Source organism: Schistocerca piceifrons, chromosome 4 (genome assembly GCF_021461385.2).
Source record: "Schistocerca piceifrons isolate TAMUIC-IGC-003096 chromosome 4, iqSchPice1.1, whole genome shotgun sequence".
NCBI lineage: Eukaryota > Metazoa > Arthropoda > Insecta > Orthoptera > Acrididae > Schistocerca > Schistocerca piceifrons.
Genome location: NC_060141.1, coordinates 239,330,457 through 239,474,635, shown reverse-complemented (window position 1 = coordinate 239,474,635; position 144,179 = coordinate 239,330,457). Strand labels below are relative to the sequence as shown.

At 39.6% G+C, this 144,179-nt stretch overlaps 2 protein-coding genes across 2 annotated transcripts; both read right to left on the bottom strand.

Moving 5' to 3' along the window:
* Nucleotides 1-33,325: 33,325 nt before the first annotated feature.
* LOC124794822 (solute carrier family 35 member C2) lies at nucleotides 33,326-120,953 on the bottom strand. The gene is made up of 7 exons (XM_047258482.1): nucleotides 120,153-120,953; nucleotides 113,957-114,171; nucleotides 93,028-93,100; nucleotides 69,350-69,468; nucleotides 63,801-63,934; nucleotides 52,151-52,326; nucleotides 33,326-33,974 (listed from the first exon to the last, which is right to left on the bottom strand). The coding sequence occupies exons 1-7, from the start codon at nucleotides 120,300-120,302 to the stop codon at nucleotides 33,660-33,662; spliced, it is 1,182 nt and encodes a 393-aa protein (XP_047114438.1). The 5' UTR covers nucleotides 120,303-120,953; the 3' UTR covers nucleotides 33,326-33,659.
* Nucleotides 120,954-121,108: 155 nt separating this feature from the next.
* On the bottom strand, nucleotides 121,109-122,391 carry LOC124794823 (SOSS complex subunit B homolog). Its single transcript, XM_047258483.1, has 2 exons — nucleotides 122,285-122,391; nucleotides 121,109-122,090 (listed from the first exon to the last, which is right to left on the bottom strand). Exon 2 carries the CDS (start codon nucleotides 121,920-121,922, stop codon nucleotides 121,305-121,307), a length of 618 nt encoding a protein of 205 aa, XP_047114439.1. The 5' UTR covers nucleotides 121,923-122,090; nucleotides 122,285-122,391; the 3' UTR covers nucleotides 121,109-121,304.
* Nucleotides 122,392-144,179: the final 21,788 nt, after the last annotated feature.

The window sequence follows — 144,179 nt, the reverse complement described above, 5'->3', positions numbered from 1 at the left end:
CAGGGTAAGTGATAAAAAATTTTGGTTGCAGGATTGTGCACTCCTTTTTGTGTTAAAGACAACCTTAATGTGGAGTAATGAATATCAAGTTTTCTTCTGGTATTGTAATTATGTACATCATTGTTCCATTTGAACTGTAGTCATAACCAATAGATTGTGGTCAGAGTCCACATCTGCCCCTGGAAATGTCTTACAATTTAAAACCTGGTTCCTAAATCTCTGTCTTACCATTATATAACCTATCTGAAACCTGTTAGAATCTCCAGGCTTCTTCCATGTATACAGCCTTCTTTTATGATTCTTGAACCAAGTGTTAGCTATGATTAAGTTGTGCTCTGTGCAAAATTCTACCAGGTGGCTTCCTCTTTCATTTCTTAGCCCCAATTAATATTCACCTACTACGTTTCCTTCTCTCCCTTTTCCTACTACCGAATTCCAGTCACCCATGACTATTAAATTTTCGTCACCCTTCACTATCTGCATAATTTCTTTTATTTCATCATACATTTCTTCAATTTCTTCATCATCTGCAGAGCTAGTTGGTATATAAACTTGTACTACTGTAGTAGGCGTGGGCTTCGTATCTATCTTGGCCACAATAATGCGTTCACTATGCTGTTTGTAGTAGCTTACCCACATTCCTATTTTCCTTTTCATTATTAAACCTACTGCTGCATTACCCCTATTTGATTTTGTGTTTACAACCCTGTAGTCACCTGACCAGAAGTCTTGTTCCTCCTGCCACCGAACTTCACTAATTCCCACTATATCTAACTTTAACCTATCCATTTCCCTTTTTAAATTTTCTAACCTACTTACCCGATTACGGGATCTGACATTCCATGCTCCAATCTGTAGAACGCCAGTTTTCTTTCTCCCGATAACGACATCCTCTTGAGTAGTCCCCGCCCGGAGATCCGAATGGGGGACTATTTTACCTCCGGAATATTTTACCCAAGAGGACGCCATTATCATTTAACCATACAGTAAAGCTGCATGCCCTCGGGAAAAATTATGGCCGTAGTTTCCCCTTGCTTTCAGCCGTTCGCAGCACCAGCACAGCAAGGCCGTTTTGGTTAGTGTTACAAGGCCAGATCAGTCAATCATCCAGACTGTTGCCCTTGCAACTACTGAAATGGCAGTAAACTCCTATGTAATCCTAATAAACACAGGAACTAATTCTGGGTTTAGCTACAGCTGTGGAAGTAAATCAGTAAAACTATTGGGCTTTCACAATGATTAGAATTTAAACTGGGAGGAACATATTAGTCATGTCTACAAGAGAATAGCAAGAGTACGCTATCTTATGTGGAAATTATAGATACAGTCACTACTGAGCTAGTGAGTATCTGAAGGATGCATTTCCCATGGTATAGTGCTATGGGGACGTTCCTGCTGTGTAAGGGAAATTAAAAAAATAAATGTAATCAGAATAATGGCAAAATTACCTAAGGAACAATGCCTTACCCTCTTTACCAAGCTCCAGGTATTGTTAAGATATCACACAGCATTGCTTTACGTCAAAAGCAACTTAAATGAGTTCAACACCAGAGAGACTATACACCATTGCAGCACCAGAGGTAAACAGAACCTCAATAAAACAAAATACAGACGCATAAAGGCAGCAAACTCACAAAAGTAATAGGCTTAAAACATTGCAATAAACTTCCAGTATCTGCTCGGACATTATCTTAGAATATTTTCAAAGTTAAGATATATGATTAGTTACTCAAACACCCACTTTACAAGATGGCTGAACTATTTGAAATAAGTATGATTGACATTAGCAGTAACAATATTTCCAAAAGCTATATAACTAAATTGTAACAACTTCACTGTCAAAATTATTCGTAATTGTATAACTAATGTTCAACCCTATTCTGCTGTAAGTGGCCAGTGGTGAATAAACTGAATATCAGAGAGCAACACAATAAATATCTTGCAATTTCTAAGGAACTCAATGGATTTATTAGTAACAAATGTTTAGATCAAGATGGGCTACATTTTTATAAGATCAAACTTTGTAAGAGGACAAGAATTTAGAGATGGGGTTGTAAAAATTAATAACATAGGTAAAGCAAAAAAGAAATGGAAGAAACAGTCTTTCACTGTAGATGCCTGCAAGAACATTCAAAAAAGTAAAAATACTCTCCTGGAACATAAATGAGTTAAGTTCAGATTATTGGCTTATAGAGGGCAGGATCAAAGTCTTAAATAACCTTGCCAAATTTAAACGTTGCCAGTCACTTTTGTGGGAGTAATGTGACATGTGGAGGTACTACATACTTACGAAAATGCTGACAAACACTAAGCAAGATATGATTTCGGCCCACTTAAAGAAGAACATATATTTGAAAGCAGCTATTGTGGAGTTAAGACAAAATATTTTAACTTTATCTAGGTATAGCATTCCAGGTGCAGAACTCACGGAACTACTTTTGACAAATTCCTAGTGTTTATTGCAGAAACTAAAAAAAAAAAAGAGAAACCAACAGAACAGTCATAGTTTTAGCTAGTGATACCACAAGCTTGACAAAATTCATTGACGTAATCTGAAAATCAGGTTTCAATGGTAATTGCACTTATTTTACTCGAGTAAATAAGCAGCCTGCAACATGTACAAACTGTTGTGACAGTGCCACGAGATTTAAAAGTGCCGTTACGTCAGTACGGGAACACGGCGATAGAGGCGCTCCGCAGCTCGGCCGATCGCGGGAGCGCCACCTGGCTATGAACGGCGCCAGCCGCATGTCACGGCACGGCAGTTGAATGACAGATACGGAGTTAACAGCATGTAACCCGCTATTGTTTCTACTTTTGTGTATCCACGCAATTTATTAGTGATTAAAGGTTATAACACTTTTTGGCGACGAGGTCGGATATTTTTTTTCCTGCGTTGTGGAATTGTGTGTTCGTGTCGGGGCCGACATGGAACAGCTTATGCAAGCGCTCATTGAACAACAAACACAGCTGACGGCTGCTATTCAGGCGCTGACGACGTCGATTACTCATCGTCTGTCTTCCACTTCTCCGCCTCCGTTCCCTCCATACGACGAGGCCGCTGAAGACTGGGAGAATTATGAGAAGCGTTTGCGGCAACACTTCTTGGCTTTCGGCGTTGTCGATGCTCCTATGTGTCAGTCGTTATTTCTATCTTGCATTTCCCCACAGATCTATCAGCTGCTATCTCAGTTAGCCCCTCTGCAGGAACCTGCCTCTCTGTCCTTCCAAGAAATGTGTGACTTATTGTCTAACTATTACCGAAAAAACACCCACGTCGTTGCCGCCAGCGTGGCGTTCTACCGGTGTCGTAAACAGCCCCATCAATCTTACCGGGCTTGGGCGGCGGAACTACACGGTCTGAGTAGGAAATGTCAGTTTGTCACGGACACTCATCATGAGTCTTATGCTGATCCAATGGTTCGGGACGCTATTCTACGGCTTGCTCCTGATAAAGAAGTTCGGCAACGTGCCTTACAACTGCCAAACCCGTCACTGTCGGAAGTTCTCAGCATCGCTCAATCTTTTGAAGTGTCTCACGCTGTTGGTGCGCAAATAGACGCGTGGTGTGACGTGGGCGCTGTACAGACCACTTTCGACGCGGACAATTTGCCTGTTTCACAGGGGAACGACGATGTGGCGGCGGTTCACTCGCGCCAACAACGTCGCGTCGGGCCACCACGCTCGCAGCGAAAACAGCAACCACAGAAGCAGGTTCGTTCCGCACTTCCTTCTTGTCCACGTTGTTTCGTACAGCATGACAAGGCCACGTGTCCAAAACGTTGGGCCACGTGTAATTCATGTAGGAAAAAAGGCCACATTGCTTCTGTGTGTCAGTCCCCTAAAGTTCCTGTCAACGAGGACGAGGCATCGGACATGGATGTTAACTGTGTGCTTTCTCAAACAAATAAGTTGTTTGTTACTGATCGTTTTCTGGATAAAGACATTCGCATGCAAGTGGACACTGGCTCTGCAGTAACTCTCATTAATTCTCGCACGTATTTGGAGTTGGGCTCCCCTCCCTTGTCTCCCGTTACGCGAAATCTGCGAACTTATAATAAGCAGAAAATTCCTATCGTTGGCCAGTTTGATGCTTCCACTGCCTACAAGTCTGTTGTTAGGCCCCTAACGTTTTATGTGGTGGATCATGCGGGCACGGAAAACCTGTTCGGTTATGATGCTTTCCAGTTGTTCGGGTTCTCCATTGATGATGATGTGCACCTCATATCTGAGGATATTCCGTATCAACAGCTGGATGGATTGTGTTCTGAATTCTCGTCCGTGTTCTCTGCTGGTCTGGGTCGGGCCAAGGATTTTGAAGCCCACATTACTCTTAAACCTACAGCTCACCCTAAGTTTTTCCAGGCACGCCCTATTCCGATGGTGTTGCGTGCGCCTGTCAAGGCTGAGATAGACAGGTTAACAGCTTCAGGGATTCTCCTTCCTGTTACCTCCATCGAATGGGCATCGCCAATCGTGGTGGTTTCTAAACCAAACGGGAGTCTGCGATTGTGCGGTGATTTTAAAGCCACTGTCAATGCTCAGAGCCTCATTGACACTTATGCTCTTCCCCATCCTGAGGAGTTATTTACCAAGCTCGCTGGGGGCCAGTTCTTTTCCAAACTTGACTTATCGGAGGCGTACCATCAGTTGCCGTTGGATGCATCTTCCAAGGAATTTCTCGTCATCAACACTCCTTGTGGGTTGTATCAGTACCAGCAGTTACCATTTGGTGTCGCTAGCGCGCCGGCCATTTTTCAGCGGTTTTTGGAACAGCTCACGGCCTCCGTTCCCGGCTGCATCAACTACCTGGATGACACGGGGGCCTCCGCTGAGGAGCACCTTCGCAATTTGCGTTCACTGTTTCGGGTTCTGCATTCGGCTGGGTTGAAGTGCAATCTGGACAAGTCACAGTTCTTCCAACCCTCCATTGTTTATCTTGGTTTCCACTTGTCCCGTGAGGGTATATGTCCGCTACGACAGCACGTTGTGGCCATTACCACTCTACCCCAGCCGTCTACGGTCAAAGAACTTCAGGCGTTTCTAGGCAAGACTGCTTATTATCACAAATTCATTCCCTCCACAGCGGCGGTGGCTCATCCTCTGCATCAGCTGTTACGCAAAAACGTTCCTTTCTGCTGGTCCGACGAGTGTGAGCAGGCTTTCGTCCGCCTGAAGGCTCATTTGCAGTTGGCGCCTTGTCTTGCCACATTCCGTCCAGGTCAGCACTTGGTTCTGGCGACTGACGCATCACAGTATGGCCTAGGGGCTGTTCTCGCCCATCGGTATGAGGATGGGTCAGAACGACCCATCGCCTACGCTTCCAAGACCCTCAACGATGCCCGACGGCATTACTCTCAAATCGAAAAGGAGGCGCTCGCTATCATTTATGCTCTAAAAAAGTTCAGCGTTTTTTTGTATGGTTCTAAGTTTCACCTCATCACCGACCACAAACCGCTGGTCTCTCTGTTCAGCCCCTCGGCGTCGCTTCCAGATAAGGCAGCTCACCACCTTCAACATTGGGCCTTATACTTGTCTCATTTTCACTATGAGATTCACTATCGCCTCACGGCCCAGCACGCCAACGCTGACGCGTTGTCGCGTTTGCCGATGGGCCCCGACCCGGTTTTCGATCGAGATGAACTACTCTGTTTCCACACTGATGAGGAAGAACGTCGTGCGGTCGAGGGTTTTCCACTTACAGGTTCGCAGGTTGCGTCGGCTACTGCGCGGGACCCGGTCCTGCGTCAGGTGATCGGTTTTATTCAATGGGGTTGGCCGGACAGGACCAAGGCCCGGGCATCGGATCCGCTTCGCAACTAGCATGCCTTGCGCCTTCGTCTGTCTGTTCATGAGGGTGTTGTTCTTCTGGCCACGGATGGCGCATCTCCACGGGTCCCGGTGCCAGCCTCTCTTCGCAAAAATGTTCTCAAACTATTGCATGAAGGCCATTGGGGGATTTCTCGGACTAAGTCCCTGGCCCGCAGGCACGTTTATTGGCCCGGTATTGATTCGGACATCGCCCACATGGTCGCTGCGTGTGGTCAGTGTGCTCAACAACTGGCTGCACCTCGTACTATGCCCTCTCCATGGCCTGATCTGGCGCAGCCGTGGGAACGGGTGCATGCTGACTTTGCCGGCCCCATCCTCGGCACTTATTGGCTACTGTTGATTGACGCCTTCTCGAAGTTTCCGTTTGTTGTTTGATGTCCGTCGCCCACCACTGCGGCGACGACGCTGGCTTTGTCCAAAATCTTTGTGCTAGAAGGTCTTCCATCCACGATTGTCACGGACAATGGCCCTCAGTTCTCTTCACAGGCCTTCCATGATTTTTGTACTGGACAAGGGATTCATCATGTTACAGCACCGCCCTTCCATCTGCAATCGAATGGGGAGGTCGAGCGCCTTGTCTGCACTTTCAAAAGCCAGATGAAAAAATTCCTTAGTGATTTTTCCACTGATGACGCTCTGTTGCAATTTCTGAGTTCTTATCGCATCACGCCTCTGGGTGATTGCAGCCCTGCTGAACACTTGCATGGGCGCCAACTGCGCACTCTACTGCACCTGCTTCACCCTGTCAGGCCTTGTGCTGTGTACCCTAGTGCGGGAAAATACTCGGTGGGCGCCGACGTGTGGGCACAAGGGTATGGATCTCGCCCTAAATGGATTCCAGGGGTGGTCCAGGCTCTTCGCGGCCGCCGGCTTTGTGAAATACGTACGGACGACGGCATGGTTGCCATTACGACCAGATGCGCCCACGAGTGGTGGCCACGCTGGTGCCACCGCCCCTTCTTTCGTCTCCACCAGCCCGAGAAGCCAGTCCTGTCGCTGCTGCCGATCTTCCGGGCGTGTTGCTGCAGCCGACGTCGCTACCGCTTCCAAGTACGCCGGAACCGGACCCAGTCGCGACGCCGCCTTCTCCGGGACCCATCTCACTGGGGCACACCTCCAGGTCCACGACACCTACGGATGCTGCTCCAGAGTTTTCCCCCATCATCTCGTCCAGGAGGCGCGTTCCACGTGCAAGCTTCCGTCCTGGACATTTTCGACCATACTCTCGTGTTTCTCCGCGGGATCTTCTCAGGGCCTCCCAAGAGGCCATGGATGTCTCCGCACTGTCCGTGTCTCCAAGGAAGTGAGTATTTTTTTTTTTTCAAGGGGGGAAAAGTGTTGTGACAGTGCCACGAGATTTAAAAGTGCAGCTATGTCAGTACGCGAACACGGCGATAGAGGCGCTCCACAGCTCGGCCGAGCGCCACCTGGCAACAAACGGCGCCGGCCGCATGTCACGGCACGGCACTCGAATGACAGATATGGAGTTAATAGCATGTAACCCGCTATTGTTTCTACTTTTGTGTATCCACGCAATTTATTAGTGATTAAAGGTTATAACACAAACCAAATATACTTATGACGAGGTTTTAAGTTTTGTTTAGATTTAGGATTTTCCAACCAATGAGCTCTGTTTATGGAGGTTTATGAAGGTACTTTGCTGTTAAAAAAAGGTAAAATAAAACAAAAATAAAACAAAGAAAATATGGTCACAGAAGTAGCTGAGTGGCACCGTGGTGTTGTGGCTATGATACTAAACTGTTGCATGGGGGGTTGTGAGTTCAAAACTCACCTGGACTGTACAATTTTAATTTCTATATTTGGTTAGAATACATTCTAAAAGTATCCACAAATGTCAAGAATAATTGTACTGGTATGTTCTGTAGCTGTATATACACTGTACGTGTTCTGGCCAGAGGCAGTTCACTCTGCACTCTTGTATGTGCAAGTGCTGAATAAACCTCCGTTAAGTGAAGTTAGTGTTTCTCATTCATCTAATTACACCTTCTTCTATGTGACATTATTCTGGTGGAGGTGCTGGGTATTGGAATTTGTGATAGCGCATCTTATCAACAACACGGTGGCTCCCATCAGGCCACGACAGAGCCGCTGTTTACGTGGCGAGAAACCTGAGTTCGAGCCATATTCAATAGATAGCAATCTATCAGAGACAGAAGAAGAAGAGGGCGTTACGATGACAGTAACTGTGTGCCACCACATGAGACATCCTTCCAGGTCCTCTGGTGATGATGGCCAAGATCCAAACAAGTGACTGAAGGTATATGGGCATATAGCCAAATTTAACAAATGGAATGACACCGTGTGTTTGGCTAACGTATTTTTCTACTTGGAGGGCACTGCCAAGCAAAGGTATGAGAACAAAGAGGAGAAGTTCGCAAGCTGGGAAGTATTCCAGGCAGAACTGTGCAAGTATTTCAGTGACACACAATGACAGAAGTGCAAGGCTGAAGATAAATTAAAGTACAGGGCACAGCGTCCAGGAGAAACTACAGCATCCTACGTTCAAGACGTCTTGGAGCTGTGTAAAATAGTGGATTCGAGAATGAAGGAGGAAGATAAGGTTGCACATCTCATGAAGGGTGTTGCTGAGGACATGTATCAAGCCCTACTCCTGAAGGAGGTTTCGACAGCAGACGACTTCACAAAATGGTGGCAGTATATCGAGACAATGCATCAAAAAAGAATTACATGCAAGAAGTTTGAACAGTTTCCAAATGTCATATTGATGTCTGTGATGGAGGAAGTAACAGATTTCACAAGTGTTCTTCACCAGATAGTGAGAGAGGAAGTTCAGAAGGCACTTGGATTGCATGGCGAGAAAAAAACCAAGACGCTTCAAGAGGTAATACGGGAGGAAATGGAACAGACATTGAACCCAATCTCTTGTCCTCCATTTCCCTTTAAAATGGTGAAAAAGTTGAGACCCAGGTGGAGTTACGTTCCTAAAATGCCACATGAGGAACCTGTTTCGGCACCAAGGAAGACTGACATCTAGAGGACCCAGGATAACCAACCAGTATGCTTCCACTGTGGACAACCGGGACATGTGGTGCGCTATTGTTGAGAAACGCAGCAGATATTTGATGATGCACGCGCCAGAGGGCAGCAGACCGATCTTAGCTGACGCCAACTCTGGGACGACAAAGATGAAAAAGAAAATGTGGGTGCAGGATGATGTAGGTCACCATTGCCGCAAGCTAGCCACTGGAGAGGACACTCCCCAACACACCGATCCAGGTCTCCATCATCGTTTAGAAGCTCCAGCTGATCACCTAGCCTCCGCAACCTGGAAAACTAAAGGGAGCAACCTTTCTTGGAGGCGAGGCCACCGAAGAGAAAATTCCTCCACTGTCGATCACTACAAAAATGATAGGAAACTATGTTGATATCCTCATAGATGGCCAACCAGCCCAAGCTCTTGTGGACTCTGGAGCATCATATTCAGTCATTTTGGAGAAGTACCGTCGCCAGTTGCAGAAAACCATATTCGTCAACAACAAAACATCTCTGCTGAAGCTGGCTAATGGGGTATATGTAAAACCTACAGGAAGATCTACCATTCGTGTGGGTATAAGTGGCCATACAAAGCTCTTAGAATTCATCATCTTACAAGAGTGTAGTCATGATGTCATTCTCGGATAGGACTTTTTGAAAGCTTTTCAGGCAATTATAGATTGTGGTCACTCGAAGATTATGCTAGACGAGATGAGATCTGTGGACAGGAAGATGTGCATCCAAGTGTGTGGAGACTGTGTTTGCTAGATGAAGTGATCATTCCTGCAGTCAGTGCAAGAAAGATACCTGTCACCTGTCATACCACCGCATCAATCCATGGATATTGTAGTGGAATGTAAGAGAATCATACCACTGAAGAATAACTTGGTCATCCCAGCCTCTGACGTCTCATTTACGAGGTGCATTCAAGTTCTAAGGCCTCCGATTTTTTGTCTCCGGACTGGAAAGAGATAGAAACATGCGCATTGTTTTAAAATGAGGCCGTGTTCATTGTCAATACGTCCCAGAGATGGCAGCACCGTACGGCAGATGGAATTTTACCACCAGCGGCGAGAATGAGAACTGTTTTAAATACTTAAAATGGCGACGTTTTCCTTACTTGAACAGCGTGCAATCATTCGTTTTCCGAATTTGCGTGGTGTGAAACCAATTGAAATTCATCGACAGTTGAAGGAGACATGTGGTGATGGAGTTATGGATGTGTCGCAAGTGCGTTCATGGGCGCGACAGTTTAATGAAGGCAGAACATCGTGTGACAACAAACCGAAACAACCTCGGGCTCACACAAGCCGGTCTGACGACATGGTCAAGAAAGTGGAGAGAATTGTTTTGGGCGATCGCCGAATGACTGTTGAACAGATCGCCTCCAGAGTTGGCATTTCTGTGGGTTCTGTGCACACAATCCTGCATGACGACCTGAAAATGCGAAAAGTGTCATCCAAGTGGGTGTCACGAATGCTGACGGACGACCACATGGTTGCCCGTGTGGCATGTTGCCAAGTAATGGTGACGTGCAACGACAGCATAAATGGGACTTTCTTTTCGTCGGTTGTGACAATGGATGAGACGTAGATGCCATTTTTCCATCCAGAAACAAAACGCCAGTCAGCTCAATGGAAGCACACAGGTTACCGCCACCAAAAAAATTTCAGGTAACCGCCAGTGCTGAAAAAATAATGGTGTCCATGTTCTGGGACAGCGAGGGCGTAATCCTTACCCATTGCATTCCAAAGGGCACTACGGTAACAGGTGCATCCTACGAAAATGTTTTGAAGAACAAATTCCTTCCTGCACTGCAACAAAAATGTCTGGGAAGGGCTGCGCGTGTGCTGTTTCACCAAGACAACGCACCCGCACATCGAGCTCACGTTACACAACAGTTTCTTTGTGATAACAACTTTGAAGTGATTCCTCATGCTCCCTACTCACCTGACCTGACTCCTAGTGACTTTTGGCTTTTTCCTACAATGAAAGACACTCTCCGTGGCCGCACATTCACCAGCCGTGCTGCTATTGCCTCAGCGATTTTCCAGTGGTCAAAACAGACTCCTACAGAAGCCTTCGCCGCTGCCATGGAATCATGGCGTCAGCATTGTGAAAAATGTGTACGTCTGCAGGGCGATTACGTCGAGAAGTAACGCCAGTTTCATCGATTTCGGGTGAGTAGTTAATTAGAAAAAAAATCGGAGGCCTTAGAACTTGAATGCACCTCGTAAGAACGGATTCGGTGAATTGTCGACAGTTAACTGTTGCCGAGAACCGCAGATCCTTCCAAGATGCATGAGCATAGCAAATGCTGAGTCATTAATTGAAGAACAGCTGAGCATCATAGAAACCTCCCATGCCGAGTCTGTGGGCGAAATTAGTGCTACCACTACAAAACAAGATCTTCTAGCTCGACTATTACCAGATCTCACTAAGGAACAACAGAAGAAGCTACTTGCCATTCTTCAAGAGTTCTCTGAATGCTTCAATTCACAGGTGAAGAGTAAATTAGACAAATTGACAGTGAAGCACCAGATTAGCACTGGAGACCATCCACCAATAAGCCAGAGAGCATACCGTGAGTCAGCAATGGAATGTTGAATAATTCGCCACGAGGCAGAGAAAATGATGAAGAATGACATCATTCAGCCTTCACAGAGCCCATGGTTGTCACCAGTGGTCCTCTACAGGAAGAAAGATGGCAGTTGGCACTTTTGTGTTGATTACAGGAAAATTAATAAGATAACTAAAAAGGACGTTTACCCTCTTCCACGAATTGACAATACACTAGATTGTCTGAAGGGGGCTAAATTTTTCTCAGCCATGGACATGTACTTGGGATACTGGCAAATTGAAGTAGATGAGGCTGATCGTGAGAAAACTGCATTCATCACCCCTGAGGGCCTGTATGAGTTTAAGGTAATGCTGTTTGGTTTGTGTAATGTACCAGCAACTTTTGAATGGATGATGGATAATCTACTAAAGTACCTTAAGTGGACAATGTGTCTTTGTTATTTAGATGACATTATAGTGTTCTCAGAGACATTTGATGAACATATAAAAAGACTGACGGCCGTTCTTAAGTGTCTCCAACAAGGTGGACTGAAACTTAATCCAAGAAAGTGTTTCTTTGGAGCAAAAGAAATCAAAATACATGGACACCTTGTGTCAAACGAAGGTGTGTGGCCAGACCCAGAAAAAGTGAGATCCATAACGGAATTTCCTATTCCTCAAAAACATTAGAGATGTGAGAAGCTTCTTCAGATCAAGTTATTATTGCCACCATTTTATCAAAGACTTTTGTATCAAAGCTTCTAGTATGATAAAAAAAATTATTATTTTATTTGGTTAAATATATTTCAATTCTTTCAATTTAAATCGGTATTTCATACTAGAATGCCGTGTTCCCAGTTTGGCACAGCTTTGCCACAGGACACACGAAAGCGGTCGAAGACGTCCGTCTTCTGGTCGGCTCCTGATCGTTGTCAGAAGGTGGCTAGTTTTTGATTACGCAAAAACTTCTATTATTTGGAAAAGAACAACCCGGATTTCTTTACGTAATCAGTATGAATTTTATAATTACCTAAGGGACCTTTAACAATGAATAGTAAAAAAAAATTGCATTTGCAAATGAAATCATTAATAAATGGGGCAGCTATGAGTTGTATAGAAGACAAGGAGCGGCCTTCTGTCTACGACCAGGATGCCGCAGTATTCTCTGCTGTAGTAAAGGCTGTTTGACATTTCTAAAAATAATATGGCATGGAGGTTAAAAAAGTATAAAGGAAAAGAACAGAATAAGAAGTCTGGTAAACACTAAATATATTCAAACAATTCTCACTAGCAAATTAGGGCTTATTTATAAACAATACAACTTACATAATTACTTTTCTAACACTATGGTGCGATCAGATTTCAGCCTGTCCTGTGCTGTCTCCTGGGTTCCTGTTTTGGTCACAAATTATAGTCACTACTTTTCTCCTTTCGTTGAAGATAATTCTTGCACTGTTCAACACCTCTGATAACAATAACTTGCTGATTTACAGTTTCGAACATGAATTACTTTAATTTTATTAATTAATAATGTTGTCCGCACGCTGGCAAGACCGCTCACTTTTTTTAGCTTAAAGTCGACCTCCTTTACGTTTTTCACATAACAAGCAGAAGCACATTAAAATCTGAAGATCTACAAAAGTTTTCTACCGTCATCTTTTATTTAGCTCGAAGCGGAACGACAGTTCAGCTTCTGTTAAAATGTTTCTTTGACTGCGCAATCGATGTATTAGCGTCCGCGCTAGATGCGCATCTTTACAGTTATGTAAATTATACAAAACAAATGTCTTTCAAAGGGTACTCAAAGCTTTCGTAGGACGGAAATACCAATAATATTACAAGCTACACCACTCCAAGAGTTGTTAAAAGCTGATGTTAAATTTATCTGGGGTGGTGCTCAACAAGATTATTTCAATGTGCTGCAAAAAGCTCTAATGACTGACTCTGTACTTGGTCCGTATGATGAGAGAGCACCTACAGAACTACACACAGATGCCTGCGAGCATGGGATCGGTGCTGTTCTGGTGCAAATTTAGGATGGAAAAGAGAAGGTTATAGCCTATGCTTCTAGGACACTTACAAAAGCTGAGAGAAACTACTCAACTACAGAAAGAGAATGTCTTGCTGTAATCTGAGCCATGTGCAAATTTCGACAGTATCTATATGGAAGGCCATTCACAGTTGTTATGGACCATCATTCACTTTGTTCGTTGACAAGTCTTAAGGACCCAACAGGACGACTCGCCAGGTGGGCACTACGTCTTCAAGAGTATGACATTACCATAATGTACAAAAGTGGAAGAAAGCACCAAGATGTCGACTGTCTCTCAAGAAACCCTGTGCAAGACCATCAAGTCTTTGATGAAGATAGTAACTGTCTTGCTGCACTCCAGGATCTCTCTACTGAGCAGAAGAAGAATGACAAGATATCTCAAATTATGCTCACCTTAAATCGGTCAGAGGATGTGAAAGGACAATTTAAGGTAGTTAATGGATTACTTTGCAAGAAAAACTTTGATCCGCTTGGAAAGAGGTGGCTACCAGTGATTCCTGAACACGTGCGCTTAGATGTTCTACAGAAATTCCATGACACACCTGAGGCCAGACATTTATGATTTATTAAGACATATGATAGGATCCACAAGAAATTTTTCTGGCCAGGTTTATTTAGGAGTGTCCATCACTATGTGTCACACTGTCGAAAGTGCCAGAGGAGAAAGGCAGTTCCTCAGAAACCATGTGGCCAACTCATACCAATTCCACCAGCCGAAAAGCCCTTCCAGCATGTTGGGATTGACCTCCTCAGATGATTTCCAATGTCTGCTAGTGGCAATAGATGGATTATTTTTTGTACTGGTTATCTGACGCTCTATGCCATTACAAAAGCCGTGAAAACAGCCAAAGCATCCGAGGTAGCCAAATTCATCATGGAAGACATTTTATTAAAACACAGTGCCCCAAGGTCATTAATTACGGATCAAGGGAAAGTTTTTCAATCGAATCTTGTGACAAGAGATACACCGTCAGTGCAACATTACCCATCACACGACGACTGCTTACCATCTGCAAACTAATGGGTTTACTGAATGCCTTAGAATGACCTTGGCCAACATGTTATCAATGTTCATAAATGTTGAGCAGAGCAACTGGGATGAGGTGCTATCTTTCGTGACGTTTGCCTACAACACCGCCAAACAAGACACCACAGGATTTACGCCATTTTTCCTGGTGCATGGGCGTAAGGAGACTACGACGATGGGCACTGTGTTTCCCTTACATCCTGATGACGTGGACGATGACTACATCGGCCAGAAGTTAACCAGAGCTGAGGAAGCTCAGCAGTTAGCTCAGCTCCGCACGCGGCAGGCTCAAGAAAACGATCGCCGAAGGTATGACGCGAACCACTGCCCTGTTTTCTACCACCCTGGTGATCTTGTCCAGATATTCACTCCTGTTCGGGAGGTTGGTCTCTCTGAGAAGCTCCTCAGGTGATACTTTGGACCTTATAAGGTTGTAAGGTAGTTGTGGGATGTTACTTATGAAGTTGAAGATTTTGACCTCGACACAAGACAATGAAAGATAAGAGATACGGTCTATGTCCTTCGAATGAAGCCCTATAAGGATCCTGCAACCCAGAGTAAATTTAAAGCTCCAGTGACAGGCAATAAGTGGAAAGGTGACAAAGAGTGTAGCGGCAAAAGAAGATCGAAGAAGATCACCGCCAGGGCGAGAATCAGTCATCAGGAGTCGGAGTATGCATGACCGATGACTCGTTCCCGGACTAGGAGGACATAACATCGAGACGCTGTTCTCTTAAGGAGAGAGCAATGTTGCAGAAGAAGCTGAGTAGCACCATGGTGTAGTGGTTATGATACTAATGTGTTGCCTGGAGGGTTGTGAGTTCAAAACTCACCTGGACTATCCAATTTTAATTTCTATATTCGGTTCGAGTACATTCTAGAAGTATCCACAAATGTCAAGAATCATTGTACTGGAATGTTCTGTAGCTGTATATATACTGAATGTGTTCTGGCCAGAGGCAGTTTGCTCTGTGCTCTTGTATGTGCAAGTGCTGAATAAACCTTTGTTACGTGAAGTTAGTGTTTGTCATTCATCTAATTACACCTTCTTCTACATGACAATATGAATGTTTTCTACAATAGAGTAATAGATTAAATAAGGTGCAGTACACTACTGAATGTAGTATTAGAAGTTCTGAATTTTTTTAAATTCTTGGAAAAATTCTTGCATTATTGAACAGTGGAAAATCCAGGATGAAATGTAAACAATGTTATGAAAAGGGTACTTGCTACTCACCACATAGTGGAGATGCTGATCACAGATAGGCACAACAAAAAGACTGTCACAAAATGAGCTTTCAGTCAAAAAAGCCTTTGTCGAAAGTAGACAACAGACACACACACACACACACACACACACACACACACACACACACACACACACACACACAAACAAACAAACAAACGCAATTCACACACACTTGACCACAGTCTCTGGTAGCTAAAGCCAGACTCATGCATTATTTGAGATTTTTGTTTTATGGGCATTAGAGAATGGTCCAAGGCATATTTCTTTTCCTAATGTTCTCTCCTTCAGTGCAGTAGACATCATCAGAGGCTATAATGATACAGAAAGCAAGTTATGTCAAACAAGCTCAGCAAGCCAAACTGTTTATACATATCCAGACATTGGTCAGTTCATGACTTCATCTGATGGCTGCCTAATGAACTTGGAGTCACACTAACATGTACTATGGAGCTTGTAGCAGGGAAGAGCTAGTGCTGTTTGTTTTATTTAGCATAAAGGCCAGCAATTTGTCTAATTTCAGTCTTTCAGTTACAGTTGTGTTTGTTCTTTTGAATTTATTTACTATTCCAAAAGGAATCACCATAGCTGTTAACACAGTTATCCCATTGTGAAACAAGAGGGTCAGTCCGTTCTGGGAAAAATGTTTATGGTTGACTATGAAACACTGATTGTGCTGAAGAGTGCACCTTTTTGCTAGAACAAAACAGATGGCCGTAAATATCTCTCTTCAGTATATCAAAGATATGGAAATCATATGGAGACAGATCAAGCCTGTGTGGACGATATGTAAGGGCTTCCCAGCAAAACTTCTGCAGTGTAATCAAAACAACATTGCCAGCATGTGGGTCCTGTCTTGTTTTCATTTGACTGCCACCTTACATAATTGAGTAAATGTGTCATTTATTAATGTTTTGTTAAAAGATATGTTTTAAATACAGCTCAGGTCTGGATTTTGGCATATGATGATGATGATGATGATGTTGTTGTTGTTGTTGTTGTTGTGGTCTTCAGTACTGTGACTGGTTTGATGCAGCTCTCCATGCTACTCTATCCTGTGCAAGCTTCTTCATCTCCCAGTACTTACTGCAAACCACATTCTCCTGAATCTGTTTAGTGTATTCATCTCTTGGTCTCCCTCTACGATTTTTACCCTCCACACTGCCCTGTAATGCTAAATTTGTGATCCCCTGATGCCTCAGAACATGTCCTACCAATCGGTCTCTTCTTCTTGTCAAGTTGTGCCACAAACTCCTCTTCTCCCCAATTCTATTCAATACCTCCTCATTAGTTATGTGATATACCCATCTAATCTTCAGCATTCTTCTGTAGCACCACATTTCAAAAGCTTCTATTCTCTTCTTGTCCAAACTATTTATCGTCCATGTTTCACTTCCATACATGGCCACACTCTGTACAAATACTTTCAGAAATGACTTCCTGACACTTAATTTATACTCGATGTTAGCAAATTTCTCTTCTTCAGAAACGCTTTCCTTGGCATTGCCAGACTACATTTTATACCCTCTCTACTTCGACCATCATCAGTCATTTTGCTCCCCAAATAGCAAAAATCCTTCACTACTTCAAGTGTCTCATTTCCTAATCTAATTCCCTCAGCATCACCCGACTTAATTCGACTACATTCCATTATCCTCATTTTGCTTTTGTTGATGTTCATCTTATATCCTCCTTTCAAGACACTGTCCATTCCATTCAACTGCTCTACCAAGTCCTTTGCTGTCTCTGACAGAATTACAATGTCATCAGCGAACCTCAAAGTTTTTATTTCTTCTCCATGGATTTTAATTCCTACTCCGAATTTTTCTTTTGTTTCCTTTACTGCTTGCTCAATATACAGATTGAATAACATCGGGGAGAGGCTACAACCCTGTCTCACTCCCTTCCCAACCACTGCTTCCCTTTCGTGCCCCTCAACTCTTATAACTGCCATCTGGTTTCTGTACAAATTGTAAATAGCCTTTTGCTCCCTGTATTTTACCCCTGCCACCTTTAGAATGTGAAAGAGAGTATTCCAGGCAACATTGTCAAAAGTTTTCTCTAAGTCTACAAATGTTAGAAACGTAGGTTTGCCTTTCCTTAATCTTTCTTCTAAGATAAGTCATAAGGTCAGTATTGCCTCACGTGTTCCAACATTTCTATGGAATCCAAACTGATCTTCCCCAAGGTCGGCTTCTACCAGTTTTTCCATTCGTGTGTAAAGAATTCGTGTTAGTATTTTGCAGCTGTGAGTTATTAAACTGATAGTTTGGTAATTTTCACATCTGTCAACACCTGCTTTCTTTGGGATTGGAATTATTATATTCTTCTTGAAATCTGAGGGTATTTCGTCTGTCTCATACATCTTGCTCACCAGATGGTAGAGTTTTGTCAGGATTGGCTCTCCCAAGGCTGTCAGTACATCTAATGGAATGTTGTCTACTCCTGGGGCCTTGTTTCGACTCACGTCTTTCAATGCTCTGTCAAACACTTCACGCAGTATCATATCTCCCATTTCATCTTCATCTACATCCTCTTCCATTTCCATAATATTGTCCTCAAGTACATCACCCTTGTATAGACCCTCTATATACACCTTCCACCTTTCTGCTTTCCCTTCTTTGCTTAGAGCTGGGTTTACATCAAAGCTCTTGATATTCATGCACGTGGTTCTCCTTTCTCCAAAGGTCTCTTTAATTTTCCTGTAGGCAGTCTCTATCTTACCCCTAGTGAGATAAGCCTCTACATCCTTACATTTGTCCTCTAGCCATCCCTGCTTAGCCATTTTGCACTTCCTGTCGATCTCATTTTTGAGACGTTTGTATTCCTTTTTGCCTGCTTCATTTACTGCATTTTTATATTTTCTCCTTTCATCAATTAAATTCAATATTTCTTCTGTTACCCAAGGATTTCTACTAGCCCTCGATGAGATGTGTTAGTAAAAACATTTGTACTGAATTATCGTTTTGTTTGAGGTACTTATTGAGCGGCACACAGCAGTTGGCGTTCGTTAGCAGATGCCTTTAGTGACTTAGTTTCATGTTCCACAAATCATTTGTACGGTGTATCATAATGATGTAGAATGAGTCTTTTATATTCACATTGCAAATTATTTTGTAAATATGAATACTTGCTGAGCATTTACAAGTGTTTTATTTATCTTCCTCTTCTTTTCTCTCTCTCTCTTTTTTACATGATTTAGTAATTCCTACCCACTACCTTTTACACATTATAATAACAGAAATTCTTCTATGGATTAGAAGGAATTCTCAAGGTGAAACATTTTCAGTTTATTTTCGAATTTTATTCTGCTATCTCTCAGACACTTTACATCACAGGGTAAGTGATAAAAAATTTTGGTTGCAGGATTGTGCACTCCTTTTTGTGTTAAAGACAACCTTAATGTGGAGTAATGAATATCAAGTTTTCTTCTGGTATTGTAATTATGTACATCATTGTTCCATTTGAACTGTAGTCGATTATTTGCAACAAACTTCATGAGGGGATAAATATTCTGTGAAGCAGTATTCGAAATGCCTAACTCCTTAAACAGATATCTAAAAGATGACAATGGGTGAGCATCACATATTATTCTTACAGTGTGTTTTCGAGCAATGAAGACTTTCTTGCTTAAAAATGAGTTACCCCAGAACATTATTCCATATGACATTATTGAATGAAAATATGTAAAACATGTCAACTTATGATTTGTCTTTCCCCTAGGTTTGCAACAATTGTAAGTGCCAATGTCACTTAACCAAGTTGTTTTATGAGTTCCAAAATGTAATTTTCCTGTTTAAACTCTCATCAATATAAATACCTAAGAATTTTGAGATTTCCGCCATATTTATTATTTCCTCATGATGTACCACATTTATCTCATGTTATTGTACTTCTCTATGTGCAGAACCGAATATGTCATGTCTTTTTAAAATTGAGGATGAGATCATTCACAGCAAACCAGGCAATGATACATTTAAGAACACTGTTTCCCATTTCTTCAGTTGCTGCAAGTAGACTTGGACTGATTACAATACTAGAGTCATTCACAAAAAGAACTAATTTAGCTTGTTGTATATTAGGCGGAAGATCATTCACATATATGAGGAATAACAGCAGACCAAAGATGGAACTTTTGGGGAACCCCACATGTCATTTCCCCCCAAAGTCAGAACAACAAGTATGTCAAGAAGCTTCCGACACCACACAAACTGCTGAAGGGACCTCCTGGAACAGGCGACATCGAGAATCATGATGAAAGATTGTATATTCATGAACGGATGGATCAAATCACATAGCTGTAGCTGTTATTTCATTTCAGTTGAATTCTGATATTATCCACACTGATAACATATTGCATATGTTCACATAATAAATGTACATGGACCTACAGTCCAATGATGCTTATTTATAATAGTATGGAAGAGTACGTAGTACCTTAATATCAACAATATTTCTTTACGAATTTGCCACCCAGAACCCATTCAGTACTCTGTTGATGCAATCTGTAACAGTTTTTATGAACGGGAGGCAAACTTTACCATTAGTTGGTTCTTTTTTTGTTATACACTCCAGATCTTTTAGGGTGCAGTGCCCTATCTATCTCTCTGTCAGAGTAGCCGTTTTCCCTGAAGACAAAATGTTAGGCAGCAAAATATGTCTTGGACTGGGGCATTATGACCATAAAATAAAAATCACCAATAATGCAAATATGAACTGCGAAAGCCTGTATTATATAACTGAATTTCCTGCATGTTTTCAACGAAACTTTCCCTCTTATTTACTGCCATAGATCGTGCTTAAATATCACAACTGTGAAATAAAGCCTTAATAACTGTAAATAAATCAAACACTGATGTGGAAAATTACCAGCTAAGGTAAATTTTTTAGCACTAAGCAATTTGAAGGTAATCCTTTCAACAAATTCAACAAAACTACAGCAAAAGATATAGAAAATGCAACACTGTCACTGAATTATTATATAAAACCAGCACCATGGGATGGAATACCAACAAAAATATTAAAAGCAGTCTAAATAATTGTGCAGCAACTATTCACAATAGTTAATCAGACCTTTGAAGAAGTTTGTTTTCTGGATACCCTTAAATATGCAGTAGTTTAAACCATTACTCAAAAAAGGCAAAAAACTTCTTATGGGAAACTGTTTCCAATCTTACATCACTCTCAAAAACATCTTGCGAGGTTTTCGCAATACAAATTCAAAATTTCATTCCCTGCAACCTGCAAGAATTTTTTGTGGCCTATTATGGGCATTTGATGATAGTGTGAACTACTGCTTACTGCTTTCTAAGCTGAAAAAAATGTGGAATTAGGGGCACTATATTAGAATGGTTTGTGTCCTATGAAACCACCTGAAAGCAAAGAGTGATTATAACATCATATACAAGGAATTATCTACATCTATACTCTGAAAACCACTGTGAGGTGCATGGCAGAGGGTATGTCCTATTGTATCAGGGTTTCATCCTGTTCCATTCACATATGGAGCATGGGAAGAATGGCTGTTTGAATGCCTCTGTGCGTGCAGTTATTATTCCATCTTATTGTCATGATCCTCGTATGAGTGATATATAGGGGGCTGTAGTGCATCTCTACAGTAATCATTTAAAGCTGGTTCTTGAAACTTTGTTAACAGACTTTCTCAGGATAGTTTCTGTCTCCAAGAGTCTGCCATTTAAGTCCCTTCAGTATCTCTGTGACACTCTCCCATGGATTAAACAAATCTGTGATCATTTGTGCTGCCCTTCTCTGTACATGTTCAATATCGCCCGCTAGTCCTGTCTGGTACAGATCCCACACACTTGAGCAATATTCTACGATGGACGCATGAGTGATTTGTAAGCAATCTCTTTTGTAGACTGATTGCACTTCCCCAGTATTCTACCAATAAACCAAAGTCTACCATCTGCTTTTCCCACAACTGTGATCATTCCATTTCATATCCCTACAAAGCATTACAGCCGGATATTTGTGTGAGCTGGCCGATTCCAACAATGACTCACTGATGTTATACTCATAGGATACTATGTTTTTTCATTTTGTGGAGTGAAAATTTTTACATTTCTGAACATTTAGAGCAAGTTGCCAGTCTCTGCACCATGTTGAAATCTTATCAACATCTGACTAAATATTTATGCAGCTTCTCTCAGATAATACTTCATTACAGATAACTGCATCATCTGCAAAAAGTCTGATTTTACTATTAATATTGTCTGTGAGGTCATTAATATACAACATGAGCAGCAAGAGTTCCAAAACATTTCCCTGGGGCACACTCAAAGTTACTTCTACCTTTGATTATGACTCTCCATCCAAGGTAACATGTTGTGTCCTCCCTACCAAAGAGTTCTCAGTCTAGTCTAAATTTCATTTGGTACCCCACATGCTCATACTTTTGACAATAGGTGCAGGTGCAGTGCTGAATCAAATGGTTCTCAAAAATCAAGAATTATGCTTCAGAAAGGATAACCATTTCACAATGAGTCCACTAAGGTTCAAGTCTTAGACCCCAACATAAACGATCTATCACTAAATATTGAGTGTCACTCAGTTTTATTTGCATATGACACAACTGTCATCACTGAAACCAACAGCACTGACTACATTCCTCAATCTATCATAAATACCCTAGAAAATCGGATAACTGATTCACTCCAAATAGGCTGAAATTACACATGGAAATAGCTCCATTACTGCAGTTTAAAACAAAGCAAGCAAAGTTAAATGATGTTCAAATCTGTCGCAAAAATCAAGATTTGCAAGGAGTTATCTGCTTGAAATTCCAAGGCATGTATTTGGATAAAAATTCACCATCGGCCTCACATACACCATGCCTTACAAATAAACTAAATAGTCTGCCATTTGCAACATTGATATTATACAATGCAACCAACGTGGACACAAGGAGAGTACTATACCACAGACACTTAAAATGAATAGTAAGATATGGAATTATATTTTGGGGCAACTCAAATAACATATCATGAATATTAATACTCCAAAGTACCATCATTACAAACATGCTCAATGCAAATGGAGCACAATGTCATCCACCTCTAATACACAAGTATACCAAGCGTTCCTTCATTGTACATCTATGAACTGGTTACCTTTGCCCACAGCCATCCTGATTTATTTACAACAAAGTCATTTCAACATGATTACAATGACAAGAATCAAAATAATCTTACGCCTCCTATCCACTGATTGAAACCTCATGCCCAAACTCTGCAATGTATAAGTATGAACATTTATAACAAAATAAAAGGAAAAGATTTGCTGAATATTAATCCAGAAACATTGAAAACAAACTGAAATGACAAACTGGCGCAGAAAAGTTATTATTCAGTTTCATGTAATAAACAGAATATTAACTTTAACACCACACATTTGTTTCCATAATTTGTTACCAATTAACAAAGGTAAGATGTTGACAGGGGATACTTCTAAAAAGCAACTCAAGGATGGCTTATCCAAAAATGCTCACATAACTTGGATTTAACAAGAATAATACTGTAAGAAACATTCCTATTCTAGAAATAAGTATATTAATTGTGGCATATCGTAAAATATTTGTAATTGTAAAACATTTATATGTTCTTAACAATGCCATGTACGTAAGATTATGGGTTACGAGCAGGTGTTAAAGAAATAATTGATTACATTTATTTTCAGAAAAGGTGTAAAATAATTTTTGTTTTTTTTCTCTCCTGAACATTAATTCAGTTATTCAAAATTGCATGTTGTGAAACAATAAATTTCTAATCGACTGTAGAGCTAAGGACCATAATGGAGAAGTCAGATATGGCCTTTACTTTATACAGCAGTGGATGTCGAATGGCTGCAGCTGATGCTTCTTTATTTGGTTGGTCCAGTGCATAATTTTTAAATCACTGTTCGTACGTATGAGATAGGACGAATCACAGGCACCATAGTTAATTTATAATTACAGTAGTTAATAGCTGAAACCACGAGCTCAACACAAATAAAGTAAATACTAATATAAAATTCCGTAACAATTAATGATACATTTAATATTGGTATATCAGATTAACTTCTTGTGATCATTCACAAATTCAAACACGCAGTAGAAGTAGTGGTGAAGCAAGTACACAAACAAGGTAGTGGCAGTACGTTCAGACTTTTAAAAAGTGGTCTACAGGAATTCCTGCATTTAGCTTGATTTATCATTCCGATGATCTTTTGCCTTTATTTTAATTTTTGGTTTTAATTATGAATTCCCCTCAAAATATTTCCTTACATCAGTAATGACTGTATATTGCCATGATACATTGTCAACACTGATGAACAGCTTGTATTTTGAGTGATAATTACAACAGCATAATAAATGTATTCAACTTTTCATTTAGATTTTTCAGGTGTGTTTTCCACTTCAAATCCTCCTGGATACATGTACCTAAAATTTTTTAAATTTCATTTGAGACTTTTTTCCCGCAATGTTGAAAACAAGGTTTGTGGGATGAACATTCTGTATGATGTAGAAGTTAACTTATATAGTTTTCTCCGCAATTTATGATGAACCTGCCAGTTTTGAACCATTGAGCTAAACTTTGGATTACTGATGTTGCAGTTTCCTACATATTTTCTTTACTGTGGTTCCATTATTCAACTTTTTGAGCAAAGTCATTTACATACAGCAGAAATACGATGGGTCCAAGATCCCAGACTTCACACTTTATATTTTGGTCATTCCTGTAAAAAACCAGAAATTGTGTGTGTTTCATGGTCTTTCTATTTTATTTCTGCACTCCGGTTGTGATAATGAACAAGAAGAAGAAGAAGAAGAGAAACTGATTAACATTTCTGGATCTGCAAACAAGAGCTCTATGCTGTGAATACACTGGCTACCAGTAGAATTTTCTTGGGGTAACGTCTCTTCATATTATTACAAAATGTGAAATATTTGGACTGTTTTTCTCCAAACCTTTGGCAAAGATCACTGCAGATTTGTTTGTTACAAGGGCGTAATACTGCTTATTTTCTCAGACACTTCATATTGGTATTCTCATTCAAAAAGCATACAAAATAATATACAATTAGGATGTCTTTAATAAAATAGGCACTTGTAATTTTGTTTATAAAAATTGACATGTCTTCCCAATAAGCTTTCCAAACAGATTCATGTAACTCCCTTTTTCTTTTCCTTTGTGAAAAAGTTTCCTGTGTCTTAAATTTGTTGTCTGTGCACAAACTATCCATACACAGTACAGGAAAATGAACAGAAGTTCCATAGTTGAATTCTCTCTTTCAGTGGCAATGACTCCTTATATTTTTGTCAGATCTTTGTTGTGTCTTCTGATTTTAAAGTTGACAAAGTCAAAGCATATTACCCAAGCAAAGATTTCCTCATCTCTTTATTTACTTTCCGAATTTATTTTCACTAACTTTATTTTTATTATATAATGCTGACTCAGAACACTTCAGGGACCTGGCATACATATACAGTATCTTCAATATAAAAGTGACCTTGTAACAGTAAAATGCACATTCGGCCATTGAAAATAATCATTTTATTTAAAATCAGGAAATAATTTTAAAAATTACAGCATACACTCAGGACAGAAGAAAACGACATACCACAAACAAAATGTCTGAATGGGAAAGAAATCAGTATATGTGATGTACACGTACAAACAAAGAAACCATTACAATTTCAGAAAAATTAGATGATTTATTCAAGAGAAATACCTTCACAAACTGAGAAAGTCAATAACACATTGGCCACCTCTGGCCCTTATGCAAGCAGTTATTCAGCTTCGAACTGATTGACAGAGCTGTTTGATATCCTTCAAAGGGATATCGAGCCAAATTCTGTCCAATTGGAGTGTTAGAACTGCAAAATCCCAAGCTGGTTGAAGGCCTCTACTCATAGTGCTCCAAAGTTCTCAGTTGTGAAGAGATCTGGCCGCCTTGCTGGCCAAGATACGGTTTGGCAAGCATGACGACAAGCAGTACAAACTCTTTTTGTGTGCTGGTGGACATTATCTTGCTGAAATATAAGCCCATGATGGCTTGCCTTGAAGGGCAATAACACAGAGTGTAGAATATCATTGACATAGCACTGTGCTGTAAGGTTCCTGCGGTTGACAACCAAAGGGGTCCGGCTATGAAATGAAATGGCATCCCAGACCATCATTCCTGGTTGTGGGACCGTATGGCGGATGACTATCAGGTTGGTATCTCGCCACTGTCCAGGTTATCTCCATACACGTCTCCATTGGTCATCGGGGCTCATTTAAAGCAGGTCTCATGACTGCAGACAATTCTAATCCAGTCAGTAAGATTTCAGGGGAAAGACATGTCTGGAGATGCCTGCCACCACTGTGGCATACCAACCTGACAGTCGCCTCCCATGTGGCCTGACAACCAGTAGTGATGGTGTGCAGTACCATTTTATTTCCCTCTGAAAGCCATCTGTGGCACCCACACAGCACAGTGTTACATCAACGATATTTTATGCTCCATTTTGTTGCCCTTCATGGCAAGCCAACCTGGGCTTACGCTTCAGCAACACAATGCCCACCTGCACATGACAGGGGTTTCTATTGCTTGTCTTCAGGCTTATCAAACTCTGCCTTAGCCAGTAAGGTCACTGTATGTCTACCCAGTTGAGAACATTTGGAGCATTATGGCCAGGGATCTCCAACCGTCTCTTGATTTTGACAACCTATCGTGCCAACTGGAGAGAATTCGGTACGATATCCCTCAGAACATCCAACAACTCAATCAAAGTCAACCCGAATAACTGGTTGCATAAGGGCCAGAGATGGACCAACACATTAATGACTTTCTTAATTTGTGAAGTTCTTTTTCTTGACTAAGTCATCCTGCCTTAGAGTTTATATTCAAAATGGTCATCCTGTACTTCTATAAATTTTTGTGCTCGAGAAATCACATTCAAACATATTTTATGCACACCTGTACCACTTTCTACACATCTCCATGGATAAATTTAACATGTAGGCAGGTCCAGCGAATGAAGCAAACAAATCTTTTCTTATTGTATGTTCTTTTATAAAGGCTTCATGAATGTGAGACAGCATTTGATGTGCGGCATGTTGCTCCACCTTGCTGGAAAAGCAGTACTGCCTTTCACATTCCTTTAAATGGGGGTAGAGGTCATCAAAAATTTGAAGACAAATGTATTGACAGTGGTTTCAAAGAACATTTTGCTAATAAAAAAGTACCAGAACCTTTGTACCAGACGACAATATTTTATTCATGAAGTGGAGTTTGATGCACAGTGTAAAGGCTTCTGGTGGATCAGTAGTGATTAATTTCAAAGTTTTATCACTCACAGGTCAACTTGATCATCCACAATCTTTCTAAGCAACCACCTGCAATACTTCGTCCTATTTTCTTTGTAAGCTGGAGGTAATGCCTTAACATATGAAACATGGTAACATTTCAGGTGTAAGGACTTATGAGCAGAATGACAACAGATGTATTTCAACTTGCCTGATGTGAAAGCCACCTAACAGACTTTTTGGGCTAATGTAAATTTTCTGGAAAATGTTTGCAATTGTCTCTGCAGTTTGATCTTAAGGCTTACGGTTACACTTAGACACATTGCCACTGGACTGCCATTTTGTTTTCACATTCTGAACGACAGTTTTTGCACAAATACTGGAGTTCAGGAACTGTTCATGAAAAATTTCATAAGACTTCTAAACGAACCAGAATGGAAGTAAACTTTAACTACACATCCACTTTCATCCACAGAATACAATATATTTTACTTGAATAAGTGAGAGGAAGACACCAAGTGAGGTCGTCCAGGTTAGCATATTGGTCTTGCATTCGGGAGAATGTTGTTTCGAATCTACATCCAACCATCCTGATTTAGGTTTGATGCGATTTCCCTAAATCACTCCAGGCAAATGCCAGGATGGTTTCTTTGAAAGGGAGTGACCGATTTCCTTCCCCACCCTTGAAACAATCTGAGCTTCTGCCCTGTCTCTAATGACATAGATGATGACAGAACATTAAACCCTAATCTTCCTTTTTCACAGAATGACAAACAGATGCCAAGACCACTTTCAAGCAACAAGTAACAACTATAGTTGTGAATTTAATGAGATACGTCATGTGATCAGAAGATTTAGTGCTGTGTTTTTTACAGAATGGGACTGCTTTTATCTATTACATACTGCACTTAAGTGATGAATCATTTACTCCCTAAGGGTATTTGTGGTTAATAACAGATTATATATCCAAGTCTATGGATCAAATAGGAGTTTTATATAGAAGTGCAAAGATTTTTAAAAGAATCATGAATACTTTACTCCCTGACAAATTCTTCATATCAGCATCATCATTATCAAACAGTTCTAGTTCCCCAGGAGTTGTGAAAAGGCCTCTTCTGTATCTTCCTAAAATGCAGAAACTGATTTACTGGTATTTATCAACAGATGTAGCCCTCATAATGTCATCCCTTATGGATGAAATATTCACTCAAGATAAATCTACATCTACATCTACATGGATACTCTGAAAATCACATTTAAGTGCCTCCTGGCAGAGGGTTCATCAAACCACCTTCACAACAACTCTCTATTATTCCAATCTCATATAGCGTGTGGAAAAAACAAACAGCTGTATCTTTCTGTGCAAGCTCTGATTCCCTTATTTTATTACAATGATCGTTTCTCTCTATGTAGGTCAGTATCAACGAAATATTTTTACATTCGGAGGAGAAAGGTGATGACACAAATTTCGTGAGAATATTCCGCCACAATGAAAAATGCCTTTTTTTTTTAACAATGTCCACCCCAAATCATGTATCATTTCAGTGACACACTCTCCCCTATTTCGCGATAATACAAAATGTGCTGCCCTTCTTTGAGCTTTTTCAATGTACTCCATCGGTCCTATCTGGTAAAGATCCCACATTGAGCAGCAGTATTCTAAAAGAGGGCGGACAAGCATAGTGTAGGCAGTCTCTTTGGTAGATCTTTTACATTTACTAAGTGTTCTGCCAACAGAACGCAGCCTTTGGTTAGTGTCCCCCCACAACATTTTCTGATGTTCCTTCCAATTTAAGTTGTTCGTAATTGTAATTCCGAGGTATTTAGTTGAATTTACTGCCTTTAGATTTGACAGATTTTTCATGTAATTGAGGTTTACCAATTTCTTTTGGCACTCATGTGGATGACCTCACACTTTTCAATTTTTAGGGTCAATTGCCTTTTTTTGCACCATACAGATATCTTTTCTAAATCATTTTGCAATTTATTTTGATCTTCTGATGACTTTACTAGTTGATATGTGACAGCATCATCTGCAAACAACTTAAGCTCAGATTGTCTCCTAAATCGTTTATGAAGATGAGGAACAGCAAAGGGCCAATAACACTACCTTGGGGAAGCCAGAAATCACTTCTGTTTTACTCTATGACTTTCTGTCAATTATTACGAAATGTGACCTCTCTGACAGGAAATCACGAATCTAGCCACATAACTGAGATGATATTCCATAAGCATGCAATTTCACTACAAGCCGCTTGTGTGATACAGTGTCAAAAGCCTTCTGGAAATCTAGAAATATCGAATCAATTTGAAATCCCTTGTCAATAGCACAAAACATTTCGTGTGAGTAAAGAGCTAGTTGTGTTTCATAAGAACGATGTTTTCTAAATCCATGCTGACTGTGTGTCAATAGACCATTCTCTTCAAGGTAATGCATAATGTTCGAATACATGTTAAAAAATCCTGCTGCATATTGATGTTAATGATATGGGTCTGTAATTTAGTGGAAAACTACTAACTTCCTTGAATATTGGTGTGACCTGTGAAACTTTCCAGTCGTTGGGTACAGATCTTTAGTCGAGCGAATGGTTGCATATGATTGTCAAGTATGGAGCTATTGTATCAGCATACTCTGGTGTAGAGTCTGGACCAAAAGACTTGCTTTTGTTAAGTTAGTTAAGTTGCTTCACAACTCTGGGGATACCTATTTCTATGTTACTCATGTTCGCAGCTGTTCTCGATTCAAATTCTGGAATATTTACTTCATCTTCTTTTGTGAAGGCATTTCGGAAGGCTGTGTTTAGTAACTCTGCTTTGGCAGCACTGTCTTCGATAGTATCTCCATTGCTATCATACAGAGAAGGTATTGATTGTTTCTTGTCACTAACATACTTCACATACAACCAGAATCACTTTGGATTTTCAACCAGGTTTTGAGACAAAGTTTTGTTGTGGAAACTATTTCAAGCATCTCGCTTTGAAGTCCTTGCTAAATTTTGAGCTTCTGTAAAAGAGTGCCAATCTTGTAAATTTTGCGTCTGTTTAAATTTGGCATGTTTTTTCATTGTTTCTGCAAGAGTGTTCTGGCCTGTTTTGTGTACCAAGGAGGATCAGCTCCGTTGTTTATTAATTTATTTGGTATAAATCTCTCAATTGCTCCCAATACTTTTTGTTTGAATTCAAGCCACATCTGGTATAAACTTACAATGTTAATTTGGAAGGAGTGTAGATTCTCTCTAAGGAAGGCATTAAGTGAACTTCTGTCCGCTTTTTGAATAGGTATATTTTTTATTTACTTTTGGAGGATTGGAGGTTTCAGTATTCAATCTCGCTACTAAAACCCTGTGTTCACTAATCCCTGTATTCATTTTGATGCTTATTATTGGCTCAGAGTTAGTTTTTGTTACGAGGTCAAGTGCGTTTTCACTACCATTTGTGTGGGCTCATGAACAAACTGCTTGAAATAATTTTCAGAGAATGCATTTATCACAATTTCGGATGAAGTTTTATGCATACCTTCAGATTTAGACACGTATTTTCGCTAACATATCGAGGGTAAATTAAAGTCACTACCGACTACAATTGTATGAGTTGGGTGCTGGTTTGAGATTAAACTCAAGTTTTCTTTGAACCTTTCAGCAACTGTATCATCTGAATTGGGAGGTCATTAAAAGGACCCAATTATTATTTTATTCCAGTTGCCACGAATGACCTCTACCCATAACTCACAGGAACTATCTACTTCAATTCTGCGACAAGATAAATTATTTCTAACAGCAACAAACACGCCACCGCCAACTGTGTTTAGCCTATCCCTTCGGAACACTGTTAGGTTTCTCGCAAAAATTACAGCTAAACTTATCTCCGACTTTAGCCAGCTTTCAGTGCCTATAAAAATTTGAGCATCAGTGGTTACCATTAGCACTTGGAGCTTTGGTACTTTCCCAACACACCTACAACAATTTACAATTGTTATACCAATGGTTCCTGTATCTACATTCTTCCTGCGATCGGCCTGCAACCTCGGAGACTAAAGCCCTTTTTGTATTTTTCCACGACCCTCTAACCCAAAAAAATGCCCAGTCCACACCATAGAACCCCTGCTACCTGTGCAGCAGCTTCCTGTGTGTAGTGGACTCCTGACCTATTCAGCGGAGCCCAAAACCCAACCACGCTATGGTGCAAGTCGAGGAGTCTGCAGCCTACACTGTCACGGAGCTGTCTGAGCCCCTGATTTAGACCCTCCACTCGGCTCTGTACCAGAGGTCCACAATCGGTCCTGTCGACTATGCTGTAAATGGTGAGCTCTGCTTTCATCTTGCAAGCAAGACTGGCAGCCTTTACCACTTCTGTTAGCTGCTCAAGACCAGAGAGAATCTCTTCCGATCCAAAGTGTTACACATCAATGGTAGCGTGAGCCACCACCTGCAGCTGGCTGCAGCCTGTGCTCTTAATGGCATCTGGAAGGACCCGTTCCATGTCCGGAATGACTACACCTGGTATGCAGGCAGTGCACACATTGGCTTTCTTCCCCTTTTTGGAAGCCCTTTCCCTAAGGGCATAACGTGCCTAACATTGGAGCTCCCAACTACCAATAATCCCATCCTCTGTCAATGCCTGGATCTTGCAGGCTGAGCGACAGCATCAGCCACATACAGCACCTGGAACCTGTTTGTCAAACTAAGAGGAGAGGCCTTATGTGCAGTCCCCTGGGAAGTCTTTCGCCACCTGTCATGCCCCAAGGTGACCTCCAACTTGACCATGAGTGAGGGGTCAACCTTAGTGCAAGCAGTAACTGGGCTGGCCACCAATGCGGACTATTCGGAAGACTCGGATGTCCTGGACGTCCATTGGATCCCCACGGTTTGCCCACAACAGTGATGTCCATCCACTGCAGCTTTGAGCTGTGTAGTCGAAGCCATTACAGCATAGAGCTGAGAGTGAAGTGTCATCAACACGGTTCACATCTGCAACAACAGTCACAGTCACTATCCATACTAAAGACAAGACAAACGGACTACTGACATGTGCTACGGAACTCTACTGTAGACCTTGACGAAAATGCAAGAACTGTATGTAATAAATTAGATTAATATGCAGAGATTCAAAAACCGAACTACCAAAGCATTCAGATGAAATTAAATAATTCATCCGATTAGAAACTTGTAACATGTCACAAAATCAGTTTACTTTCTGATGCAAACGAAAATGTGAGAACTGTGTCTATCAGATATTAAATTACCACACAGAAACTCAAGAAACTAAACTATCAAAGCACACAGACAAAATTATACAATTCACTCCTGGTTAGGAACTCATAAAAGTCACAAAAATCTACTGTTCATGACATCGTCCAGCATTCTTTTTCTAAATGCAGTGTCCATTTCATGCTGTCCACCCAGCATGTACTTGGACTTCTTACATGCCGAGTTCCTTCAACTTCTATCACCAATTTTACTCCAGCTTTCCGTGTTCGTTCCACCCTGGACATGTACCCCAGCCATTCAAGTTTAGATATTCTGACTTGCTCTAGTAGTGTTGTCTTAATCCCAACCATATCTCTGACCTCCCCACTTCTTTATTTGTCCACTTTGGTTAAGACCAGCTGGTGCTCTTAAGCGCCATAATACAGGGTGGTTATAATTAAATTTTCACTATTTGAGTGAATGAAGAAGAAAAACTATTTACCACATTTTGTAGGAATGGGACTGTGTGCTGCAGGATTCACATTGTTAGTTGTGTTAGTGTCATGACTTGCTTTTAGGTGCCAGTACTGGTCCAGTGACATAGAGTTGAAACACGAGTATAAGTGTGTGTTACAGTTGCAGGTAGTCAACATGGGTGCGGACAAGAGGAGGAGGGCTTTATTCATAAAGCTGTTTTATCAAAACTACACTAATAGTGCTGCTGATCTTTGCAAGTATCGATGTATTAAAGGTATACAGAGAGGTCCTCTTCCTGCACCAGGATTGAAGAACATTATTCGGAAGTTCGAGTTGAGAATTGTTCCTGTAAGAGGCTGAGGGCCAATCACATCACAAACTGTTGAAGAAATTACTGTTGCCATGGCTGAGAATGCTAGATGCAACATGCGATCTTCATACATTTCACAAGCTGAGTCATGACAACTAAACATTCCATGGTCCACTGTCTGAAAAATACTTTGAACAATTTTGAAGTGGTATTTCTAGTGAGGTTACAGGTAGTTGTGGATGGTCATCATATTGGGCAACATTTGTAACCTGGAATGTAAACAAGGTACACAATTAACAATTGCCACCCTCTCATTTGAAAAGTAAAATGTGTTTGTTTCAATGGTTTATTTATTATTTCTCTTTCATATGTCCTTACAAATGTTTCCACAAAGTTTCATTGTCCTATGATTGTTGATTTTTCATGAGCACCCTCTCAAGTAGCAAAATTTGTTACATGCCCTGTATATAACAGATGTAAGCCCAAGTTCAGTAAAGTAGAAATTTGTTTATTTACTTTGTATATAAACTCTTTATTCCAACTAAAAAGAATGTACACTTGGTATAAAAGAGAGATCATGTCTTTTTAAATGCAAACAATACTCATATAAAATCACATGTCTGTAAAATACAGACAGACGTACTGCTGCAGCAGCGGCAGAAATGGTTATCTCACAGGGTTGTCCCTCCTCTGCTTTATACTGAAGAGCACTTGGTTTGAGTCATCACCACTCTCATCTTCACTGCTACTGGTTTCATGGACCAGGAATTTTACATGGGTCTCACCCTCTGCAGACAGCAGGGGCAGCTTGTCAGTAAGTTGGTATTCATCCTGCCTGTTACCACTGGAGTGTAGAGCCGCCGAGGTGCGGCCCAAAGTGTGGACCATTATACCTGCCATGCACAACAGCAGGCCGACAAAGTTCACAGGACTCATGCGGTCACCAACCAACAATATGGCCAGCAACAGCGTCATCGCTTCCTGAAAAGTGTGAAATGAGTTGTAGACAAATAAAAAATATGAAAAACCAACCACTTTGCATGAAAGCATGACACCATCTTAAATCCCATATCATAACAAGTGCTACTTTTTCACAGTAAAGTCTGTATACTTAAAACGTGCAAAGCAATTACAAAATCAGCTTTTCTGGGAGCAGAGGTTTCATGGGAACATGTATCTTTTGTAATAAAATGTCACTTTTAGGTCTGGAGTTATTTCAGAAAACTCTTATTATTTTTGACTAATACAGAATATTAAGTCTTGGAAAGTCACTTCTAAAAAAAAGAAATGTGTGTGAAATCTTACAGGACTTAACTGCTAAGGTCATCAGTCCCTAAGCTTACACACTACTTAACCTAAATTATCCTAAGGACAAACACACACACCCATGCCCGAGGGAGGACTCGAACCTCACTACCGAAAGTGTTTGGAGTGTTGCCTTGCCTGCAAGTGACATGTGGAGAGTGTCGTTCAATAAATAATGCGCCACAATTTTTTTCTCCGAATATATTTACTCTTAGGAGTTAGAATTTGGTGACAATATCAGTCAACATTCCTTTTACATGTACTGTTTGTCAACATATTCACCATCACGTTTTATAGCATTCTGCCAGCATTGTGTAAGAGCATGTATTCCCTGGCAGTAAAAGCTTGTCCTGGTCCTTACCCATTGTTTCACTTCATGAATAATGGCCTCACCACCTTGAAAGAGAAAGCATAAGTAGCCCAAACAGATGGAAGCCTGAGGGTCTGGGCTACCATGTAGATGAGATAATGTCTGACCCAATCTGGCGATATGTGCCTGGCCGGCCGGGGTGGCTGAGCGGTTCCAGGCGCTACAGTCTGGAACCGCGCGACCGCTACGGTCGCAGGTTCGAATCCTGCTTCGGGCATGGCTGTGTGTGATGTCCTTAGGTTACTTAGGTTTAAGTAGTTCTAAGTTCTAGGGGACTGATGACCTCAGATGTTAAGTCCCATAGTGCTCAGAGCCATTTGATATGTGCCTGGATTGTGAGAGTTGCATGTGGACATGCATTGTCATGTTGAAACACAATTTCTTTTTGATTCTTGTCAGATCAAACATGGAAACATGTTCCAATGCTCACAAACAGCTGTAGAGCCAACTGTCAAGTTGTGATTTGCCAGTCTACACAAATAATGGCATTCTTGTAATTCACCAAGTCGTGAGAGCTGGATGTGAGGTTGTGACAAGCCGTCCTTAACATGGCTGATCACGCAGCTCAGTTTCTGCATTTCATGATACATGAGATCTCTGTACCCATCATTCATCAGTACTCCTACAACTACATCATTATCATACACCACATTCAAATATTTCATACACTACATGCAAATGTTTACAGATGTTCCCCAGGCTTCTTTTTTTGCAACTAACTGTTCAATTACATCATATTTGCTTGTAAAGAGTGTCTCGAGTAGATGACATTTTGACAGTACAGCTCTGACACTGATTGTAACTGAAAAAGGTGCAGAAATTTGCAGCATCTCAAAAGATGTTTCCCTATGTATGCTAATGGGTGTAATTCCCCCCCCCCCCCCCCCCCCCCAAATCACTATTTATTGGACGACCCTTGTAGGACAACCAAGAAGAGTACAAATGCTTTTGAAATGTGGTGTTGCAGAGGAATGGTGAAGAATAGATGATTAGAACTGATAACCAATGAAAAAGGTAAGAAACTGAGTTGAGTAGGGTAGGTCTTTATGGCACATCCTGACTAAATGAGGAGATACATGGTGTGTTCAAAAAGAAACTGAACTTTTGCTGTATATGATTTATTGTTTATTGTACAACATTTTAAGAACAAAATAGTGCCCTCTATTTTGGCAATATTCCATTCCCATCATTTCTTACAGTTTTGGAACACCTCTTGGAACACATTTTGTGGGATGGCGCACAAGTTTCCCATCTCATTGTCCTGTATCTCCTCTATGGTTTGGAAACAATGTCCTTTCAATGTGTTTTTCAGTTTGGGAAACAGGAAAAAGCCTGCTAGGGCTAGATCTGGAGAATACGGAAGATGGGGCACTACGGAATGTTGTACTTTTCTACATAGCTGCAGACAAGGAGTGACGCGTGAGTGGGCACATTGTCATGATGCAACATCCAACTCTGGTCTTCCCACAAGTCACGCCTCTTCCTGGGCACAGGATTCCCTGGTAGACTTCCTTGTTTAGCATCTGACCATGTGGCTCAAATTCATGATGGATAATGCCTTTGTAGTCAAAAAACACAGCCAACATCACTTTGCTCTCTGACCGACTCGTGTGCTTTTTTTGGACGAGGTGACCCCTTGTCCACCCACTGTGACGACTACATCTTTGTTTCAGCATCATAGCCATACATCCACGTCTGATCGCCTTTTATGATGTTCTTAAGAAAGTTTTCATTTACACTAACAGTGGCAAGCAGTTCCTCACACATTTCAACATGGGTCTGGTTCTGATCTTCAGTCAACATTGCATTCAAGTTTTTCACTCAAACTTTGATGGCATGACCCTACACTGATGCCCACCTCCTCAGCAACTTCCCAGACACTTAAACGACAATTTCTGCGAGTCACAGCACAAATGAAATATACATGGCCATCATTTATTGATGTGCTAGGACATTCAGACTTAGAATCGTCACAGACCGACATTCTGCCTGGTTCAAAATGTTTAAACCACTCATAGCACTGTGTGCGAATCGTACAGTCCTTCCAATATGTCTTGGCTAAGCATTTGAAATGTCTCTGCGAAAGTTTTGCCAAGTTTGTAGCAGAATTTCACACATACATGTTGTTCTTCAAGCTCCTTCACTGAAATAATCCAATAAGCAGACTGTACAATTGCTTACTTCAGCGGCTGTGGTTCGCTTGCTAACTGCCCGAGAGACATGAGGCAAATGACAGGCTGTTGTCTAAGCCTGTTGCTTGCTGCACTCAGTACCCACACCGCACTCTCTCTGCTGGTTGGTGCGCTATTTCAAAATGTCAATTTCTTTTTGAACACACCCCTTATGTTGATGGGACACATACATTGGCATAAAGGAATAGTGTGAAGCGAGACCATGGCTCAACAACAGTATGCAGGTTGAAATGGATGTAGGTTGGAGTAGTTACACAGAGGTGAAGAGGCTTGCACAGGACAGATTGGCATTATGACCTCTATCACACTGAAGACCATCACCCACAACAACAACATAAAATATCTATGCATGTTGGTTCAACTAAGAGTTGTGAAGCTTGTCCCAGATCTTCAGATGCAGCAGTTAACTATAGTAAAGCTTGATGCTAACCTGCAATGTTAACCTCCTAAACAATAACACAGTTCTAATTTGGGAAATTTAATCTGAAGATCAGGTATACCACGCCAACATTATTCGCCAAACAACACTAATGGATAGCTAAGCTAATGGTGAACACTTTCACATGCTTATTTACAGTCAAAACAAGAATGGGGCCTGTTCATTATTGTGAGTTTACCTTCACTCAAAATGTTTCTATGGGCAAACAGACAACAACATTAGTTTGTCCAAGTCTGCAAAATTCTGTAAGTATTTATAAATACAAAGACTATTTGGAAGCATAATGATATTGTTCATTACAAGTTACAATTTCACCAAATGAATGACTCATTAAGGACAATAAATTTCAGACTTAAGTCCATCTTCAAGCAGGAGCCTACATTTCCTTTCAAACTGCATTTTGTTTCAGGTGAGGAAGTATGTTATTTTCCTAAAATAAAACATAATCAGTCTGTATTTAGTTTGAACATGAAATGTAAATTACTGACTGAAGATGGAGTCAAGCTTAAAAATAGTTGTGGTTATTTAGTTGGTTAGTCACTTATTTGCATGTTCCATGGAGCCAATTGCGATTATTGTTGTTTTATCGAATGTGTTAGTTACTTTCCAATTACAGTGTGAGCAGGAAGGATACAGTTTTAATTATCACCTCCAAAATAGTTATGTAAGTAATTTCTTTGTTTGTTTCTTTGCAGGTACACTTTACATGTCTGTAGTCATGGTACACATTGAAATCCCTGCGCTACAGAAACAGTACACTTCCAGATAAGTTAAAACATGGAGCAGACTACTGATACAGTGGAGTATTGTGCGGCAATTAGTGTCCAGTATTTTAAGGTGGGCAACATAGCAACAGGTCATGCTGAGTTGGTGGAAGTGTATGGCAGCAATGCATCATCACATGACACAGTGGTTAACAGGTGCAGGCATTTCCAGTGTAGAAACTAAGCCTGAATGAAGAAAAACAAAGTGGCAGACCATTTCACTGTGGAGGACCAGGTTTCACAAGAGATGTGGAGGCCCTGGTGGCCAAAGACTGGCAATAGAAGAAAAAGTTAAAATCAGCCATGGACCAGTTTTCAACATCTTGCATGACATTATGAATATGGAAAAAATCACCAGCTAGTGGGTTTCGTGATTGCACAGATCCATCCAGAAAGCCCAACAAATCCAAGCAGCAGCAGAAATATTGCAGCTGTATGGGCCAATCCGTATGTCTTAATTTTTCTGCCAGCTCACTAAAGGTGAGTGCTGGGTGTATTACTGTTCCAAGACAAAGGAGCAAAGCAGTCAGTGGAAACTTGAATTTACCACCACTAGAAAAGACGAAGTCCAACCACTGTTACAGTAGGAGATGCTGAGTGGTTTTTTTTTTTTTTTTTTTTTTTTTTTTTTTTTTTTTTTTTTTTGTGGGGGGGGGGGGGGGGGGGGGGGCTTATAGTGTGGTGGCAACAGATTATGCTCTTAAGGGGGCTAACTGTCACTGGAACCTCCTGGTGAGATTACAAGACGCTGTCATGGCAAAGAAGTGTCACAGGAAGCTGTCCCATGTGACATTTTCCTCCGTATCAGTACAACTCGTTCTGCACGGGACACAGTCACACACACTGCTTCTTTGGACTATAAATTTTGCTTAATTTCCTATTCTCCTGACACGGAGCCCAGTGACTTCTACCTCACTGCTCAGCTGAAGAAACCATCATGTAGCAGGCATTTGCAGAATGATGACGAGGTGACTTTCAATTTGGAATGTTTCCCAAACAGTCAAAATGCAGGTTTCCACAATGAAGGTCTCTGCCAAGTCATCCATTGTCAGGGAAAATGTGTTGTGCTGAATGGTGGATGTGTAGAGGAGGATCAGCAGGCATCACCAAGTTTAATGTTCACAACTTTATTTTTTTCAGAATGGTTATTGAAACTTTCTGACTACCACTTGTACTGACTCTCAGTGAAAAATATGGTAAATGTCTTTTATAAATATCTTAAGCTACCTGATTTCAGATTGTGTTTGAAGTTGAGTTTATTACATGGGGGTGAACATTAATAAAACCAACAAACTGCAGGGTTGCACTCCTCAATAGAAACAGAGGAAAAAGGGTCCAATGAACACATGTCCGGAAATGCATCGTTGCCACGGTAGATCACACTGAAGGATGAAATTTTCTCTGATCATGTGCCATTTGTTCCTTGTGTGTTGCAAGTTGTGTGATTGAGGCAGCGCACTGTAAGCAGCAGAATGGTCCAGTACTTATGTTGAGAACAAACCGAGATGTTGTTTGTATATGGCCAGGCAGATGGAAACAGTTGAAAGGCCGCACAGCTACACCAAAACAAGTACCCTCACAAATACCAACCACATCACACAACATTTCAAGCACTTTTTGGACATTTGTATGATCATGGTTCCTTTCAGGCAGACGAACAGGCAGAGGGGTGGTGGACTGAGTGTACACCAGTTCTGAAGGACTGGGTTCTACAGGATATTGAGACAAACCCTAGTACAAGCTCCAGGCAAGTGGTCTACCAACAAGGTGCAAGCTGAAGTACAATTATGTGTATCTTGCATGACAACTGCTCTTATCCCATCACCTGCAATGAGAACAAGGATTATCAGCAGTGGACTTCCATCTATGGAAAGGTTTTTGTCGATGGTATTGGGACCAGACCATTATGATTATGGAATTTCTGTCATCTGTCCTCTTTATCGACAAAGCAGCCTTTACCAGAACTGGCACTATCAATCTGCATAATCATCTTCTGTGGGCTACAGACAATCTTCATGAGGTATCTCATAAGCACCAGTTCAGAATCAATGTGTGGGCAAGGATTCTTGGTGACCACATACCTGGACTGGTTTATTATTCCACAACCCCATGACGGAGGAATGTGCCTGAACTTTCTGCAGAATACTCTACCTGAGCTGCTTGAGTACATTCCTTTGGCATTGCGACAGGTTATACATGATGGAGCACCACCCTACTTCTGGATTATAGTTTGCCGACATCTCAACAACATTTTCCCCAGACGTTGGATAGGACACAGGGACCCTGTAGCAAGGCCTGCTAGAAAACCGGACTTAAACTTCCTGTATTTTTACCTCTACGGGCATCTGATGTGCAGACCCTTCAACGACATGTTCATGACACTTGTGATTCTATTCGGAGAGAGGTTGGAACGAGCGAAAGAGTGCAGCAATCCACGATGCAATATGTGAATGCACGCACTGCATCCCTTGGAGGCCACATTGAAGACCTGTTGTGATGTGGTTCGATGCACCTCTGTACTATGTTCTGGGATGACTTGGTGTCATTGCACGCTCACCCTCCATTTCTGGACCCATGTTCATAGGATCTTTTTTCCTCCATTTCTGGTTGGAATCCATCACTGCAGTTTGTCAGTTTTTTTAATGTTCACCCTATGTATTAGACTCTTCCCATCACTGGGTAAATGGACAAGATTTTTTTAGCTGAATACCTCACCCTCCTTTATTTTTGGTCACACTACAGATGAGTCATTTCTTGGTCTAGTATAACAATTATGAATGTTAAAGTTGTTTTCAGACTGCAACTGACTGTTGGTAACGAACTTCACAATGGAATAAACATACTGTGAGGCCATTGTCCGTAAGTCAAACTGTTTAAAGAACTGTCTGCAAGAGGATCTTGAGAGCACACATAATCCTTATTATATGCTTTGGTGCAACAAATGTGTTCTTCCTCAATGAAAAGTTGTCCCAGGATATGATGCAATTAGACATTCGTTCAACAAAATAGGATCATTTAAGATCTATAAAATGTTACTTTCAGTTCAGCTCCTTATCAACATAAAAAGGTCAAGAATTCACACTATTCTGTTTCATTTGTCATTTGCCTTCATACTAAATAAATCACTCTTTTGAGGGAACAGTGACAGGTTGCAGTTTCTATATAAAATAGTAACGTAACGCTGAAGAAAGTCATGGGAGAATTACACTGATGAACCAAAACATTATGACCACTTGTTTGTCCATCTTTAGAATGAAATACATCATTGATTCTGCATACCAGGGTCCAACAGTTTGTTGGTAGGTTTGTGGAGGTATGTGGCATTAGATGTCTACGCACAGGTCATGTAATTGGCTTACATAACTGGCTGCCGATTTGTGTATGCGGTAATGGAGCCTTAAGCCATCGGCACACAGACCGTGCTATTGAACGTCAACATTGAGCATACAGAGTTCAATGTGCTGCTGAACACTCAGGAACGATGCGACTTGTGCATACGGTACATGGACCCAAACGTGCCATACCCGATAACAACGCACTCCAGCGGCACTTGCAGGATGTTTCTAACTCGTAAATCACACTGTTTACTAAACGGGTGCATGTAAAATTCCCACATTAACTCTATCAAAATGCACATTTTCTCCATTGCCCATAGGCTAGTCACGTTGTTCTATATGTAATATACACAAATAAAAACTTCAATTACCCACGTACATGTTTCAAGATGGAAAGAAATGTACCATGTCCAATAAGTAAGGACACAGGCTTATAAAAGTTATATTACAAACAGTGCGATATAAATTTTTCAATAGTTCCCCACATAACATAAGCATTATTTCACCATTCCCACATTTCAGTAAAACCCTAAGGCCATTCTTACTAGATCAATGTTCCTACCCAGTAGCAGAATTTTTGCAACATGTGAATTATGAAACGTAAAAGAAAAAGAAGCAAAATATCGTTATACAAGTAGCGCAAGCTGTCCTGTAGATCAAGCCAATCAAACAAACTCACAACTCAAAAAAGGGTGAACTCATATTCACATAACATCAAATACTATAGTATGTGTCAGAACCTATTACGTGCATGTCAGGGGAAAAAAAAAAAAAAAAAAAAATGTTTTAGACGTGAACAATCGGCATTTCATGCATTTTGATAAAAGTCTGTAACGCTACTCGCTATGCTAAACTGACAACAAATCTCATAAAGCCAATTCTAATATATTGCCACTTGCTAAAAGCTTTAATTGTAGCTATGTTACTAATTGAAATTTAATTATAGCAAATTGTAGCAAGAAAAATGCATTTTTGGTGGGCCCTCAGTGTGTCATTGCCTTCAAATGGCATACTCTCATAACACGCAAGTTACAATAATACTTTTGCCACGAATAACATGTTTCTCATTTTTTTTTTCCCAACGAATCACACAGTTAACAATGGGTTTTTGAGTGATTCGGTGGCGTTCAGAAACGTCATATATATGTGTAGGCTTGAAATGAATGCCAATATGGCACCTCAAAACTCTGTGCTGAAGGGAGATGGCATGCATGTGACGTAGGTGGTGTCGTGCCAACTCATTGGTCAACGCTCAGACGCACGCTCTGAATATCTGACCTGCCAGATATTGCCCTGCATGTTCGGGAAGACTCCCAAACATGCTATTCTATGCTATGACTTCAGAAACTGGGCACGCTCAATGCTCAACATTCTGCTGTACAGTCCGTTTGTCAACAGCTTTATAGCGACCCATATGGGCTCCATAAGCTTTACATCAGGTGAATTTGGTAGTCGAGACATCAACGTGAGTTCACTATAATGCTCCTCCAGCCACAGTTTTGGCTCAGAGACACGGAAAATTATACTGCTGAAAGATGGCAGCACTGTCAGGGATGACATCAGGAATGAAGGGATGCAGTTGGTTCGCAGCTGTCAGTGTGTCTTTGACTACTACCACAGGTCCCATGCTAGCACAGGAGAATGTCTCCCAAGCACAGTACTGCTCCCAGCAGCCTGCATCCTTGGCACACTGCACATTTCACGCTGCTGTTCATCTTGATGATGGCATTTCTGGAGATGACCAGTGACCTAATGTAGCAAAAGTGTGATTCACTCAAGGAGTCAACACATTTCCATTGATCAATGGTCAAATCTCGATAGTTCCATGCCCACTGCAATTATAAATGATAATGTCGTCGTGTCAACGTGTGAACTCACAGGTGTGGTCTGCTGCGGAGCTCCATATTCACAATGTACGATGAACAGTGTACTCCAAAAAACACTTGTGTGTGCATCGGCATTGTGCTTTTTTGGCAGACATGCCTCAGATCACTATTATCCTACTTTACAGAGCAGATGAGCCTGCAAACTCCACGTTCTGTGAAGAGTCGTAGATGTCCAGCCATTCAGTGCCTAGTGGTAGTTTCACTGTCCTACTTATTTCTGTAGATGCTCATGACAGGAGCACATGAATATTCAATCAGCTTCACTGCTTTCAAGATACTCATTCGCAGGCTGTGCATAATAATAATAATAATAATAATAATCAAACCTTTGTCGAAGCCATTTATTTCAAAAGATTTCCCCATTTGCACCCCATACCATCACTAGGGTGACCCCCCCCCCCCCCATCTGTCTCTGCTCTGCTTACATACTTTTGTTACCACATCTTGTGCCCACAACGCCACCAGACAGCATCCAACGTTGCAGTGGACAGTGTCATGATGTTGTGGCTGATCAGTGTAATATATACTATGAGGATTATCTGTTGTTGTTGTGGTCTTCAGTCCTGAGACTGGCTTGATGCAGCTCTCCATGCTACTCTATCCTGTACAAGCTTCTTCTACTCCCAGTACCTACTGCAGCCTACATCCTTCTGAATCTGCTTAGTGTATTCATCTCTTGGTCTCCTTCTACAATTTTTACCCTCCACGCTGCCCTCCAATACTAAATTGGTGATCCCTTGATGTCTCAGAACATGTCCTACCAACCGATCCCTTCTTCTAGTCAAGTTGTGCCACAAGCTCCTCTTCTCCCAAATTCTATTCAATACCTCCTTATTAGTTATGTGATCTACCCATCTAATCTTCAGCACTCTTCTGTAGCACCACATTTGGAAAGCTTCTATTCTCTTCTTGTCTAAACTATTTATCGTCCACGTTTCACTTCCATACATGGCTACACACCATACAAATACTTTCAGAAACGACTTCCTAACATTTATATCTATACTTGAAGTTAACATATTTTCCTTCTTCAGAAATGCTTTCTTTGCCATTGCCAGTATACATTTTATATCCTCTCTACTTAGACCATCATCAGTTATTTTGCTCCCCAAATAGCAAAACTCCTTCACTACTATAAGTGTCTCATTTCCTAATCTAATTCCCTCAGCATCACCCAACTTAATTCGACTACATTCCATTATTCTCGTTTTGCTTTTGTTGATGTTCATCTTATACCCTCCATTCAAGACACTATCCATTCCGTTCAACTGCTCTTCCAAGTCCTTTGCTGTCTCTGACAGAATTACAATGTCATCGGCGAACCTCAAAGTTTTTATTTCTTCTTCATGGATTTTAATACCTACTCAGAACTTTTCTTTTGTTTCCTTTACTGCTTACTCAATATACAGATTGAATAACATTGGGGAGAGGCTACAACCCTGTATCACTCCCTTCCCAACCACTGCTTCCCTTTCATACCCCTTGACTCTTTATAACTGCCATCTGGTTTCTGTACAAATTGTAAATACCCTTTCGCTCCCTGTATTTTACCCCTGCCACCTTCAGAATTTGAAAGAGAGTATTCCAATCAACGTTGTCAAAAGCTTTCTCTAAATCTACAAATGCTAGAAACATAGGTTTGCCTTTCCTTAATTTTTCTTCTAAGATAAGTCTTAGGGTCAGTATTGCCTCACGTGTTTCAACATTTCTACGGAATCCAAACTGATCTTCCCCAAGGTCGGCTTCTATCAGTTTTTCCATTTGTCTGTAAGGAATTTGCGTTAGTATTTTGCAGCTGTGAGTTATTAAACTGATAGTTAGATAATTTTCACATCTGTCAACACCTGCTTTCTTTGGGATTGGAATTATTATATTCTTCTTGAAGTCTGAGGGTATTTCGCCTGTCTCATACATCTTGCTCACCAGATGGTTGAGTTTTGTTAGGACTGGCTGTCCCAAGGCTGTCAGTAGTTCTAATGGAATGTTGTCTATTCTGGGGGCCTTGTTTCGACTCAGGTCTTTCAGTGCTCTGTCAAACTCTACACGCAGTATCATATCTCCCATTGCATCTTCATCTACATCCACTTCCATTTCCTTAATATTGTCTTCAAGTACATCGCCCTTGTATAGACCCTCTATATACTCCTTCCACCTTTCTGCTTTCCCTTCTTTGCTTAGCACTGGATTTCCATCAAAGCTCTTGATATTCATGCAAGTGGTTCTCCTTTATCCAAAGGTCTCTTTAACTTTCCTGTAGGCAGTATCTATCTTACCCCTAGTGAGATAAGCCTCTACATCCTTGCATCTGTCCTCTAGCCATCCCTGCTTAGCCATTTTGCACTTCCTGTCGATCTCATTTTTGAGACGTTTGTATTCCTTTTTGCCTGCTTCATTTACTGCATTTTTATATTTCCTCCTTTCATCAATTAAATTCAATATTTCTTCAGTTACCCAAGGGTTTCTACTAGCCGTCGTCTTTTTACCTATCTGATCCTCTGCTGCCTTCACTATTTCATCCCTCAAAAGCTACCCATTCTTCTTCTACTGTATTTCTTTCCCCCATTCCTGTCAATTGTTCCCTTATGCTCTCCCTGAAACCCTGTACAACCTCTGGTTCTTTCAGTTTATCCAGGTGCCATCTCTTTAAATTCCCACCTTTTTGCAGTTTCTTCAGTTTTAATCTACAGTTCATAACCAATAGATTGTAGTCAGAGTCCACATCTGCCCCTGGAAATGTCTTACAATTTAGAACCTGGTTCCTAAATCTCTGTCTTTCCATTATATAATCTATCTGATATCTTCTGGTATCTCCAGGGTTCTTCCATGTATACAACCTTCTTTCGTGATTCTTGAACCAAATGTTAGCTATGATTAAGTTGTGCTCTGCGCAAAATTCTACCAGGCGGCTTCCTCTTTCATTTTCTTAGCCCAGTCCATATTCACCTACTATGTTTTCTTTTCTCCCTTTTCCTACTGTCGCATTCCAGTAACCCATGACTATTAAATTTTTGTCTCCCTTCACTACCGAATAATTTCTTTTATCTCATCATACATTTCATCAATTTCTTCGTCATCTGCAGATCTAGTTGGCATACAAACTTGTACTACTGTAGTAGGCATGGGCTTCGTGTCTATCTTGGCCACAATAATGCGTTCACTACGCTGTTTATAGTAGCTTACCCATACTCCTATTTCTTTATTCATTATTAAATCTACTCCTGCATTACCCCTATTTGATTTTGTATTTATAACCCTGTATTCACCTGACCAAAAGTCTTGTTCCTCCTGCCACTGAACTTCACTAATTCCCACTATATCTAACTTTAACCTACCCATTTCCCTTTTTAAATTTTCTAACCTACCTGCCCGATTAAGCAATCTGACATTCCATGCTCCGATCCATAAAACGCCAGTTTTCTTTCTCCTGATAACGACGTCCTCTTGAGTAGACCCCACCCGGAGATCCGAATGGGGGACTATTTTACCTCCAGAATATTTTACCCAAGAGGACGCCATCATCATTTAATCATACAGTAAAGCTGCATGCCCTCGGGAAAAATTACAGCTGTGGTTTCCCCTTGCTTACAGCTGTTTACAGTACCAGAACAGCAAGAGCATTCTGGTTAGTGTTACAAGGCAAGATCAGTCAATCATCCAGACTGTTGCCCCTGCAACTACTGAAAAGGCTGCTGCCCCTCTTCAAGAACCACACATTTGTCTGGCCTCTCAATAGATACCCCTCTGCTGTGGTTGCACCTACGGCACAGCTATCTGTATCGTTGAGGCACACAAGCCTCCCCACCAATGGCAAGGTCCATGGTTCATGGGGTGGGAGGATTATCTATAACATGTAAATACAAATCTGAAAGAAGGTAACACTATTAAGATAGAAAAAAGTTAATATAAAACTGTTGCATTCATTCCACACCCTCTTTGAGTATGAACTTTATGTTGCGATTCCTTTCCTGCACATAACATGTTCCCATGTCCTGTGGAAAGCAACTGGTATCTCATTCAGTTTATGGTAAAAATATAACTAACACGCGTGCTCAATTGAGTGCGCATGTGCGTGCCAGCCCCCCCCCCCCCCTCCCCACACACACACACACACACACACACACACACACACACACACACACACACACACAATTTACCTGAAACTCAGCAACGCAGCTGCTGCAATAGCCAGTATGATCTTCAAAATGTGTGGTATCACTGCATACATAACACTTAAGGGAGAATGCAAATCAAATAGAAAAATGCCTCAAAAATAAATGAGCAGAGCCGATGAATTGTACGAATCAGCTTATGGAATACTGCCATTCACAAACTCGTAAAGCTGTTTTGTGTGTATGTGGCTTGTGATATCAAGAATGCAGTGCAATTACAACCTTTGCAAGAGTAGGCATTGCCTGCAAGGCGAGCGACTGTTAAAACTAAGCTTGTGCGACTTGTGGCAGTTTTCAAAAAATTTCAATTACAACAGAACTGAGGAGGCGGGAGGGTTGCAGTGTGTTGAGAGGTTTATTCCTATCGAAGTTGATAGTCAGTTGCAATGGACCTTCCTAATTGGCCGTCAATACGCCAGTGGTACATCAATTTCATGCCTACAAGTTTAGTGAATGTGAAGGATCACTCTGGCCACCCCACCACAAGAGAAAATGGCATAGAATGCATGCAGGTAGTGGAATCAGTAGAAACCGAAATGCAACGACTATTATTGAACAGATTCTGGTCATTACCCCTCTGGCTAGCAGGTGACAGAGTGTGTAATGCTTCTAAAATGTGCCAACCTGATGTGCGCTACATTTCAGTGATTGTTAATTGTGCATGTTACTTCAGGTTTTGTAGAAATAAACACCACAAAAACAGTGTTCGTCTGCCAGCTAACATTGGCAGCAACCAGAAAACAATCAATACCACTCAGTATCATCTAATTTCTATTGATTCAGCTACTCCTAGCAGTCGTTACATCAGGAGCTTCCTACAAATGTGCAAACAATCTACACAACTTACTGCAAGTGTTGAAACTTGATGACAAGCCACAATTAATCCAACTTTCCATGGGTATTCCTGAGTGTTCAACTAAAGCTGCACAACAGTTAGTAATGTACAAATGGGACTCTATGTTTACAGATGTAGGCAATTATTTTTTTAAAACATTCGAATGTAATCAAGAAAATATTAAGTTACCATTAGAGCAAAACATCAGCTACACACTATCCGACCAAAAGTATACAAATGCCCCACATAATGCAAAATTAACCACAATATGTCATGAGAGGTGGACCCACGTCAGAATGGATCAGCCAGGAGAGCTCATTAACTTCAAATGTGGATTGGTCTTAAAATGTCACCTGAGTAACAGATCCACCAGTGATGTTTCAACCATTATAATGCAGCCCACATCGTCTGTTGGTGATGTGACTGTTAAGTGAAAATGTGAAGGAACAACCACAGCTAAGCCAAGACTGGGCAGACCTCATGCACGATGGACATGGACCATCATGCACAGCGAAGGTGGAATGCCAATAGTGAATTATAGAGGGTGTGGTGTACGGTATGGGGATGTTTTTTGTGGTTAAGGTGCGATTCCCTAACTGCATTCAAGAAAATACTACATGCAGAAGGATATGAACACATTATACAGCAATGAGTACTGTGTACAGTACAAGAACAGTTCAGAGGCAATGCTTGTTTGCATTAATGTGACAATGCATTCTGTCATAAAGCAACATCTGTGACACACCACTTGATGGATATTAATATTCCTGAAATGAACTTGTCCACTCACAGTCCCACCGTGAACCCCATGGAACACCTTTGGGGTAAGTTAGAACAGTGTCTTGAACCCAGGCTCCAGTGTCTGACATCACTGCTTCTCTAGTTTCAGCTCTTGAGGAAGCATGGGCTGCCATTCCTCCCTGGACATTCAAGACACCTCACTGGAAGTGCTCCCTGGCAGAGTTCAAGCCATCATGAGGGCAAAGGATTGAGACACACACTACACTGGTATCCACTAATGAGTGCCTGGAATTTTGATCATACAGTGTAAGTCAGGAAGCAGCAGATCACTTTACTTACAATTTAGCTACAATTGCAGAAGTCATTCCAAATTTTCATCAAACTTTGCTGGGCTCTTGGACTGACTCAGAGTGACCACGTAAGAAAAGAGGATGTTTGACAAAGATTTGGTGCTACTCTAATTAGGGATGAAGTTAGGGAAGGTTTGCTTTCCTGTCACAATTACGTAATGAGAAGGCAAGACAACTTTGTAGAAAACTTACTAATCAAATGTGCCTGGTGTCTTTACAGTAGCGCTTTTACTATGCCAATACATATTTTGAAACACAGCTTCATCATCAAAGCTTCAGTTTTTATTGAACAACTTTTATTGTGAAGTCAACACAAGAAATGAATACCTGAATAGTTTGTTGTTTTCTGTTGTATCACAATGAAGTAACCTTCACATGTTGCTTCACTGCAGAAGCCATTTCACTGTGATGGCACATACAATAGGAATCAGAAAAATTTGCAGATATGCATTCTTGATATGTCGACATTGCAATGAATGTCCTTAGGTAATAACTTAAAACCTGATGATGAAATTGCTTGGAAATACACAATGGCGAATTAAAAATGTTATTGGAAAGAAACTAGATGGATTTCATTGTTAAGATTTCAATTCATTTCACAGTATTGGTTTCGCTAAAAAAAGCCTCTATGGTTATCACGAAATAAGACAATTCTGTTGCAAAAACAGCTCTCCTGTTTGAATCAGGTGACATATGACCACATTAAAGACCAACTAAGCAGTGGACCAACAAGTCTTACATGCACAACAGTCAACTTAGTCAATAGTAGAGGAATATAGAGGAGATGCAGTAAGAGAGACAGAGAGAGAGTATTAAGGAGAATAATGATTGTTTATTGTTAATACAAAGTACATATTAAGTTTCTACGATTTGCATGTTTTTTGTTGCTGTGTACCATGACTCAAGTGTGTTATAAGAATTGTGACTGGTGTTAGTTCTACAGCATCTTGTAGACGCCTCTTCAAAAACTTGTATTTTGGCAGCAGGTTTCAGAATACATATATTTATTTATGTCATTTGTAACTAACAATATTTCTAATAAATGAAAAGCATCAGTTTGCTTTTGTTCTACAGTATTACTTTTATTGTGTTAACCAGTTTTTGGCTTACAAGACCATCTTCAGACATTTACTAAGTATTTTCACCAAAGAAGTTACAATGTTTGTAAACAACATTGGAATAGAAGTTACACGTCTAGATTGAAGCAGAGACATACAGTAAGTAACATCTTTGACTGTGGTGGCAATGCATTGAAAAAGTAAAAAATTGAACAGTAAATAAATAAAAATGGAGTAGACAGGAAAAATCTTTAACACAAAATAGGAACAGCATGCCTTCATAATAGTTTCTATTAATAAACAAAAATAATAAAATAAAATGAAATTAGTGCTTGGCAAGGCTGCTTCAGGAGGTATAAAACATGGAGAGTGATACATAAACCAATTAAAACAAGAAACAATTATCAATGTAACTACAGAATACATAAGGAACTTAAGCAATATCAATGAGATAAACAGAAACAGAAATAAATAAATGCAGGAAAATGGAGTTTGAGGGAACATACAGTAAATGCAATCTTTGAGAGTATGGCGCTACTGCACTTTTAAAAGGTAAAAAGGCTGAACAATATACAAATACAAAAGGATCAAACAGGAAACACTGACATTATATTCAAAACTGTGGCTATGTAACAGTTTGCATTAAATAAATGAACAAAGTAAAATAAAATTAAAAAAAAAACAATATTTGATGAGACAACTACAAGAGGTACTAAACATGGGCAGTAATACAAGTACCAGTTAAAAGAAAGCCTTAACAATTGAAACTAGTCTATATGGAGTAAATAGACAACTTCAATAAATCAAAAGAACTTAATGAATACAGGAAAATGGGAATATGTAGGAACAGGCAGTGTGGGAAGTAATGAACAATAGAGATGATTATATGAAGTTTAGGAGAGGGGAAATGGTGAGCTGTGCCTGGTCATTTAGGACCAAACAACAATCTAAACAATGGGTTACCATGGGAGAATCTGCGCCAAAAAAGGCGAAGACCGTTCCTTCGGCCGAAAAGGTTATGGCGACTGTCTTTTGGGATTCGCAAGGGATAATCCTCATCGACTATCTGGAAAAGGGTAAAACTATTACATGTGCATATTATTCATCATTATTGGACCATTTGAAAACCAATCTGCAAGAAAAACTCCAGCGATTGGACCTCAAAAAAGTCTTTTTCTATCACCACAATGCAACAGCACACACCTCAGCAGTTGTTGCAAAATTAATGGAAATAGTATTCCAACTCGTTTCACATTCCCCCTATTCTCCAGACTTGGCTCCCTCGGACTACTATTTGTTCCCAAATTTGAAGAAATGGCTGGCAAGACAAAGATTTTATTCAAATGAGGAGGCGATTGCAGCAACTAATATCTGTTTCGCAGACTTGGACAATTCCTGTTATTCGGAAGGGATCAACAAATTATTAGAACAGTGTTGGATGAAGTGTATAAGTCTAAAAGGAGACTACGTCGAAAAATAAAAAAGGTTTACCCCAAAAATGTAAGTAGTTTTTATTTTTGCACAGACTTTTCAAACACCCCTCATATTTCACTCTTCAAAAATTTGGAGAACTTAATTTAGTTTTACATCCAATTTGCCCAACTCTGAGGTGTAATGTAAGTACATGCTTGGTAAAAACAGTACACAGATATACAGTAAACTTTCACACAGCCATCACTGAAACAAGCAGAACAGAAAAAGGGGCCAACTTACCTTGACAATCCCAGCAATAGATAAAGTAAGACTTGATGTTTGGCAGACTACTAAAAATTCTGCAATTTCCATCAGATACCCAAGGATTGCTCCAAACAGAACAACACCTGCAGAATGAAGAATTTGGCTGGCACTATGATATCGGAATGTGTGACAGCTGCTTGCTATGCTATGACCTGCAGAAAATAAAAACACTACATAATAAGCTAATAAAGAATGTAAAATGCAAGATCACATCTGATATCACTGCACCAGCTTCATAACCAAATAAGAAGTACTGTTTATAAAATATAATGTTTTTCTAGGTTTTAGTGCGAATATTCATAGTAAAGTTTCAAACAAGCAAAAATAAATTACGAGTACAATATCAAGGCAGTTGAGTATGCATCGAATAGATATAAAAGATTTGTTACCTCAAAAGTAGTTCACACAATCATCAAAACATTTATGCTTTGGAAGCAGAACAATTAAGCTTCTCCTTGAAAAAATTCTTCAAGCACTAACAAAAGTCACAAACCCAGTCACACACATCTTTGCACATTCGAAGCTCTGTGTGTGTGTGTGTGTGTGTGTGTGTGTGTGTGTGTTTTATGGGGGAGGGGGGGGGGGTGTTATTTGAAAGTTGTAAAATAATAGATCTGGATTGTAAAGAGGATGCAGTAGTCAGGATGATCTGTAATGCTACTAAATAGCGACATGCTTGAAACTGGCCTTGGCAAGAAGTTTTTGTCAGGTATTCAGTTGGAAAATATTTCAGCATCAGCCCTCCAGTTTTAAATTTTTCAGATTTTATGCTGTATGAAATACATTAAAATAATTTTGCAAACAGTAAGATGAACAATGCGTGCAACTGCCTATACATGTGGATTTGTTAATGGTGTAAGACTAAAGTCCATATTTACCCCAACTTTTCAGGGACATATAACTCCTGCGAATTTAAACACAAATAGTATTGATGTTCTTGTGTTCTGGCACTGTGTCATTATTTCAGTATGTAGGTATCCAACATTTCAGACTTTTTTCTGAGGCCTTCCTCCAAAAACTGAGTGCATACTACGACGCAAATTTAAGAATAGGAAGACGAGATAGATGAAGATGAGATGGCAGATATGATACTGTGAGAAGAATTGGACAGAACACTGAAAGACCTAAGTGGTAACAATGCCCCTGGAACTATCAGTTTAACAAAACATAGTTGCAAAATCCTTACACAAATGTTTACAGAATAATGGAAACGATAAAAGCCAACCTTGGTGAAGGGCAGTCTGGGTTCTGGAGAAATATAGGAACATGTGACACAATTCTCACCTTTTGACTTACCTTAGAACATAGGTTACAAAAGAGCCAAACCCGTATTTATAGCATTTGTAGACTTACAACAAGCTTCTGGCACTGTTGACTGGAATACATTCTTTCAAATTCTGTAGGTAGCAGGGTTAATTGTACAGAAACCAGACGGCAGTTATAAGAGTTGACGAACATGAAAGGAAAGCAGTGGTTGAGAAGAGTGTGAGGTAGGGTTGTAATCTTTCCCTGATGTTATTCAACCTGCACACTTGATCAAGCAGTAAAGGGAACCAAGGAAGGATTTGGAAAGAGAATTAAAGATGAGAGAGAAGAAATAATTGTGTCAAAGATGGCAAAAGATTTGGATGAACAGTTGAATGGTACGGATAGTGCCTCAAAAAGAGATTATAAGGTGAATATCAAGAAAAGTAAAACACAGGTAATGGAGTACATGCAAATTATATCAGGTGATGCTGAGGGAAACCAAAAGTAGTAGATGAGGTTTGTTATTTGGGCAGTAAAATAACAAAGGATGCCCAAAGTAGAGAGGATATAAAATGCAGACTGACTACAGCATGGAAAGCATTCCTGAAAAAGAGGAATTTGTTAACAGTGGATAAAAACATAAGTGTTAGGAAGTCTTTTCTAAAGGTATTTGTCAGGAATGTAGATTTGTCTGGAATGTAGCCTTTTACGGAACTGAAACATGAACGATAAGCAGTCTAGAAAAGAAGAGAATAGAAGCATTCGAAATGTGGTGGTCCAGAAGATCAGATGGGTAGATTGCATAACTAATAAAGAGGTGCTGAATAGAATTGGGGAGAAAAGAAATCTGTGGTACAGTTTTTCTAATAGAAGGGATTGTTTGACAGGAGACATTCTGAGACATCAAGAAATCGTCAACTTAGTATTAGAGCAAAGTTTGGTAGGAAAAAATTGTAGTGGGAGACATAGAGACAAATACAGTAAGCAGGTTCAAATTGGTGTGGTTTGCAGCAGTTATTTGGAGATGAAGAGGCTTGCACAGGATAGAGTAGTGTGGAGAGCTGCAACAAACTAGTCTTCCAACAGAAGAGCTAACTAAAACGTTTACCATATGTATCACAGAAAATGTTAATCATAGGCTGTTCACTCAAATTAGAGAGTGAAGAAGTAAGTGGTGGGGTGTGAGTGGCACTTTGTTTGTGTTTGAGTAAGCAAACATAAACATATGCAAGGTGCCATTTACACCCCATCTTTTAGCACTTGTATCCATGAGAACACTTTCTCCAATCATGGCAATGATATCGAACAGCCAATAATGCCCTTAAATTTGCAAACATTTGACACTGGGCCCTTGTGTGTAGCCAGTTCATGGATTTTAACTGGGCCCTGGATGTTTTCCTCTATTTGTCTTTCAGATGATCTGCCTACATACAACTGTCACATTTTTGGATGATCTGGACTGACTGGATTCACTTCACCTTCAATCTTCCATACAAGTTTCTCTGTAACATTTTCCCATTAGGGAAATCCAGTTTAAACAGCAGTAAACATATTTTCTGTTGCATACTTGAAGTACTCATTACCAGTCTTCCGTACTGTTAATACACTATGTGATCAAAAGTATCTGGACAGCTGGCTGAAAATGACTTACAAGTTCATCACGCCCTCCATCAGCAATGCTGAAATTCAATATGGTGCTGGCCCACCTTTTGCCTTCATGACAGCTTCCACTCTCACAGGCATATGTTCAATCAGGTGATGGAAGGTTTCTTGGGGACTGGCAGCCCATTCTTCATGGAGTGCTGCACTGAGAAGAGGTACCAATGTCGGTTGGTGAGGCCTGGCCTAAAGTTGACGTTCCAAAACATCCCAAAGGTGTCCTATAGGATTCAGGTCAGGACTCTGTGCAGGCCACTCCATTACAGGAATGTTACTGTCATGTAACCACTCCACCACAAGCCGTGCATTATGAATAGGTGCTTGATTGTGTTGAAAGATGCAATCACCATCCGCAAATTGTTCTTCAATAGTGGGAAGCAAGAAGGTGCTTAAAACATCAATGTAGGACTGTGCTGTGATAGTGTCACGCAAAACAACAAGGGGTGCAAGCCTCCTCCATGAAAAACACGACCACACCATAACACCACCGCCTCCGAATTTTACTGTTGGCACTACACACGCTGGCAGATGACGTTCACCGGGCATTCGCCGTACACACACCCTGCCACTGGATCGCCACATTGTGTACCGTGAATTGTCACTCCACACAATGTTTTCCCATTGTTCAATCATCCAATCTTTACACTAACAGCAAGCGAGGCATCATTTGGCATTTACCGGCATGACGTCTGGCTTATGAGCAGCCACTTGACCATGAAAACCAAGTTTTCTCACCTTCCACCAAACTGTCATAGTACTTGCCATCAATCCTGATGCAGTTTGGAATTCCTGTGTGACGGTCTGGTTAGATGTGTGCCTATTACACATTATGACCCCCTTCAACTGTCGGCGGTCTCTGTGAGTCAACACACAAGGTCAGCCTGTACGCTTTTGTGCTGTACGTGTCCCTTCGCATTTCCACTTCACTATCACATCGGAAACGGTGGACCTAGGGATGTTTAGGAGTGTGGAAATCTTGCGTACAGACGTATGACACAAGTGACACCCAATCATCTGACCACGTTAGAAGTCCTTGAGTTCTGCGGAGCTCTCTCACAATGTCTAATGACTACTGAGGTTGCTGATATGGAGTACGTGGCAGTAGGTGGCAGCGCAATGCACCTAATATGAAAAACGTATGTTTTTGGGGGTGTCCGGGTACTTTTGATGACATAGTGTATGTTGTTTCAGGACTCACCAACGATAACTTAATAGTGAGCGTTGGACAATAGATTTGAAAGTTACAAGGTTGAATTCTCAGTCAACCCTGCAATTTTTTTTTACCTGTTATTGGTTCTGATGATGATTTGTTAAAATGAAAAATGACGAATTTCATCCTGGCTCAGAGTCCATCTTAAACTCTGTGTCACCTTACAACTGGCTGGAGAAGATGGTTCTCAAATTCTGAAAGAAGGTATGAGTAGACATCGGATAGTGACATTGTGATGAAATCTCAAATAAACCACTGGAAGCAATTTCCGTTTCTCCTTATATCTGGGACATTTTGAATGGCTCTTCCTGACCAACACCTTCTATAACTTTCCGGTGTCTTGACCATACTTTTTATTATTTCCAAAATCGCCTTACATGTTTTGACATTCCATCATTTTCACAAGCTGTAAGTACAACACACAAGATATGAAAATAGGTCACATTTCATCAAGGCATCATACACTGTTATATTTTGACTAAAGTTCAGTCTTGATCACGTCATGTATGTTTTAATGATACAGGTGACCGGTTTCGGTTCTTTCTACAAAACCATCATCAGACCTGTGGATAAATTTTAAGAAATACTAGATACCAATCTTTAAATAAGACGAAAGTGTCTAATGATGTCAAACTTTAACAAGATAAAATAAAATTAATTATACCCTGGCTCCTTTATGATGGTACATTTCTTTTGCCATGGGTATAACTAGTCTTATATTTTAAAAAACAAAAGAGTAGATGCTTTTATTATAAAATTTCGTCAAAAAGGTCGTAATAATATTTTTCACGAAAATCTAATTGTTCATTGAGCAGCATTGATGATTTGGTTTTCAAATGAGCATATATCTCGATTTCTTCTAGGATATTCATAACTAAGCCTTTATTTGCATAATGAAGAACTTGTAAATTCTGTTGTACTGTCCCCTCAGCATGATTATTGAATGCTACATGATGACCAAATACGGACTTTGTTCGTGAGGTACCCGACGTATGTTCTTTGTACCTTACTGCAAAATTTCGACCTGTTTGGCCGATATATATTTTCTCACAGTCTCTACATTGGATCTTGTACACTCCTGATCTGGTAGATTTTCCATTATCTTTACTTACAGTATGTCTTAATTTTTGTTGTAAAGTATTGTTAGTTGTAAATGCTATTGTTATTCCAGAATTTTTGAATAAATTAGTAATTCTATCTGATATGTTTCCCATATATGTCATCTTCATATATTTTGGATTACCTATTAGTGGAGTACTTTGTGATTGTTGTACTTTATTAAAAATGATATCTACCTGTCGTGTGTCAAAAGAGTTTGTTTTTGCAATTTGTTTTAAGATGGTCATTTCCTTTTTGATTTCATTAGTTTCTAGTGGTAATTTTAGTATTCGGTGTATCATAGACTTAAAAAATGCTTTTTTATACTTGTCAGGATGACATGATGTGGCATTAATAATAACATCAGTGGTTGTAGGTTTCCTGTATATGGTGAATAAATGTTTCCCATTGTTATTAGTTATAGTGAGATCTAGGTAGTTAATAGATTTTCGATTTTCATGCTCAACTGTAAATTGTAACTTTGGATGCATAGAGTTTAATTTTATAGCAAGTTTCTCAATTTCATCTTTTGAACCATTATAAAGCAATAATGTATCGTCTACATATCGCTTGTAATATATGATTTTATTTGCGATATCAGGGTTATTTTTCAGGAATTGCATCTCAATGTGGTTCACGAAAATGTCTGCAACTGTCCCAGCTAAATAATTACCCATTGCTAAGCCATCTTTCTGACAATAGATTTTAGTATTAAAAGAGAAATAATTGTAATCTAAAGTGCATTCAAGCAGTTCTATAAATTCGATTATTTCTTCTTTAGTCATATTTTTGTATTGTATTAAGTTATCCCTAATTATATTAATCGTCTCATTAATGGGTATATTTGTATATAAATTTTTAATATCTAATGAGGTGAAACTTGCACTAGTTGGAATGTCTATATTGTGGATTTGTTGTGCTAGTTCATAACTGTTTTTGATACTGAAATAGCTGTCATATGTATAGAACGCTTTCAAAATTTTATTAAGTTTCATATTTAGTTTATATGAAGGACTTCTTTTGTAGTTGACAATAGGTCGTATAGATTTCTCATTTTTATGCAGTTTAATCTGTGATCTTAATTTAGGTATTTGGGGATTCATATTTTTCATCATATTCTTTTCTTCAGGGGTCAAGAGGTGATTATTTTCATCGATCAATTTCTTGATCTTTAGCTGGAACTTTGGAGTGGGATCTTTAGTTACTTCAACGATCCCATTTTCATTAAAAAATGAGAGTGTTTTAAATATATAACGTCTTCTTTAATAATAACAAGGGTATTTCCTTTATCGGCCTTTACCACAATTGCTTTCTCTGCTAGTAGTTTATTATTGATATTTTTAAGTGTTTTATGTTCAGTTTTTTTATGCAGTTTATTTTTCTCTTTTAAAATTAAATCCTTCGTTTTTAGGGCTATCTTGCATGCTTCGGGTTTATTTACTTTCGATATTTTGCTTGTTGCTATAACATCAGCAATTATGTGTTTAGCATTCGTATTATTTAGCGGGGGAGTTAAGTTATATTTTAAGCCTTTGTCAAGTAGTGATATTTCGGACTTTGTGAACTGAATATCTGTAAGATTCATTGTCCTCGGATAAAATTGATGTATATTGTTGACCTTTTCTAAAAGCTCAATGAACAATTAAATTTTCGCGAAAAATATTATTACGACCTTTTTGACGAAATTTTATAATAAAAGCATCTACTCTTTTGTTTTTTAAAATATAAGACTAGTTATACCCATGGCAAAAGAAACGTACCATCATAAAGGAGCCAGTGTATAATTAATTTTATTTTATCTTATTAAAGTTTGACATCATTAGACACTTTCATCTTATTTAAAGATTGGTATCTAGTATTTCTTAAAATTTATCCACAGGTCTGATGATGGTTTTGTAGAAAGAACCGAATCCGGTCACCTGTATCATTAAAACATACATGACGTGATCAAGACTGAACTTTAGTCAAAATATAACAATTTATTGATCACTGCTTTCCAAAAATGTCTACCAAAATTGTACAAAATTTGTCTAGTCAGGCAATTGGAAATTACAAAAGGTTTAGAAATATTAGAACCAAAATTATGAAACTTGGTACGAAAATTAAATTTAATAAAACTTGCCTCATGAAACATATCATACCAAAATATGCTAGAATCAATATCCAATCCAAATCTAGTAATGTAACATATGTACAACAAAAGAGTAGTATTTTATGGATTAAATCTGAAATTAGAGAAGCTTTTAAGATAAAAGATCTTTTAAGTAATGAACTCTCACCCTTGATTTTTTCTATTTTACTAAGCAGCATTGATGAGAAAATAGGCTTTTTACGTAAGGCGATTACCCAAAGACATAAGAGAAAAATTGATTTACTCGTAGCTAAACAACAAAATAAGCTTTTAGAAAAGGTCAACAATATACATCAATTTTATCCAAGGACAATGAATCTTACAGACATTCTGTTCACAAAGTCCGAAATATCACTACTTGACAAAGGCTTAAAATATAACTTGACTCCCCCACTAAATAATACGAATGTTAAACACATAATTTCTGATGTTATAGCAACAAGCAAAATATCGAAAGTAAATAAACCCGAAGCATGCAAGATAGCCCTAAAAACGAAGGATTTAATTTTAAAAGAGAAAAATAAACTGCATAAAAAAACTGAACATAAAACACTTAAAAATATCAATAATAAACTACTAGCAGAGAAAGCAATTGTGGTAAAGGCCGATAAAGGAAATACCCTTGTTATTATTAAAGAAGACGATTATATATTTAAAACACACTCATTTTTTAATGAAAATGGGATCGTTGAAGTAACTAAAGATCCCACTCCAAAGTTCTAACTAAAGATCAAGAAATTGATCGATGAAAATAATCACCTCTTGACCCCTGAAGAAAAGAATATGATGAAAAATATGAATCCCCAAATACCTAAATTAAGATCACAGATTAAACTGCATAAAAATGAGAAATCTATACGACCTATTGTCAACTACAAAAGAAGTCCTTCATATAAACTAAATATGAAACTTAATAAAATTTTGAAAGCATTCTATACATATGACAGCAATTTCAGTATCAAAAACAGTTATGAACTAGCACAACAAATCCACAATATAGACATTCCAACTAGTGCAAGTTTCACCTCATTAGATATTAAAAATTTATATACAAATATACCCATTAATGAGACGATTAATATAATTAGGGATAACTTAATACAATACAAAAATATGACTAAAGAAGAAATAATCGAATTTATAGAACTGCTTGAATGCACTTTACATTACAATTATTTCTCTTTTAATACTAAAATCTATTGTCAGAAAGATGGCTTAGCAATGGGTAATTCTTTAGCTGGGGCAGTTGCAGACATTTTCGTGAACCACATTGAGATGCAATTCCTGAAAAATAACCCTGATATCGCAAATAAAATCATATATTACAAGCGATATGTAGACGATACATTATTGCTTTATAATGGTTCAAAAGATGAAATTGAGAAACTTGCTATAAAATTAAACTCTATGCATCCAAAGTTACAATTTACAGTTGAGCATGAAAATCGAAAATCTATTAACTATCTAGATCTCACTATAACTAATAACAATGGGAAACATTTATTCACCATATACAGGAAACCTACAACCACTGATGTTGTTATTAATGCCACATCATGTCATCCTGACAAGTATAAAAAAGCATTTTTTAAGTCTATGATACACCGAATACTAAAATTACCACTAGAAACTAATGAGATCAAAAAGGAAATGACCATCTTAAAACAAATTGCAAAAACAAACTCTTTTGACACACGACAGGTAGATATCATTTTTAATACAGTACAACAATCACAAAGTACTCCACTAATAGGTAATCCAAAATATATGAAGATGACATATATGGGAAACATATCAGATAGAATTACTAATTTATTCAAAAATTCTGGAATAACAATAGCATTTACAACTAACAATACTTTACAACAAAAATTAAGACATACTGTAAGTAAAGATAATGGAAAATCTACCAGATCAGGAGTGTACAAGATCCAATGTAGAGACTGTGAGAAAATATATATCGGCCAAACAGGTCGAAATTTTGCAGTAAGGTACAAAGAACATACGTCGGGTACCTCACGAACAAAGTCCGTATTTGGTCATCATGTAGCATTCAATAATCATGCTGAGGGGACAGTACAACAGAATTTACAAGTTCTTCATTATGCAAATAAAGGCTTAGTTATGAATATCCTAGAAGAAATCGAGATATATGCTCATTTGAAAACCAAATCATCAATGCTGCTCAATGAACAATTAGATTTTCGTGAAAAATATTATTACGACCTTTTTGACGAAATTTTATAATAAAAGCATCTACTCTTTTGTTTTTTAAAATATAAGACTAGTTATACCCATGGCAAAAGAAATATACCATTATAAAGGAGCCAGGGTATAATTAATTTTGTTTTATCTTGTTAAAGTTTGACATCATTAGACACTTTCATCTTATTTAAAGATTGGTATCTAGTATTTCTTAAAATTTATCCACAGGTCTGATGATGGTTTTGTAGAAAGAACCGAAACCGGTCACCTGTATCATTAAAACATACATGACGTGATCAAGACTGAACTTTAGTCAAAATATAACAATTTATTGATCACTGCTTTCCAAAAATGTCTACCAAAATTGTACATCATACACTGAGCAGAATATGGTTTTGTAGCTAAATGAACTAGTTCTCTCCTATACATGTCCCTTAGTCTACATGCAACTGTTATTTCAATTCTAACCCTTGTTACTTTGTAGACTATTTAATCCTGGCTGCTATCGTGGATGTTGCATATTTTGGTAGAATTCTCTGGAATAAATGTGTTTTGTTGAAGTATATTTTCGTCCTGTACTTCAGCTAAAAGAGCATATTCCACTCACCATATTGTGTCTCTAACCAATGGCAAACTGTAACATACTTCCATATCTTTTGAAATCATTTTTGTATTGTATGAGGGTTGCCCAGAAAGTAATGCACTGAATTTTTTTTCTTAGCCAAAAACAATGCTACAAATACGAAACATTACTTATGTATTATTTGAAGTCTCCTGAGACAGCCAAGTATCCGTCACTTCCGACTAATAGTGTAGCTGCAGGACAGCTCCAAAAAGGTGTGTGTAAGGGTTGTATGTTACAAGCAACGTGCCATCATTGATTTTCTCACTGCAGAGAAAGAAAGTGGGGGAATATTCACAAATGCTTGTGCAAAGTCTAGGGACATCTGCTGTCGACAGAAGTACAGTTAGTCACTGGGCATGGAGGGTGAGATCATCAGAAGGCGGTTCGGTGGATCTCCACAATTTGCAGTCGTCAGGGACACCACCTACAGTGGACACACCTGAGCTAGCCCCTTCGGACTTCCACTTGTTTGGGCTATGAAAGGATGCCATTCGTGGAAGACATTTTAAGGACGATGAGGATGTGATTCACACAGTGAAGCACTGGCTCCACAAGCCAGGATTCGTACTGACAGGGCATACGTACCCTTGTTTCGCGCTGGAGGAAGGCCATAGAACAGGATGGAGATTACGTGGAAAAATAGGGTGTGTAGATAGAACACCATTCTTTCGTGAGTGTAATTATCATTACGTTCAAGAAGGAATTGTTGAAGAAAAAATATGTGGTTGATTACTTTCTGGGCAACTCTCATATTTTATAGTCTTTGAAAATGGCTGAATGTCAAAACGCAAAGGAAAATTTGGAAATTATAAAAAGTGTGGCCAAGACATTTGAAAGTTATTAAAGTGCATCCAAATGGCTGCTTTGTCTCATAGAGTTCCATGCAAATTGCAGCAACAACCTTTTGATAAGCATCCCATTTTAACAAGTTTAAACCTGTGTCTTAGAATGGGACACAAATGTGGACAGCTGCCTTTGTGGACTACGTGACCTCATCTCACTTGCTGAAAGCTTTCAGTAAAGGTCATTTCAGCCCATGCAGAAAGAAAATGGCATCACCTTGACAAGGCATGAACTTGTGTGTCAAGTTGCTATTACAGTATCTATGGGTTTCCAGATGGCTGTCCTCCCTCCTCCCTCTACTTCTTCCTGGCTCTATAGAAAAGACAGTAAGAATATGAAAGAATGACATTTTGGGACAGGTGAAGTAAAGTTTTTACATGTAATTGGAATGACTGAAGCCCACAAAAACAAATATATCTGAGAACATCATTACAAATTGGGTAGAGAGTTATTCTCAAAAGTGACTGTAATGAAGGAAAAAGACTTAATTTTATACGACTTTTTGCTGATACATTTTTATAGCAGCTACCTTTACGTTCACAAGAAAACTCATAAAATTAACAAGTAGTATCATAACGGTAGTTTTTTTTATGCATTTGTGAATTACCTTCAAAAGCCACTGCAAATGGTAGAACAGACACAATCATCCAAGGCTGTACATGGTATACCATGTCCACTGGATTTGACAGACCTAATTCTGATTTCTGCATGATAAGCTGAGCTAACGTCCAGCGAAGGCCACTGAAAGATTAAATAATACACTTTGAAGTAACTTATCTTTATTGACAGTTATACAATACAAATGAGGCATTCCTGAGTTACTGTTTAGCATGTGATTTCAGTCTTGAAATAATCATTCCAAATTTCTTTGCCTCTTACTGCACAGAAGGAGTAAACACAAAAAACAAATAAGTACTTGCAGGCAAGAAAACATTTGTGGTTGCCAACGACACACACTGAAGCAGGTCTGGCTGAGACAATCAAAAATACTAAAATCATACATATTTCATTTTTGAAAAGGTAGATCATGACTCAGCACATAGCGGAAGCATCGAGTTGCAGACGGCACAATGAAAAAGAATGTTAGAACTATTTCAGTTTTTGGGCAAAGTCATACTTCAGTAGTAGAAAACTCATACAAATATGCACAAGTGTGTGCCAGTTTGGTAGTGCAGTCAGGTCTTAGCAACCAGAGACAGTGGTCATTTCGGTGTGTGAGTTGTTCTTATGGGAGTTTTCTATTTCTGAAGAAGGACTTTGTCTGAAAGGTGAACTATTTATAGCATTGTTTTTCACTGTGTCTGTCTGCAACACACGGACTTCTCTATGTGGTGAGTGGTAACCTATTCTTTCCACAATGTTGTTATTCCAACAGGGACTTTCCATTGTTTGATATTATATTTTTGGTTTGATTTCTGTTTCTTGTCCAAGCGTTTTATATCCTCACAGAACTTTACTGTGCATGATTTATACGAGGGCTATCCACAAAGTACATTACGTTTTGGAATTAAAAATAAATAAAGAATTGGAAATTTTTTTTATTATATACAGATGGAAGCCACACTTAAATACTACTTTTCTACATAGTTGTCATTTAAATTAAGGCACTTATCATAGCGATGGACAAGCTTGGAAATTCCATCGTCGTAAAATTCGGCCGCTTGCGCCTTCAACCACGTAATGACTGTCTTTTGGGACAGAAAAGGTGTGATTTTCGTGGATTTCCTGGAAAGAGGCACTACAATAAACTCTCAAAGGTATTGCCAAACTCTGCACAACCTCAGAAGAGCAATACAAAACAAGCGCAGGGGAAAGTTGGGCTCAAAGATCTTGCTGATTCACGACAACGCCCGGGCCCACACGGCAAATGCACTCGTGAAGTTCTCGAATCTTTCAAGTGGGAGTTGTTTCCTCATCCGCATACAGTCCCGACCTGGCACCGAGCGACTTCCACTTATTCCCAGCAATGAAGAAGTGGTTGGCTATGCAGCGTTTTGATGACGATGCACAGCTTCAAGAAGAGGTAACCACGTGGTTGAAGGCGCAGGCGGCCGAATTTTACGACGAAGGAATTTCCAAGCTCGTCCATCGCTACGATAAGTGCCTTAATTTAAATGGCAACTATGTAGAAAAGTAGTATTGAAGTGTGGCTTTCATCTGTATATAATAAAAAAAATTTCCAATACTTTATTTATTTTTAATTCCAAAACGTAATGTACTTTGTGGATATCCCTCGTACTTTACACTAGAATGTCATACAGTTTTGTTCATTTTTTTACACTTTTCCTGTCTACTTCTGTTTCTTTCTCTCTTTAAAGAGCCTTTGAAGGAGCCTACATTCTAGAGACTGTACACTATTTCATTTTATTACTAGCTATGCACTACTTTCTACAACTGATTCATAAGGGCTATTTCAATGTGCTTTTAGATCTCATTTATTAGACTGATTTTTTTTTTTTTTTTAATTTTATGTTTTCGCTTTAGAATTGCAGAAAAAGCTACATTAAATACAAGAGTGTATCACTACTTTAGTGTATAAATAAAATAATTTATGTTACAAATGTAACATAAATTTAACATTGATAATACACATAGAAAGTGCCAAATTTGATGAAAGGCAAAATGTGCAGCAAATCGATGATCAGAACCATTAAAAATGTCTTGTTTTAATAAATTACATCCACACACTTAATTACTTTGTGCAAATTGACACATCATAATTAATGTAACTAAAAAAACTGTCATTAAAAGCACTGAATGAAGAACCAAAAATTCATTATGAAAGTAAGTATTTAGTTGACTAAATGTGAAGCCAACGCCACTCTTCTTATAGCAAAAATTGTGATGTACCTAAAATAAAAGTGGCGAGAACCATTGCCTCTCAAAAAGTGGAAAAACTTACAGTCTAGAACCTGCTGGCAGAAAGTGCAGAGCTGTCAAATATTTATAGATAAAAAATTCTACATGAGGCACAGTATGAGTTTAGAAAGTACAGATTTCCCAGCACAGCAACAGTGAGGTTTGTAGCTCCTGTAACAACAACACTAGCAGACTAGGATTTGTTGTTGACATTACGAAGGCATTTCAGTGTGATTGTCACAACAAATTAATAGAAAGAATTTTGTTGCTAATGTGTAACAGGTAAAATGGCTGAAATTATAAAAGCATTTGAGACAGATGAGACACAGTAGAAGTTTATGCAGGTAAAACACATGACAAGCTTATAGCACGTTCAAATAATGTATGGCCTAAGTTATTCCATTATCATTCCCAGAGTTTCATAATGAAAAATCATTATCTAGTCTGTCCTAAACTTGCATTAAAGTCTCCCATTATCACCGTGTAGTGGGATTTGCTGTAATTTATCTAGTTCTGTAACTCTCCACATATGTCTTCCAGCTAATGATCAGAATTCAGCTTGTTTACTTTCAAAACCAGGATTGCTATTCTACCTAAAGTTCTTGTTTACAATGAAATTTACATCTGACTACAACACCCCCCCCCCCCCCCACACACACACACACACACACACACACACACGAAAGGAATAATAATTGTGTTCCTCTCTAATAAAAATATATGTCTTGATTTTAATTTTAGTTCATCTTGTTTTTCTCAATGCACATGTAATAACATTACTATATTCAATTTGATCTTACTTGTTTTCTTTCTCAAATTTACTGACCTATCTTCAGATCCCGATGTTCACCAAATAACTAGTTGGTTTCCAGATCCCATACTATACTGTATTTAATTAAACTTTGAGACATTAGGTGCAAGTGCAGAGAGAGATTGGTATGCCCTGTGGCATGAAGCTATTGCCTGAGTTTCCTCAGTACACTACTGCCAACATTCTCTCTGCTGGCTCGTACACCAATCTCTTATGAACTCATACATCATTAGGGCATCCAGCCAACATTCCAACCTGTGGTACACCAGCCTTTCATGGCCTGAAGTTCCATGATCACCTGCACTGTGCTAAGCCCTGACAGAGCAGTGCTCCTAGCAATCTCAGCCCAGACATGAGTGCTTCTGAATGTGAACAGTTCTTATGCTGCATTTTTATGTACATTACATCCTTGTCCCTTTGATGTGGAAGTAAATAGTGCCCTCACAGCTTCAATCTCCTGCAAAAGGCAAGGTTCGGAGTTCAGGCATGGCCTGGTACATAGTGGCAATAAGGTCATTAGAGAGGAACACAAGCTCAGAGAAGGGGATAGGAAAGAAAGTGGGTGTGCCTTTTCACAGCAAACATCTCAGAATTTGCATTAAATGCTTTTGGAAACTCATGAAAAATTTAAATCGAGATGACTGTGTGAGGAATTAGCTCCATTCTGTGTTAACCACTACGCCACCTTTCTCAGTTCAAAATCAACATAATAACTGCCGTAATGGTGCAAAAATGCAATTAATGGGTACTTACAATAATAATAATAATAATAATAATAACAACAACAGTAGTAGAAGTAGTAGTAGTAGTAGTAGAAATTGATAAGTGTTGGTAAAGAAAAGGATCTCCAAATTGAAATTACAATCACATAAAAATTAAAGAACTTCCACTTACCAGAGAGTAATAGATACAGACAACAACAGAAGACAACACAAACACAACCATCTGAAACCACATGTCCTGTCGTCTAGCAAAAGAGAGGAAAAGTTTGGAGGAACTGCGGCCATTTAGGAATTAAGTGGGAGAGCTATCTCATCTACAATTCAGGTGCAGGGGGACACAGTATAATAGAATGAAAAGGAGATCTACAATCATTGTTTCTGCAAAGAAATGAGAACAATTAAAATCATTTTAGAACCTCATCAAAATTGGGGAGCATATCAATGGTACTTGCACACATGGTAACTTGGATACATCTTCCTCCAAAGTTGAAAGCGGTAAATTTTCTGCTTTTCTTGAACTTCATGGATTATCTCCATACCTGCTATTAACTCTTTTGTGGCCATCTTTGATATTAATAATGTGCTATAAAATTATGAGACTGAATTTTTGGCCAATATGTACCTCCAAGAGGTGAAATTTTTAGTCCTGCTGAAAACTTAAGTAGTTTTCATAGCCGAGACAGAGAGAGAGAGAGAGAGAGAGAGAGAGAGAATGTTCTACAGCATCGCAGGAGAGCCTCTGTGAAGTTTGGAAGGTAGGAGACGAGGTACTGGCAGAAGTAAAGCTGTGAGGGCAGGGTGTGAGTCGTGCTTGGGTAGCTCAGATGAGCACTTGCCCCCGAGAGGCAGAGGTCCCCAGTTAGAGTCTCGGTCTGGCACACAGTTTTAACCTGCCAGAAAGTTTCATTTCAGTGCACACTCCACTGCAGAGTGAAAATTTCATTACTAAAGAGGATGTCACTCAGGTCACAGGATGAGAGGGACCCACTTGTTGTCTGAGTGGCCCGCTCCTCCTCTTTCGCCTTAGCCAACACGTCCTCCTTTCCCCCTGCGGAAGGAACTAATAGGAACAAAAGTTAGAATAGTTCCTTTTATTTTTATATGTGTATACTGGTATTATTCCAGGTAGGAATATCAACATTGTAGGAAAAGATATATTACTACTTACCGTAAAGATAACATGCTATGTTGTAAATAGGCACTATTAAAAGACACTTCCACGCAAGCTTTTGGAAACAGCTTTCATCAGAAAAAGGGAAACACACACATGGCATTCTAGACTATGGTGCCGGAGTTGGTGGTCATGTGTGTGTGAGGTGTGCTTGCTTGTGTGAATGAAGGCTTTGGCTGAAAGTTTATGTGTAAGTGTCTTTTAATTGTGCCTGTCTGAAACTTACCATGTTATCTTTACTGTAAGTAGCAATCTATCTTTTCTTACATTATTGGTAGTGCTAAAATTTTTGCCTCCTGAAGTAATGGCCAACAACTATGTCTCATAATTTTGTTTTTCTCAAGTGAAATTTTCTATACAATCACTGATGTGCTACTTGTTTTATGAAAATATTACCAACAAACTGTTATATTTATGTTGAGAGCAGGGTCTCCAGCTGAAATTAATTTCGATTACCATTTTCTATGTATATATTTTTTTAAAAAGATGTTTTAAACAGGTGACAAAAGAATAGCACCAAGACTGTTGCAAAAATGCATCCAAAGCTACTGTAAGAATCATTTATAAGATAGAAAAATCTGTTTTTTACGAACCTCATGAATGAAGCAAGCAAAGTGATCATGAAACCTTCCAAGCTGAACTGAGTGGCTTTATATGTAAAAAGAAATAAACCACTTGATATCATCAAAACTATTGCAACCAAAGACCAAGACTGAAACATAAAGAACAATGTTTGCATTAGAGGAGTGAGAAGCACACACGCGTTCTTAAGAGTCATCATTTTATAGTGAATATACTTTTTTCCGTTCCTTTTTCTTGCCATTAATAATAGAAAAGCCTCATCATTTAGGAAAAATAAAAAAAAAACTACAAAATTCTGATACACAGTAATTAAGAAGTATCAAAATTCAGATCATCACAGCCAGATTTTTAATTATGGTTTCTTTACTGGAAAATTACTCATAACATCTGTATACTGTCATTAAAATGGATCATTTTAGCCAATGTAGATATCAAAACACAACTCTATCTTCAGGGCTGCAAATGACTTCTGAGGGGCCTTCATTGTAATGTCAACATGATGAAAATGCATGAATGTAACCCCTTGCTTGCAAATGACATTTGAGGTGACATTGAGGTTACACACACACACACACACACACACACACACACACACACAAATTCATTCACCCAAGCAAGTATAGTCAGTCTGTAAACTCAAGGGCAAGCAGTGCTTTTGGTGGGGAAAGTGGCCTTTCCTGGAAAAACCCTGTCACTGGCCTACAGGGGCACCCAAAATCAGTTGCCCATTACCTGTTTTCTGGTGTAGATCAGCATGCAATGATATGCGTCGATTCTGTTAGTGTGATCTTATTTGCCAGCATCAGTCAGTTAACTTTGTGTACATACTGATACATTTCGATATCCGGAAGCTATGGATAATCGTCCTGCTTTGCAACAAAATGTGCAGAATACGAAGAAGAGGAGCTGTGTGTGGAGTAACGAGCGTTCGATCGCCTCTAATGTTATTACAGTGTGTGTTAAAGATGTGCCACAAAAAGAATTGTTGACTAATATTACCTGTCCCAATTAAAGGGCTGCAATTTATGCAGATATCAGCCTCACCACTATAATACAAAGCATAAGAAAGGAACACGAAAATAAATCACAAAGGAAAACTAATAATTTTGGGACAAAACCCATCTTTATAGGCAGTTTCACAAAATTGGTCATCCGACAAATGATGGAGGACTTTAACTTAAATCAAAAAATAGTGCCAACATTATGAAAATTGCTTACTGCCATAAAACAAAAAATCCATTTTTTTTCAGCAGAAGGATGTTTTACACAACACTGCTTGAAATGGAATTTACCTGGAAAAAATCTGTAAGTAAACAAAAGATTCTGGTAGAGAGAAAGGATATAATTGACTGGCGATATAAGTGCTGATCCAAGTGAGAAAATTAAGGGGGCGAGGCAGAAATTTCTTTTATATCAATGAAACTTAGGCGGACAACAACATTGCTTACAGCAAATGTTAGCAGGGTCCTGACATTGATGGCTTTATGGACACTGTTAGCAGATGCAATAGGATTATTGTGGTCAATACTGGATCGACAGATGGGCTTTTATCCAACGCACTGTTAATTTATAAAGCGGGATATGCAACAAGGGTCTACCATGGGCAAATAAACTACAAAAATTTTTCAAATTCAGTATTGACTAATTCCACATCAGCCACCTGACTGTGTTACTGTTATGGACAACATTTGACATCACAAGAACAAGCATAACAAAGCTGCAAATAGGTTCTCGAATAAAAGGGAAATGATTGATTGGTTATTAAAAAGTAAGGTGGAAGCTGATTTGTCAGTGAGAAAACCAAATTATTTGATTTACTGAAACAACATAAGCCGGAAAACAAAGTATTTGAAACTAATAAAATACCTGAAGCTCATGGACACACGGTGCTGTAGCTTCCACCATGTAACTGTGACTTAAATCCAATTGAATTGGCATGGGAAAAACTCAAATCAGAGGAAGAAATATTCTTGAAGATATTTGTATGACGAAGTTATTGCAGTTGGTGAAAGAAGGTATGTAGCAATTTTCTGAGTTTTCGTTTCTGATTGCAAACTAAATTTTACAGTAACCAAAAAAATGCATATAGAAACACTAGTCCCAATTGTTACAGGTTTTGAAACTATAAGTCAAGATGACTGGAGTGCATACTGCCTCTACATAGAGAAACTTGAAAGAAAGTACTGGGATAAGGATGGGATTACTGATGACATAGGCCTACTAGACGCCCTAGTTATTAATTTAAATAGTGACAATGTTGACAATAATGACAGTGACACTGTTGATGATGACCTCTACAATATGATGTATGTAAACAGGCAATGAATAATTTCTTAAAAAAATACCGTATGTATGCTTTCAAACCATGACCATGAATCATTTCTTAAAAAATGTGATATGTATGCTTTCAAACCTTTGTCCATACACTACAAATTTTCTCTTGGTAGGAATGTACTACATGGTAGTAAAAGTGATAAACAGTTTTCGAAGATAAATGCAGTCAAATATGGTCCAAAGCAATAAATATCTTTATCACTAGTTGTACAAAAACAGCAATAATTTAAGAACTTCATGCAAAAATTAATTAACTTTTTCCTAATAGAATGTGCTTATGGGACAGTAGCATTTGAATATATTCTATCACTAAATCTCTATCTTGGTTACTATTCAAAACATTCCCAATTACAGACTACACATTTATGCCAGTGTTTTTCCAATTCACGAAACACTTATGGAACTGTTTCCCTGGGATAGTTTAATGCTATCTTAAGGACACATTTTTAATCTCATCTATGTTTGTAAAGCCACTGCCCTTTAAGGTCTGTTTTGCAATGTTTCCACCACTTGTAACCTGTTGTTTTACTCATAGCAGACTCACCACAAGCAATGTTTAATGTTTCTAAGAATTTGATGCACTTTATTCTGTTCTTATAAGAAAATTTAATACAGATTCTCTAATCTATACAGGGTGTTACAAAAAGGTACGGCCAAACTTTCAGGAAACATTCCTCACACACAAAGAAAGAAAATATGTTATGTGGACATGTGTCCGGAAACGCTTACTTTCCATGTTAGAGCTCATTTTATTACTTCTCTTCAAATCACATTAATCATGGAATGGAAACACACAACAACAGAACGTACCAGCGTGACTTCTAACACTTTGTTACAGGAAATGTTCAAAATGTCCTCCGTTAGCGAGGCTACATGCATCCACCCTCCATCGCACGAAATCCCTGATGCGCTGCTGCAGCCCTGGAGAATGGCGTATTGTAACACAGTCGTCCACAATACGAGCACGAAGAGTCTCTACATTTGGTACCGGGGTTGCGTAGACAAGAGCTTTCAAATGCCCCCATAAATGAAAGTCAAGAGGGTTGAGGTCAGGAGAGTGTGGAGGCCATGGAATTGGTCCGCCTCTACCAATCCATTGGTCACCAATCTGTTGTTGAGAAGCGTACAAACACTTCAACTGAAATGTGCAAGAGCTCCATCGTGCATGAACCACATGTTGTGTCGTACTTGTAAAGGCACATGTTCTAGCAGCACAGGTAGAGTATCCCATATGAAATCATGATAACGTGCTCCATTGAGCGTCGGTGGGCCCAATCAAGACATCACCAACAATGCCTGCCCAAACGTTCACAGAAAATCTGTGTTGATGACGTGATTACACAATTGCGTGCGGATTCTCGTCAGCCCACACATGTTGATTGTGAAAATTTACAATTTGATCACGTTGGAATGACGAAACTAAAATGAGCTGTAACATGGAAATTAAGCGTTTCCGGACACATGTCCATATAACATATTTTCTTTATTTGTGTGAGAGGAATGTTTCCTGAAAGTTTGGCTGTACCTTTTTGTAACACCCTGTATACAAAACAAATAATCATTGATATTACCAAAACACATGTAACAATTTTGACAGCCGACAATAGACTAAATACCCAATATGCTTCACATTGTACAGATACTTTTCAGACATGTTTACGAAGAGAGTGACAAACAAAGTAGTGCGTACTGGACTAATACAACAAGCGAAATTATTAATTTCTCGTTACTTTTTAAAAACTCTTCGTGTTGCAAGAATTCTTCTGTTTCAACACAGCCCTTCAAAGAAAACTCCTACCTTTAAGTAGTAATAAAAAGTAATAACAAACCTTAAATTCTATAGGTTGATTGCACTATATGGGGTTCATTTTACGAACAGCAGTAGAGGAACATACATTCACATGAACAGGTTTTTGGTTCTTCGTTTGTAGCAGAATCCTGACTTCTGTTCCTATGTTAATATTATTTACTCTATAATGTTGTGTTTCCGAAGAAGCTACCAGTCTATCATATTCCTTATGGCCTTAACGCATTTATCTGAAATAAACGCTGCTGGGACGAATCTGTACATGGCATCGCCACAGATTTAAAGCATGCGTCATGGCAGGACCAGTACCACATTGTGAAACAGCCTGCAGAAGCACCTTCTGACGTAGAGGGGTAGGCAGAGTGGGGACTCGCTCGCTCACTCTTCAGTTTACCGACACACTAGACACCTCAAAAATCACAACTCCAGCTCCAGCAGCTCAGAATGGAATGTGCTTGAAGCATGCTTGCTTTTGTGTGTGTGTGTGTGTGTGTGTGTGTGTGTGTGTGTGTGTGTGTGTGTGTTGTTGATATTCCAACCTGGGCTTCCTTATGTTACTTATGCAGCAGACATGTTGGTTTTCAATGGCCACCTGAAGTCCTGAAAATGAAGCTGTGATGCAAGATGTGGCTTCACCGTCTCAGTGACCAAGAAAAGCTACTATGGCTAACATAAAAAAGAGGTTAATTTTACTCTTACGGTCAAACTGAAACTATGAAAAGTTGATTTTATATAGCAACCAACAAAATAAAAGCTGCCATTTTGAACCTTTTACTGCTTTATGTCTCGTGGACTGGCATAAAATTAAAAACACATTGAAACAACTAAAAGTATAACAACTGTTAAGAAGTTCATTAGCAGGCATGCATCCAGGAAGGAAAATGTACATACAGTATCATTTATTAAGGAATAAAAATTTTTAAGACACTATGTGATTACTGCCAAGACTTAAATCATTGCATTACCGGGGGCATTTTGTGAGCAGGACACCAAATGTCAACATTTTCCCTGCAGAATATTGACATAATGTCAGATTTTAGCAAACAAAAGTACATTGAAACTTCCTGGCAGATTAAAACTGTGTGCCCGACCGAGACTCGAACTCGGGACCTTTGCCTTTCGCGGGCAAGTGCTCTACCATCTGAGCTACCGAAGCACGACTCACGCCCGGTACTCACAGCTTTACTTCTGCCAGTATCTCGTCTCCTACCTTCCAAACTTTACAGAAGCTCTCCTGCGAACCTTGCAGAACTAGCACTCCTGAAAGAAAGGATATTGCGGAGACATGGCTTAGCCACAGCCTGGGGGATGTTTCCAGAATGAGATTTTCACTCTGCAGCGAAGTGTACGCTGATATGAAACTTCCTGGCAGATTAAAACTGTGTGCCCGACCAAGACTCGAACTCGGGACCTTTGCCTTCTGCGAGCAAGTGCTCTACCATCTGAGCTACCGAAGCACGACTCACGCCCGGTACTCACAGCTTTACTTCTGCCAGTATCTCGTCTCCTACCTTTCAAACTTTACAGAAGCTCTCCTGCGAACCTTGCAGAACTAGCACTCCGCTGCAGAGTGAAAATCTCATTCTGGAAACATCCCCCAGGCTGTGGCTAAGCCATGTCTCCACAATATCCTTTCTTTCAGGAGTGCTAGTTCTGCAAGGTTCGCAGGAGAGCTTCTGTAAAGTTTGGAAGGTAGGAGACGAGATACTGGCAGAAGTAAAGCTGTGAGTACCGGGCGTGAGTCGTGCTTCGGTGGCTCAGATGGTAGAGCACTTGCCCGCAAAAGGCAAAGGTCCCGAGTTCAAGTCTCGGTCGGGCACACAGTTTTAATCTGCCAGGAAGTTTCATATCAGCGCACACTCCGCTGCAGAGTGAAAATCTCATTCTGAAAAGTACATTATTTATAAAAGTTTATGATCAAAGTAAATACGAAAACAGATTATTTCACAAAAGGATCATAAGTGGTATGATAAAAGACTTTCAAAAATACTGAATTCATCAACGCATAATACAATCATTCTAAACTGTAATTATGCAGCTCTGAACTAAGGCACAGGCACAGCAAAATCAGTTATAAGAGGATGAAGTGAGAATCACATAAATGATAAGCTGCCAGAGGCAATAAAAAATAAACAATTATTCTCCGGCTTTAGAAAATTGTTGCTCTGTTATTTCCTCAATTTACCAAAGAAAGAAGTAACTCCATGTAGGAAAAGATAGATTGGTACTTACCACAAAGGTAACATGCTAAGTTGCAGACAGACACAATTAAAAGAAACTTACACAGAAGCCTTCACGGGAAAAAGAGAAACACACAATGCACATTCACACAAGCAAGCACACTTGACACACACATGACCACCAATTCCGGCAACTTGGACCAGACTGCAACTACCATGTGGGATGGAAGCAGTAATCTGGATGGGATGGGGAAGGGGAAGAGATGGCAGTGTACGGGTGGGGAACAAGAGGATTGCTGCCTGAGGTAGTGTGCAGCAACTAGAATGCCATCATATGCATCATGAGATTGTGGGGTAGGGAGCTGGGAAAATTGAGTGAAACGAGAGAGGAACAGAGAAAGATGGGTGGGTGTGTTGACAGAGGGTGGCAACCAAAGGGAGTGGTAAACAAGACTGGGGAGGAGGTGATAGGACACATGGCATGGAAACTGTTCTGTGGAGGGTGTGGGGAAAGCATGTTAGTGCAGATTGAGGCTGGGATAATTATAGGAGGAAGACAGTATGTTGTAAGGATGACTCCCATCTGCACAGTTTAAAAAAGTTGATGGTGGAGGGGAGGATCCAGATGGCTCGGGTAGTGAAGCAGCCATTGACATCAAGCATGTTATGTTCAGCTGCATGTTGTGCCACATGGTAGTTTACGTTGAACTTGCCACAGTTTGGCGGTGGCCATTCACCCTAGTGGATAGCTGGTTGGTAATCATACCAATATGAAAAGCAGTACAATGATTGGAGCAGAGCTGTTAAATGACATAGCTACTTTCATCCCTGATGGGGTAAGATAAACCTGTGACAGGACTGGGGTACGAAGTGCTGGGTCTTGCACCTGGGCCTTCGACAGGTTTATGATGCTTGTGGCAAGGGGTTAGGTTTTGAAATGGCATAGGGATGGACTAGGATGTTGTGGAGATTGGGTGGGTGACCAAAAACCACTTTAAGAAGAGTGAGGAGGATCTTGGGTAAGATGTCCCTCATTTCAGGACATGACGATAGGTAATCAAAGCCCTGGTGAAGGATGTGGTTCAGTTGCTCCAGTCCGGTGTGATATTGGGTGATGGCTGGTTCCTGGGGTTGGTGAGATGACTAGGGTTGTCAGCAGAGATGGCACAGGAGATGTGTTTGCAGACTAGTTCTGGAGGATAGCGCCTGTCTGTGAAGGCGTTGGTGACGCCCTCAGCTTGCTGGACAAAGGAGTTCTTGTCATTACAGGTAACAAAATGTAGGCACTGTTGGTGGTTGATGGGTTTAATGTGGACAGAGATGCAGATGGAGCCATCAAAGTGGAAGAGGTCAACATCTAGAAAGGTAGCACATTGGGTTGAGGAGGACCACGTGAAGCAGATGGAGAGAAGATGTTCAGTTTCTGAAGGAATGAAGATATGGTGGCTTGCCCTTGAGTCCACATCAGGAAGGTATCATCAATGAACCTGAACTAGGCTGGGGGTTTGGGAGGCAAGGAATGTCTCCTCACACAGCTTATTAGCAGGCTGGCAAAGGATGGTGCCACACCCATCAATCCTGGACGCCCCATTGTGGCTGCTTATTGTGCCCCCATTGAAAGAATTTCCGCACTCATTGACCAACACCTCCAACCAATTGCTCATAATATACCTTCCCACCTCAAAGATACCAACCACTTCCTTCACTGACTCTCCACCATCCCCACCCCTTTATCTCCCGGATACCACTCAGTACTGTTGATGCCACCTCCCTATACACCAACACCTCTCATGCCCAAGGTCTTATTGCTGCTGAACACTACCTTTCCCAATGTCCTTCAGGCCACCACTACATCATTCCTCATAGACCTTACTACCTTTATCCTAACCCACAACTACTTCTCCTTTGATAGGAAGGTATACTAATAAATCTGCTGCACAGCCATGGGCACTCTGTTTCCATCTGCACCTCTGTCCACATTAAACCATCAACCACCAACAGTACCAGGATTTCGACAGCTGCCATCCCTTTCACACCAAAAAATCCCTCCCATACAGCCTAGCCACCCAGGGGTGGCACCTGACAAGAACTCTTTTGCGCAGTATGCTGAAGGTCTCAAGAAGGCCTTCACAGACAGTCACTATCTCCCAGACATATATCCTGTGCCATTCCGCCTCACAACCTCAATCCTCCCACCATCCCCTAGAACTAGCCACAAAGGAGTGCCCTCTTCATCACACATTACCACCTCAGACTGGAACAACTGAACCACATCCTTCGCTAGGGCTTTGATTACCTATCATCACGCCCTGCAATGAGCGGCAACCTACCTGAGATCTTTCCCACTCCTCCTAAAGTTGTATTCCAGCACTCACCCAACTTCCACAACATCCTAGTCCATCCCTCTGCCACTCTCAATCCCAACCCCTTCCCATAAGGATCACATTCCTGTCAAAGACTGAGGTACAAGTCCTGCCCAATACACCCACCTAGCACTTTCTACTCCAGTACTGTCACAGGTTTATCCTGTCTCATCACGGGCCAGGCCACCTGTGAAAGCAGCCACGTCATTTACCAGCTCTGCTGCAATCACTGCACCGGTTTTTATATTAGTATGACTACCAACTAGCTGTACATCAGGATGAATGGCCACCACCAAACTGTGGCCACGAGAAGATTAGACTACCATGTGGCACAACATGCAGCTGAATATAACATTCTTGATGTCAATGGCCGCTTCACTATCTGAGCCATCTGGATCCTCTCTCCACCATCAACTTTTCTGAACTGCACATATGGGAAATATCCTTACAACACATTCTCCGCTCCCGTAATTATTCCAGCCTCAACCTACAGTAACATACTGCCCCCACACCCTCCACCTTACAGTTTCCACACCCTCTGTCCTATCACATGCTCCTCAGTCTTGTCTCCCACCCTCTTTGCTTACCACTCTCTGCTAATGCACCTACCCATCTTTCCCCACTCCTCTCCTTTTCCATCCAATTTTCCTCACCTCCCTGCCCCACAATCTCCTGACACTGCGTCTCTTGACATTCTAGTTGCTGCACATTCTGCCTGATGGCACTCATCTCTTCCCCAATACGTACATTGCTATCCCTATCCCTATCCCTTTCCCTTCCCCTTCTCCTTCCACGCCACCTCCAGACTGCTGGTTGCATCCCATGTATAGTTACATTCTGGCCTACTTGCTGGAATTGGCAGTCGTGTGCGTATGGTGTGCTTGCTTGTGTGAATGAATGGTGTGTGTTTCTCTTTCTCAGATAAAGGCTGAGGCCAAAAGCTAATGTGCAAGTGTCGCAACTGTGCCTATCTGCAACTTTGCATGTTATATTTATGGCAAGTAGTAATCTATTTTTCCCTATATTCTTGTTCGATTTAGTTTTTTGTTTCAGAATACATCCATTAGTGGGATGGCAGCAATCTATGTCTGATAAAAAAAGGTTTTTATTTTATGTATGAAGCAACATGCAAATCAGGATCAAAACACACTGCTCAACAATTGCTACAGAACAACTGACCAGTGTTGAAAGGAAATGTAAAGGGCAGCAAGTGTTACCTGCAGAGAAGCCTGTGCATAAATGCTCTATAAGCGTTCAACAGTTCATGCAGTACAGTGTTTGATGAAGGTTGTCATGGAAGTGATTAGTGTGACTTCTTGTGTGGTACGGCACCATGGCTGTAATACATAATATGAGTGCTTACAATTGTGGACGAACAGTTGGAGGGCTTGAAGCCAATCAAAGTGTCCCTATTGTAGCTACAGTAATGGGTTCGTCCAAAAGCATCATCTCATGATTAAAAAAGGTTGCAGAAAATGAAATGCTATGTGAAACCATGCCAGTGGTCACAGATGGACCACCACACTGCAAGAAGATCGATACTTTAAGGAACACACATCTCACTCCTAGGCAGATCACTGCAGACCTCACAACTGCTACCAGTGCAAGTGTCTTTACCAGAACCATTACACGGCAATTAAATCAGGCTGGTTTGTATGCTCAGAAGCCTGTTAAATGCATTCCACTTAACCCATGACATAGTTAAGAAAGAGTTCACTGGCAAAGGGCGCATACTGGCTGGGGTCAGCAACAGTGGTCCAAAGTGATGTTCTCTGATAAGTCCCACTTCACCCTGGCAAGTGATTCTGGCTTATAGTTAGTGTGAAGAGCGAGGGTAACATGTCACATGCCACAGAATGATTGTAAATGTCATCTGTATGGCGTGGGCAGGCATTATGCACAATGGCCGAACACCACTGTGTATCTTTGCGTGATGTACCATTACAGCACAGCGGTACTGCAGGATGATAATCTATGCCAGTTTCACGTTAATCCCACTGATAGTTCTTTGCTTATTCACGAGTGTTACTTAATATTGATTTCTTATTGTAGGTATTACTTTCCAAGAATTCCTGATGAACTGCTATGAATAAGAAATCCATTTGAAGAGGACAACCTGCCTACCACAGCAGTACAAGTTTATATGCCAACTAGCTCTGCAGATGATGAAGAGCTAGAAGAAATGTACGATGCGATAAAAGAAATAATTCAGATAGTGAAGGGAGACAAAAATTTAATAGTCATGGAATTTGATAGTAGGAGAAGGAAGAGAAGGAAAAGTAGTATGTGAATATGGAAAAGGGGGTAAGGAATGAAAGAGGAATCCATCTGGCAGAATTTTGCACAGAGCACAACATAACCATAGCTAACACTTGGTTTAAGAATCAGGAAAAAAGGTTGTATACGTGGAAGAGGCCTGGAGACACTGGAAGGTTTCAGATAGATTATACAATGGTAAGACAGAGATTTAGGGAACAGGTTTTAAGTTGCAAGACATTTCCAGGGGCAGAAGCAGACTCTGACCACAATTTATTGGTTATGAACTGAGATTAAAACTGAAAAAACTGCAAAAAGGTGCCAATTTAAGGAGATGACACCTGGATAAACTGAAAAAACCGGAGGTTGTGGAGGTTTTCAGAGGGAGCATTAGGGAACAATTGACAAGAATGGAGGAAAGAAATACAGTAGAAGGAGAATGAGTAGCTTTGAGAGATGAAATAGTGAAGGCAGCAGAGGATCAAGTAGGTAAAAAGATGAGGGCTAGTAGAAATCCTTGGGTAACAGAAGAGATATTGAATTTAATTGATGAATGGAGAAAATATAAGAAATAAAAACGTCTCAAAAATGAGATCGAAGGAAAGTGCAAAATGGCTAAGCAGGGATGGTTAGAGGACAAATGTAAGGATGTAGAGGCATATATCACTAGGGGCAAGATAGATACTGCCTACAGGAAAATTAGAGAGATCTTTGGAGAAAAGAGAACCATCTGTATGAATATCAAGAGATGAGATGGAGAGCCAGTTCTAAGCAAAGAAGAGAAACCAGAAAGGTGGAAGGAGTATATAGAGGGTCTATACAAGGGCAATGTACTTGAGGACAATATTATGGAAATGGAAGAGGATGTACAGGAAGATGAAATGGGAGGTATGATACTGCATGAGGAATTAGACAGAGAGCTGAAAGATCTAAGTCAAAACAAGGTCCCGGGAGTAGACAATATTCCATAAGAACTGCTGATAGCCTTGGGAGAACCAGCCATGACAAAACTCTACCACCTGGTGAACAAGATGTACGAGACACGTGAAATACCCTCAGACTCAAAGAAGAATGTAATAATTCCAATCCCAAAGAAAGCAGGTGTTGACAGATGTGAAAATTACCAAACTATCAGTTTAATAAGTCATTGTTGCAAAATAATAATGCGAATATTTTACAGATGAATGGAAACACTGGTAAAGCTGACCTCGCGGCAGATCCGTTTGGATTCCGTAGAAATGTTGGAACACGCGAGGCAGTACTAACCCTACGACTTATCTTACAAGATAGGTTACGGAAAAGCAAACCTCCATTTCTAGCATTTGTAGACTTAGAGAAAGCTTTTGACAATGTTGATTGGAAACTCTCTTTCAAATTCTGAAGGTGGCAGGGATCAAGTACAGGGAGCGGAAGGCTATTTACAATTTGTACAGAAACCAGATGGCAGTTGTAAGAGTTGAGGGGCATGAAAAAGAAACAGTGGCTGGGAAGGGAGTGAGGCAGGGTTGTAGCCTGTCCCCGACGTTATTCAATCTGTATACTGAGCAAGCAGTAAAGAAAACAAAAGAAAAATTTGGAGTAGGTATTAAAGTCCATGGTGAAGAAATAAAAACTTTGAGGTTTGCTGATGGCATTGTAATTCTGTCAGAGACAGCAAAGGACCTGGAACAGCAGTTGAACAGAATGGACAATGTCTTGAAAGGAGGATATAAGATGAACATCAACAAAAGCAAAACAAGGATAATGGACTATATTCAAATCAAATCAGGTGATGCTGAGGGAATTGGATTGGGAAATGAAAGACTTAAATTAGTAGATGAGTTTTGTTATTTGGACAGCAAAATAACTGATGATGGCTGAAGTAGAGAGGATATAAAACGTAAACTGGCAATGGCAAGGAAAGCGTTTCAGAAGAAGAGAAATTTGATAACATCGAGTATAGATTTAAGTGTCAGGAAGACGATTCTGAAAGTGTTTGTGTGGAATGTAGCCATGTATGGAAGTGAAACAGGGACCATAAATAGTTTAGATTGGTTGGTTGGTTGGTTTGGGGAAGGAGACCAGACAGCGTGGTCATCGGTCTCATCGGATTAGGGAAGGATTGGGAAGGAAGTCGGCCGTGCCCTTTCAGAGGAACCATCCCGGCATTTGCCTGGAGTGATTTAGGGAAATCACGGAAAACCTAAATCAGGATGGCCGGACGCGGGATTGAACCGTCGTTCTCCCGAATGCGAGTCCAGTGTCTAACCACTGCGCCACCCCGCTCGGTAAAATAGTTTAGATAAGAAGAGAATAGAAGCTTTTGAAATGTAGTGCAACAGAAGAATGCTGAAGATTAGATGGGTAGATCATGTAACTAATGAGGAGGTACTGAATAGAATTGGGGAGAAGAGGAATTTAGGGGCACAACTTGACTAAAAGAAGGGACCGCTTCGTAGGACATGTTCTGAGGCATCAAGGGATCACCAATTTAGTACTGGGGGGAAGTGTGGGGGGGGTAAAAATTGTAGAGGGAGACCTGGGGATGAATACACTAAGCAGATTCAGGAGGTCGTGGGTTGCAGTAATTAATAGGAGATGAAGAGGCTTGCACAGGATAGAGCAGAGTGCAGAGCTGCATCAAACCAGTCTCTGGACTGAAGACCACAACAACAACAACAACAACAACAACATAATTTATTAGCACTACACCAGACAAGTTGTCTGGCAGTAAATACTTACTGCTACCAGTGCAAGCTGGAGTGGGGTGCTAGTTAGAATAGTGTAAATTTGCTAATTTTTTGAACATGGGCCTGTTCCGCAGGAGAGATAAGGTTTGAAGGAAAAGATAATGGTAAAGACTTAGCAAAGCAGAAAAAATCACTCAGATTACCGGGAAAAGAGAACTCACCAGAGAAGGTGGGTAGGAGAACAGAATTGTCTGTATTGGCTGAGATTTGAAAAACCAGTGAATACTGAACCAACATACATAGTATTGTGCAAATCAGGCAAACCATAGACGGGTGGGAATGTGCTGTAAACAAGTCAAGAGGAGGGGAGGTAGACCAAGCACAAGCAAAATGGTAGAAAAACATAAAACAAAGAAATGAAATGGAAAGACAAACAAGAAGAACAGGACAGGAAAAATTACCACAATTTGAGGCTAGGTGATTGATAAGACCTATACACACTGTATGTTACAAATTTCTGGGAAACCAGTCTTGGGAAAGAGTATCCAGATGGCATGCATAGTAAAACAGACCCCAAGTTCATGACTTCTGTGTTGCAGAACTATGTCAATGTTGATTATACAACAAAAAGCATCAGAAAAGCGTGAGATGTAACAAATGGAGGAAAAAGGATATAGGCAATTAATTATGCAGATAATCAAGCCATGTTGGTAGAATTAGTGTAAGAACTACAATTTATGGAGGAGAGGATAATAAAACTAGGGAAAAAGAGTAGGGAACAAGAACAAACACATTAAATATCAAAGTCTCGAAAATTGGAAAACATGAATGATTCATAACACTAGCATTGGAAGAAAAGACCTTGGAACTAATAAAGTCCTAGTACTTGGAAAGTTTGGACAAAAAAATGGACGCTGCCTGGAGTAAATAAAGAGCAGAATATCTATGGTTACACGAGTTTCTGAAAAGGTGAAATGTTTGATGACAAAACAACGAGTACCAAAAAAACTATGACACAGGATTGGTAAGTGTTTCATCAGGAGTGTAATATTGTATGGCAGCAAATCACTGACAGTCAAAAAGAAAGAAGACATTTTTGAAAAATGGTTATATAGAAACATATTGTAAACTAAAATGGACAGACAGAATAGGTGAGGAAAGAAAGCTAGGGGTGAAACAAACCTGAAGGCAATACTATAAAAACAAAAGAGGAAGTAAATAAGATGAGACGGTAGATGTGATTTTACAAGACAAATTTGACAGAGCATTGGAAGACATAAGTGGAAAGAATGTGCCTGGAGTAGATGATATTCCTTCAGAATTATTTAGATTCTTGGGAGAGCCCGCCATATCAGAACTATCTAACCTGATGTCCAGGATATATGAGACAGGCAAAATATTTTCAGACTTCAGGAAGAATGTAATAATTCCAGCTGCTGACAGTTGTGAATATTAATGAACCATCAGATTAATAAGTCATGGTTGCAAAATACTGACAAGAGTTATTTACAGAAGAAAGGAAAGACTGATGGAAGCCCACTTTGGAAAATATCTGTTTGGGTTCTGGAGAAATACATGAACAAGTGAGGCAATACCAACTCTACAACTTATCTTAGAAGGTAGGTTTAAGAAGGACAAAACTAAGTTTAAGTTATAGCATTTGTAGATTTTGAGAAAGCTTTTGACAGTGTTAACTGGGACACACTGTTTGAAATTCTGAACGTAGCACAAGTAAATATAGGGAGCAAACGGTTTCCTGTTACTTGAACAGAAAATAGACTGCAATTATACAGGACTATTGAAAAATTGAAATTTTGCTGTCATAAGCATAAGGGACATGAAAGGGAAGCAGTGGTTGGGAAAGGAGTGAGACAGGGTTGTAGCCTCTCCCCGATGTTGTTCAATCTGTATATTGAGCAAGCAGTAAAGGAAACAAAAGAAAAATTCGGAGTAGGTATTAAAATTCTTGGAGAAGAAATAAAAACTTTGAGGTTCGCCGATGACATTGTAATTCTGTCAGAGACAGCAAAGGACTTGGAAGAGCAGTTGAATGGAATGGACAGTGTCTTGAAAGGAGGATATAAGATGAACATCAACAAAAGCAAAACAAGGATAATGGAATGTAGTCTAATTAAGTCGGGTGATGCTGAGGGAATTAGATTAGGAAATGAGGCACTTAAAGTAGTAAAGGAGTTTTGCTATTTGGGGAGCAAAATAACTGATGATGGTCAAAGTAGAGAGGATATAAAATGTAGGCTGGCAATGGCAAGGAAAGCGTTTCTGAAGAAGAGGAATTTGTTAACATCCAGTATTGATTTAAGTGTCAGGAAGTCATTTCTGAAAGTATTCGTATGGAGTGTAGCCATGTATGGAAGTGAAACATGGACGATAAATAGTTTGGACAAGAAGAGAATAGAAGCTTTCGAAATGTGGTGCTACAGAAGAATGCTGAAGATTAGATGGGTAGATCACATAACTAATGAGGAAGTATTGAATAGGATTGGGGAGAAGAGAAGTTTGTGGCACAACTTGACCAGAAGAAGGGATCGGTTGGTAGGACATGTTCTGAGGCATCAAGGGATCACCAATTTAGTATTGGAGGGCAGCGTGGAGGGTAAAAATCATAGAGGGAGACCAAGAGATGAATACACTAAGCAGATTCAGAAGGATGTAGGTTGCAGTAGGTACTGGGAGATGAAAAAGCTTGCACAGGATAGAGTAGCATGGAGAGCTGCATCAAACCAGTCTCAGGACTGAAGACCACAACAACAACAACAAGCTAACCAAACAGTCAGTAAATTCAACCATTTCAAATTCTCAGAACTAAGAATGGATAGAAGACTTTTTAAGCTTTCAGCCAAAAGGCCTTCTTCTGAGGTAGACAACACACACACATTAAAGCAATTACACACAACCAGCCACCGAAGCGTGCGCGTGCATGTGTGTGTGTGTGTGTGTGTGTGTGTGTGTGTGTTTTGTCTACATCAGGAGGAGGCCATTTGGTCAAAAGTTTACTTGCTTAGCAGTCTTTTTGTTGTGTCTGTCTGTAACGCAACACCTCCACTATAAGGTGAGTAGCAGTCTATCCTTTTTCATAATATGTCATTACTCCATCCTACATTTTTCTTGGAAGTATCACAGTCAAGATCATGTGCAGAAACTAAACGTTGTCTTCAAAATATGAACGATCTCCTCTGTCTCTGATGCTGAAATGTGAAGGCTTGTTCACTCTGCTTACTTTCACTTTATTCTCTCATATGGTGCTATATTCTTTGGCAACTCTGTGCACTTACCAAAAATTTTTCTGCCCCAAAAAAGGGCAGTCAGACTAATATGCAGTGTCAATTCGCAAACTTCAGTTGACTTTGAATTTTAACTCTGCCACATATTCCATCATAGGATTTGTTACTGACAATACTGATTCATTCACAAAAAACAGATACATTCACTCAGTGAATACAAGACAGACAAGATATTAATTTGGATAACAGTTCCTTAAGGATGGCACAGAATGTTTTTAACTATCCAGCAAGTTGAAATTTCAATAGGCTTCAATCATAACTGAAAAATTGAGCGATAAATCCCAAAACTCAAAACAAAGTCAGAAATCTTCCTTACAACATACTCCTATTTCTCGCAGTATATGAGAACTTTTGTCTGTAATGTGTTTCTTATTTGTATAATCTCTTACTTTTCTTTCATGATTCATTAATTCTTTCATTTACAGTTTTCTAATCAGCATTCTGTAAACGACATACTGATTCATTCCTTGACCAAGCAGCTATGGTTTGCATGGTCCCATGGAACCTGCTAAATAAATAAATGAACAAACAAATAAATACAAGCATCGAATAACGTGAAAGGGAAGCACTAGCTGAGTAGAAAGTAAAGCAAGGTCGTACAATATCCTTCATGTTATTCCATCTGTATGCTGAGCAAGCAGTAAAATAAACCAAGGATATATTTGGAATGGGAATAAAAGCTCAGACAGAAGAAATAAAATCTGTAAGGTTTACTGATAACACTGCCTGCAATTCTGTCACACACAATAAAGGGCTCTGAAGATAAGCTGAACAGAATGGATAGTACCTCAAAAAGATGTTATAAGATGAAAATCAACATAAGTAAAACAAGGGTGATGGAATATAGTCGTATTAAATCACACAAGCTGAGGGAATTACATTACAAACTGAGACACTAGAAGTAGTGGCTGAATTTTGTTATTGCAGAAACAAAATGACTGATGATGGCTCAAGCAAAATAATTGATGATGGCACACAAAATGCAGACTGCAAATAGCAAGAAAAGCCATTGCTGAAAAAGAAAATTCGTTAATTTCAAATATAAAATGAAATGTAAAGAAGTCTTTTTCCAATGTATTTGTCTGGAGTGTAAAATGGGTGGCAGTAAAATGTGGCCAATAAATAGAAGAAGAGAAAAGAGACTTCTGAAATGTGGTGTTATAGAAAAACACTGGAGAGTAGAACAAATAACTAATGAGGTGGTACAAAACCGAACTGGGGAGGGGGGAATTTTGGTACAACAGGACTAAAAGAAGGGATCAGTGATAGGATACATAATTTGTATCTCTGTTATTTCAAAGCAATGAAGTACTACAACAGTGCCAAGCTGAAAGGTGAAAGAGGTACTGAAGTCATCCTACTACTCTCCATAACTACTACACTGAATGCAGCTCACTACACAATTGTGAATAGTACCTGTACCAACATTGCAAAAACAGGATACCCCTGTACATATTCAGATTAAGTGAAAATCACCTACAGGGATTTTCATTACTACTACTACTACTACTACTACTTGAATCTCCGTAGGCAGAAGTTCTTTGTTTATGGAGTTTCTATTACCATATCTGCAGTAAGAAACATTGTGTTGATGACCAATGTGTGAACAATTATAGAAAATAGGAATTCCATCGCAGAAGAGACAGAATCTGATACCTGTGTATTGAGCAAATATACAACTAAGTGGGTGAAACATAAGACATGGAAATCTATTGACTTTGTATGAAAAGGTAAATTCACTTAAAAAACTATAACATTACAAGGAGACAGAAGAGCTGGCTACTATTTACCTTTAAGGGGTCGAAGTCCAGTACTGTCAATAAATGCCCAGTTATTTCTACTTTCAATCTGCCTATCAAGACCACTGGAAGTTTGTCTCCCACAGGTGATTACATGCCATTAATTCTGTCCCCTTGTAATTTAACAATCTGTGGACTTTGTGATAAGTACAATAGTGTACTTGTTCAGTTTGTGATGTGATGCAAATACATTCCTTCAGCATTTCACATAAAAGTAAAAATCTTGCGCAGTAACTACCTTTTTCCTGACTTAAAGATATTCCATAATATCTCCCCAATGCAAGATGCTTTTGGCTGAATTCAGCACAATAGTGTCTCAAATGCTGCCTGTTTAGTACCAGGATACCACGGCACTAGACTGTACAAGGACCTGCTATACAAGCAATCTGAACATACATCACATACACTCTAACGTTTTAACTTGATATGTATACCTACTCCACCATTCTCCATACAGGTTCATTTGTAACCACATAGTATAAGATTTAAACTAAGCGATTTAATGAAATACACCAATTAACCACAAAATATAAGGTTCAAACTAAGAGATTTAATTAAACAGAATAATACCTGACTGGCCATAATCCTACGGTTACATAGATGTGTATCAATGTAGAAACATGATCAAATTACAGACATGGGAAACTGTTTCATATTTTAAACAATAACATACTATTAACAGCAGAAATAAGGAAAACTTTGACAACTACATGACTGGAATCAACACAACAGTATTTATTACTGCATCCTTCTTTCTGCAAGCAATGTTTCTATTCATCCTTTTCTCATAATAGTACTGTCAACTAATACCTTTTGTTGCTGTTTCTCTCTCTCTCTCTCTCTCTCTCCATTCCCTTATGCTTTGCTGATTATTTATCTTATATGTTCTACTAAAAGTATTTCTTTTCATTCAACTGTTATTCATTTCTCTTTGTTGTAGCTCATTTCCCCACTTCAGAGATACCCTTGGACTATCTGATTTGCAAATATTCATTCTTCCCAATCACTTTCACTTTTTGTACGTACCTTCAAGTATAATCTCATCATCTTTGGCAAATAATTTTGAAGGGCTGAACACCACAATCTATATAATATTTTTTTAAGTTTGTCTTTATCTTTCCTTCTTTTGAGTAGTTGAAAAGAAATCAGTGGTTGTAAAACTCAGTTCATCTATCTTCTTGTTTCAGTCTGATCTTTCTCTATTTCAGAATAAAATTCATTTGTACTGATATTTTTATTTAGCTGTACCGGTTTCAACAAATTGTCTTTTCAGAAGCCTTAAAAAATAGGGATATTATAATATCATTAAACTCCGGCCCTACAGTTTTCTGTATTACAGAAACTTACTTAATATTGGTTTAGCAGATGTCAATATCTTCTTTACAGAAGCAGAATGCCATGGCATGTTAATATGTACATATTTTATATGATTACTGTAAACACAGATCGACATACTGGTAATTTACAATAGATAAATCATAAATCTATGTACATGTCAAGTAGTTGTGTCAGCAGCAAAGAACATATATAAAAGCATATAAAAAGTATATGCTAAAGGCCCCTACGCACACGCGCACACACACACACACACACACACACACACACACACACACACACACACACACACCAATTTATCAACTGACCAATTTCATGGCAGCCTACACACGTCCCGACCGACTGAATTCAGTGATTACATCATCGTCCTGTTCCTACCACTGGTGGCAAATTGTTTATAGGAAGTTCATGAGGTTGTGTTGAATGAGATGCCACTTGGCTTTACACAGAAACAAAAACTGGAGTTTGCCAAACTAGAAGAAGAAATACTACAAATGGTGGTGGCACACATCATCTAATAAATAAGACAACACATACAAAGAAAATTAAGCATATATCAGCTGCCACAACTGCAAAAAATACATAAATAAATAAAATAATTAATTAATTAATTCTCTACTATGCTATTCACAGCAGAAGGCTTGGATAATGGCTGAATTTCTTCAACATTTTTGAAAATAAGGCTAATAGATTGCATGAATAAAAGTAAATAGACTGTCTATGTTTTGGTTTTTCACATTTTATTCCCGATATGCATCAGAAATGAAATCTAAAATCTAATCTATCTGACTCTCCATTTTTAGATTTAATTTCAGTTAAGTATTGGAAATAAAACCTAAAAATCGAATTACGGAAGTGCAATGGACTTTTACTAGTAAAATATATAACTTTTACTCTCTCTACGTGGTATATGAAATCATAATGGATTTGTTTAAAAAAATGGTTTCATGCACCACACAGAGAGAGTAAAAGTCATATAATTTATGAATAAAAGTCCATTGACCTTCTGTTCCCCTCACGCAATGTGTCATACAAACATCTGCAGTCTTTAAATTTCACCAAAAACTGCCATTAAAGTTTTGTTCACTTCACACTCAGTCATGCATATTAGAACAGCATTAAATCTCATGCACTGTGACAAAAGATGAACTTTTTCTGGAAAGCTGGCATGAAAGTGCTACACTCGGCACAACTTATCATGTGAAGTGGTAGGTGTGAGGTCGGTTGCCGGGTGGTCATACCCAATCAACAGCCAGACACAAAAAGTCAGTCAGTAGGCAGGCCAAAATACCTATGCACATCCAATTTTTTGGACGGTTGGTCGCTCGATCCATGCCCTTAAGGTATATAAGGAAATTATACATAACCTAAAAGGTATGGGTAATTTCCACATTTTATAAGAGATGCTGTACAATCAAAATCGTGTCCTTTTTCCAATGCAAGCTGATCATTCAACTAATCTTTTTAATTTAGCTAGGAATGTTTATACAATTCAAATTATTTTGAAAGATTCATTTTGAGCCCTTGTCAACTAAATGCACAATTTCCATGTTAAACAGGGTTGGAAGGAGAAGGGTGTTTCTTGATGTTGAGATGTTATGCAAAAGTTGATATACATTATTCTCGCTACCTTTGTTGAGCAACTGCTCATGAAACTGGCTCCTAAAAAATGTCCTCCCTGTCTGTCCTATATAAAGACTTTGACATATATTACATTATATTTTATATACCACAGGTTTGAGAAATTTGTCAACTGGAGGTTTCTCTACATCTACATTTATACTCCGCAAGCCACCCAACGGTGTGTGGCAGAGGGCACTTTACGTGCCACTGTCATTACCTCCCTTTTCTGTTCCAGTTGTGTATGGTTCGCGGGAAGAACGACTGTCTGAAAGCCTCCATGCACACTCGAATATCTCTAATTTTACATTCGCGATCTCCTCGGGAGGTATAAGTAGGGGGAAGCAATATTTTCGATACCTCATCCAGAAACGCACCCTCTCGAAACGTGGTGAGCAAGCTACACCGCGATGCAGAGCGCCTCTCTTGCAGAGTCTGCCACTTGAGTTTGCTAAACATATCCGTAACGCTATCACAGTTACCAAATAACCCTGCGACGAAACATGCCGCTCTTCTTTGGATCTTCTCTATCTCCTCCGTCAACCCGATCTGGTACAGATCCCACACTGATGAGCAATACTCAAGTATAGGTCGAACGAGTGTTTTGTAAGCCACCTCATTTGTTGATGGACTACATTTTCTAAGGACTCTCCCAATGAATCTCAACCTGGTACCCGCCTTACCAACAATTAATTTTTTATATGATCATTCCACTTCAAATCGTTCTGCACGGATACTCCCAGATATTTTACAGAAGTAACTGCTACCAGTGTTTGTTCCACTATCATATAATCATACAATAAAGGATCCTTCTTTCTATGTATTCGCAATACATTACATTTGTCTATGTTAAGGGTCAGTTGCCACTCCCTGCATCAAGTGCCTATCCGCTGCAGATCTTCCTGCATTTAGCTACAATTTTCTAATGCTGCAACTTCTCTGTATACTACAGGATCATCCGCGAAAAGCCGCATGGAACTTCTGACACTATCTACTAGGTCATTTATACATATTGTGAAAAGCAATGGTCCCATAACACTCCCCTGTGGCACGCCAGAGGTTACTTTAACGTCTGTAGACGTCTCTCCATTGATAACAACATGCTGTGTTCTGTTTGCATTTCGTATAAAGAGCAACTTGGTGACATTGGACTTGTCATGCTCCTGTGAAGAAGATACTGACATCTGCTAAACTAACACTAAATAAGTTTCTGTAATACACTTCTTAGTCTTTACATAAATGTATGGCCACGGTCCAATGATTTATAATATCCCTAATTTTGTAGGCTTCTGAAGATGACAATTTGTTGAGAAATGTAAGGCAAAACAAAAATATCTGTGCAACTGACTGAATTTTATTCTGAAATATATGCTGCATATTACAGTTGCTTAAAAAATTAGCAGCTATTAATAAAATAATAAATGTTTCCCTTTTGTTATAGTCGATGATAAGGTTGTGCACCGTCTTGTTAATACAGTTTAGTCTTCAGTTTCGACTAAATATCTATTGAAAATAGCCTGATCAGTAATGAAAGGAGGATAATTATTTCCAAAATTACATGCCACTATCAAGTATTAAAACTTTTAACAGGAATATTATTTTGAAATCACAAGATAAATTCTGTAAGGAACAAGATGCATAAAAATCCATAAGTTCTTTTTGAGAGCAAAAGTAATATGTTTACTCTTGGGGCAAACATAACTTACTTTTTTCTTTATAGAAGTGCTTACACAATCACAGATATGCCAACTTCATTCTTCAGTAAATGGATAAATAAGAAAGTGAAAGATCGAATAAGCTGAATATGCTTTCCATGATATAAAAAAAAGTATCGGCAGTCTCAGAAACTCAAACAGCATCAGAAGTTGCATGTAGGAACATTACCACAAGAGAAATACTATGTGAAGAATTTGTTTCAAGTCATTACATAAGCAAACACCAAATCTAAACTATTTGTATGAAATAATTTCCCTTAGTCTTATTTGTAATTTTCATCATGTTTCAATTATTATAAAGATAATTACCTTACTCTCTAATCGGAAGAGGAGTGCAAATCCTAAAATAAAAAGTATAGTGGTTGACTTTGTCATTGTATACCTGCAAAAAAGGAAAAGCAATAGTATTACCACCACTGCATAGAAGATAACAATGGACAAATACATAAAAACAGTATAATGAGGTTACACATGTAACTGAAGTTTCAGTAGCAGTGATATCAAGCATCCCATGAAGGCTATACAATATGTGCTGAATGCATGAAATCTGCAAGCATTTTGAAGTTTTGTTTAATGTAACAAATGAAATGAAGCATTTCTAATTGGTAAACTAAAAAATAAATAAAAAAAAGATTATTAAATCTTTATCTGAAATGCAGTAGGCCAGAATAGCACAAACCGAGATTGGCAGCGGCACATAGGAAAGACTGAGTATATGAAAAGTTAAATAGGGAAAGTGTCACAAGAATGACTGTTCTAAGACACATGCTTACTTTCTTTTTGGGCTGCTCCTACTTTTTTAAGCAAGAATCACTCAACTCATCTATCAGCTTCCATGACCTAAGATACTACAGTATATGTGAAATATGCCATCCACAGAGAAATGGAGGGCCTGTATATAACAAGAAATGTGTTCAAAAAGCAATGCAGCCTTGTGGAATAATCTTTCTTTTTTTATTGCATGTATATTCCTTGTTTAATTGAGGAAGAAACATGATGCATTAGAGCAGAGCATATTCGTTACCACATGTTAGATAAGCCGGGACTCAGAACATCTTCACAAGGAAAAAAGTATGGTAAATATCTACCAAACAAGTCCACATCAAGCAGCTGTATGGCAAGTTACAGGAGACAGTAAATGTGGGAACTGCAGCCAAAGGTGCCAACATCGAAAATGTTGATACAGGTGCAAGCCACAGAAAATGAATGTGAGACGTCTGCCTAGCCAGCCTGGTCTCTCCATCTATGGTGCCCACACATCATTGTGGAAGTGTATCTCTACAGAATTTGTGCTCTTCATGAGTTGTTTTCTAAAGACAATGGAAAACATGTAACTTTCTTCAATAGTTTATGTCATCTTTAACTCAACATTGGGAAAAACTTAATGATTGGTTGGGTCAGAAGGTTCCACCTTGATCGATATGTGTATGCAAAGAACTGATGCATCTGAATTATGGGGAACCCCCATCTGCTGCACGAGTTCCCTCTGCTTCCACAAAAAGTGGGTGCTTGGTATTCAATGTCACTTTGGCATATCTTCATCACATTCTCTAATGGCTTAGTGAACAGTGAGCACTACATACAGATGGTGTAAACACTGTATTTCAAAATCAGTAACAGCACACGTTATTTCCGCAGGACAGTGCTTTGGCACATAGAGCCAACAATACCACCATGACTGTCTTGGATCAGTGTTTTCACAGACAAGTGATTTCGAAGGCATTGTGGGGCACCCTTATTTATCGCCATGTGACAGTTTCTTATGAAACTTTTCTTTAATGACGCTGATTACAGAACTGACACTCTCACAATTTTCAAATTTCAGATAGAAATTTAACAATGTATTGCTCTAGTTTCTCAGCTAGGGTTACAATTTGTGTTTGAGCACATGCATCAGTAATTAATATTATATGGCCACTTTTAATAACATCTGTAACATAGTCATTTTCCCATAAAATTGTGTTATTCTTCAAACATTCTCATCAGGTTTACAAGCAAAGAGAACAAGACAAAATGATAGGTCAAAAAAATTTCTAACTACTTTCACATTATAAGATGTAATCTCTTATTCATATTGCCAATAAACATGTCTAGACAATATGGGGAAAAAATGTGATGAATTTATACGCTTCACTTGTTACTAAGTAAGTAGTGAGCTAATTTGAAACTGGTGCTAAGAAACAGTACACACCAAAAATTCAATGTAACTGGACAGAAAAAGAAAGTCTACTTACCAAGTGGTGCTGGAACACACCTTTCATGAAGTTTATACTTATGCAAACTTGGAATCAGGAGAGGGTTAGGAGAAGGGGTAGATTTCTGAAGTCACCCACAATCGTGGGTCAGGGGAGACTTACCAGATGGGATGAAATTGAAAGACTCAATCAGTTGGAAAAGTCTTTCCTTCTCATCCTGTCTGGTAAGTCTCCCATGACCTGCAGTTCTGGGTAACTTTTCCAAAAGCTACCCCCTTTCCTAAACCTCTTGTCATTTTCCTTCACACCTCTCCTTGCCCCTTTTCTACCTTTCTGCTGGAAGAATTAGCCACTGGCTCCAAAAGCTTGCACAAGAATAACTTTCTTTTATATGCATTCTATGTCGCTACTTCGTGTATAGATTTCTTCCTATCCATTGACATTATTTTGTCAAAAATTGATTATGTTTGTTGTTGCATCAAAAATTCAGTATGCCATATAATGAATTCAAACATACATAAGTATAATTGAGCTGAGCATCCACACACATGAAGAAATACCCATGCATTCAGTTATAATAGAACAAGAACACAATGTGACAAGTAACAGCAGTATAACACAAATAAATATTTCATAAGTCATAAGTCATGCTCTTTAGACTTAGCTACTATGGACACAACTAAATAAGTAAAGGCTAGTAATAGTTGCTATTGTCTACAATATAAACATTATTAAAATTATATTTGCCTGACAACTCCTACCCAACAAACAGTTTTTCAATCAGTATTGTGTGTGTGTGTGTGTGTGTGTGTGTGTGTGTGTGTGTGTGTAAAACACATGGTAACTATTGTGTACTTATATTTTTAAGTTGTTTATGTGAACACTTAGCAGGCAGTCATATATTGGTGACAATCAATACATATGAAAGATTTCACTCTGAAGCAGAATGTGCACTGTTTTGAAACTTCCGACAAATGAAAACTGCTTGAGAATTAAAACATGGAACCTTGAATTTTTTAGGCACTTCTATTATGGACTAAGCCATCCAGGCATGACTTACAACCCACTCTCAGAGGTTTTTAGTACTATCTGTAGCTCTCCCACTTTCAAAACTTTTTACATCATAGAATTTTATCATGGACATCATCCACCAAAAATGAAAACTTATAACAAACAATAGAGCAGAAAAAAAAGAAAGAAAAAGAATGGCAATTTTTCAACAAGAAGTGAAGAGTCCTCAACAGACATGAAATATGTCGTCTCCTTCATCCTCCTGCAAAACTGAGGAATTTGTTGGGTCATCTCATAGATGATCTCAGGATTAGGAAATATGGCAATTACAACATTTCATGTAAGTGTGGAATGATTTACATTTGGCCACATGTCGTGCAGTTTAAGATCCATGTGATGAAAATCACTGTCATACTCGCCTGGGCCAACCAGATAAATTGTGCAAAGGAAACCAAATAATATATGAGAAGACAAAAATTATAGCCTGACTTTCACCCTTCTGGGACTATGTAACACAGGAGGCAATACACATTCGCATGGCAAATAACTCTGTAGAAAGGGACTTGGGATCCGACTAAGTACCACATGGAATCCTATGCTTCTTGCAATTTGATAAAGAGGAAACAAAAATTTTGAACTGTAGCTTCACCACAGAACAACAAAGGATTTATATAACAATCAATTTTGGTTTGGTTCCCAGCTACGGTGTTGCTCAGCAGCAGCAAAACCATCATTATCTCTGCCCACACACACAGCAGGAAACATTTCAGCTCCTGGTAAAGGGCTCTAGATGTCCTGCCGCTTTCCATATTCATGCAACTCAGTAGTGCATGCGCCACTTCTGGATGAGGCTGACATAAAAAGAGCATCACCGTGTGGATACCGACAGTTTCTGTTCACCAGAAACTGCTACCTGACAATCTCAAGCATTGGTCTCAATGAAGTGTTGTAGAATTTCTCCAAAGGCCATCAGTAGTTCTAATGGAATGTTGTCTACTCCTGGGGCCTTGTTTCGATTAAGGTCTTTCAGTGCTCTGTCAAACTCTTCACGCGGTATTGTATTTCTCATTTCGTCTTCATCTACATTCTCTTCCATTTCCAGAATATTGTCCTCAAGTACGTCGCCCTTGTATAGACCCTCTATATACTCCTTCCACTTTTCTGCTTTCCCTTCTTTGCCTAGAACTGGGTTTCCATCTGAGCTCTTGGCATTCATATGAGTGGTTCTCTTTTCTCCAAAGGTCTCTTTAATTTTCCTGTAGGCAGTATCTATCTTACCCCTAGTGAGATAAGCCTCTACATCCTTACATTTGTCCTCTAGCCATCCCTGATTAGCCATTTTGCACTTCCTGTCAATCTCACTTTTGAGACGTTTGTATTCCTTTTTGCCTGCTTCATTTACCACATTTTAACTTTTCTCCTTTCATCAATTAGATTCAATATTTCTTCTGTTACCCAAGGATTTCTACTAGCCCTCGTCTTTTTACCTACTTGATCCTCTGCTGCCTTCACTACTTCATCCCTCAGAGCTACCCATTCTTCTTCTACTGTATTTCTTTCCCCCCTTTGTGACAATTGTTCCCTTATGCTCTCCCTGAAGCTCTGTACAACCTCTGGTTTAATCAGTTTGTCCAGATACCACCTCCTTAAATTCCCACCTTTTTGCAGTTTCTTCAGTTTTAATCTACAGCTCATAACCTATACATTGTGGTCAGAGTCCACATCTGCCCCTGGAAATGTGTTACAATTTAATACCTGGTTCCTAAATCTCTGTTTTACCATTATATAATCTATCTGATACCTTCTAGTATTTCCAGGATTCTTCCATGTGTACAACTTTACTAAAGAAAGGAATAGTTGATAAGACACAAGATGATACACAACTTTTATTTATGCTGTTTCATATGTTCTCCAGATTAGATTAGATTAGATTAGATTATTTTTTCTTTCCATAGATCCGTGCTGAGGAGATCCTCGTGGATGTGGAACATGTCAACCGAGTAAGTTTCATCACATTCAACACACAATTGTTTTGAGTTACTGACACCACTGTAACTTGTAACCATACCACAAATTTCCAGAGTGACTCCTCTAAAACGTAATACACCTTATGGACATTCCATCTGCACAGCTTGTTTATGAACAAAACACAAAAACACTTTTTCATAGTTGTGTTACTGTGTGAAAAACTTGCACACTGGTGGGAAAAAATTCCTTAGAATGTTTTAAGTGCTCGAATACAGATGCTTGTGTTGGTGGAAGCTGCATCAAACCAATGGAAAGAGTAGATCAAAGAACTTCATTTCAGTAACCACTTTAAAAAAATAAGATCCTTCCACTTCCATATTACAGAACATAATTAATATAAAGAAGAAACTAGACAATAACACAACTTGCAACACCTCAAATGAATCTGTACCTAGCAGATATACAACATAAAAAATTCAAGTACTTGTACAACAGACAAAAACAACATTATTTCTGAAACTATCAAACTATATAATGCACAATTAAAATCTGCAGAGAGAGAGAGAGAGAGAGAGAGAGAGAGAGAGAGAGATAGCGGTTATGGACACTGAACAAATTTAACAATAGGTATAGGAATACTTGGTAATGCAACAAAGTTAGGGAGACCTTGGAAGGAAAAAACATAACATTATTTTGTAATAATAGATTATTATGCATCTTTTAGCATATCAGAACTACAGAGGGTAAAATCTGTAAAGGAAGACACAGACTGGAATACATCCAGCAGATAACTGATCATGTAAGTTGCAATTGCTACTCTGAGGTGGAAAGGTTGACACAGGAGAGGAATTTGTTGCACGCTGCATCAAACGAGTCAGAAACTGATGACTCAAAAAAAGAAAAGTATGCCACATGAGCATGCCCTCAGTAAATCATATGTTGGAATTCAGAAGAGTTGCTCAACTGAGAACACTATTTACATGTTCACTTCATGAAATTTTACAAGCATTAAATAACAAAAAACCACTGGTTGCTATTTTATGTGACTTATCTAAGATATTTGACTGTCTGAACACTGCATTCCCTAGATAAATCGGAGATTTATGGGATTGATGGTACAGCCAACCAATGGAAATGTCATATCTAACCAAAAGAATGCAGAAAGTTTTACATAGTAGTTCAACAAATGTAATCAGAGGAGTGTCTTCTTCTTAGGGAGAAATCCCCAGGGCTCAGTCTTAAGTCCGCTATTGTTCTTAATATATGTAAAAAAAGCTTCTGGCTAGTATATAACAAAGGGAATTAGTTGATTTTGCAGATGACACTAGTACTGTTATCAATCCAAGCATACACACAGCAACAGAAGACATGGTAAAAATGTTCTTACAAGTATCACTGACTGGTTTTCTGTGAATGACCTCACTCTCATTTTCAAAAAGATGCAACATATTCAGTACTGTACATCTGAGGTACTACACCAATGATAAGTGTACCACACTGTGAAGAAATAATCATGTTGTTGTTGTTGTGGTCTTCAGTCCAGAGACTGGTTTGATGCAGCTCTCCATGCTCCTCCATCCTGTGCAAGCTTCTTCATCTCCCAGTACCTACTGCAGCCTACATCCTTCTGAATCTGCTTAGTGCATTCATCTTTTGGTCTCCCTCTACAGTTTTTACCCTACACACTGCCCTCCAATACTAAATTGGTGATCCCTTGATGCCTCAGAACATGTCCTACCAACCGATCCCTTCTTCTAGTCAGGTTATGCCACAAATTTCTCTTCTCCCCAATTCTACTCAATATCTCCTCATTACTTATGTGATCTACCCTTATAATCTTCCGCATTCTTCTGTAGCACCACATTTCGAAAGCTTCTATTCTCTTCTTGTCCAAAGTATTTATCGTCCATGTTCCACTTCCATACATGGCTACACTCCATACAAATACTTTCAAAAATGACTTTCTGGCACTTAAATCTATACTCGATGTTACCAAATTTCTCTTCTTCAGAAACCCTTTCCTTGCTGCTGCCAGTCTATATTTTATATCCTCTCTACTTCGACCGTCATCAGGATATAATAATAAGGGTGGAAATTTTGAAATTTTTAGATGTCCATACTGATGAGAATTTAAACTGGAAGAACAGCTTTTTGGAACTTCTAAAACAACTTAGTTCCGCTACATTGCAAATCTGGGGAGAGGCAAATCAGTTTGTTGAATGAAAATATGCAGAATATATCAACTATGTCATACGGAATGATGTTCCGCAGTAACTCCTCTTTAAGCAAGAAAGTCTTCACTGCTCAAAAACATGCTGTAAGAATAACATGTGTGCTCACCCACTATCATCTTGCAGACATCTGTTTGAGTAGTTGGGCACTGTGACTACTGCTTCACAGTATATTTATTCCCTTATGAAGTTTGTTGCAAACAATCAATTGAAGTTAAAAAAAAAATAATGGTGAACATTATTAGAACGCCGGAAGAAAAAATAGTATTTATAGAATATGTAACTAATTAATTATTCTTGTTGAAAAATTTAGTGTAAAAGAAATGTGTGTAGCTTTTGAGAATTGGCCCAATATTTTTTGTATGCTGTATAATCCTGCAAATATAGAGCCAAATAAATAATTAATATAACGTTTTGTGTCCTATCTGCAAGCACACACGGATTAACTATCATGATGTTGAAACAGTGACAACAGTGTCAGTATAATGGCAGAAGTCCTCAATCCAAAGCTTAGTTTGAACACCATGGTGTTTTACCAGACACATTCTTTGTTGGGGATGGTATGCCCCTGTCTCCCCACAACCTCTGAACTGACTAACCCAGTCAGTTATAGAGGGACCAGCAGTTTAATGCGAACTCAAAAATGTAACTTGTCATTTTCCACTTAAAAAAAATCACTTATCTTTACAAACAGAAACTGTATTCATTCATTGGTGGTGGTGTGCTTCTGGGTGGTGTTAATTTATGCACAATATTTCGAGGAGTAAATCGTTCATCTTCTTCTGGTTGGAGCCTAGGTAGCAAGTATGCATAAAAGTGTTACTTGCAGCACCTGAAGAAGACAACTGGTTGTTCACCAAAATATTGTGCACATGATTAATCACACTGAGAAAACCTATATATACACTGACAAATAAGATTGGCAACATGTTGCAAAGTTTCTGCCAGAAAAATTCACAGTACAACAGAAAGAAATGATACACATACATGGTGCACACACAAAAAAGTAGAGAAGCAGAGAATATGTTATATGGAAATGGGTTTGGAAACATTTCATTTCTGTGGAGTATTGCATACTGTTCTGCAGTTAACGTAACACCCAACTTATCCAGATATGAGTTGGGTGTGGTTTGCTTTCACCTTCTCTCCCTGTGTGTTTGCCATGATAGACACACTACATATAGTTGTACGAAATGAGTTCTAAAATGCATCTAAAGTGTTTCCATAGCCTTGTTCAACATACATTCCAAGACACAAAAAAAAGACACAACAAGGACAAGTTATTCAAATGGGATGGAAATCAGAACATTAAAAAAAACCACACAAATTGAGAATAAATTGATGATTTATTTCAAGAGAAGGAGCTTCATAAATTGAGCAAGCCGATAACGCATTGTCCACCATTGGTCCTTATACAAGCAGTTGTTCGGCTTGGCGTTCATTGACAGTTGTTGGACGTCCTCCTGATGGATACTGTGCCATATTCAGTCCAATTGGTGCACTGGATCGTCAAAATCCCAAGCTGGTTGGAGTTCCCCGCCCACAATGTTCGAAACATACTCAGCTGGGAAGAGATATGGAGATGATGCTGGCTTAGGTAGCATTTGGCAAGTAGCACGAACTGTCACCATATTTGGCGGGCATTATCTAGCTGAAATACAAGCCCAAGACAGCTAGCCGTGAAGAGCAACAAAATGGTGTATAGAAAATCATCAACGTACCGTTGTGCTGTTAAAGAGTGCTGTGGATGACAACCAAAGGGGTCCTAGGTCCAGCTATGAAAAGAAATGGCACCTTAGATGACCACTTCTGGTTGTCGGGTTGTGTGGCCTACGACAGTCAGGTGGGTATCCCATCATTGCTCAGGGAGTCTCCAGACATGCCTATGGTCTGGAATCTCACTGACTGGAGTAGAATTGTCTTCAGTGATGAGTTGCGCTACGAATTGAGACCTGATGAGCAGCAAAGGTATGTCTGGAGAAACCCGGACGGTTGTGGGATCTTGACCGTCACCAGTCATACAGCATGACAATCATTACTCATGAACTGGGTTGTTATCTTTTTTCACAGCAGGACCCCTGTGGTTGTTGTCTGTGGCACGCTACAGCACAGCAGTACTTTGACGATACTCTACATCACATTTTGTTGCCCTTCACCATCAGCCATCCTGGGCTTACATTTAAGCAAGATAATGACTGCCTGAACATGGCTTAGTATGTAACGCTTGCCTTTGTGTTTGGTAAACCGTATCTTGGTTAGCAAGGTTGCCAGAGCTCTCCCCAACTGAGAACATTTGGAGCATTATGGTCAGGGTGCTCCAACCAGCTCTGGATTTTGACAATCTAATGTACCAATTGGGCAAAACTTGGCATATTATCTGTCAGGGTGCTATCCAATAACTCTATCAATGAATGCCAAGCTGAATAACTGCTTGCATAAGGGCAAGAGATGGACCAACGCGTTACTGACTTGCTCACTTTTTCGCCATCAATCCTACCAATCAGACTCAACCAAAGATCAATGTTGAACTGTGTCAGACTGAGTTCACTCCTCCAGAGAAACGTGATCCACCCCCACTGCCTCCAAATCATCCACTGTTAACTTTCCAGAATTTCTTAACCGTGAACTCTGCCGCTTCATCATTCCCAAAATCCCTCAACATGCAAACTAAGCTTACATCCGCAAAAAGAACTGCACTCCACCAACTACAAACTGATCCTGAACTTATAATCTGACCTGCCGACAAAGGCTCCAACGCTGTTGTCTTGAACTGCAACAATTAGCTGGCAGAAGGACTCCACCAGCTGTCAGATTCATTCACCGACAAACCCTTCCACAGGGACCCAGTTCCAATAATCCAGCAGTATCTCCAGTCACTCCTCGAGTCTTCAGGCCCATCCCAAAACCTCTCCCCAGAGTCCATCTCCCTTCTCACCGCTACCTGCACTCATACCTTCTCACGCTTCATAAAGCCCATAAATCCAACTACCCAAGGATGCCCCATTGTGGCCAGTTCCTGTGCCCCCACTGAGAGAAGCTTTGCTCCTGTAAACCAACACCTCCAGTCTATTACCTGTAACCTCCCTTCTATATAAATATAAAAGATACCAACAATTTCCTCCATTGACTCCCCACAGTTCTTGTTCCTTTTTCACATGGTGCCTTGCTCATCACTATTGATGCCATCTCCCTTTACACTAACATCCCTAATGCCCATGGCCTTACTGTTATTGAACACTACCTTTCCCAACATCCGACAGATTCCAAACCAACAACCTACTTTCTAGTCACCATGACCAACTATGTCCTCACCCACAATTACTCCTCCTTTGAGGGCATTACCAACAACCAAATCCAGGACAGGACTATGGGCACCCGCATGGCACCAGCCTATGCCAACCTGTTTGCGGGGCATTTACAGGAATCCTTCCTTAAACACCCAGAAACCTAAACCCCTCACCTGGTTCAGATTCAGTGATGACATCTTCATGATTTGGATCAAGGGTGAGGACACCCTATCCACATCCCTCCAGAACCTCAACACCTTCTGCCCCCTTCGCTTTACTTGGTCCTAGTCAAACCAATGAGCCACCTTCCTAGATGTTGACCTCCACCTCAAGGATGACTACATCCGTTCCTCTGTCCGGATCAAACCTACCAATCACCCAGCAATAACTCCTCCACTTCAACAGTTGCCACCTATTCCATACCAAAAAGTCCCTTACATACAGCCTAGCCACTTAAGACTGTTGCATCTGCAGTGAGGATCAATCCCTCTCGAAATATACTGAGGGTCTCACTGAGGCCTTTACAGACTGTAATTATCCTCCCAGCCTTGTACAAAAACGGATCTGCTGTGCCCTATCTTTCCAGTCACCCAACACTTCCCAAAGTCCAACTATTCGCCCACACAAGAGCATTCCGTCATAGCTTAGTACCACCAAGGACTTTAGCAATTGAATTACATTCTTCGCCAGGGTTTCAACTACTTCTCGTCATGCCCTGAAATGAGAAATGTGCTAACCACTATCCCCCCCCAGTGGTAGACTGGCGTCCACCAAACCTACACAATATCCTTGTGAATTTCTGCTCCCTACCCCTTGTCTCATTGCTCATATCCTTGTAACAGACCTATATGCAATACCTGTCTCATACATCTTCCCACCACCAATTAATACAGTCCAGTCACAAACATCCCCTATCCCATCAAGGGCAGGGCTACCTGTGAACCCAGTCGGTGTGTGATCTACAAGCTAAGCTGCAACCACTGTGCTGCATTCTACATGGGCATGACAACCAACAAGCCGTCTATCTGTATGAATGGCCACCAACAAAATGTGACCAAGAAACAATGGGACCAACCTCTTGCTGAGCACACCACCCTACATGACATTCTTCATTTCAATGACTGCTTCACAGCCTGTGGAATCTGAATTCTTTCAACCAAGAATAGCTGTTCTGAATTGCACAGGTGGGATCTCTCCCTGCAATATATCCTACTTTCCGGTAACCCTCCTGGCCTTAATCTCTGTTAGTCATTGTCTTTACTCATCTATCACCTTCACTGTTCCCATTCCACCACTACATAGCCCTCAGTCTTTTTACTTCTCTCCTTTTCCACTTACCCCCTCCTCTCCCACCCTCTGCCTAACCTCCCATCTACACTTAGCTGCCCTACACTCTCTCCACCTTGCCCCTGCACGCTACCACTAGCAGCACTTTACCATTCCTCACCCCTACCCTGCTATCCTTCCCTCTCCCCGTCACAATCTCCTCCTTACCCCCACCCGGTTGCCTCTCTCTCTCTCTCTCTCTCTCTCTCTCTCTCTCTCTCTCTCTCTCTCTCTCTCTGTGTGTGTGTGTGTGTGTGTGTGTGTGTGTGTGTGTGTGTGTGTGTTTTTTGTCAATTTTTGACAAAGGCCTTACTGGCCGAAAGCTCATTTTGTGACAGTCTTTTTGCTGTCTCTTATCTGCAATTCACCATTCCGCTTCATGGTGAGTAACGACTATACTCTTCATAATATAGTTAATATATTGCTGTTAGGTACACCACAATGTATGTTAATGGTTTCCCATTGTGCACGATGTCAGCCTTATTATGTATCTTGGACACTCCTCTGTAAGACCAAAAATATGTTTTTTCAACCATGAAATGTCACAGACAGTTCAGTTCAGATATATTTTAACATTTTAACATGCACTTGAGAATGGCAAAAAACCTGAAAACATGATTGTGTACAATAAATGAACAATTAACTGTCAAATGGTGGAAATTTCCTTCCAAAAATTGAAGAATTATACAAATATAACTAGTTTTTGCAACACATTGCATAAAGATGGTGGGGCTCCTATTTTCTACAGCTATGAATCAACTTAAGCCATCCAAAATATCACAAAATATTCTGGAGAAATGAGCTCCAAAATAATGGAAATAAAAATTGCAGGGAAGACATGTTGTTTACTAGAACTGTACCAATATTCTTTGAATAGCTGGGTGGTACAACACAAAGAGTTTTCAAAGAAATATGTTTATTAAATAATTATTGGGGATTTGAACATAGAGACGAGAAAAAAAGCAGACAACCCTGGACTTACAGCATACTTACAAAAAACGATAAAACCACTGTAGCAACTAAGCACAGTGAAATTCTATTGATCACATATAACAAATAGATCTTCATGCTACTATGACACCCGGATAATAAACCCCACACAAGCAGACCATTTTGCAATCATGATAGACATTAACATAAAGACTGATGGGACTGAACACAAGGTATGGGAGCAGAAAGGACAGGTTAACTAACAAAACATTATTCTATTAAAAAGATGTTAAGAGAGGAAACAGTATATGTGGACAATGATGCAAACACTAAATGGGACTACGTTTTTAATTTATTTAATTATTATTATTATGTTACATGTTCTGCCAACAAATGGCTATTGATATTTTGAAATTGTTGAAGATGAAATAAGAACAATGCTACCAATTTCACATATAAACCATATCATTATATTCATCCCAGCAACTGATAAAGAAGTTTCATACCTAATAAACCAAATAAAAGTCAAACATTTATCTGGCTTGGATGGTGTTACATCACATCTCATAAAGGAACGTGGGGAAAGTCTACAAAAACCAGTAGCACTTGTGTTTATGCTGCAGTAGGGGAAGGTAATTTTCCACATTTGTTAAAAGTAGGCAAATTAAAGCCACTATTTAAGAAACGAAGCAGAGGTGAATTAGAAAACTACAAGCCAATAGCTTTGATCTCCGCCCTTGAAAAAAATCTATGAAATGAAGAAACTGTAAATATTACAACCAAATTTAAAATACTACAAGTGTCACAACATGACATCAACAGATTTAACTGGTCATATTCTCAATGCACATGACAGGGAACAGAAGACCTGTGGGATCTTCACGGAATGCCTAAAGTACTGAATCACTCACAGATAATTGAGAAACTATATCAGTATAGGATTCTGGGGAAATGTTATGACTCAGTCAAATCATACATTAGGAATATGAAACATTGCACAGATATCAGATTTAATAGTGTGTGGGGGGGGAATATAATAAAGTACATATCTGAGTTACATACAAACTGTCAGACACTTTGTGCCACAAGGTTCCGTATTCATACTTGGACAAATACTATTTATCGCCAACAAAACTGATTTCCCAGACTATATAAATCAGAAACTTACAATGTATGCTGATAACATAATAATTATCTGTGTTGCTAAAACAAATAATGAGATTTGAAAGGAAGCACTCCTGAACACTGAAAACAAAATCAGAATCTAATACAAAACAATATTTTTATAAATCATTCTAAAACAATGTACGTAATGTTTCAGATCAAACAAAGTGAAATGTATAATTTAAGTATTCAAATAAATATAGAGGCAAATAAGGGACTAAGCACCATAAACATTTTAAGAACCATTATAGATAAGCATTTGACTTAGGGGGATGGGGGAACACACAGATGCACTATGTGAAAAAATAAACAGAGAGCAGAGTGTTCTTCCTTATACACAAAACCATAAAAGTTGTGAATGATAAAGTTCTCAGAACAATGTATTATGGATTCAAGTTCCCATAACCATCCCACTCATCGAACATACGGGGAAGTGCACAAGCTAGCTTCTTAAAAAGATTATTTTTAATCCCGAAAAAAGAAGTGAGATGTATAGCAAAAATACCAGCCCAATAGTTCAGCAGACAAGTTCTTGTATGGCACAACCTTATGATAATATACTCTCTCTCTCTCTCTCTCTCTCAACAAGCTACCAAACCCAATCAAGGAATAAGTGGAATTAAAATTTAAAAATTGGTCAAGACTACAAGAAAAGTTCCCTTAATGATTCATCGCAAAACCTATGTGTGCTGAAGTGTAGGCCAATTTGTCGTCTCATTCCAATCTGCCTGTTTTGTAGAAGTAGACCCTACAGGCAGTGCTGCATTTGGTTACCTAGTATCCTGACATATCCTTCAGCAGTTCTTTGCAGTATATTCAGTGCAGTGCAATGATTAATAGATGTGCATAATCAAGCAAAGAATCAAGGGAAGTGCAAGTACCCTGAAAGGCGTATCAGTGATGAAGGTGTTACTCTTGCGGATGGATTGGCCAAACAGAAATGGCTTTAAATGTCCCCATAGCCAGAAATCCAGGGACTCAGGTCTGGTTAATGGTGCGGCCCTGCTATCATATTTCCTCATATGAAATGTTGTGGCGAGGTACTGTTGCACAGTCCAGAAAATGGATTGGCGCCTGATTGTGCATAAACTTTCTGCACAGACAACATTCCCCAATAACTCTGGTAATTTATCACACAGATGCTAGTGATACACAGCATCTGTTAATCTATTTGGTAAAATGTATGGCCCTATGAGTAAGTTGTCAACCATTTCTGTCCCTACATTGGTAATGAAGCAATGCTGATGCCTCTCTTCCAGGATTTCTCAAGAATTTGCATCTGTCCATATATGCGTATTGTGGTAATTTGTTATGCCATCTCTCACAATCCTTGTCATCTGTGCTATCAAATATAACACACTACTTGCCACAACTAAAAAAAGCCCATATCTAAGCAGGTATTGGTTTCCAGACATTTAATTATGCGACCTTTTCTTCTAGTGCCGACCAATACTACCTCCGGGAGGAATGAGTGACACTTTTTTAAACACCCTGTACACTGTATTTAAGCCTTGGTGTAATGTAGCATGGTAAATGTAGTATGAACGCAGATGTAATATGTTTCTCAGTCAGTCAGTCTGTCTGTCTGTCTATAAAATACTCTCTGCTGAAAATTATCAGCCAGTCATGAGCAATGAGTGAATGAATGAAAATCCACTACACAACGGCCTACATCTGTTTTGATAATTTTCACAGTATTTACAGATAATGTGTTCAACACAAATTATACAGGTATAACTAAATCCCCTTTATAGACTTTGAAGATAGGTTCCTCAACACCTCATGTATTGTGCAGTTGTACAATATGTAAATAAATTCCCTTTACAGACTTAGTGGACAGGACCTTACACCAAAATAAGAAATATAGTCTACTAAACACTGGTTCTAGAGTGCATGTCTTCTTCAATATTGTAAAACATCTCTTCTACTGCAAGCTCTTTGCTGTTCTTATTTTGGAGATAGTATGGACCAAAACAAGAAAAAACAATGTCTAGTAAACATGTATGATATTATAGTTGTAAAATGCCACAGCTGTGTTGCAAAAGAACCAAAGCTAAAGTCACTAAAACACTGAAGCTCAAATCATTATCTACATCTACATCTACATCTACATCCATACTCCGCAAGCCACCTGACGGTGTGTGGCAGAGGGTACCTTGAATACCTCTATCGGTTCTCCCTTCTATTCCAGTCTCGTATTGTTCGTGGAAAGAAGGATTGTCGGTATGCCTGTGTGTGGGCTCTAATCTCTCTATCGGTGCGGACAGCTGGCTAAAGCCAGAGATAAGCTAAGCCAAAATTTTTCCAAATGACTTAATGGTGTTCAGAAAGGATAGATTAAATACAGTTGGTGGTAGTGTTTCTGTTGCTCTTAGAAGTAGTTTATCTTGAAGTGAGATTTGAAGTAAGTACTTCCTATGAATTACTATTGGTAGAAGTTATACTTGACAATAGGAATAAATTAATAATTGGTTCATTTTTGTACTCAGATGATATAGTTACTATCTCACGAAATAAGCATCAAACGAAAAAACTACAAAGAACGAAAACTCGTCTAGCTTGAAGGGGGAAATCAGATGGCACTATGGTTGGCCTATCAGATGGCGCTGCCATAGGCCAAACGGATATCAACTGCGTTTTTTAAAATAGGAACCCCCATTTTTTATTACGTATTCGTGTAGTACGTAAAGAAATATGAATGTTTTAGTTGGATCACTTTTTTCGCTTTGTGATAGATGGCGCTGTATTAGTCACAAACATTTAAGTATATGATACCACGTAACATTCCGCCAGTGCGGACAGTATTTGCTTCATGATACATTATCCATGTTAAAATTGACCGTTTACCAATTGCGGAAAAGGTCGATATCATGTTGATGTATGGCTATTGTGATCAAAATGCCCAACGGGCATGTGCTATGTATGCTGCTCGGTATCCTGGACGACATCATCCACGTGTCCGAACCGTTCACCAGATAGTTACATTAGTTAAGGAAACAGGAAGTGTTCAGCCACATGAGAAACATCAACCACAACCAGCAACAAATGATGCTGCCCAAGTAGGTGTTTTAGCTGTCGCGGCTAATCCGCACATCAGTAGCAGACAAATTGGGAATCTCAAAAACACTGGTGTTGAGAATGCTACACCAACATCGATTGCACCTGTACCATATTTCTATGCAGCAGGAATTGCATGGTGACGACTATGAACGTCATGTACAGTTCTGCCACTAGGCACACGAGAAATTACGGGATGATGACAGATATTTTGCACACGTTCTATTTAGCGCGAAAGCGTCATTCACCAACAGCAGTAACGTAAACTGGCATAATATGCACTATTGGGCAAAGGAAAATATATGATGGCTGCGACAAGTGGAATATCAGAGACCTTGGCGGGTTAATGTATGGTGTGGCATTAGGGGGGGAAGGATAATTGGCCCCCATTTTATTGACGGCAATCTAAATGTTGCAATGTATGCTGATTTCCTATGTAATGTTCTACCAATGTTACTACAAGATGTTTCACTGTAACACGATGGATGTCCGGAACATAGCTCGCGTGCGGTTGAAGGGGTATTGAATAGCATATTTCATGACAGGTGGATTGGTCGTCGAAGCACCATACCATGGCCCGCACGTTCACCGGATCTGACGTCCCCGGATTTCTTTCTGTGGGGAAAGTTGAAGGATATTTGCTATAGTGATCCACCGAAAACGCCTGACAACATGCGTCAGCGCATTGTCAATGCATGTGCGAACATTACGGAAGGCAAACTACTCGCTGTTGAGAGGAATGTCGTTACACGTATTGCCAAATTCACTGAAGTTGACAGACATCATTTTGAGGCTTCATTGCATTAATGTGGCATTTACAGGTAATCACGTTGCAACAGCATGCATTCTCAGAAATGATACGTTCACAAAGGTACATGTATCACATTGGAACAACCGAAATAAAATGTTCAAACGTACCTATGTTCTGTATTTTAATTTAAAAAACCTACCTGTTACCAACCGTTCATCTAAAATCGTGGGCCATATGTTTGTGACTATTACAGTGCCATCTATCACAAAGCGAAAAAAGTGGTCCAACTAAAACATTCATATTTCTTTACATACTACACGAATATGCTGGTGGTAAGCATAAAATGTCTGAAATTGTACTAAATGCTTTCTCTGACAATTATTTTTAGCAATTAGTCCAGGAGTCCACTCAAAGTGTAAATGGTTGCAAAAACACATCTGACCTCTTTGCAAAAAATTATCCTGTGCAAATAGGGAGCATCATGATGTGTACAGAAATTAGTGACTAGAAGTTCATTGTAGCGACGCTGCATACCAGAACATCCAAACCCACCAAAAATAAATGCAAAATATATATATTTCAAAAATTATATAAAAATGCAACTGATGCCTTCCTAAAAGACAGTCTCCATTCCTTATGAACTGACTATGTAAGCACAGACCAGATGTGGACTGAATTCAAAGAAATACTATCAACAGCAATTGTGAGTTTTATACCAAATCAATTACTAAGAGATGGAACTGATTTACTGTGGTACACAAAATAGGTCAGAACATTGTTACAGAAGCAACAAAAGCAGCATGCCAAATTAAAAAAAAAAAAAAAAAAAAATTCAAAATCCCAAAGACTGGCAAAGTTTTAAGGTAGCTGGAAATTTAGTACAGATTTAAATGTGATGTGCTTTTAATAGTTTCTACAATGAAACTCTGTTTAGAAATCAGACAGAAAATCCGAAGAGATTCCAGCTGCATGTAAAGGGCATCTGTAGCAAATGACAATTAATACCTTCAATGTGCCATAGTGATGATAATGAGAGGTACGGCCTCCTGTCCAGAGCGTATACCAGTCAGGTTCCTTTCAGAGTATGCTGATATAATAGCTCCATAGTTAGCAGTCACTCATCTGATGAAAGATCAGTACCTAAAGACTGGAAAGTTGAACAGGTCACACAAATGCTTAGACCACTATCTCTGATGTTAATTTTCAGTAGAATTCTGGGACATAACACAATGTTTGAACCTTATCCACTACCTCAAAGAAAATGATCTATTTACATATAGTCAGACAGTTTCAGAAAAAACCGCTCTTGTGAAACACAACTATCTATATATTCTCATGAAGTAATGAGTGCTATTGATCTCAAACTGGTTCCATATTTTTAGATTTCCAGAATGCTTTTGAAACTGTTCCTCACAAGTAGTTTCTAATCAAATTGTGTGCCTACGGAGTATCATCTAAGTTGGGCGACTAGAGTAATCATTTCCTGTCACGAAAGTCACAGTTTGTAGCAACTGATGGAAAGACAATGAGTAAAACAGAAGTGATATCTGGTGTTCCCCAATGAAGTACTATAGCCCTAGTTCCTAATCTATATAAACAATTTTGGAGAAAATCCAAGCAGCCCCCTTAGATTGTTTGCAGATTATGCTGTCTTATACCTTCTAACAATGTGATCAGAATATCAAAACCAACTGCAAAAGTACATACACACGATATCCGTATGGTGCAAAAAGTGGCAATGTACTCTGACTGGGGAAAAGTGTGATGTCATCCACATGAGTAACAAAAGAAATCTGTTAAAATTTTGTTTACACGATAAATCACACAAATCTAAAGGCTGCCAATTCAATTAAATACCCAGGAATTACAATTACAATAAACTTAAATTGGCACAATCCCATGGATAATGTCATGGGAAAGGCGAACCAAAGGGTGTGTTTCATAGGCAGAACACTTAGGAAGATGCACCAAGTCTGCTAAAGAGACTGCCTACACTGTTTGCCCATTCTCTGCTAGAGTAATGCTGTGCAGTATTGGATCCTTGCCAGACTGCATTGACAGAGGACATCTTAAAAGTTTGAAGAAAGGCAGTTTGTTTTGTATTACTGCAAAACAGGGACAAGCATGTCGAAATTTCAATCATCAACTTTCTCCTCCAAATGAAAAAATATCTTGTTGCCATCCACCTACAAAATTATCACTGTAATAAAGTAAGTGAAATTAGAGCTTGCACAGAGAGATTTAAGTTTTGTTTTCCCTGCGCACTGTTAGAGTGTGGAACAGAACAGAATAAAAAAGTCATTCAATGAACTCTCTGTCAGGCATTTTAGTGTGAATTGCACAGTCGTCATGCAGATATAGATGAAGAGCTACACAGAACTGCTACTGAATGGCCCAACACATTTTCCTTAATTACCCCTTCTGGATACTACCAAAATGGCTAAGAGAAACCAAGTTGATCTCTCCCCTACCACCACACACTTATATAATGCCTACCCAAAACTCCAGCCTTAAATATTGTGGGCATTACACTGAATTACTGAAACAACCTTTACTCTCTGCTGTGTAGCAAATAGTGTCCCATTATCAATGTTGTGTTGTGAGAAAGTCGATATTCCCCCTGTAAATATGTAATATATTAGACAGTACTCCAACATCTCATAAAAGTTTGTTTTTTTCTTTGTTGTGTATTATAAGAGCTTGGTGTATTTAGAGATACCTCTTAATTTCTATGGAAGTTGTAGATTGTTGATTCATAGTACACCAGAAGATGTTAACAAATTAGTTGAAGGAGTAAGACTAGAAAATGGGCTTTTAATCTAAAACCAACAACATGTAGAATAAAATAACATTTTGTGAAACACATACGAGAACATGTGTTTCTTGAGTAATTATTTACAACATCCCATCACGAATCCACAGCCAAGTTAAAATGATAAAATGTACTATTAAACATCTAAACAGTTAACAAACAAGGTACTCACCAACTGAATGAAGAATGAATTTTACGACAACTTAATAGCAGAGGTCAACATACGAAAAAGAAAAGATGAAAATGATTATGCCTGTTGGCACAACCTCAAATATAACAACCTCCTTTCGTCTAATTAATTTTTTAAAGTGTGTACTGGAGTAAATGTGTGTCTAAAAATACAGAAGTTTCGACATGTGCACCATATTTCCTACAAACAATTATCAACCTTTCCCACACATCTCAATATCAATAAAATGTGTTCGTGTACATACATGAAAGTTTTGTTCCACTGCATAAAGTAAAAATACGATACAGTAATAGTGCATGCTAAGAACTACACTTACAAAGACACAGTAATTAGGGACAGACCCCAGTTTGAAAATGCTATATCCAGTCCACTTGCAACTCCAGTAGGGCATAATTTTGTTATATATAAAGTCCAGTTAAGTGTAATCCTTGGCCGTGATGTGTAACACTGCCATAAATACCGTGAAATCCATGCCAAAAGGAATTTTATTACCAGATGGCTTACAACCACTGACAGGGGAAAGTTGAGCACCTGCAATAATTTTTATTTATTATAAGGTCAAAATTAATTTTTGCTGCAATCAAAACAACACAGATTATGGTATACTACATGGCAAAACATACAGTAAAAAACATTTTTTATACGTGGAAAGTAAAGCAATTGTCCTGTCCTTTTCCATAATTTAGTCTTTTACTGCCATGTGGCAGTTTGGTGCATTCTTCAAACAAAATGTTTCTCTGGTGCACCCATGAACAGTGATCGGCAAAAATATCAAAAGCCTGAATTTTACTTAAGGAATTGCCTGTATGCAAAAAAATCTGGCAGTAAGAATATTAAAATGCAAGCAACTACATACCAAACTCATTTAAAAAGCTATTACAAGACTAATTTCAAACTTTTCAACACACATATCACAGACATGCATGATGCACTTGTAACTGATTTTTATTATTTACAGAAAGGAAGTTACACAAGAGTATGTGGGTGTTTACACAACATATCAAAATAGCACATTATCTTCCTTTAAAATGTACAAAGAAATGCAGAGAAAGTACTCTCAACATAAAAATTTCTTGGAAAACTGAGTCACAGTTTGTGTCAGACAGGAATTGTTGAGGTAAAGGTCTCACAAGATTGCCTGTCATCTAATACAGTGTGCAAAGCTAGAGAAAAATCACAATGTTTGTACAAAATGCCACATAACTTTGGTGCTAAAATTCAGTTTTTGTGAAGTAGTTTGGTATGGCCTCTTCTGAGCAGCCTACAAATGGTGAAGAGGAATGCTACACTACTGAGCAGGTATGTACCTCTGCCATCAGTAAATGTTCCATGACATAATGAAAAACTACTTAGGATATTACAAAATTCTATTATTACTTTTCTTCTCACATTGCTATTGCACATCTAAACAAAAGTAAAATTCATGTCATATGATTTCTACAGATTGCAAATCTTGTTCAGTCTACAAATTTCACTTTGTGCCTGAGTTTACACAGGAAATCTGACCAGGGTGGGTGGGTGTGAATGAGCCATAGGTTTACAGGAAATAAATTGGATGAGGGAGATATAATCCCTGATACTACCTAATGTAATAACCAAAGCAAGTTGTGGCAATGTAATTCAAAGTAAATACCTAGTTCTATCCATTCCACATGCGACATATATCTAAAATATTTTATGTAGTAACTTGAAACAGCAAGTAAAATTGCTTGAAATTGCCAAATTACTTTCAACTGTTGGAACTTTTCTACCTTTTCCTTTCCTGCAAAGTTTCATTTGTTTTATTCCACATAAAAACTGTTTGAAAAACTTTTGAAGTGGATGAAAAAATGTATGTGCCTGGTGGTGGGGTTAGTCTTCCTTGAAGACATGTTTATTTAAAATCTACAAATAATATTTCACCTTAAGTTAAATACTGAAGAGACAGCCACAGATAAATATTACACTACAAGAAAATGTACAGCTCTGACTAAACTTTTATTTGCTTATCAGACTTTGATTCTATGTACATTAGAATACTTGGTTTAATCTGCAACAATCCACACTTTTACTCCATTTTGTGTTTAGCCCACTGACTAATTATGAAGTTTCTTGTATTTAAGATTATTTCTGAGAGCACTGTCAGATGAATATACCTTTGTCTAGACTTCTTGTATGAAAGCCAATTATTTAATAAACTTATTGGGTGCAATAGGTTTGCAGTTTACAGTGATACAAATTTTTAAAAATGTGGGAGTCATTTCTTTACCATCCAACCTTTCTTTCCTTCTTTTTTTTTCTTTTTCAGGAGAAAGAATTATGCTTTGTGCTCTATACTGGAGCATAAAGTGGCTAATGGATGAATCCTATGACAAGCACATCGACAGTTATGTCAGAAATGAATAACTCTTCATGTGCACTTCCTTCTGATAATTTGTTACCTGAAATAGTTCCATACCATGCATGAAATACTGTCACCCAAGAATGATAATTATAAACTTGTTTGTGTGTTATTAATGTTGAATGCTCCAAAATTGCATTAAACCTACGTTTTAATGGCTTTACAGCATAAAAATGTGGCACTACAGTTACATAACTGGTTGTGATAATTGGCATTAAGATGATGCCAGCAAAACAATGAAGCTGTCATTGTTGCCATTTCTATGTGATGCATTAGTCATGATAATGCGTTAGCCACCTGTTTAACGTGTGCATCTCAAGACAAAACAATCATACAGTTATAGATTATATGCCAACAGTTCAATACGCATTTGATGTTATTGTTTTCTAAAGGTATGCATGTCAGTATTTATTGTAGTACTACCACAGGTAGCATTTCCTTATCAGTGAGTGTTCTTGTAGTAATCAAAATGAGAATCATTAAAATATACTTTACACTGAACTGATTACATTCATTAATTGAAAATGTACCCTTAATTTATGTAGTGCTTCATGAAGAATGTCCGGGATTCTGGTGCAACAAGAAAGTAATTTGTTCGCAACTTTCATGTTTCTGAGGCAACAAACTCCGTAATCATACCACACTGTTAAATTAAACCACCAATTCTATGGACAGATGTTCAAATTACAGAACATTAAGCGATGGAAAAAAAGGTACAGCTGCTCAATTGCAGGGGACTTAAGTGACTGGGTGATAGCAACAATCTCAAAAATAGTTGCTCAGACTGCTGAAGTCCATATGGATGTAATCAATCAAATATGATACTTTTAGTGGTAAAGTAATCATTTTAAATCAGTTACTTTTCCAGCACACATGAAACAAGAAGAAGAAATGAGAAACTGTTGAATGATGATCAAAAGATAACAACTTTGGCCACCAGGCAATGACAGCCACAACCAAATGAAGCCTAACAAAGAGTTGTGTTGTGGGATCACGGGAAAGTCAGTAAACACAGTAAATAAACTCAGAAATTATCACAATAATACATATTTCCATCATGCTTCATTTGCCCTTCTTCCCTATTTTTGCTCTACTTTTATCTACCTGCTTTCCTTTCCAAAATAACAGTAAACAATCTTGTTTCATAGAACAGTCTTAGCTACCTGAATCGATAATATTCAGAACACTAATCTTCATTCATCTCTGGCTTGTGCACTGCCTTCAACGAGCCAGTTTTTCTGCAAGATTTGTCCTCCAAACTGTAGCCTTTGCCAGCACTCCCCTTTCTCCAGTTCCTGTTGGTCCCAGATGAAAGACCTGTTAAGACGTGATGTTTTTGGTTCACAGCTGTTTCACTCTGGATACCATCACCTCAACTGAGAGTACAATATAAACAAGTTTCACACTAACCATGAAAAGTAGAAATAATTGACTTTACAATGTGTGGACAACATTGAAGCATTCCTAAGTAGGACAGCTTCAAAGAAAACATGATGAACTTAGTTTTCCCAAAGAACACAGTGACTCATATTGATTACATTCTAGCTGTTGTGGAAGATTCTTACGAGTTGATTGAAGTTATCAAAATTTCATAAAATACAAAGAAAAAACACCTGCCTCCAGTAAAGCTTTTTCTTTCATTAGAAAGTGCAATGCTTTCAACCCCAAACACCCACAGAGCAAAATATGCCTTTATAGAAGGTAAATCATCCATGCATCAAGCCTGTACAAATGAGTATGAAGCAGTAACTTTTTGTATAAATTTTCATTTTCGTCAGAACTGTTTCACCACCTAACTAAATTATTTGTATAAGAGGACCACTGGGAACTGAAGCACAAGGAATGATGAAATTATTTGCCAATCATCTGAAAACAAGATGGATCTTCAGGGCCTGCAATGCTTAATGTCTTGTGACACAGCAGGTGTTTTTCCTTCAAATTTTTTGAGTGTAAATCAGTCACATTTCCAGCAATAGCCACAGTACATAAAATTTCATTTTTTTTTTTTTATAGTTAGTGTGTCCAAATATTCTGTTTGTTTCTGAAGAACTCATCTTCATAAAATCAGAATCTGTGAAAATGATGTTAGCCACAATATCTGCGTAAAAGGAAATTTGTCGAGAAAACTAATGAAAAAGATGCAGAATTGCAAGCCAATATCTACCTTCAGATGGTGAATTGTTTACTAATGCTGGCACGCACACACACACACACACACACACACACACACACACACACACACTTAAGTAAAAGTGATGACAATATCCTAGCTTTGCTTTGACTATAGGTGGGTCCTTCTCATCCTGGGGTATCGGTGACCATCTTCCCATTCTACCCCTCTCCTCTCCCCGAGAAAGAAGTTAACAGTTCCAAGAGCTAGGACGACGTCGTCACTTACGTGTCTCTATTGGTAGTATTAAACATTTTCAGCTCCTAAAGGTAAGTTATCACATCAAAGTCTTCTTGAATCTGTTAGGCAAGGCAACAGGCTCTGGTGCTTCTGATGGATTTAAGCATCTTAAAGATACAATAACAGACTTTTTTGGAACAAGAAGTTGCAACTATTCTGCCTGTAAAACTTACCACAGACCAACGACAGTATAACATCATGGAAGGTGCAAATACATGTGTCATTAAACTCATTAACAATCTGTCTTAGATTTCCTGCCGTACAGAATTGCTTTGATGGAGAGGGTAAGTGCATAGCTCACATAGTAAAAGGTTATAAACATGGCTGCTGACCTCTGGAGTAATTTTTCAGCCAATTCAAGTAATCCAAGCAAGAATTCATTAAAGAAGATCTAACATTATGCCTACTGATAACAAAGCAATCCTCCCACATGTCCCATGTGAGTACAAAACAAACACACACACACACACACACACACACACACACACACACACACACTCACACTCTTCCACCTTTCGGGTCTAGTGCAGCAGGGGATACAACCCGTCGGCTTTGGACAATAACGTCACAAGTCGCCAGAGAGCAGTTTACCATTTTCGCTTTTGCTGTTATGTTTCAGTTTCGTTTTTTTACTGATTGCTTAATAAAGTGGATCTGTTTATTCTATCTCGTGAGATTTTTTTTAAAAAAGCCAAAAAACACTTATCAGCCACTGAAGGGAGCTACAACACTAAGAAGAATCGCTTCTCGATTGGCCACTTGTGACGTCATTGTCCAAAGCCGACGGGTTGTATCCCCTGCTACACTAGTCCCCACCTTTCAAAACCTACTGATAACAAAGCAACACACACAGAGTTCCACCTTTCAAAAATTTAAAATTAGCAGACCCGCGAAAATGCACGATTACAAAAAAAATATGCCATGATAAACAACTGAAACATATCTTAAGCCTCCCACCTTTTCTCCAAAAGCCATTAATTTGTAACTCATTATCACCAAGCTTATAGCACCAATAAAAGAAAATCTTGTTATTCTAGTAACTAAAAGGCATCACTCCCACCTATGACTATTCATTTGTGTAAAAAGTCTTGTGTTACAACAGCACTAATTTCAGATCCAATAGCACATTTCAAGATAGTAGATCTTTTTTTACAGACATTTTCTTTAATATGGAGGACATGGAAAGAGGGCTGAAGCAAAACTAAAGATCCAGGTGCATTCATTTATGAATGAAGTGTAATTGACAAAGTTTTTATCTGAATCACAAGATGGCATAAAAATAGCTTTATTAATACTATAATCACAAGTCATTTCTTAATGTACAATGGTTCAGTTATTACAAAATAGTCAAACATTTGTACTAACAATACATAAGCGTATGAAAATTCCACAGAATTATTTTTCAATCACGCAGTTCTGAAAATGTTACTTCCACATTTTCTCCAAGATGGTGTGACAGTTTCACACATGGTCCCTTTTAACAAAAGCTATGAGGAAATATCACATTTTAACAAATAAATGTGTGTCATTATACTTGGTGTCATCTGGTAAATAATATTCGGCAAACATATGACATCGCTGGAGCAATCTGACACTTGTTTAAGTAAACGGAACTATTACTATAAATCTTATGAATAGCGATCGTTACTACCTGCTCAAATGATCCAACAAACTTTAAATGAGATAGTAACAAAACCTACAGGAAATGCTTAACATCTTTACCTGTAAAATAGATCGCTGATAAAACGTTAGCCCAATGGAAAATGCGAAATACACAGAAATAAGTAACAGTGTTTTACAGGCAACCCAGCAGCAACCAGCATTAAAAAACTTTGCACTATGTCCCTCGTACACGTTAAACATCATCTTCATTTCCTGGTTATTCTCTCATACAGCTTCAACAGCCTACTTGGGCATAACCAACTTTCGTAAACAGCCTAATTTTCATGCTCTTAAGACAGCGTGACAGATAGAAAGTGATTTAACGACGCTTTAAAAAACCTTCTCCTAAAATAAATCTTGCAATACAGAAATCACCTCGCTGCAAATAAAACATACGAACCAAGCATGTCTTTGCGGACAGGTCCGCCTATCTATCACCTTGCTTTCTGCAAGCATTATCGCGTACGTCACAACACACTGACAGCCATACTGTTAACCGGAAGTAGTACAAACAAATTAATGACTTCTTTTACACGAGTATCGACCAACTGAGCCTCTGAAAATGTTTAAAAAATATAAAGTAAATATTTTTCTAGTAACTGTTTCACATCTGTATCCTCTTTCTTATTTAAGAATTCTCATCATCGGTACAGCACTATGGCGGTCGTATGTGGAGCGTGGGACGTGTTGCGCACGGTACAACGTCGATTAAAAGCACAATGCTCTATAATAGAAACCTTTCACTGCTAGTAAAATATTTCGCGTATCTCAAGTTTTAAGTATTAATAATCGTGAAAGTTTTTGATGGCAAACAAGTGGTTCTTCATCCTGCTATCAACATGGCGGAAAACTGCGTAAATTGCAATGTGCCTTTCAAGCTATTCGTCAGGAACATGATACGTATGTGACACACACAACATAAAGAGCTACATTTAATTACGAGTTTACATGTTGAAGGTGACGTAGGTAAATAAAAGGACAGGGGAAACAAAATGAAATGGTTGTGAACGTAAAAGTTTCGTTTAGCTAAATATATTGAATTTTTTTCGATTAATGTACAATTAATTTGCGAAATTATTACTACAGTAGTAGATGCATTTATCATCTACCTGTACACTGAAGGCAATTTACAATTCATGTTAATGATTTCACAGTTACAAATGGTTTGTCAGTCTATTGTCAGGCAAAGGTCCAGGAATTCTGTGGTCTGTATTATCTTCTTTCCCCTCGAGAACCGTTTCTGTGGCTCCCCTTCCCTCTCTGATTGCCCTTGCCCTGAGATTTGTTATTGCTAGTCTGCTCGTTTGAAAACCTTGAACTGGATGAGGTGCTTTTAGCAGGGGCCACTGAGTTCATCTGAGGTGTAGGTTGTGCCTGAGCAGATGCAGAATGCCTGTTTATTAACCCGCCATTACTGCTGTTTGCACTATTCGAGTTGTTCATGTTGTTATTCTGAGATGCAGAATTTTGATTTACCAGCTGTGAGGTCAATGCTGGATTTGGTTCGCTCATATTTAGCTGTTCATTAAACACCATACAAAACTCACCTATTTTCTGCACCTCCCCATTCTTTCCTGAGTACAGGGTTAAACAATTACGCCACACCGAGGCATAACCTTTTATCAGTCGAATAATGTCTCCAGCAGCGATCAGCTGTCCAGGCTCATCCCACACGGATACGTTAACACAGGCAGTGGCATCCGCAACTTTGAATGTTCGCACTTCACGATTCTCCTTTGTGACGGTAGTATGACCAACTTCGAGGACAATAAACACAACGTTTAAATTTTTCATACCTGGCCTTATGTCTTTAATCTGTATAAATTCCATTGTCACTAGTTCAGCATAACACTTGTTCCCTATGAAACTCAAACACGCTAATCCGTACACCAGTCACCACACGTAGCAGTTTTGTTCCACAGGTTTTTCTCCGATTTGCAACACGTTTACAACGAGAAGCACATGGCTGTTACTGGAAATCTCCTCTGGGGGCACGGGCTGAAACAAGTACAGAAAGTATTCAGTTTTATCGAAGCCACAAAAGGGGGAAAATTTAGACTTGTGTACACTGTTTATCACATTTTAAAATCAATCCGCGTAAAAACGTGTTTTTACTGTAGATTAGTTTTTTTAATATCAGTAAGAACTTCTAAAAATGCACTACGACACTGTGATAGAGCGATCGTAATCACCTAAATGTCCGATGTCACTTCATTTTCAAGTCTTATCTTAGAGCCACAAGTTTCGCGTCTTCCCTGCCTTTTCACATGCCGCGCTATCCGAACTCCACGACGGTCAGCAACGAACTGGCGCATGATTGGCTGCTCCGTGCAATACAGCAGTAAGTTCGGAAAAGGTCGGCAGCGTTCGTGTGTTGTCCTCGTGCGGAACGTCGCAAGCGCACGCACTGCTGCACGCTCATTAGTCGCCGGGCAGTTGAGTACTTCGTAGTGTGGGAATTTCCACTTAAATAACGGAACTGAATTAAACTAAAAATTTTAAGCTCGGCACTACATGTTTCATTGCAATCAAAAACAGAATTTAACGACTGTGTGAGCATATTGCTTACGTCTTGTTAAAAAACTACTTACAGTAACTTGAAAAAGCAAATGCTTTTCTTTGTTACGTGTACGTATTTGACGATTAAAACTGACTCGTTCGCTCTATTCTCAACCACACGTAGAGTGATTTGCTTGGAGGGTAGTTAAGTCCCATAGTGCTCAGAGCCATTTGAACCCACCACCGAGACCGTTTTTGCGATGCATTGAAATAATTTTTTAATCTCGTTATTGCTGTATTTCCATTACCGCAATACTTTAGACTTCCTGTGTATCTTGTAAGCTCAGTGAAACACAGGAAATGTTAAACATTTTGAGCTAAAGTACCGCATTAATCTCCGCTTCTGCGTGAAGAATGCTGAACTTTCAAGGCGCCGTGTTGTATCTGACCAATCAGCTTACGAAGCCACATACAGAGAGAGAGACGATGAGGGAACACTGATGTTATTGGATCAAACAGATACATGATGAAAGTATAAGACTTTTTTAAATTCATAAAATTCTAGAACTAGAGAAAAGGACCACAGCGATGTCTGATTAAGCAAAAGGACTATCGGTCAAGTGTACCAATATTTTCTCCAAAATAGAAAGGCTCTGATACAGCGTGGCGCACGGAAAAGCGGCCCCGAGTATTAGACTGCTAATTGTCGCCCGCCAATTATCATCAATTCAATAAATTTCAGACCTTTGCTTTAGTTTATTTGTTATTTCTTCATTATCTAATTATTACATGTTTATGTATTTGTTATTGTATCTGCTCATGGTGGGCGACAATTCGTTGGTAATTGACGAGCAGTATGCACCCGGGGCCGGTTTTTCGTGCGCCTCCCGTTATTACCGAACCCTCATACAACACTGTCAGTTAAAAGACATATACCACCATTAAGACATCTTTCCAGGCCGTCCAATAGCTGCAGCCGTTCATGCCTCAGTGCATCTTATAGCACCAAATGCTAATAAGATAACAAGAAATTCTTTTTTTTTTTTAATTTAATTTCAAAGTCACATTCAGTATTAAAGATAACTGGGACAATGGTTAGAGCAGCTTAACATTTCGGTTAAAACTATTTTCATTTGATGTACCCTGTAAAGGGGTGAGTACATTGATAGACTAGCACAACGCCCAACTACACAACACATTAATCCGAATGAGCAAGTAAACATTATAGATGCTGTAAACCTGCTTTTACAGCAGAACTGCTCTATTTTTCAAAACATATGCAACCTGTCAAACAGATGGTCTAACAATGGATTCCTACTGTCTTCACTGTTGTCAGAAATCTATATGGAGAGATCTGGAACAGAATTCTTTAAATTTGAGCCTTTGGCAAATTATGTAGTGTTGTACTAGGTATGTGGACTATGTGATTTGTATCACGCCAGCTCCACAATCTCTATATATAAAAGACAATGTCCCGACTGACTGACTCGTTCACTGACATTGCCGCCCAGCCCAAACCACTAAGGACAGACACGAGCAATTTGCAGTAGGTGTTGATCCTATAGTGTACGCGTCGTTTAAGAAGGGATTTTTCGAAATTCCACCCGTAAGGGAATGTAATAGGGGATGAAAGGATTTTTAAAAATACGTCGCTATTACAGCAATTTTGAATCTAGATCTACGAAAATTGGTACAGTAAAACTTGCTCAGAACGGAATCGCCTGGGACTAAAATAATTTTCCAGATTGTATAAGTTTCCGGATTACACAAAACCTACTGGGCTAAGTAAAGTTTGCCAGGAATCACGCACAAAAGTACGGTAAAATTTTTTAAATGTACCTTCACTTCAGTACAGTAGATGTTCATTTACTGCATATTGAACAATGGAACACTGGACTACTACACAAATTGATGACTAACACGACATTTCTATATTTTTCTTCGAGCTTAAAATTCGTTTATTATTGTATGTACATGCATACTATTCCCATGTTCATATTCTTTACATTTCACTTTTTTTTTGCCTCATGTCAAGGAAGGAAATGGTTCCAACAAGTTTGGAGAATTTATGTGTGCTGCAAATTGCACAACATCGTTTATGCATGCAATGGCTTCTACAGGCGTATTAATTTTTCTAGTGACATCATTTTGATCCTCTTCTTCTTCCTTTGTTTCTTATTCGTCATCCTCTGTGATACAGATTTCTATTAAATCTGTTGCTGAAGTGAAAGTGGAGTGAACTGATTGAAAGTCATCACTTCGAATGTACTCATCTGCACTATATGAAATATTTCGAATTTTCGTTAATTCAGCAACTGCTGCTGCATTTTCTTGAACTTCGACGGCCACAGAAGCGTCTTCTTCTTGGCCCCCAAACCCCGCTTTGTTGAAGCACTTGGTGACAGTTTCGGGTTTTATTTCCTTTACTGCCAAGCCAATCCAATTTACTGCATCTGCGACAGAAACTGACCGTGTAAGAGCAAACGCACCTTCGGCTTCTTCAACACTAAGAGTAAGAGACTGCATCAGTAATCGCCTATAATGACACTTGAATGTGTAAATAACCCCCTAGTCCACGGGTTGTGTGAGGCTGGTTGAACCTGGATAGAACCAAGCCAATTTCACGTTTGATAACGTTACTTTCGGATATCAGGTTGCATTGTCTAGGAAAAGGAGAACTGGGCGATTTCCTTTTTTCATTTTGGCATTGAAAGCGCCCAGCCTTTCTTCCATAAGACTACTCACCATCCGCCCCTTTTTATTGCTTCGCCATGTGACTGGAAGCTTATGACGTCTATGGTTTAAAACAACGCGGGTTTGCCGCCCTTACAATCACCAGTGGCTTCTCCATTTCGCCTAACATGTTTCCACACAGCACTACAGTGAGTCTTTCCTTGGACATTTTTCCACCGGTGCACTTTTCACCTCGAATTGCTAGCGATTTTGAAGGCAGCGCGCGATAAAATAGTCCACTTTCATCGTCACTGAACACGTCTTTCGGGTCATAATTCACAATTAAGTTGGACAGTACTGTCTTCCATTCTGTTGCAACACTTTCCTGTACATCTTTAGCTTCCCCACACACTTTATCCCACACAATGTTGTGTCTAGCTTTGAAACTGTTGAGCCATCCTGTAAATGCCTTGAACTCCGTAATTCCACGCTCTTTAGCGACTTTCTGAGCCTCACTCTGCAAACATGGGTCAAGATAAAGGTAAGTTGTTTGTCCGCCCACATACAAACCATTCCCACACAATTTCGTTAATTTCTTCATTTCCGGGCTTCTTCGCCTTTCTTTTGATCTGCCAGTTCCTTTCATACACTCGTTCCAAATCTTATCCTTATTTTTTAACCCTCCGTTGTTCGCGCGGATGACACTCGTCATCCACATGACTTTCCCGTGCAATTATCAACGACAGGGCTGGATTGAGTTCGTGCCATTTTCGGTGCCTTTCTGTTAACTCTCCGGCTGTTAGCTCCAATCATTGTTGGCTTTCAGCTACGAAAGATACATTGTTTATGAAATATTATTATAGTCTGGAGGACACTTGTCATCTGCGCGAGCTCTGCTGCCACAATCTGAAGCAAATTAAGTCTGTATTACTTTATTGCTTTCCTAGATTCAATCGATCTTTCATATGCGTAAATTTAGACGCATTGAAACTGATTGGAGTTACCTTCCATGTTACCTAGTATTCTCTTTATTTTTAAATCGTGGAAGAAATGTCAAATGCAAAAAACCTCGGACAGAGTTTAGTTGTTGTTGTTGTGATCTTCAGTCCTGAGACTGGTTTGATGCAGCTCTCCATGCGACTCTATCCTGTGCAAGCTTTTTCATCTCCCAGTACGTACTGCAACCTACATCCTTCTGAATCTGCTTAGTGTAGTCATCTCTTGGTCTCCCTCTACGATTTTTACCCTCCACGCTGCCCTCCAATGATAAATTTGTGATCCCTTGATGCCTCAAAACATCTCCTGCCAACCGATCCCTTCTTCTAGCCAAGTTGTGCCACAAACTTCTCTTCTCCCCAATCCTATTCAATACCTCCTCATTAGTTACGTGATCTACCCACCTTATCTTCAGCATTCTTCTGTAGCACCACATTTCGAAAGCTTCTATCCTCTTCTTGTCCAAACTGGTTATCGTCCATGTTTCACTTCCATACATGGCTACACTCCATACAAATACTTTCAGAAACGACTTCCTGACACTTAAATCTATACTCGATGTTAACAAATTTCTCTTCTTCAGAAACGATTTCCTTGCCATTGCCTGTCTACATTTTATATCCTCTCTACTTCGACCATGATCAGTTATTTTACTCCCTAAATAGCAAAACTCCTCTACTACTTTAAGTGTCTCATTTCCTAATCTAATCGCCTCAGCATCACCCGATTTAATTTGACTACATTCCATTATCCTCGTTTTGCTTTTGTTGATGTTCATCTTATATCCTCCTTTCAAGACACTGTCCATTCCGTTCAACTGCTCTTCCAAGTCCTTTGCTGTCTCTGACAGAATTACAATGTCATCGGCGAATCTTAAAGTTTTTATTTCTTCTCCATGGATTTTAATGCCTACTCCGAATTTTTCTGTTGTTTCCTTTACTGCTTGCTCAATATACAGATTGAATAACATCGGGGAGAGGCTACAACCCTGTCTCACTCCTTTCCCAACCACTGCTTCCCTTTCATGCCCCTCGACTCTTATAACTGCCATCTGGTTTCTGTACAAATTGTAAATAGCCTTTCGCTCCCTGTATTTTACCCCTGCCTCCTTCAGAATTTGAAAGAGAGTATTCCAGTCAACATTGTCAAAAGCTTTCTCTAAGTCTACAAATGCTAGAAACGTAGGTTTGCCTTTTCTTAATCTTTCTTCTAAGATAAGTCGTAAGGTTAGTATTGCCTCACGTATTCCAACATCTTCCCCGAGGTCCGCTTCTATCAGTTTTTCCATTCGTCTGTAAAGAATTCGCGTTAGTATTTTGCAGCTGTGACTTATTAAACTGAAAGTTCGGTAATTTTCACATCTGTCAACACCTGCTTTCTTTGGGATTGGAATTATTATATTCTTCTTGAAGTCTGTGGGTATTTCGCCTGTCTCATACCTCTTGCTCACCAGATGGTAGAGTTTTGTCATGACTGGCTCTCCCAAGGCCATCAGTAGTTCTAATGGAATGTTGTCTACTCCCGGGGCCTTGTTTCGACTCAGGTCTTTCAGTGCTCTGTCAAACTCTTCACGCAGTATCTTATCCCCCATTTCATCTTCATCTACTTCCTCTTCCATTTCCATAATATTGTTCTCAAGTACATCGCCCTTGTATAAACCCTCTATATACTCCTTCCACCTTTCTGCCTTCCCTTCTTTGCTTAGAACTGGGTTGCCATCTGAGCTCTTGATATTCATACAAGTGGTTCTCTTCTCTCCAAAGGTCTCTTTAATTTTCCTGTAGGCAGTATCTATCTTACCCCTAGTGAGACAAGCCTCTACATCCTTACATTTGTCCTCTAGCCATCCCTGCTTAGCCATTTTGCACTTCCTGTCGATCTCATTTTTGAGACGTTTGTATTCCTTTTTGCCTGCTTCATTTACTGCATTTTTATATTTTCTCCTTTCATCAATTAAATTCAATATTTCTTCTGTTACCCAAGGATTTCTATGAGCCCTCGTCTTTTTACCTACTTGATCCTCTGCTGCCTTCACTACTTCATCCCTCAGAGCTACCCATTCTTCTTCTACTGTATTTCTTTCCCCCATTCCTGTCAATTGTTCCCTTATGCTCTCCCTGAAACTCTCTACAACCTCTGGTTCTTTAAGTTTATCCAGGTCCCATCTCCTTAAATTCCCACCTTTATGCAGTTTATTCAGTTTCAATCTGCAGTTCATAACCAATAGATTGTGGTCAGAATCCACACCTGCCCCTGGAAATGTCTTACAATTTAAAACCTGGTTCCTAAATCTCTGTCTTACCATTATATAATCTATCTGATACCTTTTAGTATCTCCAGGATTCTTCCAGGTATACAACCTTCTTTTATGATTCTTGAACCAAGTGTTAGCTATGATTAAGTTATGCTCTGTGCAAAATTCTACAAGGCGGCTTCCTCTTTCATTTCTTCCCCCCAATCCATATTCACCTACTATGTTTCCTTCTCTCCCTTTTCCTACTGACGAATTCCAGTTACCCATGACTATTAAATTTTCGTCTCCCTTCACTACCTGAATAATTTCTTTTATCTCGTCATACATTTCATCAATTTCTTCATCATCTGCAGAGATAGTTGGCATATAAACTTGTACTACTGTAGTAGGCATGGGCTTTGTGTCTATCTTGGCCACAATAATTCGTTCACTATGCTGTTTGTAGTAGCTAACCCGCACTCCTATTTTTTTATTCATTATTAAACCTACTCCTGCATTACCCCTATTTGATTTTGTATTTATAACCCTGTAATCACCTGACCAAAAGTCTTGTTCCTCCTGCCACCGAACTTCACTAATTCCCACTATACCTAACTTTAACCTATCCATTTCCCTTTTTAAGTTTTCTAACCTACCTGCCCGATTAAGGGATCTGACATTCCACGCTCCGATCCGTAGAATGCCAGTTTTCTTTCTCCTGATAACGATGTCCTCTTGAGTAGTCCCCGCCCGGAGATCCGAATGGGGGACTATTTTACCTCCGGAATATTTTACCCAAGAGGACGCCATCATCATTTAATCATACAGTAAAGCTGCATGTCCTCGGGAAAAATTACGGCTGTAGTTTCCCCTTGCTTTCAGCCGTTCGCAGTACCAGCACAGCAAGGCCGTTTTGGTTAATGTTACAAGGCCAGATCAGTCAATCATCCAGACTGTTGCCCCTGCAACTACTGAAAAGGCTGCTGCCCCTCTTCAGGAACCACATGTTTGTCTGGCCTCTCAACAGATACCCCTCAGTAGAGACCCTAATGTATGGTTGGAATGGTTCAATGAGCTGAGTGATGAAGATGCTCACAGTAATAGTGCTGACTCAGAGACTGAGGATTCTGTTCATGAAAACGGTCATGATTCAGGAACAGAACAAGAAGTGTCAGAAAATGAGAATATGAATCACAGGAAGAAGTAACTCAAGAGGATGCTGTTTTTAGGGAAAGATGGAATAACTAAACGGAGGAAAAATGAATATCCTACCAGTGTTAAAAGGAGACCTAGTAATTTTGTTACGCGTTTTCCTCGGCCAAAAAGTCAAGCTCGTATAAAAACACAGAAATAGAAATTCTGAATTTGTTCTTCGATGAAAACATAATAAGCATTATCGCAACATGCCCTAATATATACATCAATTAAGTTCGTGGTAACTTCTCTAGGGAAACGGACGCTAAAGGAACAGATGCGATAGAGATTAGAGCTTTCATTGCTTTGTTATATTTATGTGGATCTTTCAGATGTTCTAGGAAGAGTATATCGAAATTGTGGGAGAACTCAAAGGGAAACGGACTTGAATCGTGTTATTTATGCATAAGTGGAAACCGATTAAGGTTTCTGTTGAGATGTCTGAGGTTTGATAATATCCGTGGTAGAGGTGTTGGCAGAGAGATTGGCAAGTTGGCTGCTATCAGAGTGGTACTTGAACTATTCACGAACAATGGCCAAAAATATTTTTCATCTAGTTAATATCTTACTGTTGACGAACAGCTTTTGGCATTTAGAGGAAACGGCCCGTTCAGGAAATATATTCCTAGCAAACCAGCAAAGTATGGGTTAAAAGTGTTTGCTTTAGTTGGTGTAAAAACAGCTTACACTTTGAATTTAGAACAGCAACAAGAGGGGCCATGTAATGCCAGTAATTCTGCTGAAGATATTGTTCTTCGAATGGTCAAACTGTTTCAAACGTTAGAATATATTATACTATGTACAAATATTAAATGTATTATATTTAGATTTAATAAAAAATCATAATACCAGTCATAAAGACCGTTCAAAGTATACAAATAGAGACTGATGACCATAGATGTTGAGTCCCATAGTGCTCAGAGCCATTTGAACCATATACAAATAGACCGCTTGCTTTGTGGATGACACCAGTCATGCGCGCGAGTGACGGTGTCACGAATTTTCGCGCGACTAACGGGGGGTTAAAGTCTTATAAATTTGTGTTTTACCGCATTTGAGACGCAACATAATTTTGCTCACAGAGAGTTTGTATTTCACACTCGTCTTGATTACTTTAATCTTTTCGTTAAGAATTGACGACACATACCGTTTGTTCGACATCATGTTACTGTCTCTCTTAAAGTGCTACTAGTCAACTGAAACTGGCAGAAAATAATGACCTTGCCGGGCAAAACCGTTGTTTAACAGAACAATACCCACCTCTTTCACTGCGCACATTGCAGCAGACTGTTGGTAGATGCGCAACAATGTTCCTATATGCGCCGCCGTGCGTCAACAGTGAGGAGAAAGACAAAGCCAACAAGCAGAGTGCCGACGAACGAACTGTTTCCTTTGTTGTACTGTGCCGACACTGAGCGTAACTTATTCGTTGTTGCGCAGAGCACAGTCCACACCACCAGCGCCGCGCTGGACCTCTTTTCTTGGTTTTGCGCCGCGTAACAGATGTGTTAAAAGTAACGTCCTTGTAGAGGCGTGAATAACTAATGAACTGTAACACAGCAGTACTGTACAAGCTCTTTTCCGCATTATACAGTGAATTATTAAGTATGGTCGGCCTTGCTGGCCGAGCGGTTCTAGGCGCTACAGCCTGGTAATAGTGCTGACTCAGAGACTGAGGATTCTGTTCATGAAAACGGTCATGATTCAGGAACAGAACAAGAAGTGTCAGAAAATGACAGGCGCTACAACCTGGAACCGCGCGACCGCTACGGTCGCAGGTTCGAGTCCTGCCTCGGGCATGGATGTGTGTGATGTCCTTAGGTTAGTTAGGTTTATGTAGTTCTAGGAGACATGACCTCAGAAGTTAAGTCCCATAGTGCTCAGAGCCATTTTTATTAAGTATGTTCTAAGATTTGCTTTCAGTTTCCGCGTTAGGCAAAAAAATCAGCGTATAAAAGTGCAATGAATGCGTCGGAACTGAAATACTTGTATGGTTTGGGCAGATTTCCTAGTTGTACACGTACAGATCTGAGCAAATTTTACTGTAGTTTCTCGGACAGAAGTAAAGACATACATGTTTCAGCATTTCTGGAAATTTAACCCCTATGGGGGTGAAATAGTGAGTCAAATTTTTTTTAAAAAAATAAATCATTATTAAAGAACTAATGAAGAATTTTAAGCTACATCTATGAAAATTGGCACTTGACATCTTGGTTTCAAATTAGAAAATGCGTGTTTCCATGCTTTTGGAAATTCATCCCGCAAGGGAGTAAAATAGGGGATGAAATGTTTTGTGAACATATTTCATTATGCAAGCATTTTTGAAGCTAAACCTATGAAAATTTTATACTTGGTTCCTTTGTTAGAAATTTAAAAAAAGGTATTTCTCTGTTTTTGTAAATTCAACCTCTTAACGGAATGAAATAGAGGGTGAAATGTTTCACAAAAATAATTTATTTTGAAAGCATTTTTAAAGTTAGATCTTTGAAAATTGGTATTTGGCTCTCGGTTAGAAATGAAAATATACGTGTTTCACTGTTTTTAGAAATTCAACCGCTGAGGATGTGAAATACGCCCAGACTGAACTGACTCTTCATCGCCCAGTCCAAACCGCCAAGGATAGAAACTTGAAATTTCGAGAGAGTGTGGATCTTACACTGTAGGCATCGTTAGGAAGGGATTGTTCGAAATACCACTCCTAAGGCGATGAATTAGGAGATGAAAGACTTTTTGAAGATATGTGGCGTTAAGGCAACTTTGAAGCTAGAACTACAGAAATTGGTATTTGGGTTCTCAGTCAGAAATAAAAAAAGTGAGTTCCCGCACGTTTGGAAATTCAACTACTAAGGGGGTAAAATAGTGGGTGAAAGTTTTTTTTTGGAGACATCATTATTAAAGTACTACTGAAGCATTTTTAAAGCTTCATATTAAAACTGGTATTTGTCTTCTCCGTTAGAAATAAAAAATACTTGGAAAATGAACCCCTACTAAGGGATGAAATTTTCTATGGAAATATCATCATAACAACTCAAATGCCGCGTGGGATTAGCCGAGCGGTCTAGGCGCTGCAGTCATGGACTGTGCGGCTGGTCCCGGCGGAGGTTCGAGTCCTCCCTCGGGCATGGGTGTGTGTGTTTGTTCTTAGAATAATTTAGGTTAAGTAGTGTGTAAGCTTAGGGGCTGATGACCTTAGCAGTTAAGTTCCATAAGATTTCACATACATTTGAACATTTTTTTGAACAACTCAAAAGGCAGGATTAACAAAGACCTCTGACTCCAGCTACCAGATGCGCTTTTCTGTCAGAAGTGGATAAGTAAAAGCCCATGCTTCTACGGCCTTAATTAGTGTTAAAAGTTTAGACGATACTGCAATTTGTGAACACACAAAAAATCGATTAAAGAAAAACAAAACAAACAAAAAATGCGCATACCATACAGTCTACGCGAGCGAAGCAACGAGCGCTAAGCTAGTTTCGAATAAAAATTCAACAAGCTGCATGAAAAAATACACAGTTCAATGTGGAACTGAGGTGCAGTTGGTCAAAACAGACTCCTGAAAGCTTTCAACTATGAAGCGCAATTGGTTGCAGGCGAAAACAATATCGTCTACAGAGCTGCAACAACTTAGTGGCGTTATCATAGAGACTTATTCAAAATCACGTTACATGATTGGCAGAGGCACACGCACGAAGCAGCCGTGCCAAGATCATTGCTACTGTTGGGGATCTGCTTGTGCCGACGCTACTTTATGTGGTATGGCCGTCAAATTCCTGTAAATTAGTATACTGTAAATATATAGACAGGAAGACCCCTGTTTAAAATATATAAGGGAATGAAACATCCATAGGCTTCTCTAATGGTTCAAATGGTCCTGAGCACTATGGGATTTAACATCTGAGGTCATCAGTCCCCTAGAACTTAGAACTACTTAAATCTAACTAACCTAACGACGTTACACATATCCATGCCCGAGGCAGGATTCGAACCTACGAGCGTAGCGGTCGCGCGGTTCCAGACTGAAGGGCCTAGAACCGCTCGGCCACAACGGCCGGCAGACTTTTCTAATCCAGCTACCTCAGAGTACCCAGATCCTTATAAACTTGTTGGATTCCACTTTCTGGTAAGCTGTTTGTTCTGTCAAAGTCTGATTAGCCAGTATAGTCATATTTTCAAGTTTGGTTTCATAGGCTTACAAGAGGCGAATGCCATATATGGTAGCAGTTGGTAGATCCGATGTTGGTCAACAATAAGTTACGTTCATTACATCTACATGCATAATCCACAAACCATTGTAAAGTGAACTACAATTCACACCAATATTAGCTATTATTTTATTCTCATGATCCCTAGAGAATATAAAGTGCAATGTGGACAAATGTTTATGATTATTTTATTATCATTATCCCAAAATGAGATAAACGATTATCGCTACATAACTGTCGCTCATCGTTCTTTGAATTTTTTTATTTAGTTTTATTTTATTTATTCTATTTTTTGCACGGACCACCACTCATGACTTTTGCAGGCGTCATAGCAATTTATTACAAGTTTCGCACAAACAGAGCAGATGCAGTTTATATATGTATAAGTGACTGCATGCAGGCCTGCACGATACATATACAGGATGTTACAAAAGGGTACGGCCAAACTTTCAGGAAACATTCCTCACACACAAATAAAGAAAAGATGTTATGTGGACATGTGTCCGGAAATGCTTTAATTTCCATGTTAGAGCTCATTTTAGTTTCGTCAGTATGTACTGTATTTCCTAGATTCACCGCCAGTTGGCCCAATTGAAGGAAGGTAATGTTGACTTCGGTGCTTGTGTTGACCTGCGGCTCATTGCTCTACAGTATTAGCATCAAGCACATCAGTACGTAGCATCAACAGGTTAGTGTTCATCACGAACGTGGTTTTGCAGTCAGTGCAATGTTTACAAATGCGGAGTTGACAGATGCCCATTTGATGTATGGATTAGCACGGGGCAATAGCCGTGGCGCGGTACGTTTGTATCGAGACAGATTTCCAGAACGAAGGTGTCCCGACGTTCGAAGCAATTGATCGGCGTGTTAGGGAGCGCGGAACATTCCAGCCTATGACTCGCGACTGGGGAAAACCTAGAACGACGAGGGCACCTGCAATGGACGAGGCAATTCTTCGTGCAGTTGACGATAACCCTAATGTCAGCGTCAGAGAAGTTGCTGCTGTACAAGGTAACGTTGACCACGTCACTGTATGGAGAGTGCTACGGGAGAACCAGTTGTTCCCGTATCATGTACAGCGTGTGCAGGCACTATCAGCAGCTGATTGGCCTCCACGGGTACACTTCTGCGAATGGTTCATCCAACAATTTGTCAATCCTCATTTCAGTGCAAATTTTCTCTTTACGGATGAGGCTTCATTCCAACGTGATCAAATTGTAAATTTTCACAATCAACATGTATGGGCTGACGAGAATCCGCACGCAATTGTGCAATCACGTCATCAACACAGATTTTCTGTGAACGTTTGGGCAGGCATTGGTGAGTCTTGATTGGGCCCCATGTTCTTCCACCTACGCTCAATGGAGCACGTTATCATGATTTCATACGGGATACTCTACCTGAGCTGCTAGAACATGTGCCTTTACAAGTACGACACAACATGTGGTTCATGCACGATGGAGCTCCTGCACATTTCGGCCGAAGTGTTCGTACGCTTCTCAACAACAGATTCGGTGACCGATGGATTGGTAGAGGCGGACCAATTCCATGGCCTCTACGCTCTCCTGACCTCAACCCTCTTGACTTTCATTTATGGGGGCATTTGAAAGCTCTTGTCTACGCAACCCCGGTACCAAATGTAGACTCTTCGTGCTCGTATTGTGGACGGCTGTGATACAATACGCCATTCTCCAGGGCTGCAGCAGCGCATCAGGGATTCCATGCGATGGAGGGTGGATGCATGTAGCCTCGCTAACGGAGGACATTTTGAACATTTCCTGTAACAAAGTGTTAGAAGTCACGCTGGTACGTTCTGTTGTTGTGTGTTTCCATTCCATGATTAATGTGATTTGAAGAGAAGTAATAAAATGAGCTCCAACATGGAAAGTAAGCGTTTCCGGACACATGTCCACATAACACATTTTCTTTCTTTGTGTGTGAGGAATGTTTCCTGAAAGTTTGGCCGTACCTTTTTGTAACACCCTGTGGAGGGAGGCGCAGACAGAAGTAGCCCGTGTAAGGAAATGCAATGAAATTGCGGAAACGAAGAGCTAAAATGAACATATCATTTATTTAGAATGAAAAATACATTTATAGATGATATTTAAAGTGATCCACTGCAACATCAATACACAGCTGCGCACATCTAAGCATATTCAGATAGACCCGCCGCAAAGTTCGGATATTGATAGTGGCTACTTTAGGGCTGATGTTGTCTTTCAGTTCCACTATTGTTGTGGATTTGTTTCCTAGACCATCCTCTTCAAGAGTCTCCGCAAGAAGACCACATTTTGTTAGATCCGGTGAACGTGCTGGCCATAAATGTTTCACCCCTCAGTGAAGACACCATAGACTCGTTCTAGGATCGTACTTTAGACATGTGGCATACTGCCCCATCTTACTGGAGGAAGCAGAATTATCTTTCATATTCAATGAGTTGAGCACAAAATAAGTCAAAAATCTTTATAAATGCAGCAGTGTTGAGGGCAAGGTAAAATACTGTTGGTACAATGATGTGCGTTTCTGTTACACCGCACCAAACGCCGATTTGTCCATCATGGAGTGGTCGCTGACACACAGTGTTAAAGTTTCCGTTGCCTAGTACCTCGTGTTCTGTGAATTCACATGACCGGAAAAACGAAACCATGCTTCAACACTCATAACGTAATGGAAAGGGTCTAACAAAGCATCGTTGGTGTTATTCAAAAGCTACGTGACCTGCACGAATCTGACTGTCCTTCAGTAATACAAGAGCTGCACAACCGTGACACGATATGACTTCGTATTAAGACATTTCAATATCCGCTTGCAACTTCCCCTACTTACATTCGCCTGTAGGGCCAATTCAGGAGTAGACTTCTTTTGGCTCCGAATAATTTTTCGGTGAATGTCTGTAATAATTTTGGTGTGCGAGTTGAAGGAATTCTTCGTCGTTTTTCATTTTGCACAGATCTATCTATAGGTACTCTAATTTTTATACAGACTCTATATTGTTCTCTCTGCTGGTAGTCTATTCGGATACTTGACCCCAAAAAAATTCGCGAGTTTCCTCAATCGAACTAGTTTTTAATATGCTTCCACAATTTCAGTTCTTTCTTCTATCGAGAAGGTCATTTTGCAGACCACAAAGAGAAACGTCTAACTTCACTCATGAAATAAACTGAAATACTGACAGAATAATGCTAACAATTGATTATTGCATAAAACTGTCCCCTGTTGTAGCTGTTTACTCCATTTCAGAAATCGAAATATGACATTCCCAATCAGAGGGGAGGCAGGCTACTTTTAACTACGCCACCCTGTGTATGTGTACTTAATAAGACGACAGAGTTTACAAGTTGTGTACAAACAGAGAGCAAATACATTTTATGTATGCATAAGTGATACCATATACATGGTACAAATATCAGCGCACCTAGTAGAGACAACAGAATTGGATAGTACGACATAATTATTACATATGTTCCGATTTTAAATGACTAAATGTACAGACATTTCGATTTAGTTTAATATTAATATTCACTCAAAGAGTATAAGCACTGATCAGTCATGAATAACTTCAATTTCGCTTTAAATAAGTTACCTTTGTGACACCTAATAGAGCTTGGCAGTTTATTATACCACATATGGGCATTAATGCATGGAGTATGGTCTGTTGTTTTTAGCACAGTTATTTCTCTGTAGTAGCAGTCTTCCTTATATTATAGACATGCATATCACAGCACTTGGCCGATTTGTTTCTATGTGTCGCAAAAAGTATAATAATCTGTAAAGATACAGTGAGTTGACGGTGAGGTATTTATGATTTACAATTATTTCCCTGCAGGAGTCTCTGTATGCTTTTGAAAAGATAATTCTGACTCCTATTTTCTACAGGGTTAATATTCTGTTAAAATGTTTGTTAGCAGCACTCCCCCCATATCTCTGCCCCATTACTAATTTGTGCAAAAATTATCCCGTAATAAACTGTTTTTAATGTCTGGTCAGAAAAAGTTTTTAATTGCTGGCTGATTAGATGTAGTAAATTACTTATTTTATTCCACTGGGTTTCGCGAGTATTTTCTCAAGTTCCCAGAGCATGTCTGTTACGTACTTTCGTACTTTCAGTACCGACCTGTTAACAATCATAGCAGTATGGTTCTGAGTTCGTTGCCTACTTTGTACGCATTACCTGGAGCAGCATTCTGGAATCGATCCCACAAGCTTATTCTCTGTAGTACTATTTACATGTGCAACGTACTTCTCCAGAATCCTTCCAACAAATCTTAGTCCTTCATTTGTTTCCCGTGCTTCTGATTCTAGGTGTTTGTCTCATTTCATTTTGCTTCGTGGTATTATTCCCTAAACATTTAAACTACTCTAGTGTCCAAAATTAAAGCAACAAACGGAAATTTTACAAGGTTGCGTTTATTTTGCCACAAAACAGTGTGAACAGGTGATACTAAAGTAGAAACAATGTAACGAATACAGAAGGTAAACAACCGCAACATGCATAACGGTAGACAAAAATGTTCTTCGTTTCTTCCATCATAACGGATTTGCACAAGAATTCCGACAACTGGTTAATTGAGCTCAGTGTGGGGTGTGACCACCTCTGGTAGCAATATAGGCCTGACAACAATGGGGCATGTTGTGAATGATGTAATCAAACAACGTCCATTGTTCCTGCAGAGCTGTTCACAGTCTTGGAGAGTGGCTGGTGGATGATGCCGTGATGCAAGCCGTGTCCCTGGTGCCCCCCAGACATGCTCTGTGGGATTCAAATCAGGAGAGCGAGCATACCACACCATGCGTGCAACGTTTACCATTTCCGAGAAAACATCAGCCACCTGTGCTCTATGAGGTCGAGCATTATCGTCCATCAGTACGACATCTGGGCCCACAGCACCTCGCAGCAACCGTAGATGAGGTCCCAAGATCTTGTCACGACACCTGACAGCAGTTAAACCCTGCCGATTCACCTGTACAATTTCGTGAAGAGGACTTCGAGTGGTAAACATAATTTCTGCCCACACCATTAGGGATCCTCCTCAATATCGGTCTCTTTCCACAATGTTTGGGTCCCTAAATCGTGTTCCACGTTCCCTTCAGATGCGAATCCATCGAGAATCACGCTCCGGACTAAATCGGGACTCATCTATGAAAACAACATTGGTCCACTGTCCGACCGTCCAGGTGGAATGTTGATGACTCCACCCTAGACGTTCCCTTCTGTGAAGACGCGTCAGCTGTAGACATACAGCAAGTCACCGGCAACAAAGGCCATTCTGCCAAGTCTTCTGCACACCGTTTTGCCTCGGTGCAACACGTCCAGTGGATGCTGGCAGCTCACACGCCAGTTGCTATGCAGTACTAAGGCAGTACTGTCGTGCTCTTAGAGCCAAGTAATTGTCCTCTCTTCTGAAGTCACACGTAGTCGGCCCTACCCTGGTCTTCGGGATACAGTTTCGGTCTCTATAAACTGCCGTCACATCCGAGAAACAACAGAACGATTCACAGTAAGCCGTCGTGTCACATCAGTTTGCGACTGTCCTGCTTCCTTTCTTTCCATGGCCCTCCATCGCAGAAAGTCTGGTAGGTATCTTCTCTGTGCCCTACTGCACTGTCTGCGAATGTACACAGCGATCGTAGATGTGGGGCAACCCGGCAAACACTACCTCCTTTCACAGCTACCCTGACATCAGCGTTGGCATGGTTGCCCGTTGATTGGAATGCCATCTTCCGTGCAGAAGACGATAGTACGGACATCTGATTGACAATTTCTATGAAATAACGGTTTGTTGCTTTAATTTTGGAGATCAGAGTATGTTACTTGTTCTAAAAGTTCCTTGACCGGCCGGGGTGGCAGAGTTCTAGGCGCTACAGTCTGGAACCGCGCGACCGCTACGGTCGCAGGTTCGAATCCTGCCTCGGGCATGGATGTGTGTGATGTCCTTAGGTTAGTTAGGTTTAAGTAGTTCTAAGTTCTAGGGGACTGATGACCTTAGCAGTTAAGTCCCATAGTGCTCGGAGCCACTTGAACCATTTTGAACAAATTCCTTGCTAATTCTGTAATCGGACGACAACGATATCTTCATCTTTGTTATGGGTATCATTTCACGTTTACCAACGACAGAGCACAGGGATTTTGCCTATCCGAGCGAAAAATTCAAGCAGCGACCCGCCCACACCCCTCCTTGTCTTTTCAGATACAGTCAACCTCTTTCACAACGTCCTTCATCCATGATTTTCACACATCACACTTACTTCACCCACTTGTAAGTCTTTTTGACGTGAATATGTCTTTAGGACAGAGCCAGGTATCACTAATCAGCGAAACAGAAATGAAACGTTTACTGTGTAATACATTTTGAGTTATAAATCCAAATTAAATTACATCAACCAGAATTAATTTTTGTCACTCGCAGAATATGTAGCTAAAGTGTGTTCACTTTTTCTCTTTCCCTGAGCAGGAGGGGGCGTGCGGCGTGAGACCTTTTGCAGTCACCACAGCTGAGTACTGCAAAGTCTTTGATATCGGTGGTACTTCCGCTGACCAAAGCGGAACCTAGCAGGACAATGAATGACATATATATAAATCTGTTGAAAGAAGTGTATAGATCGCCATTGCCTGTTTAGTGTGTCCGAAGTACATAAAGGAAAAACGGCGTGGCCTCTGACATGCCACGAGCTCTATTTATGGCTCAAAAGAAGCAGGCTTGAAAGCATTTATATTTGTTGCAGAGAAAATTAAGAGTTAAAAGTTAAATAAAGTTGTTGGGACACGTCGGAACTGGATAACGTTCGTGCAGTGCAGTTGAGCTGCTTCAATTCCAAAATGAGCTTTGATACGTTTCTCCCATATGAGGTTATTATTAATATCTGCTGATTACGGTTCCAACAACGATAAAGAAAGGGGAATGCGGGAAAACTTAAAAAGAAGTTATAGACGATACAGAAAAAATTAATTTACAGGAGCGTGGCAAGAGGAAAAGCAGTGTAAATGGTATTAATGGTAGATCCAATGGAGAGGGAGTGATAGGGGAAGGATTGCGCGCATCTTTCCACGTGTAAACGCCGGCCAGTCTCCATGTCTGGTTTGAAAAAACAATGGTGTGTGACAGCCAGTGCATATTTTGCTTATTGGCTCTGAGCTCTATGGGACTTAACATCTAAGGTCATCAGTCCCCTAGAACTTAGAATTACTTAAACCTAACTAACCTAAGGACATCACACACATCCATGCCCGAGGGATGATTAGAACCTGCGACCGTAGCGGTCGCGCGGTTCCTGACTGTAGCGCCTAGAACCGCTTGGCCACTTTACTTATTCTTTACTTATTTGTCACAAAGTATTTTTCTCAGCGATACTGCTGTAGGTGTTTAAGGTTGCTGTAGAGGAACTGTTAGAGGAACTGTTAGGTCATCATACTCTGACATTTATGTTTATTTCTTTGTTATAAGTTTCTCGGTTCTGTAGGACCTTTCAAGTTGACATAGGTACATTTCTGTTCAGTTAGCAACGCTGCCACTAGCACGCTTTAGTGTTTTGAAAGACGTACCCAAACTTGAGCCAGCGCTTCATTTCTCATCTGTTCCACAATACCGTAGATAATTTCCAAAAAGACACAAGATTTTATTCATGATTTGTACTTCCAGCTTATTCTCACACTTCTTCATTTAACCAAAACATCCACTGTCTTGTTTAATTTATCTTTTTGGACCATATTAAAGTATAATATATTGCCGCCCCCAGAAAACTGCCACTTTGTGAGGTGGCATAGTTGCCCCCCCCCCCCCCCTCCTCCCCATTCACCGAGCCTGCATTGCATTTACACCACGTTAAAGGGAGTTAACACTCATTACACGAAGTGGGGAGGTTGTCCAAATCTCTGCGTATTTCCTTACGACCGTCTAACGATGATATATTCCTGTGCACAACTGAATTATCAGCAACAAATCTGATAGCGCTGCTGACTGTCAGATAGTACGGTATGTTTATTTATATTAAGATCACTATGCTATTACGTTGACTTCGAAGATACCAAATGTTACTTTCGCACCTGTTGCAGATTCGTCGTCGAGCGTAACGTAGGCTACTGGGTTCTATGAGTCTAAAAATCCTCGAGACAATCACGTATCTGCGAAGATATTTTGCAGAGATACTTCGCATAATCGTATCTTAGTTATTAGTTGACGATATAGTACACTGATGAAATCTTTTCTGAAGTCTAGCAAGACTAAGTCTATCTGTTCACCGACATCAATTGTGGGGGACAGTATTGCCGACACGGGGATAGCCACGCTTGACAAGGGTTGCATGCTCCTACAAAACAGAACAAGAAACACAGTGAGGATGTCGCACTCAAGAAACAACTGTCAGTGGCTGGCAGTTGGCCACTACTGCACGACTCAGTAAAGTGTAAGTCACGTGGTTGCTTTAAGTGGCTTGTCAGTGGCCCATGTTCAGCTGTGGCACGTCCTAAAAACACCGTACTTATGTATCATATGAGTAGGTACAGAAGTTTGTGAGCTTTTTATTATCTTTCGGCAATTGCTTAGAGACAAGTGTATTTGATATTTTTAATAGAGATTGATATCTACCTAAGTTTATCCTCTGGCATTTAATCGAGCCCCCATTCTTAGATACCAATTCCACACCTACTCTGGATGTTCTTAGCTGACATGGTCCCATCACATTAATGTGACCACCATCGATGTTCAACGTCAACGTGCAATAACCACTCATAGACGGCAGGTGGTAGCATTAGCAGTGGAGGGTATACAAAGCATGCCAGGAGGGCGTGGAAAAAAGTACGTTTGTTGTAATGCGGAAACGGAGCTATTTATCTGATGTCCAAAAGGGTATGATCATTGGCTTTCTGGCCAAGTGTGGAAGCAGTTCCGAAACGGCCAAGTTCCTTAACTGTTTGCGTGACACCAGGGTTAAAATATACCGTGCATGGCAAGACAGCGCTATCCAAAAACGGCGCCGAGGCAATTGTGGCAGGCCATAGATGACAGTGGTGACCGTCAGCTGTGGAGATGTGTAAGAGTGAACAGATGTGCAACTGTTGAGCAACTGAGCTCCCAGGGGCTACGAACAGCCTCCTCAACAATCGTTCAGCGAATGTTGCTGCGTATGGGATCCGAAGCTGGCGCCTCGTTCATGCACCCATACTGACTCTCGTTCCAGTAATGAAGGCTGGAATTTGCAGTCCAGTACCGCAACTGGACGTCGACTGAGTGGCGAAATGCGGCCTTTCCAGATGAATTACATTTCATGCTTCATGAGACAGACGACCGTTGCCGTGTACTGGTGAAACGACTGAAAGAAAACACCCTGCTTGAGTTATGGTCTGGGGAAAGTTTTCGTGGCACTCTTTGGGCAATCTCGTCATTTTGGAAGGTACAATGGATCAACACAAACATGTATCTATCTTTGGGGATCACGCCCATCCTTGAATGAAATTTGCTTTTCCGCAGCACATGGCCTCTACCAGCGAACAATGCAACATATCACACAGCTTGCAGTGTATAGGGTGTGATTCAAAAGTTTCAACACTTAACTCAGAGCTAGGAATTTATTTCCTCCACTGTTCGTAGCCCTTCTGGAAGGCCTCGGGCGTCATGCTGTCAAGGGCTGTCGTCGAAGCCTGCTGGATGGCGTCGATGGAGTCGAATCGCTTCCCTTTTAGGCGTGTCTTGATTCAGGGGAAGAGGAAAAAGTCACTTGAAGCCAAGTCGGGGCTGTAGGGTGGCTGCGGCAGTTTAGTCACGTTGAACTTGACCAAAACTTCAGCGGCGGCGCTCGACGTGTGAGAGGGCCCGTTGTCGTGGTGGAGAATCCAATCGCCCTTGATCGCCGGGCGGATGCGGCGAACTCGGTCCCTCAGGCGGCGGAGCACTCACACTAAGACGACGGTCATTGTTTAAAAGTTCCCGTACTCTCTCCGCATTGTGGTCCGTTCGGCTTGGTGATGGCCTACCAGAGTGGTCGTGCACGGGACATGGCTTCTTCCTTAAAGGCCTCTTGAATCATACCGAGTCTCTGTGGCGGTTTTGTTCAGTATGTGCGTGGTTCGACGATGACCGCATAATGTCTACCATATCCGCTGACCATCAGACTCTCCGGATGTAAGTCCAATCAGAATCTGTGAGCCCACCTCAGTGGGGCTTTTCGTGCTATGTATCCTCAACCGAGAAACCTATTGCAGTTCCCGACAGCACTGGAGTCAGTATGCCTCCATATCCCTGTTGGTACCTTCCATAACCTCACTGACCCCCTTCCTGTACGTCTCGCAGCAAAAGG

Bases quoted from the DNA above. Each gene is read 5' to 3' on its own strand.
- LOC124794822 (XM_047258482.1), bottom strand. From the start codon at position 120,302: ATGAAGATGATGTTTAACGTGTACGAGGGACATAGTGCAAAGTTTTTT. The intron at 93,101-113,956 runs GTAAGTGTAGTT...CCTTTTTTGCAG, and splicing joins TCCCTAATTACTGTGTCTTT to GTATACAATGACAAAGTCAA. The intron at 33,975-52,150 runs GTAAGTTGGCCC...CACACTTTTCAG, and splicing joins CTATTGCTGGGATTGTCAAG to GAAGCGATGACGCTGTTGCT.
- LOC124794823 (XM_047258483.1), bottom strand. From the start codon at position 121,922: ATGGAATTTATACAGATTAAAGACATAAGGCCAGGTATGAAAAATTTA.